This window comes from Musa acuminata, chromosome BXJ2-2 (assembly GCF_036884655.1).
Source record: "Musa acuminata AAA Group cultivar baxijiao chromosome BXJ2-2, Cavendish_Baxijiao_AAA, whole genome shotgun sequence".
Taxonomy (NCBI): Eukaryota; Viridiplantae; Streptophyta; class Magnoliopsida; order Zingiberales; family Musaceae; genus Musa; species Musa acuminata.
In genome coordinates this window covers 17,822,501-17,955,000 of record NC_088339.1, presented here as the reverse complement: position 1 = coordinate 17,955,000, position 132,500 = coordinate 17,822,501, and the positions used below count along the sequence as shown (strand labels likewise).

General features: G+C 38.0%; 3 protein-coding genes across 3 annotated transcripts; 2 read left to right on the top strand and 1 right to left on the bottom strand.

Annotated features, from left to right (window-relative positions):
• Nucleotides 1–25,412: 25,412 nt before the first annotated feature.
• On the top strand, nucleotides 25,413–73,320 carry LOC135604779 (telomerase reverse transcriptase-like). The gene is made up of 13 exons (XM_065094429.1): nucleotides 25,413–25,954; nucleotides 33,165–33,242; nucleotides 50,760–50,825; nucleotides 50,920–51,105; nucleotides 52,275–53,171; nucleotides 55,252–55,378; nucleotides 57,270–57,409; nucleotides 57,504–57,514; nucleotides 59,479–59,686; nucleotides 67,840–69,264; nucleotides 69,902–70,596; nucleotides 70,798–71,070; nucleotides 72,903–73,320. Exons 1-13 carry the CDS (start codon nucleotides 25,643–25,645, stop codon nucleotides 73,174–73,176), a joined length of 4,692 nt encoding a protein of 1,563 aa, XP_064950501.1. The 5' UTR covers nucleotides 25,413–25,642; the 3' UTR covers nucleotides 73,177–73,320.
• Nucleotides 73,321–74,690: 1,370 nt separating this feature from the next.
• On the bottom strand, nucleotides 74,691–84,492 carry LOC135605179 (ankyrin repeat domain-containing protein 2A-like). Its single transcript, XM_065094963.1, has 8 exons — nucleotides 84,335–84,492; nucleotides 83,398–83,537; nucleotides 81,312–81,521; nucleotides 81,080–81,228; nucleotides 80,828–80,996; nucleotides 79,898–79,990; nucleotides 75,112–75,251; nucleotides 74,691–75,040 (listed from the first exon to the last, which is right to left on the bottom strand). Exons 1-8 carry the CDS (start codon nucleotides 84,351–84,353, stop codon nucleotides 74,941–74,943), a joined length of 1,020 nt encoding a protein of 339 aa, XP_064951035.1. The 5' UTR covers nucleotides 84,354–84,492; the 3' UTR covers nucleotides 74,691–74,940.
• Nucleotides 84,493–90,300: 5,808 nt separating this feature from the next.
• LOC103972855 (calcium uniporter protein 6, mitochondrial) lies at nucleotides 90,301–94,217 on the top strand. The gene is made up of 2 exons (XM_009387233.3): nucleotides 90,301–90,926; nucleotides 93,538–94,217. Exons 1-2 carry the CDS (start codon nucleotides 90,489–90,491, stop codon nucleotides 94,012–94,014), a joined length of 915 nt encoding a protein of 304 aa, XP_009385508.2. The 5' UTR covers nucleotides 90,301–90,488; the 3' UTR covers nucleotides 94,015–94,217.
• Nucleotides 94,218–132,500: the final 38,283 nt, after the last annotated feature.

The window sequence follows — 132,500 nt, the reverse complement described above, 5'->3', positions numbered from 1 at the left end:
GGGGGCGCCCACCTATAGCGCCCTCGCCCCACCGCACAGCCCGCCGCCAGTAGGGTGGCGGCGGCGGCAGCAAAGGGGAGTAGGGCATTAGGGTTTTCTGGGCAAAAGACAGTTTTGCCCCTCGAAATTTGAAAAATTCCACTTTTTGTCTTTTGTCCAAATTACTAAAATACCTCTAGGAATTCAAAAATTCCCTACAAGTCCCTGATTTCAGAAAATATTAATTAATTAAAAGGTTTAGTTGATTATTATTTTTTATCATTATCTAGTAGTCTTACATGATGATGATTATTTATACATGCGAGGGTATATCATCAAATCAGACTCATCTTGTAACGAAGGTGTTGACTTAACCGAGCATCATGGTTGGTCGAGTCCCTCGAGTCCATGGTGATTCAGAGGCCGAACAGGACGGGAATCACAAGGAGTTGTGATCGACAAGAGTTGCCTACCTTTTAGGCTTAGTGTGATTGGTCGAGTCCCTCGAGGTTACACTAAGACGCTGATTGGATCCTGATCCCCACTAGAAGTCTGTTGGAGACTTCCGTTTCATGTTCTGAGGGTGTCACGTGACTCGTTAGTAAAATAGTGGGAGCATATTAAGATAGAAGTTCATATTTTGATAGTTTATTTCTTACAAAATCTGCATGTTATTCATTTCTACCGCATCTTTATTTTTAGAAAATATCGCTTTCAAATCCCTTACGTGGCATACTTGATGTCAACCGCCTCACTGGTCCAAATTATACAGATTGGCTCCGTAACTTGAGAATTGTTCTCACGGCGGAGAAAACCGTGGACGCCCTTGATACAGTGATGCCTATACCCGAAGAAGGGGCAAGCGAGGATGAGATCGCTCGCTACGTGAAGTACATTGATGACTCCACTCTTGCTCAGTGCTATATGTTTAGGCTCTATGACTCTTGAGTTACAGAGACAACATGAAAAGATGGATGCTAGATCCATTCTCCTGTATGTCCGCAAATTGTTTGAGGAACAGGGAAGGACTCAGCGATATGAGATATCCAAGAGCCTCTTCCGCGCTAGGATGACTAAGGGGACATCGGTTCAGAACAATGTCCTAAAGATGATTGAGTGGATAGAAAAACTCACAGGTCTATGAATGGTCCTAAAGGATAACTTGTGTGTGGACATTGTGCTTCAGTCCCTACCAGATTCCTTTTCACAGTTCGTAATAAATTTTAATATGAACAAGTTTGAGGTGACTCTCCCATATCTCCTCAATATGTTGAGGGAGGCAGAGAGTACTATTAAGAAAGAGAAGCCAGTTCTCTACACTAGTGAGACCAGAAAGAAAAGAAAAGCAGAAAATTCCCTTAAGAAGGGAAAGGGCAAGGGCAGAGCAGGTAAAGCAAAGGTTGCTAAGAAAGACCCAGCAAAGAACAAAGTCCAGTGCTTCCACTATGGTAAAGATGGGCACTGGAAGAGGAATTGCAAAGAGTACCTTGCAGAAAGGGTGAAATAGAAGCTTGGAGAAGCTTCAGGTACATTCATGATCAATCTCCAATTGTCAGATTTTTGTGATAGTGTATCGGTATTGGATACCAGTATTGCTTATCACATCTACAATTTATTGTAAATTCTAGCAAAGCCGAGGGGAGATTGGCGAGAGGAATATTGCATAAAGGTTTGTTTATGCTAGATGAGGTGAACAGTGCATACCTATGGCATTGTAGGCTAGGTCACATCCATGAGGGAATGATTCAAAAGTTGCTAAATGATGGATATCTAGATCCATTCGACTATGTGTCTTATGCAACTTGTGAGCCTTGCCTTCGTGGAAAACTGACCAACTCTCCATTTAGTGGAACTTGAGAGAGAGCCACTGAGCTATTGGAACTCATACATAGTGATGTATGTGGACCCATGTCAACTCATGCCATTGGTGGTTACTCCTACTTCATTATCTTTACTGATGATTTCTCAAGGTATGGATATGTGTACTTAATGAAGTACAAGTCCGAGGCTTTTGAGAAATTCAAAGAGTATAAGAATGAGGTGGAGAACCAGACTGGAAAGAGTATCAAAACTCTTCGATCAGATCGAGGAGGTGAGTACTTAAGTACAGAGTTTACTTAGTTCCTCATGGACCATGGGATATTATCCCAATGGACACCTCCTTATACACCTCAGCTCAATGGTGTCTCTGGAAGGAGGAATCGTACGCTATTAGATATGGTACGGTCCAGGATGAGTTTCGCTGACCTACCCATCTTATTCTAGGGATATGCCTTAGAGACCGTAGCTTACCTTCTGAACAGAGTTCCAACTAAGTCGGTAGTGTTTACACCATATGAGATATGGAAAGGGAAGAAGCCCGATCTTAAGGTTGTTAAGATTTGGGGCTGCCCTGCCCACGTTAAAAGATACAACACCGATAAGTTAGAATCAAGGACAGAGCGATGCAAATTTGTGGGATACCCCAAGAAAACTTGTGGGTATTATTTCTATCATCTCGAGGACCAAAAGGTCTTTGTAGCTAAGAGAGAGCAGTGTTCCTTGAGAAGGAAAACATTCTTGGCGGAGACAGTGGGAGAATGATAGAGTTTAGCAAGGTTGGAGAACCAAGCTCAAGCACCACTCTACAGCCCGATTCTGTTCAGGTACCTAATACACAAGTTTCAACTTTACATAGGTCTGATAGAGTATCTCATCCTCCTAAGAGATATGTGGGACATTAGAGGAGAGGATGTTGAGGATATTGATCCTCAGACCTACGAGGAGGCTATTATGAGTATAGACTCCGGGAAGTGGTAAGAAGCCATGAATTCTGAGATGGATTCTATGTACTCCAACAAGGTTTGGAACCTAGTTGATGCGCCTGAAGGTATTGTACCCATCGGTTGCAAGTGGATCTTTAAGGAAAAGATTGGAGTAGATAGAAAGGTAGAGACCTATAAAGCAAGGCTAGTGGTTAAGGGGTATCGTCAAAGGTAAGGTGTTAACTACGATAAAACCTTCTCACCCGTAGCAATGCTAAAATCCATCAGAATTCTATTGGCTATTGCAGCACACTATAATTATGAGATCTGGCAGATGGATGTGAAAACCGCATTCCTCAATGAGAACCTCGAGGAGGAGGTGTATATGATGCAACCTGAGAGATTTGTGTCTAAGAACTGCCCAAATAAGGTGTGTAGTTTGCTTAGATCCATTTATGGACTAAAGCAAGCTTCCCGAAGTTGGAACATAAGATTTGATGAGGCAATCAGATCTTATGACTTCGTTAAGAACGAAGATGAGCCTTGTGTGTACAGGAAGGTAAGTGAGAGCGCTATCACCTTTTTTGTGTTATATGTGGATGACATCCTGATCATTGGGAATGACGTAGGAATGCTATCCACAGTAAAGACTTGGTTATCTAGACACTTCTCCATGAAGGACTTAGGGGAAGCATCCTATATCTTGGGGATTAGAATCTATAGAGATAAATCCAAGAGGATGCTTGGCTTATCCCAGTCCAGGTACATAGAAACCATTGTCAAAAGGTTTGGCATGGAAAATTCACCTTTAAACACATATCCTAAATAATCCCGGTCATAGGTTACTTAAGAGGGACATCGTGATAACCGGACAGACTGGTGTGCTGTATGCCCGTCCATATGATGGATGCAGCTGGTCTCATAGTTGCTCGTGTAGGGACACTAGGGATACAGTACAGGTGCTCATTGGAGAATGAGTTCACCGATTGATCCGCTTACGGAATGCTGGATGGTTAATGATGCCTTATTATCAGACAACGATTTCGTAGTCCTAGTGGTATATCTGGTCCTTAGATTTGAGACACAAAGGATGTCCTGTATGAGTGCTCCACTCTTTGATACCAGATTTATAGGTTTGGCTGTCCCAGATCTAGTACAGTTGGTCATTGAGAGTGGTAGTCGACCTTACGAGGGCTATTGAGTGTCGATAGAGGATCATCCACTCTCGGCGTCATTAGAGGAATATCCCATGTGTTCTTGCTCAGAAAAATCCCTGGCCAGGGTCATTCGGGTTGAGAGAGAAAGAGTTCTATGGGAGAATCCGATTAGAGCGAGACTCAAGTAGAAACTGTATGGGTCTGATAGCACCATGCTCGATATACGGTCTCGGGGATATTAGATGGATGAGAGACTATAGGTACATGGTAACTGAGGACAGACAGGTCCAATGGATTGGATTCCCCTGTATCGTCTGGGGACTACGGCGTAGTGGCCTAGTACGTCCGTAGTTGATGAGTCAAGTGAATTATTACAGAGATAATAATTCACTGAGTTAGAAGGAGTTCTGACAGGTATGACTCACGGCCAGCTCGATATTGAGCCTAGAGGGTCACACACATATGGTAGGCATTACGATGAGTAGAGGTTCGGATATGAGATATCCGACGGAGCCCTTGTCCTATTGGATGCAGATCCAATACCCACTAAGGGAGGACCCATTAGGGTTTGACAAGAGACCTCTATAAATAGGAGGGATTCAGAGCCTCATAGGCTAGAGCCTTTGCTTGCCTCTCTTATTCTCCTCCCCCTCTCCACCTCAGAGCAAGTCTGGAGTTTTGAGGAGCATCGTCGCAGCCATGCTGTGTGGATCACCGCTAGAGAGGACGACGCTTGACCTCCTTCACCCTCTCCTAAGAATATGTAAGGAAACAAGGATATACGATCTCCCTAGGTAACACAATCTACTCTATACGCAGTTTTAAGTTTCGCGAATTTTGCGCACCAATCTTCGCACGACGACGAACATCTCTTTGGGAATCGAGGATTTTGTTTTCTTGTTTTTCCACTGCGCATCTGATGTCGCCCCTAGATTTCCCAACAAAAGAGCTGTAAAGAGGTGGTTGGTATTCGCCTATTGAAGGAAGACCATTAGTGGATGCCGGTAACCTCGACGGAGGAGGAATCAAAAGTTGATGTAAGTTTCTACAACCGAACCACTATAAATTCTGGTTTGCATTTCTATTATTATCATTTACTTACTTTGCAATTGCCTCACTTCCTCTTTACTTGGCTTTCACTACCATACAAACAAACATGCTTTCAAGTTATCTTTCGAGATCGATTTTCTAAAGTACGAAGAATTTTAAATCGACATTTTTTATCCGCTACACTAATTCACCCTCCCCCCCCCCAAGTGCTGACTCGATCCTAATAGGATTTTGATGATGAAATCAATTGATAAATTATTTGATCAAATCTATATATTGAGAAAAGTGTGCAGGATTAACTACGATAACAATCAAGGCATAAAGTAAAACGAAGTGCCGGAGTTAAGATCAAGATTTCGTTGGGAGTTCAAGAGTTCGTCAGAATTTCTACCGAAATTAACCGAGAAGTCCAGGAACTTGCCAAAGAATCTCATCGGAACTCACCAAGAAGATCATTATGAAGTCCAGGAGCTTGCCGGAAGTCCGCTGGAACATTGCCGAGAGATCGTCGAAAGTTTGCTGGAAGATCGCTGGAAGCTCGCCGGAAGAAACCTAGACTAACTAGACTTGATTTGCTTAGTGTGTACCTTAAGAATCGTAGTTAACATGTAATGATGGTTAGATTTGGGAGGTGATCCTACTAACTCTATTAGGGGCCAACTAGGCCCGTAATTGGACTAGTTTGGGTTGGATTCAAGGCTCAATCGGGTTGCTGGACCTTATCTGGCGGTAGCACCGCCAGACTGGGGCGGTGGCACCGCTTGAGACTCAGTCTCTAGGAAACCCGGGATGAGACCTAGGAGATTGTCGTCAAAAGCCGTTAAGGCATAGTTTGCCACCTCACCTTTGTTGGTTTTTTCTTCATCTTTGGATGGACTTAATTCATCCCAAGCCGCCTTGAATACTTTCTTCTTCTTTGACAGCTTATTCTTTTTAAGTTCATTTTTACTTTTTGATTCTTGTTTTAAGAATTTTTTAAGCTTTATTACGAAAATTCAAGGTCATCATCATTATCACTTGAGTCATCACTCAAGTGGTTTTCTATTGTTTGAAGTGTCAAATCCTTCATGTTCTTTGGAAGGTTGTTCTCAAGTTCGTCAAGTGCCACATAAGTTATTTCATATGTCATCAAAGACCTGATAAGTTCTTCAAGTAAAATTTTGTTTAAATCCTTTGTCTCTTGCATTGCCGTTACTTTCAATTCCCAATTTTTAGGAAAAGATCTTAGTATCTTGTTAATAAGTTCAAAATTAGAAAAACTTTTACCAATACTTTTTAAACCATTGATGATATCCGTAAAACGGGTGTACATGTCTCCAATGGTTTCGTATGGTTTCATATAAAATAACTCAAAATCATGCATAAAAAATATTAACTTTAGAATCTTTTACCTTACTTGTGCCTTTGTGTATGATTTCATAAGAGTGCCAAATATCGAAAGTCGTTTCGTAAATAGTAACTCGATCAAATTCGATTTTATCTAAAGCGTAAAATAGAGCGTTCATAGCCCTAGCATTTAAAGAAAAAGTTTTTTTCTCCAAATCATTCTATTTGTTCATTGGAGTAGAAGACTTTTGAAAGTCGTTTTTAATAATATTCCGTAAATTTAAATCTAGGAAAAGCAAAAAAACTCTCATCCGAGTTTTCCAATAAGTATAGTTCATCCCATTGAATATGAGAGGATGAACGATAGAAAAGCCCTATTGAAAATCGAAAAGAGTCATTTCTCTTAAGTGTTAAACTAAGCAAGAAATAATGTGGCTCTGATACCAACTGTTAGGATCGAGTCGACACTAAGAGGGGGGTGAATTAGTGTAACATATAAAATTACGTCAGTTCGAAAATCTTTCGTTCAATTTTAAACCGATCTCGGAAAGATGTTAACTTGAAACACATTCGTAAGAGTGTGCAGCTAAAGTAATGAGGAAGTATGGCAGTTTGTAATAAATATAAATAGTCAAGCATAAATGCAAATCGGATTTTATAGTGGTTCGGTCGTCGTCACCTACATCCACTCCACCGATTCCTTTTTCGTCGAGGCTACTAACATCCACTAACGATCTTTTTTTAATGGACGAAGACCAACTACCCTAACAACTCGATTCTCCTTTTGGCAGGTTCAGGAGAGAATCTTTATAACCCCCACTTACTCTTCCCTAAATAGAATTCTAAACACTTAGGCTAGAGGAGGAGAACTCTCAAGATTACAATAGCATTTTTCCTAATTTGTATACTCAGTTGTTATGTCTGTTAACAAGGAATGAGAGGGGTATCTATAGGCCTCAAGTGGATTCAAACTTGGAGCCTAAAAGAGTCTTAACCCTAGTTTTTAAGGTACTGGCAGTACCATCACTAGTACTTTCTAACACTGTGACACGGACTTAGCTGGATTTGCCTAAGTCGTGCGGCACCCTTGCGTGTCCGTCCGCAAAGGTCAGCCTCCCCGAAGCCTCCCATTGTCCCTTAGGACCAACAAAAGAGAGAATGGGTTAAAGAGAACGCCTCAATCGGGATCCACAAGCAAACATGTCCGAAAAACACTTCATAGACAATGCAAATTACAAACTAACTTTACAAGCTCTGAACAGTGGCACAACAAGGGGTAAAATGGTCCATTACAGACCGAAAATCTCTCGCACGTGTCCACATGACACAACCTTTATTTACAAGCCTAAAGAGGCCACCAACCCAACTAAAATGGGACTATTAAGCCTTCGGCCGCCCCTCTACATGCTGTACAAGGCATGAACATGCCAAAAGACACGGACATACATAAGCATTACATCAAACACCTTGTTTAGAAGTTTGTCCGTGACATTCTCCCCCACTTATTCCTTCGACGTCCTCTGAGTCCACCTCAAACACGCATCTGCATCCCTTTTCTTCATGATCAGTAGATATGTCTCCGTGGCACTCCTCTGAGTCCACCTCCATTCTAACTGATGCTTGATTTTGGGTAGCTAAGTCCCTTTGGACTCGTCGTCGCTTCCTCGCCCCTTTCGACCCCCTGCTTCAACACCTCTGGTCGATGGAAAGACAGACTGCAACTCCCATGCATGGCCTCTACCATCACGTTGTAGGGTTTGCACCAATTCTATTCTCCTTAGCTTCCTTGGTAGCAACGTTCGCTTACTCGACCTTGTCCTCTGACTTGCCGGGCTCCCTTAAGCGAATATGAGCTCTGGAGCAGTCCAACTCTCCAACTGCTTTGATCATACCTCTGTATGATCAAGTCCCACCCATGGGACTCACTGGTACTTGCATTCGAACTTTTCCCTTGGTGGAACCCAGCCCCCATATGTTGATGACCAAGGTTTTCCTCCGATGCAAAATTCGATGCACGCACGAAAGACCATGGCCTTCACTCCTTGAATCCATAGCCCTTCTTGCCGTCGTGTTGTTCATTGAAGTGGAGTTTCCAGTAGCTCCCGATCATACCTCCATATGATCAAGTCCCTCCCGGGACTATGTCATGTGTGTCGCATTGCCACGAACTGTTCCACCACGATCCGCTGCACCATGTCGCCTCCTGGTGACATCTCCATTGCATTCTGATCCTCGTGGAATAAGCTCGAATTGTGAACCCTCCATGTGTGGCCTCTGCCAATACATCGCAGGGTCTCCTCCACCTTCGATTTTGTTCGCTCCTTTGGCAATCGACCTTCATCCACCCACTCTTGGGTCACACCTAGATGAAGCACTGCTCTAGGACAGTCCGTCGCCTAGTAGCTCCCGAAGTCCACCGACTTCACTGTAATTTATGCACCATTGTCTGGATCCTGGGCCTCTGCCCCTACCAGCACAATCTCCGCTGCGCACCGCTTCCTTCATAGCAACTCGAATGGCAACACTGTGGCATATTCTTCAAGAGTACCCGCCTCTGCGTCCTCTTGCCCCGTGCTAAGGCCTTTTGTACCCAACTTCGCCTCCGCAAATTGAGTCGCCTTAGTTCCTCCATCAAATGCTTCTCCGAGATAAGGTGCATGTGCCCAGAAGCTCCCTTCTTCCTCAGCACCATGCAAGATGAGTCCACTCCGTCAGAATGAAGGACCCATGGAACAACATGATCCTACTCTTGCCTCTGCAAGAGTTCATGTCCTTGACCTCTGTCTAAGGAAAGCACTGTGCCTCTGCTCCACGTTCCAACTTCTATGCTGGCTCCCTTCATGTGGCTTGAGTACTTCGCCAAGTTACACCCAAGTTGCTCTGCTCCTCATTTTTGCATTGAGTCGATGGTGGCCCTCGCGCCCACCATTCCACGGGTCAGTCCTCCCTTGAGTCCGATCTCCACATCGACTCCAAGTGTGCCTTCATTTAAGTTGCTTTGGGTCGCTCCCCCACTTGATCTCGTAATGCATCCACCAATGCATTCTATCGAGCGAGATCATGCGACAACTCCTCGCCGCTTGCTCAGTCCATCGAGCTTCATGGAGTTATTGTTTGTTGAGGTACTCCTCCTCAACATGTGAAGTCCGTCTCACATGATTCTCCCTCTGGAGAGCCGAGACTATCCCTCCTGGATAACTGTCCCGTTGGAGCAACATCTCTCTTCGTTTCGGAGATCACCATCCCCTTGGACTACTCCGATCTGCTGAATAAACTGTGCATTGTTCTGCCTCTTGCAAACGCACTTGCTAGATTGCGCCTCCACGTCAATACAGCCACCGCTGCACCCCTCAAGGCCTAGCAACATGCTGAACTCGTTGCACACTTCAGCCTCCTCCGGACGTATCCTTCGCATGCCGAAGAGAAAGTTTCAATGCTCCATGGCGCCAAGTCTCGACCGCCTTGGGATGGCCACGAACATTCCATCGTCCGCATACAAACCCATGCATGAGTACCGAATTCTTCGAGTTAGCAATTCCCCTCACCTCTGTGAGCTTTGCACAACTCTTTCGGTCGCTGAGCAACTCATTCCACTTTGCATGGTCTCGACATTTGCCAAGCACCTCGCTTGCCTTGAGCACCATCAAGTAAAGTTGTCAACGTTGAGCTGTAGCTCAAACTCAACCATCCCAACCTTTGTGCGCTCCGCATTCTTCCAAGCTTGCCTGTTCTCGTGGTGCCTCTTGCGCGAAGGGTTGGCCATTCCTCTAAATGCCAATGTTAGATGCCCACTCCTCTGAGCGACTCTTTTCCCTACATCTCCATGCCCGTTTTCCCTCAAACGGTCGCGCGTTGCTGACTGCCCTCAACGCAGCCCCGCTAGGTCCCCCACGTTTGTATGCCAAGTGTTTCTATGAGTGCTTGTCCCGCTCTGATACCATATGACACGGACTTAGCTGGATTTGCCTAAGTCGTGCGGCACCCTTGCGTGTCCGTCCGCAAAGGTCAGCCTCCCCGAAGCCTCCCATTGTCCCTTAGGACCAACAAAAGAGAGAACGGGTTAAAGAGAACGCCTCAATCGGGATCCACAAGCAAACATGTCCGAAAAACACTTCATAGACAATGCAAATTACAAACAGACTTTACAAGCTCTGAACAGTGGCACAACAAAGGGTAAAATGGTCCATTACAGACCGAAAATCTCTCGCACGTGTCCATATGACATAACCTTTATTTACAAGCCTAAAGAGGCCACCAACCCAACTAAAATGGGACTATTAAGCCTTCGGCCGCCCCTCTACATGTTGTACAAGGCATGAACATGCCAAAAGACACGGACATACATAAGCATTACATCAAACACCTTGTTTAGAAGTTTGTCCGTGACAACTGGGCGGTACCACCGCATGACAGTCTCGGAGACTAGGCTTTGGCGTTACCACTGCCTAACAAGTGGTACCACCGTTGGCAGGTAATAACTGCTGATGGTACACCGCCCAGACCACCTGGGAGACTACTCCCTGGGTGGTTCCATCGCCCCAGTCTGGTGGTGCCACCGCCATACAGGGTCCTGTAACCTGGTTGGGCCTTGAATCCGGCCCAAAACAGTCCAATTACGGGCCCAGTTGGCCCCTAATAGAGTTAGTAGGATTACCTCCAAATCTAACCCTAATTATGTATTAACTACGATTCTTAAGGCAAGTACTAAACAAATCAAGTTTGGTTAGTCTAGGTTTCTTCCGGCGAGCTTCCGACGATCTTCTGGCGAACTTCCAATGATCTCTCGGCAATGTTCCAGCGGACTTCCAGTAAGCTCCTGGACTTCATAATGATCTATTTGGTGAGTTCCAATGAGCTTCTTTGGCAAGCTCCTTTACTTCTTGGTCAATTCTAGCAAAACTTCCGACGAACGTTTGGACTTTTGACGAACTCTCAAACTCCCAACGAAATCTCATTCTTGACTTCGGGACTTCATTTTGCTTTTTGCCTTGATCGCTATCATAGTTAATCCTACACACTTAAAACCTACTTTGATCTAGACAATTATTACAAAGCTTGAATCAAATGTTGTTCGGCATGTCATTGGTTCAACGACGCTTCGTCTGATTCTTCGGCGCATCGTCCTCTCTTGCGGCATATTGCCCAATTGGCTAGTTGACCTCAACAACTCTGATTTCCTTGGCACAATTTCTGCTCTTCTTGGCCTGATGCCCGATCCCATGGCCTAAAGTCTTTTACCGATACATCGACCGATCCTCCGGCTCGATGTCCAATCTTCAGACATGTTTCATTCCGGCCTAACATGATTCTTCCTGCTTTAATTGTCTCTCCTTGATCGAAGCTTCCCGCGTCACTCAAATTGTAGATCAAATCATAAACACTATCAATTGGTTTCATAATCAAAATCTGATATTCAACAATTTTATAATCTCTTTCTAAAAATTGGGATTCGAAAGTAACGACAAGATAAGAATCAAAGAACTTGAACCATTTTTCAATTGAAGAATTTATTGGGTCTTTGATGACCTATATGTTGAATCTCAGATTTTGATGATGAAACCAATTGATAAGTATTTATGATTTGATCTGCGTTTTGAGTGACGTAGGATGCTTTGATCAGGGAGAGACAATTAAAGCAGGAAGAATCATGTTGGGCCGGAGGAAAACGTGTCAAAAGATTGGACATCGGGGCGGAGGTTCGGTCGACGTATCGATAGAAGGCTTCGGGCCATGGATTCGGGCATCGGGCTAAGAAGAGCGGATATTGTGCCAAGGTTATCGGAGTTGTGGAAATCAACTGGCCGATTGGGCAATAGGCCGCAAGAGAGGACGATACGCCGAAGAATCGGACGAATCGTCGATAGACCAATGATATGCCGGACAACATGATTCATGCTTAGTAATAATTGTATAGATCGAAATGTATTTTTACATATGCAGGATTAAATATGATAGCAAGGCATAAAGCAAACTGAAGTTCCGAAGTTAAGAATGTGATTTCGTTGGGAGTTCGAGAGTTCAGCGGAAGTCCAAACGTTCAACGGAAGTTCTGTCGGAATTGACCGAGAAGTCTCAGAGCTTGCCAAAGAAGCTCGTCGTAACTCGCCAAGAAGATTATCATGAAGTCGAAGAGCTTGTCGGGAGTCCGCTGGAACATTGCCGAGAGATCGTCGGAAGTTTGCCCGAAGATCGCCGGAAGAAACCTAGACTTACGGACTTTGTTTAGCTTAGTAAATATCTTAAAATTTATAGTTAGCACATAATAGGGATTTGAATTGGGCCAACCCAATTAGGGGATAGTTGGGCCAAGTTTGGGCTGTGTTGGGCCAAGAGAAAGGCCCAAACAGTGACCAAACAAGTGAAATCATCGTGGCACAATCTCCGAGACTGTGTCAGGCGGTGGTACCATCAGTCTGGGCAGTGGTACCACCCAGACTCAGTCTTTGAGACTGTCTAGGCCATGGTACCACTAGTCTGGGCGGTGGTACCACCCAGTGTCAAGCTGCAGGCGATGGTACCGCCCATACCCTGAAATTTTAGGGGTTTAAATTTTGGGCTCCAAATTTAAATCCATTTGGGGCGTATAAATACCCCAGCTATTCCTGCATGGATAAGTAAGAAATATTGAGTAAAACCCTCTAATTTTAAAATTATAAATCTTAGAAAGTTGAGTTCTCTCCTCCCAAAGCTTAGAGAGAGTTCTAAGGGAGGTGTAAGAGGGATACATTGTAAAAGAAGGTTTTAAAAGGTTATCTCTAAAACCTGTGAAAAGGAGAAGAGGAGTGTAAAAGGATAGTTAGTCTTCGTCCATTGAAAGAAGACCAATAGTGAATGTCGGTGGCCTCGACGGAAGAGGAATCGGCGAAGTGGATGTAGGTCATGACGACCGAACCACTATAAAAATTTGGTTTACGTTTCTCTTATGCAATTTACTTTACTGCAAACCACTTTACTTGCTTTACATCTACTATACTCTTCCATATGCTTTCAAAGTTAATACATTTATGAAGATTTTTCGTTGGAAACGAATTTAATCGCAACGAATTTTGAACCGACGTAATTTTTACCACTGCACTAATTCACCCCCCCCCCTCTCCCCCCCTCTTAGTGCCAACTCTTTTCCTAATAATTGGTATTAGAGCCTCATGATTTCTTATTTGGTTTAACACCCAAGAGAAATAGCTCTTTTCAGCTTTCAAGAGGGTCATTATCTCATTCGTCCTCCTTTGTTCAATGGGACAAACTACACATATTGAAAAACTCGAATGAGAGTTTTCTTACTTTCTTTGGATTTGAACTTATGAAATATTGTCGAAAGCGGTTTTCAAATGTCTTCTCTTCCAATGAACCATTGGAATGATTTGGAGAAGAAGACTTTTTCCTTAAATGCTAGAGCTATGAACGCTCTATTTTGCGCTTTGAACAAAACTAAGTTTAATCGGGTTTCTACTTGCGAAACAACTTTCGATATATGGCACACTCTCGAAATCACACATGAAGGCACTAGCAAAGTTAAAGATTTGAAAATCAACCTTTTAATACATGATTTTGAACTTTTTTTTAATGAAGCCAAGTGAAATCATTGTTGACATGTACACTCGTTTTACGGAGGTCGTCAATGGTTTAAAAGCACTTGGTAGAAGTTTTTCAGATTTTGAACTTGTAAATAAGATTTTACGTTCTCTTAATAAGAGTTGGGATTCAAAAGTAACGGCTATTCAAGAATAAAAAAACTTGAACCATTTACCAATTGAAGAACTTATAGAGTCTTTGATGACCTATGAAATGACATATAATGCACGTAAAGAACTTGAGAACCACCTTCCAAAGAATATGAAGGATTTCGGACTTAGAACAATTGAAGACCATTCGAGCATAAGCTCAAGTGATGGCGAACTTGAACTCCTCATGAAATTTTTAAAACAAGAATTGAAAATTAAAAATGAACTTAAAAATAAGAAGAATGTGACTTTGGACGAATTGAGCTCATCCGAAGACAAGAAGAAAATCAACAAAGGCGAGGTGGCAAACTACGCCTTAATGGCTTTCTACAATGAGGTAACCAAAACCCCTTTGTCTTATTTCGAAATTATATAATGCTTTTCATGAGTTATTTTTGTTTAGAAAAATTATTTTTCTTAAAAATTACATGTTTAATAATATAATGAAAATACTAAAAAATTAGGATCATACTTATCTTTCTAGTAATTTTGAAAATAATCATGAAAATTATATATTTTATGATAAATGAATAAATATGTTAGACTTAAATCTAATGATAACCCTATGCATGTTTTTATGAAGCATTAATGTGTATTATGTTGATTAATCATATTGTTTCTCAATTTTTATTGAAGATGATCTATGATTCATGAAATCATGTTTGATTTAAAGTAATGATTTGATATCATGCTTAATGAATTTATCTTTCGAAATTATGCATGATGATTTGAAGTAATAATTATTTTTGGGTGATTTATGGATTATCGATCTTTGCCATTATGAAAGTTCTTTTTCGGCTTTAAATGTTGATACATATTTTTGTTTGGCATAAAAAGACAAAGGCATGCTTGTATGAAATCAAATCACTTAGTTTAACACAAAAAGGGGGAATGTATATTTTTCTTGAAAATACCTCTAAAGCTTTTTGTTTTTTCAACAAGTGATTCTTAGTGATGAATCCATCTTATGTAATCTCTTGAAAATGATCTTGATTTGATGATTTGAATTTAAATAAGCTTTATCTTGATTTTTCGAAATTTATAACTTGAGATTTCTTATGCACGAATCAAGATCTCTTATGTTTCTTTTATCCACTTATAAAAGAAGAGATTTGTTGAAATAAATCATGTCTTATGACATTATGCATGAATCGAGTTCTCATGAGAATCTATTTACGTTGTCTTCATTAAATTTTCTTGAAAAGATTTTGATGATTTGAATTTGAACGAGTTTTTACCTATATCATGATTTTGATTCATTGGAATTACTTGAGATATTTTTTTTAACCAAGATCTCTTCTTTGTACTCTTATGATTTTTCTTGGTATTTTACGAAAGAAGAGATTTTCTCTGTGAATTATAATATTTTATATGCATGAATTGAGGTCTTGTTCTCCTACAAAATTAAATGAATTTTATCTATATCATGATCTCCTAAGAGTTCTTTTTGTTAATTATTTAAGAGGAGATTTGTTAAAATTGATCATGGTTTCTCTTGATTTCTCGAATTTTAGACTTGATCTTTCATTTTTGATGATTGAAATAATGATTGAAACATTGATGATATGAATACATGAAATACTCATGATATTGTTTTGATACTCTAAAATGATATAAATTTGCTAGCTTATGAGTATCATGTATGATATGATGATTGATTTATTTTTAGTATCATGCATAGAGTAAGGATGATATGTAAAGTTTTAAAATTGTGCATGTTGTAAATTGAAACTATAATGATACACAAACATATTAAAATAATGATTGGAATATTGATATAATTATGAATGATGATTTGGAATCATACATTTTATATTTTAGAAATATACATGATGATTTGGTATTATGCATGCTATACTTCAACTTATGATAATGATGCATGCAATAATGAAATATTCATGATGAAAAATTCTTTTGACATTCATAACTTGATTTTTCATCTTTGTTATTTATCCTTTGTCATGATTTGAAAATTATTGTAAAGAAAAAAAGAGATAAAATTATATTTTTCCCTTCTTTTTAACAATGACAAAGGGGGAGATAGTTAGCTTGCTAGCTAGCTTGCACAAGTCAAAAAGATGCACAAATCTTGCCAACTTTCACATATGTAAAATTTGCTAGCTCACAAATTGTAAGGTGAAAAACTTGTTTGCTTGCTAGCACATCTAAAGAGAAGATGCAAACGTACTTCATGTAGCTTGCTTAATGTAAAACATTGTATCTTGCTAGCTTGTTATCTTGCATTATTTTTCAAAAACTTGCTAGCCTTCATACTTCAAAGAGAAGTAACACTTGCCAAATTGTTAGCTTGATTGTTGTAAAATAATGTAAAATTTTGATAGCTTGCACTTTGCAAAGGAAGCAAAAATGGTACTTCTCAAAAGAGAAGAAAGAGTTACTATCTTGAAAATCACTATCTTGCCAATCTTAAGAAGAAAAACTTGTAACTTGCACATTGCAATAGGAAGCAAGAATCGCTAGCTTACACACACAAGAAAGCTATCTTGCATTTGCTTTCGAAATTTTTGCTAGCTTATATAAACTTGCTATCTTACTATCTTACATATCTAAAACTTGATAGCTTGCATGATGTAGCACTTGCTAAATTTTCAAAGCTTACAAATTGCATGATGATAAATGCAATGTTTGACATTATATCTCAAACACTTGATAGTTGGAACTTCTCCTTTTTATTGATGACAAAGGGGGAGAAGTATGATGATGTTATGCATAAGTTTATGATAACATATTGCTTGGATTTTTGAATCTAAGAGTTCTATCAATATGGCATATTGATAGGGGGAGTTTGTTTAAACTCCGAGAGTTAAGGTTAACTCTATCATCAAAAAGTGGGAGATTGTTGAATCTCAGATTTTGATGATGAAACCAATTGATAAGTATTTATGATTTGATCTACATTTTGAGTGACACAGGATGCTTCGATCAGGGAGAGACAATTAAAGCAGGAAGAATCATGTTGGGCCGGAGGAAAACGTGTCAGAAGATTGGACGTCAGGTCGGAGGATCGGTCGACATATCGACAAAAGGCTTCGGGCCATGGATTTGGACATCGGGCCAAGAAGAGCCGATATTACGCTAGGGATATCGGAGTTGCAGAGATCAACTGGCTGATTGGGCAATAGGCCGCAAGAGAGGACGTTGCGCCAAAGAATCAAATTAAGCGTCAATGGACCAATGACATGTCGGACAACATGATTTATGCTTAGTAATAATTTTCTAGATCAAAGTGTATTTTTACATGTATAGGATTAACTACGATAGCAAGACATAAAGAAAAATGAAGTCCCGGAGTCAAGAACTTGATTTCGTTGGGAGTTTAAGAGTTCGTCGAAAGTCCGGATGTTCGTCAGAAGTTCTATCGAAATTGACCGAGAAGTCCCAAAGCTTGCCAAAGAAGCTCGTTGGAACTTGCTAAGAAGATCATCATGAAGTCCAGGAGCTTGCTGGGAGTCCGCTGGAATATTACCGAGAGATCGTCGGAAGTTCGCCGGAAGCTCGCCGAAAAAACCTAGACTTACGGACTTTGTTTAGCTTAGTAAATGTCTTAAAATTCATAGTTAACACATAATATGGATTAAAATTGGGCCAACCCAATTAGGGGACAGTTGGGCTGAGTTTGGGCTGTGTTGGGCCAAGAGAAAGGCCAAAACAATGACCAAACATGTGAAACCGTTGTGGCACAGTCTCTGAGACTATGTCAGGTGGTGGTACCGCCCAGACTCAGTCTCTGAGACTATTTAGATGGTGGTCCCGCAAATTTAGGCGGTGGTACCACTAGTCTGGGCAGTGGTACCGCCCAATGTCAGGCTGCAAGCGGTGGTACTGCCCGTACCCTAAAATTTCGGGGGTTTGAATTTTGGGCTCCAAAATTTGAATCGATTTGGGGCCTATAAATACCCTAACTATTCCTACATGGATAAGTAATAAATATTGAGCAAAACCTTGTGATTCTAAAGTTGTAAACCTTAGAAAGTTTAGTTCCCTCATCCCAAGACTTAGAGAGAGTTCTAAGGGAGGTGTGAGGGGGATACATTATAAAAGAGGATTGTAAAATGTTGTCTCCTAAACCTATGAAAAGGAGAAGATAGGTGTAAAAGGGTAGTTGATCTTCGCCCATTGAAAGAAGACCAATAGTGGATGCCGGTGGCCTCGACGGAAGAGGAATTGGCGAAGTGGATGTAGGTCACGACGATTGAACCACTATAAAAATTTGGTTTGCGTTTCTCTTGTGCAATTTACTTTACTGCAAAACACTTTACTTACTTTACATCCACTATGCTCTTCAGTACACTTTCAAAATTAATACCTTTATGAAACGATTTTTTGTTAGAAACGAATTTAATCGCAATGAAGTTTTGAACCGATGTAATTTTTACCACTGCACTAATTCACCCCCCCTCTTAGTACCGACTCTTTTTCTAACACTATGAAATGACATGCAAGACATATAATGAACTTGATAAACATGATAACAATCTTCCAAAGAACATGAAGGATTTGACACTTAGAACTCAAGAAGACCACTCGAGTGAAATCTTAAGCGATGATGACTTTAAACTCTTAACAATAAAGCTTAAAAAGTTCATAAAATAAGAATCAAAGAATAAAAATAAATTTAAAAATAATACAACTACCTGCTAGGAATGCAAGAAGCCGAGGCACTCCAAAGATGAGTATATAAAACTGAAGAAGAAGTTACCAAAGAAGAAGGAAGCACTCAAGGACGAATCAAGCACATCCGAAGACGAGGAGCAAACCAACAAAGACGAGGAGCAAACCAACAAAGACGAGGAGCAAACTAACAAAGATGAGGTGGCCTTTCACAATGAGGTATGTAACTCACCCAAAATGTTTTTACTTTACCATGAAATTACTTAGTGCTTTCATGCTTTGATGAATTAGTTTTAAAAATATATATATCATGACAATTACATGTTTTATGATAAAGGAATAAAAATGTTAAAATTAAATGTAATTCTTATACACCAAATAAGATTAATTCTATATATGTTTTAAGAAGCAATAATGTGTATTTTGATAATTTCCATATTGCTTTTTGATTATAAGTGATGATGCATGGCTTTTGTAGGGAAGACTAAGTATAAAGAGTTAGATTCACTTAATCATTTTGATTGAAAATGCATTACTACAAAAAAAAATTTTGATTAAAATTTTTTTATGATTAATGAAATCATGTTTGATGATTTAATTATGCATGATGATTTGAAGTAATAATGATTTTTGTGATTTATGGTTTATTGATCTTGATGATTTCTATAATGAAATTTGCTATTTCAATTTTAAATGATGATGCATGTTTTGATTTGGCATAAAAAACTTGGGCATGCTTATATGAAATCAAATCATTTAAATTGAAACAAAAATGGAAGAATGCATGTTTCTTGTAAATATCTCTAAAGCTTTTTAATTTTTCAATAAGTAATTCTTAGTGATGAATCTATTTTATGTTATCTCTTGAATTAAGAAAAGTGATTTTGATGATAAGTTTGGAGTTGACAAATTGAATTTAAATAAAAATTTTCCAATCGAATCATAAACTTTCTTTTGATTTCTCTACTTGAGCTATCTTTTATGAGAATCAAAATATTTTTTATCTTTGATGATTCCTTCTTACCATTTACTAAAGAAGAGACTTATGCAAGCAAACTACAACCTTGATAATGGTTTGTAATGGTTTGAAATTGTGTATGTTATATGTTAAAGACTTGAAATCATATTTTGGTATCATGCATACCCAAGTAATGTTAATTTAAAAATTTATTGATTTGGTATCATGCCCAAAGTGATAACGTTGATGACTTGACATTTCTTACAAGAAAATTTTACGGATTGAGGTTTATTTTTTTTTATCCAAATCATGATCTTGATTTCTTGATATTTGACACTTGAGATCTTTCTATGAATCAAGATCTTATTTTTGAACTCCCATAGTTCTTTTTACTATTTACATAATTTAAATGAATCATGATTTTTCTTGTGAATTCTTGGAATTATAACACGAGATTTTTTATGAATCAAGATCATTTAGCATAGTTCTTTTCACTATTTGAGTTATCTAAAAAGAATCATAATTTTTCTCTTGATTTTTCAATATTCATAATTTAAAATTTGGTTCATGACTCCCTTGTATTTATGATGTGTATATCTCTGGTTAAGATTAGAACATTAATATAAAAGAAAGATTTTGTACTATTATATTCTTCCCTTCTTTTTGACAATGACAAAAGGGGCAAAAGTATCGCTAGCTTGCACATTTCAAAGAGAAAAACTTGCTATGAAGCAAAATTGCTAGCTTGCACTTCTCAAAAGAGAAGAAAAAACTCGCTATCTTGAACATCATCAAGAATTGCTAGCTTGTAATATCTAGAGAAGCAAAAGTGCTATATTGCCTATCTCAAGAAGCAAAACTTGCAAACTTGCATATCTAAAAAAAAGAAGCTAAATTTGTAAACTTGCACAATTTAAAATTGTTACTAGCTTGTATATTGTAAAACTTGCATATCTCAAAAATTTGCTAGATACACTTATCCTTTTTGTTAATGACAAAGGGGGATATGTAACGATGATGATTTAAATCATATGTAGTATGATATATTTTTATATTGTGAAACATTGCATGATTTTTTGAATTTAAAGGTTCTATCAATATGACATATTGATAGGGAGAGTTAACTCCATCATCAATTGGTTGTCATCATAAAAAAGGGGACGATTATTGAATCTCAAATTTTGATGATAAAACCAATTGATAATGTTATGATCTAATCTATATTTTGAGTGATGTTGTACTAGCTTCGATCAGGAAAAAAAATTAGAGCATGAAGAATCAATGTTTGGCCGGAGTGGAACATGTTAGAAGATTGAACGTCGAGCTAGAGGATCGGTTGACGTGTCGGCAGAAGGTTTCATCCCATGAGTTCGGGCATCGAGCCTAGAAGAGCGAACATTGTACCAAGGAGATCGAAGTTGTGGAGGTTAACATGTCAATTGGGCAAAAGACCGCAAAAGAGGATGATGCGTCAAAGGATTCGACGAAGCGCTGATGAATCAATGACATGCTAGACAACATATGATTAATGCTTTATAATAATTGTCTAGATCAAAGTAGTTTTAGTTGTAATTGAGTTGGTTTAGAATGTAATTAGACCAATTCAATTAGAGGCCAACTGGGCCTAAAGTGGGACTGTTTTGGGCAAAGAGAAAGGCCCATTCAGCAACCCAAAAGTTAGGTCAGACAGTGGCACCGCTAGTGACTTAGTCTCCGAGACATAGTCTCCAAGATTGTGATAAGCGATAGTACCGTCAGACTAGGCAGTGGTACCGCCTAGTGTCAATGCTGTAGGCGGTGGTACCACTAGGACCCGGGAAACTTGGGATGAGACCTTTTTTGCTCCATTTTTGAAGCTATTTGGAGTCTATAAATATCCCAGCTATTCTTGCATAGATAAGCATGAACTAGAGCAGAAATGGGTTATTATTATGGGTTGTAAAATTGCTAAATGTCCTCCTCCTTGCTTTCTAGTTTTGCGATCATTCAAGAGAGGTGTGAGGCATGTAAGGGTTATCCTCTAAACATGGGAAAAGAAGAAAGAGTGTAAAAAAGTTCTTTTTGGCTAGAGGTTTTTTTTTTGTTGCCTCCTCCTATTCTCCTCTCTCCCTCTCCTCCTCATACTACAACCCCTATTTGGGGCATATGGACAGCAAGAAAGGGCAGTCCCTTCTTGATTGCTTGGTGCGCGCGAGGAAGAGATTTGGACAGCGATTTGAGGACCATCTTCATAGCCCCTACCATGTGGATCACTACTAGAGAGTAGGACAGTTGACCTTCTTTATCCACTCCCATAAATCTGTAGGTTTTCAGGGATATACGATCTCCCTAGGTAATTCTCTTATATGCAGTTTTTTTGGTTTCATAATTTTTACGCACTAACTTTTGCACGACGATAAAATATTTTTTTCTATAGGAATTATAAGATTTTATTTTTTTGTTCTTCCATTATGCATGTGATGTCACCCCAGATTTCCCAACAGTGATATCGGAGTCAAGTTGCTCATGCAAAAGATTGGTTTTTAAACTATGTGTGTTATGTTTAATCATGTTGAAATTGTTTTGCGCGATTGCTGTGATTTTTTGTTCTAGTTTTCAAATCTGTGTTATACCTTTTCTTGCTATTAAGAGGTGTTTTAGATAGGACTTTTGATGTCAAATTTATTGACACAAAAGGGGAAGAAAGGGCAACAATTGTTGATGCCCCTTGGATTAGCCGAATGCTGCTTGTAGCCTTGGCCGAGAGCTCCAATTTACTGCTCTCGGCCTAGCCAAAAATAGCAGGAATGAGAGTAGCATGGCTGCCCTTAACCTACTGCGTGGCAACCCTTGTAGCCAGGAGTTCTGGCCGCATGGGGCACCTATTGCCCATGGCAGCCTTGCAGCCATAGCTTCCTAGCTGCAAGGGACTCCTTGGTGGCTAGGGTTTCTAAGCCATACACAGCAGTCCAGTGGTCTAGGATTCCTAGTTTTCGAGGAGTCTCTATATGGTAAGATTTTCGTGCTTAAGAAGGAACTACATGCCATGTGGGGAACCTGCAATATGGGGCACCCTGTGATAGGGTTCCCAAAATACTGCATATAATTAACTAAAATAGTTTAATTAATTATTATTATCTAATAGTCCTATATGGTGATGTGTACATGTGATGTATGATGTGGATGGATGATCATGGATCGTGTGATGTATGTGTACGTGTGATGTGATTATTATTATTATTAGAGTTTGCGAGCCTCCAATTTATTTCTCATTTATTATCGGGCCTACGTGCCTATGATTAAGTTGTAATTACATTAGGAGGTGCAGCGAGAGTGTAGAAGCGATAGTGGAACCCATAAAGCTGAGACAAACGATCGCAACATATGAAGATGCGTCGAGATATCGATGGAACCGACGATGATGAGATAGACGATCGCAGGGCATAGAGATGCGCCATTGCACATATAGATCTTGATGTGAGTGATCAAGCTCACTAGCTCGGGCTTGAACACATTAGGATGTGGTCCATGATTATCTGATGTGATTGCTCGTATGATGTATGATTGATTATACACATACTAGATATGTATATATATTTGCATGCGATGTACATATGCATTAAATATATATATGTGTGACATATTATATTAGGAGACCGAATAAAAATTCCCTCTTTCGATAATATTAAGTCGGTAAATATGAGGTAATTAGATCGACTTACATGGCCTTCCATCATTATAGGCAGGGACCAATTCCCGACGTAGGTTGAGTTGGTTGAGTCCCTCGAGGCTCACCTATTTCATGATTCGCTGTCTTGCCTATGATATAGAGATGTCACCAGTGACCTGAGGACATGGTATGCTTCGTCGAGTCCCTCAAGGGTATATCATCGAATTAGACTCATCTTGTAACAAAGGTGTTGACTTAACCGAATATCATGGTTGGTTGAGTCCTTCGAGGTCATGATGGTTCGGAGGCCGAACAGGACGGGAATCATAAGAAGTTATGATCGGCAAGAGTTGTCAACCTTTTGAGCTTAGTGTGATTGGTCGAGTTCCTCGAGGTTACACTAAGACGCTGATTGGATTCCGATCCCTGTTAGAAGTCTGTCAGAGACTTCCGTTTCACGTGCTGAGAGTGTCACATGACTCGTAAGAAAAATAATGGGAGTAGATTAAAAAGTCCATATCTTACTTGTTTATTTTTCTATAAAATTTACATGTTATTTATTTTTGCTACATCTTTATTTTTTTAAAAAATATCATTTTCAAATCCCTTACGTGACATACTTGATGACAACCGCCTCACTTGTCTAAATTATATGGATTGGCTCCGTAACTTGAGAACTGTTCTCACGGCGGAGAAAATCGTGTACGTCATTGATATAGTGATGCCTATGCCCAAGGAAGGGGCAAGCGAGGATGAGATTGCTTACTACGTGAAGTATATAGATGACTCCACTCTTGCTTAGTGTTACATGTTGGGCTCCATGACTCTTGAGTTATAGAGACAATATGAAAAGATGGATGTCAGATCCATTCTCTTATATGTCCACAAATTGTTTGAGAAACAATGAAGGATTCAGCGATATGAGATATCTAAGAGTCTCTTCCACGCTAGGATGACTGAGGAGACACCGATTTAGAATCATGTCTTAAAGATGATTGAGTGGATAGAGAAACTCATAGGTCTAAGAATGATCATAGATGATAACCTATATGTGGATCTTGTGCTTTAGTCCCTATCAGATTCCTTTTCATAGTTCATAATGAATTTTAATATGAACAAGCTTGAGGTGACTCTCCCTAAGCTCCTCAATATATTGAGAGAGGCAAAGAGCACTATTAAGAAAGAGAAGCCAGTTTTCTATACTGGTGAGATCAGAAAGAAAATGAAGGCGGAAATGTCCCTTAAGAAGGGCAAGGGCAAGGGCAGACTAGGTAAAACAAAGGTTGCTAAGAAAGACAGGACAAAGGATAAAGGTTAGTGCTTCCACGGCGGTAAAGATGGGCACTAGAAGAGGAACTGCAAAAAGTACCTTATAGAGAAGGCGAAATAGAAGCTTGGAGAAACTTCAGGTACATTCATGATCAATCTCTAATTGTCAGACTCTTATGATAACACATGGGTATTAGATACCGGTAGTGTTTATCATATTTATAATTAATTATTAATTCTTTTGTTCTTTATAAAGGCATAAAGCAAAATAAAATTTCAGAGTCAAAAACAAGATTTCGTTGAGAGTTCGAGAGTTTGTCGGAAGTTCGAACGTTCGTCGTTATGTTATGTGAAAAGTGATATGGCTTTAACACTATGTTGTCGACACCTCGACATTGTGGATGACATGTTGGCATTGACATCAGATGGCCGGCACATCGGCTCTTGGTGATATCATCACATGACAAGCATGCGGGACACTCCGTGGCTCTTTCATGTCCCACCGATCAATCATCCTCCATCGTCCGTTCTATAGCACGTGTTACAATGTTACACCTTCGGTGCATGCACCCAAAATTGGCATACCACGTTTTAACGAGCGATGTACCATCCAAATGTAACTGTTTTGGAAACCCACTACAAAATCAGTTCCACAAGGTATGTCAGAAGAGACAATTCGAATTCGGAATACGTCCGACCTCTTCGATCAACTACTAACAAGGGTTTGAATTGGATTAACCAAGTTCGACTCGTGAGTGACTCGTAGCTTCTTCATACAATATATTAGGAGGACTCTTCTTGAACAATTGTTCCGACAGCATGACTCGGTTTGCACAATGTACCAAAATTTTCTTGCTAACATGCATTAGAAAAAAAAAAGAATAAACAACCTCCATTTACTTCAGAATGTAGTACGACAGCATCGTACTCTGTGCAAAGCTTCCCCTCCAAGTTAGCTGCGTGATCTCTCTCGCCTTCCCTAAGCCATTGTTGCGCGCTCTTTCACCCTTTATCTCGATTTCCAATGCTGCCGCTGTCTCAGACGTGCACCTTCACCGCCACCGCCATTACCCCACGCTTGTCTTAGACTGGCCATCCATTTCTCGAGCCCCTTTCCCCTCATTTGAAGCTACTCAGAGCATCGGTTGCCTTCTCCGATGGCAAATAAGCGGAAACGGCAGCGGAAGCGCCTCCGCCGCGTCCCGGCGGCCCTCAGGAGGGTATACGGCGACCTCGTGCAAACCCTGGAAGCGGCGATCCTTTCCTTGTTGCCCCCTCCGCCGTCCTCTCCTACCGAGTGCCGCTGCCGCGGACGCCTCTGCCTCGGCTGCGGGACGCCCGCTTATCTTCTCCGCCAAGACGATCCTCCGGACTACCGGATCCTACTGACCCGCGGCTTGTGCGTCCTCTCCTGCGACGCACCGCCTCCACCCAGGGTGTTTCACGGTGACGACGCTCCTCAGCGCGTGGTGAGCTGTAACCCTTTTCCTAATGGTGATTCGTCCCGAACGTTAGAGTTGTATCTCGTCTTAGGAGTTCGTTTCGGCTGGCTTCATCAGATAGCTTACGTGAATTGTGATGCATGAGAGTTTAGAGGGTAGCGACACGAGGGAATCATGCTTTAGTTGATGAAGGGTGTTAGCCCTTTTGTTTAACCTGTTGTTCTCCACGTTATTTAAATATCTCAAACTGGATTGTATGGTCGTATTTCATTGTTGGGGAGGGAGAGGAGAATTTCAAAACCAAAAGAAATCACGGATATTAATAATAAAACAATCGGAAAGTTGATGATTTAACAACTCTTGTCCACCTCCACTGAGAAAAATCAAAATTTTCATTATATGAGATCAATTATAAAACCCTTGATTTATCCATTTCTTTACTATCCTCTTAAATAAACACTTGGATTTACATTTTTTCTCTCCCCATCTCTAGAAATCCTAGAGAGCACTTTCTATAGGCACCCTAAAGAGAAACTCCAGAGTACTATAAGTAGTCCTCATGTCTTGTTTTTTTAAAAAAAAATCTAGAGATACATGAGATTCTTAGATAGAAACTAAATCCTATTTGTCTGAGTTTTCTTTTTCCATCAGGATTTCTTCTCGTACTAGGATTCCTTGTTCTCATGGGACATTGGCTTTAGGAATCCCAAAATATTTGTTAATTCCAATAATTTTTCCTTACTGGATATGAATTTTAAGGTTTCTGGCCTTTTATGTACCATTTAATCTACTATTTTAATGCGTATCGGTACCTCTTGATGTATGTTCAGTTGTTGTTTGGTATCGCCATATAATTTCCTTTTTCAGTTTTGCAAGAAATTAGTGTTTGCAGGCATATCTTTTAATCATTATTGTCTTGGAATCTTTGACTTGATTCTCACCTTGAATATTGTATTCTATGTTCTGACTATCACCTTAAGATGCTTTATATACTTTGTTTTTAATTTTTATGGATCAGATGTCTGCAACTAGACTTGAACACACTGCTTTAACCAAAGTGCTTGTTATTTCTGTTCTTCTGCCCATGGATGGGGCTCAGTGTGGTGGTCCAAGGTGGAAGCCCTCTCTCTTCCAGTTATGTGACATGTGACAATGTTGATGATCTCCGGTTATGTGATAAGACATGCTGTACTCTGTGGACAAGAAACTGAAGGAAGAACGAGAGATGAGTAATTAAAAAAGAAATTGTTTGGTTTTATGCCTGAAAGATCAGCTATATGAGTTATTTATATATATAAAAAGCTAATGGAAAAATATAGAGAGAATGCTGATTTCTTTATGATGTACATTGTCTTAGAGAAGTCTATGACACAGTTCTTAGTATTTTTGGGGTGGGTTTTAGAGGTGAAAGTAGTATTTAATAATTGTGGTGTAGTCAAAGCTATGTATTCTGAAGTAGTTACTAGGATATAAAAGCTTGCCTAAAGAGTTTCTTATTTACTTGGTAAAGATGAACTCAATAGCCATTTACAAGAAATGCCTCTATAATGTATGCAATTTTCAGTTATATTATTTTGATTGATGAGAGTTAAATTGCAATTAATTCTACAAACAATAGAAACTAAAGTATTTATGCTTGGTTAAACTAAGATCAAAAATATGAAATGAAATATTAGATATACTAAGATAAGAGATGTGGGTGTAGTTTAAATGGATGGACAAGAAGTTCATGCAAGTTTTAGTTTCCTTGGAGTTTGGATCTTTTATTCAAGACGAAAGAGATTGGTGTCACACCGTATTTATAGGAAAAGCTAGGTGATTAAAATGGATAGGGTTGTTGGTTTTTTTGTGTGATTATTTGTGCACCTTAGATAAAAGGAAGGATTTCTAAGATAGTGTAACCATGGATTATAGTTATAGCCTTTTAGGCAATTAAGGAATTATGCGTTCAAAATATTAGTTTTCTTGGGTTGAGGATGCCTAGATGGATATATAGGGTTCCCAAAACAAGAATCAAAATTTTTTTATGAATAATTCAAAATTGTTTAAGATGTTGTGAACATGCCTGAATGAGACTTATGAATTCCATGGTTAGAATGAGTGAATAGATTACGATTAGTACTCTAAGGAGATGTAAAGAGAGTTCTAATAAAACTTTACTAATGGCAATGAAAAGAGACTCGAACCCTTTCAGTACAAGTAGGATTAATGACCTATACAGAGGTCATCCATGTAGGCTACCCCAAATAGTTGATACATTACAACTTGTTGTCATGGTCGTTTCCTTAGTGGTGACTTCTTCGAAGACTCCTTTCTCCTTCTAAAGTGAATCCTTTTCAATGGTTCAACATTATGATGCCATCATTTTAATAGGCTTTCCTCTATGAATGAAGTCCCTTTGTGTATGATAGGGATGCAACAAATCATTAGAGTTCTTGATCTTCCTCTCGAAGATCATTGGTAGTAAATGGATGAGCTTGGAGGTGGCTAGCCATTTGGTTGCTAGTGATGCTAACCTTGACATGGAGATGCCAATATGACAGGTTATAAATGGAAGGTTCTAGGAGCATGATCATTTAAATAGTTATCCGATGGTCAGATTTGTAACCTAGAATTGCAGGTAGGGTTATTAAAGGAAACAAGGGATAATTTTAGGATCACATTGGATTTCACATATAGTCTATGTAAGTTCTGCTAACTTATGCTGGTGTAAGCGTAAGGAGAGATCAAATCTTAGGGTGATGTCACTTGGCAATTTTGTCTTACTCGTGGTAAATGGAGAGGTATTTTAATAAATTAGAGAGATGACTCTAGTATAATGGATTTCCTTTCCATGTCCTATCTAATGAAATAATATCTTTCCTTGTACTTTTTATATTTTTATCAATTATTTCTTTAATAGAATGATGTCTCTTTGTTAAGCTATCTTTGATTACCTGTGGAAATTTGTAGGTGTGACAATTAAGATGTATTATTGTAATCATTGATAAGTTCTCTCTTAACATAAATTAATTACTATAAATAATATATTATTTTATGTAGATAATTAATTTCTTTGTTTGTGTACTATGGTTCAGGAAATGATTAAAATTGATTTCCTTAATTATATGGATATGCCAGGAATTTTGCCAATCAATTAAATTATTAATTGATTTATTTCCTAACGAGTGATATGATTTTTAGGAAGTAAATAGTTTATATTCCATTTTTGTGTGTGTGCCATAAGAAATAAATATAATATTTCTATCTTCGCTTGTGAAAGCAAAATAAAAATAAATTAAAAATAAAAATTAAATTACTACTTACCTTTCGAGGATATCTTATCTTCTCTTATATAAAGGGGCTCCTTCTCTCTCAGTTCTCATCGAGTCTCACAATGGGAGGGTTGAGGAAAGGATTTCTCGAGGAGATGATCTTGAGAAAAGGATAGTTGAGGAGAGGTAGGATCCTCTATTCTTTTTTAATCAACTTTAATTCATGTTTTAAAATCTTGATATTGAGATTTTATGATGCATAATAATATTTTAATTTTAAAATTTTATAATTAATAAATAATTATAATTGACTTGTGATGTTAGAATGATTATTTGATTTATATTGATATCTAAGCTTAAGTGAATTTTAATATTGATTTAATTATTAAAATTCTTGTTTTTGGATTAACATAATAGTTCTAATTTATTTAATTAGATATATTTGTGTTTCAAGAATTATGTGTGAATTTTTATGATTTAATTAGTTTTAAATTTAAGATTATGAATTTAAATTATTTAATTTATGGATTTTAGTTACTCTTTAATAATTTAAAATACTGAAATTTAATTTGATAAGAGGAGTCTAATTGGGGTCTGACTTGAGTCGGGTTGATATGCTAGAACGGGTCGACCCAGCCTTTATGACTAGGTACGATTCAGCTTATGTGGCCAAGTACGGCCCATCCTTTGTGGTAAGGTATAATCCAACTTATGTGGCCAGACACGACCGAGCCCATGTGACCAGGTATGACCCAGCCCATGTGGTAAGGTACGACCCAACCTATGTGACTAGGCATGACCCAGCCCATGTGGCAAGGTATGACCCAACCCATGTAGCCAGGCATGGTCCAACTCATATGGCCAAGTACAACTTAATCTATGTGGTCATATACGACCCAACATGCGAGCTAGGCGTGATCTAGTTCAGTGGTAAGGCTCAGCCCAACTTGTGAGTGAGGCTCAGCCCGGTCCGCGAAGTTAGACACACCTAGCTATGCAATTGGCACTAGACACATCATCACTCCTCTATCCAGCCTGTTATACCTCAACCTAACTTATTACTTGGAACAAGCATGTATGTTGCAAGTGACTCGTCTAAGACTCGAGTGGGTTGGTTCAGTTTGGGCTAGCATTATACGTCATAGTCCAATTTCCTCATCCTTTATTGGTTTAAGCTCATTAATTGACTGAATCAGACATGTTTGATCAGTTTAAGTTGGTTTTGGGTGATTCCAGATCAACTTGACTAATTTAAACCTACTTGATCTAATTGAAATCAATCAAATCTAAATTAGACCAATCTAGGGTGATTCCAGACCGGTTCTAGAAGGATGTGAGGTTGGTTCCATTATGTCCTAATTGAATTGAGTTTGGTTTAAGTCAATTGGGCTATTCCAATTAGGGTTTGGTTGATTGAGGACTACTGAGAGATTGATATATCATAATTTTATGATTTGATGAACTTAAAAGCAAGGTATGCAATTTCGAATGGTATCGCCCGGTACGGACGGTACATACCGGTCCGATGGCATACCGGTACACGGACCGCCCACTACCGGGCGGAACGTTTAAAAGCGTCTCGTATCGGATGATACGAGGTAATATCGGGCGGTAACGATCGAAATTTCGACCGTTACCGCCCGATACAACGGGTTAACGATCGATTTCAACCGTTACCGCATTGTAATAGTGCTACAGTGCTCCAACGATCAAATTGACCGTTGGAGCCCTTTCTCATGGTATTTAAACCCTCTTCTCCCCTATTTCACTCCATTACATTTTCATACTCTCTTAAACTATCTCAAACTCTTTTTTTCTCACATTTGTGCTCTTCTAAACTCTACAAAACAATGATTTATGACGAATATAATTCATGACGATCAGCCTACGATTAGCACCACATTGATGCATCAATGACATACGGTGTATCAATACACTATGTCATGGGATCAATTCCATGATTGGGTCCAACAAACATATCATATTGATATGCAGATGTATAGAATCGAGGACCCCGATCCACCACCCGTGGAGGCCCGTCGTTCGTTTTGGTGGTAGAATCAGCAATCAGGTATATCTACATATGTGATTATTTAATTAATTTAAATTTTAGAGTTTATATTGTAACAAAATAGTGGAACAATTCAAATGATTTTTCTGTAGATATTTCAATATTTACACAAGGACAATCCGTAATGGACTGAAATATGAACCTTGTACAAGATATTCTTCAAAGCCCGAAAAAGATATGTGATATTATTCTTACCTAATTTACATTGATTTTTCTAAACTTATGCTATTACTATATTTATTTCTAACTTAAAAACCCTATCTTAACTTTTTTTTATTTTCAAGTATTTTCGGAGGGTTTTACACCTAAATTAGGTGTACCGCTTGGTATGCCCTAGCGTATCGCTCGGTACACGGTACCGTACCGAGCCAACCTCGAAACACCGGTACGGTACGGTATTGCATACCTTGCTTAAAAGTTTTATCTGAAGGTGTCGTTTAGAAATGATTATTGATTTACTACTTTTTAAGTTTATGATGTTGATATGATTGTTACCTTGTAGTATATGTGATTATATTAGTGGTCCACATTGGAAGTACAACCTATGAAAGGAACTACGGGCCCATCATAGTGCGGATTTACCAATGGACATAATCTAACATATCATACATCAAGTATGGTCCTTCATAATATTTTATAATATTATTTCTTGGATGCATGCGTGAATAAATGGATGAATATAAATGAATGATCATGGTTTTTTATATATCCCTGTCGAGGGCAGGTAGAGCGATTCCCTTCAGGGATTAATGAGCCATTAGACGTGATGGTTAGACGGTTTCTCCATCAACTATTGGGAGGAATATGTTTCTATTTGGGCGAGTGAGAGATACCACTCCATCCGCTATTAGGAGTGCGATATGGGTTTTCTTTATCCGTTGTTGGGAGGAATCCATCCCGTGGAATATGTTTCTCCATCTGCTATTGGGAGAGTGCACCATCGAGTGTGATGCACACCTTTGTTATCTGACTATTATGTATGCGTTGCATGTGACTGATGCATGATTTTATTTATTACATAACAATTATCATTGTCTTTTTGATGCATAAGTTTTATGATGAATCAATATATTATCATTTCATATTAAATTATTGATATTTGTATATGTTTCACAGATATTAAAGATTATTTTTATGATTTTTCAAAGATTCCTACCAGCATGTGTGGTTATTGATATGTTTTTATCTTATATTTATTTTTAGAATAATTCACTATCTTATAATAGATCTGAGACTTGGGTGGAAGAAACTTATCAGCACTTGTGGTTGTACCAAGAAGATGTGGTACTATTTCTTGTTAATAAAATATTTACTATTGTAAAGATGAAGATTTGAATTCAAGGATGAAAAAAAAAAGTGTCTTTTGTAAATTATGAACAATAAAATAGTGATTTATTTATTTTTTTTTAATTTGAGATGTGACAATTATCACTTATATTGTTGTAGTTTTATGATTTAAGTATATGATGTACAATTTAAATAACATCTGATCATAACATGCACACTTCAAAACTCTATAAACGGTGTCGAGGAGATTATTATATCATGTCAAAGTCCAAAAGACTTGCATATTGCCGACACTACACATACCTAAGAGTTCTATTAGATATATAAGCATCCTACATGTATATCATAAGTACATGAGTGCATTCAATCCTTATGTCTTAAATCTTAATTTGTTTGGAACTACGATTAGTGTTGGAATTTGAATTCAACGTGATAAACATTGTAGAGTTTTGTGCTTCATATCTTACTACTGATGTTCTATCATATTTATGCCATCTTTTCAAGAATTGCTTGACACAAGAACATGAATACTCTGTATTTAGGAGCTTTGTATTTTGTTTATTCTTTCTTTCTTGAGTCTTACCCGTTGGTTTAATATTTCATTAAATAATTAATATATGTCCAGCTTGTTAGGAATGCAAGGGAATTGATACTAGATAACATGCTTGAAACCATGAACGTGTTATGCAATGGTCACGATAAGGTACACGTTACTTTATGTCATGCTGCAAAATATATTTCTCATTTATTTGTTTAAAATTGTGTTATACTTGCACTATTAACAAGTTGGTTTAGTAATTGGCATTTTCAAACTCATGTGTAAGCAAAATTTTTGAGATGAGAAATGTTATATGACACATATATTGGCTCACATTAGTTTGTGAAACATGCAATGGTCACAATAAGGTACACGTTACTTTATGTCATGCTGCAAAATATACTTCTTATTTATTTGTTTAAAATTGTGTTATACTTGCACTATTACCTAGTTGGTTTAGTAATTGGCATTTTCAAACTCATGTGTGAGTAAATTTTTTGAGATGAGAAATGTTATATGCCAACACATATATTGGCTCACAGTAGTTTGTGAAACATGCACTAATGACTTTTGTGCCACGTGGTGCATGTATAGACAGCAACCACACCATCATCTGGTGTTGGAAATTTAGTATGCCTTGATGTATTGGTGCATACTACTTGTTATTTAACCTTCCTAATTTTTGTTTTCTAAATAAGAATTCCATCTCATATAAAAATAGGTAAGTTGGTTAGAGGATAGTTTTAACTTTCAATTTATTTGATAAACAATAAAGAAGTGCTATATTAGTATTTATACCAAATGCATCCAATATAGTTGAGACAAAGTAGCTGTGTTGTAAGAAGCATAAAATGTCTCTCTTTTCCATGTATGCAAATCCTAGCCTTAAGTGCTCTAAGCCTCAATGTTTGAGCAGTTTGGCATGCTAGAAATTTTGTGTTAAAATTTATCTACAATTTGTGTAATCATCTGTTATTTGTTAAATTCAACAACAACCACAACAACAAGAAGCTGTAATGTCCCAACTATTTGGGGTAAGTTGCATGAATCTTCTCACTTAAACTAATTTTCATCATGTCCCTGGTAAGTTAGTTTTGCAGCCTACTATCCTTGTGGTGAGCAGCATCTATAAATAGGAAGTGAAGGTTTGGCATATTCATAGTGAATATGGGATCTCATTCAAAGAACAAGTAGTTCGAAGAACCAGAAGTTTTTTTTTTTTTTTAAGTTGTATGGCTAATGCAATGAAATGTCATTGATAAGCAGTGTTGAAGTTTTAAGAGGTTGGTGGGCAGGCTATAAATGAATAATCTTGAACTGTACAAGGGGCATTTTTGTCAGATCTGGTTACCAATTTAATTGGATCATATCCCATTGGATTTGTTCTAAGATAATCCATATTCCATTTGGTTAGTATTGGGATCCTTTATTTGGTCTAGAGTCTCTAGACCAAGTTTCGTAATTTTGTACTGTACCAGAGCATTGAGCTCAGCTCGGTACGGTATGGTACGGTATACCGAGCGGTATGTTCTGGTGTATCGCTTGGCATATATATATATGTTTAAAAAAAAAGGTGATGTCACCTCGTTTTTTTGCCTGCGTGAGGAGAAGAAACCGAGGTTTCCTTCTCCTCGCGCAAAAAAGGGCGACGAGGCGACGTCGCCTTGTTTCTTCTACCCGCGTGGGGAGAAGAAACGTCGCCTCAACGACGCTCAGTTTCTTCTCCCCATGACGTCGTCGAGGTTTCTCCCCACGCGAATGAGAAGTCGCCGACAACGATGCCGAGGCCTCGTCATCTCAAATGAGGAGGAGGTGACATCTCATCTACAGCCGACAAGGGAGGGTGGCGACGAATCGGGATCATCGAGGGAGAGCGACGGTAGATCTTCAAGTTCTCCCTCTTTTTTCTTCTCCCTTGGCTAATACCACCCGCTAGCGGGCGACGACGGTTGAAATCGATCGTCACCGACCGATTTAGGGTGGTAACGAGGCGGAAACAACCTCAATCAACGGTACCGCCCGGTAGCGAACGGTCCGTGTACCGGTCTGCTGGCGAACCGGTACATATTGCCCGGTACGAGCAGTATTATTAGAAATTAAAATCCTTGCTCTAGACCATATACAAACCTTAGTTGAGAGGACGAGAGGAGAAAGAGAGAGAGGTAGGGTGAGAGATTGAGGACCAAGGGAGGGAGAGAGACGAGTTGCAAGATAGGTTATAGTTTTTGGATTGGTTAAGGACAAGAAGATCATTATCAACTTGAATTGTTGGATTGGATTGATGTGATTTGGATCGCTTGAATGTATAAAAATTAAAATGTTCTATGCTAAAAGTTTTCTTTACCTTCATATTTCATAAATTATTTATCTGTTTTTTAAAAGCATATATGAAAGATTGTAAACTTATTTGCTTGTAGCTTCTAAGATAGTGATGGATTTTGCTCCGGCCTTAGTACTTCAGTGATTACATGCAAATGCAGTAGATGGTAATATAAAGATAAAAACAAAAAAGAAAAAACTTCACTTGATGAGAGTGCCTATGGATTTGAGATTAATTCCAAAATCCCATGAGATCTCCCTGATTGAATGAAGAATGAAATCGTGAAGGCAAAGAAAGCACACTTCAATTAGTGTCATATGATGTCTATTTATACATGGTGAAAGAGAGGATTTTTCTCAACTGAGCAATGAGATTTCCTCGTCAATTGGGGAAATCTCATCTGCTATGTAGTTAAGGAAATCTCTCTGTTATCATGCCCCCGCAAGTTTGAGCTCCTGTCAAGGATGTCGATCTTGGACTGATGCAACAAAAATAGTTTGCGGGTTACAGACTTCATGAGTGAGTCTGCTAATTGATCAGCCGTATGTACATGAGAGACACGAAGTTGATGTCTAACAACTTGATCTCGTACGAATTGAAGTCGATGACAATGTGTTTCATGCGTGAGTGGAACACTGGATTGACACATAAGTAGGTAGCTCCAACATTGTCACAATATATTGTAGGAGTAATGGTAGAGCTAACGTTGAGTTCCTTGAGGAGATTTGTAACCCAATTGAGTTCCTTGAGGAGATTTGTAACCCAATTGAGTTCAGCAGCAACGGTATCGATGACACGATATTTAGCTTCAATTGTAGGCCGGGCGATTGTCTTTTGCTTTTTAGAACTCCAACTGATTGGATTAGACCCAAGAAAGACAACATACTCTGACGTGGAGGTTCTATCATCAAAGTTTCCCGCCCAATCAGCATCAGCAAAGGCATGAAGATGAAGTGGGGTGTGTTTGCGGAGAAAGAGGCCATGATTGAGGGTCCCTTTGAGATATCTCAAAATTCGTTTAACCGTAGACCAATGCATAGCAGAAGGCTGGTGCATGTATTGAGATAATTTATTGACTGCAAATGAGATATCTGGATGGGTGAGAGCTAAGTATTGTAAGGAGCCAAGTACTTATCGGTATTGAGTTGAGTCCGTAGTAGGACTGCTATCACATAATTTGAGTGATTCACTAGTAGAGAGAGGAGTTGTAACTTCTTTTGCATCCTGTATTTTTGTCTTTGATAATAAGTCTTGAATATACTTTCTTTGTGATAGGAGGAGACCTGAGGATGTAAATGTTGCTTCCACTCCCAAAAAGTAGCTCAAGGGTCCTAAATCTTTGAGGGAGAATCGATCAGTCAATTGCTTTAGAAATGCCTGAATCTCGAAAGGATCATTGCTTATGACAATAATATCATCTACATACACTAGAAGATATATTGTATTTCCATTTTGTTGTCGTAGGAATAAAAAGGTATCAGGCTTGGAGTTGATGAAGCCAATTGATATCAGAAACGATCCAAGTTCAGTATACCAAGCTCTTGGAGCTTGAAGGAGTCCATAAATGACTTTTTGTAGTTCGCAAACATGTCTCGGATACTGGTGATGAACGAAGCCAGAGGGTTGCTACATAAAGACATCTTCAGTTAGAGTCCCCTGTAAAAAGGCATTATTAATGTCCAGTTGTCGTAAGTGCCAGCTTTTGGAGATGACCAAACTTAGAATAAGCCGAATTGTTGTAGGTTTAACTACGGGACTGATAGTCTTTGTGAAGTCAACTCTAGGTCGTTGATGAAACCCTTTGGCTACTAAACGTGCTTTATATCTAGCAACGGACCCGTCTGAGTTCTGCTTAATTCGAAAGACTCATTTACACCTGATGACCTTTTGTGAAGGATGAAAAGGTACAAGAGTCCATATAAAGTTATAGAGTAGAGTATCATATTCTTCACATATGAGTTTACGTCGGTGTGGAGATTTTTGGGCTTGAGTAATTGTGGTAGGTTCACTGGTCTCAGGAGAGGATTTTATAATAGCATGTAGGTCGAGAACCTGACGTGGTTTAAAGATACCACTTTTTGAGCATGTTGTCATTGGATGTCTAGGAGCTGTAGGTTGTGTTATTGGTATGGGTGGTGGAGAGGCATTGACACGGGTCGGGGTAGGCTGAGATACATCAGTGGCACTAGGTAAAGAAGGTTGTTGTGTTTCTAAGGATATTACTTTATTAGTAGGTGAGGCTTGTGAAGAAGGAAGAGGAGAAGTAATGGAGGGAGTGAGGAGCTGTTGAACCGGAAGAACAAAAGTGTGGATCGTTAGAAAAGGGACTGGAGGGTGTGGTGAGAGGTTCGTTTGAGGGGATCGATGGTATACTCCAGTGATGTATATTTGTTGGAGTAGCTTTTATGGTAGGAGACTCATGGGTTTGAAATGGAAAGGCAGACTCCACAAAAATAACATGACGTGAAATAAAGACTTTTTTAGTTTTGGGTTCGTAGCATCGAAAGGCATTATGTTCAAGAGAATATCCTATGAAAATGCAAGGCTTAGATCTTGGTGTTATCTTATGTGAGGCATAAGGACGTAGCCATGGATAACATAAACAACCAAATATTCTGAGTTTTTGAATGTTTGGGGATTTGGAAAATAGTTTTTCAAATGGTGACTGGTATTTGAGGACTAGAGTGAGCATACGATTAATAAGGTAGACGACAGTTTGAAAGGCTGCAGACCAAAAGGTTGCTGGCATGCTTGATGTAGAAGTGTGAGACCAGTTTCTACGATATGTCGATGTTTGTGTTCAGCAGAGCCAATTAGTTGAGGAGTGTGGCGGGGTAACTTAAGGTGTTGGATGTCATAGGTTGAGAGGTAAGATGTGAGGGCTTGATATTCACCTCCGTATCAGAGTAGACTATTTTAATTGTAGTCTGAAAGAAGTTTTCGACTAACTTTTTAAAGTTGGTGAAGATTGTTGAAACTTTTCATTTATGACAGAGAGGGTATATCCATATGTACTTAGTAAAATAGTCTACAAAAATGACATAAAATCTAAACTTATCAAAAGAAGTGACGGGAGCAGGGCCCCAAACATCAGTATAAATAATTTCAAATGGTTTAGAACATGATATGGAGGAAATGCCAAAAGGGAGTCTTATGACTTTTATTACTGAGACAAGCATCACAATGAGTAATAATGCTATTATTTTTAAGAGTAGGAAGAGAATAACGAGAAAGTAATTTATTTTGGATAGAGAGTGAGGGATAACCGAGACGACGATGCTACACAACAATTGGAGCTGCAACTGAGGAGTAAACAGTGGGTTGTTTTATTTGTGGAATTGACGGTCATTCATAAACATTGTCCTTACTCTGGCCTCGGATCAAGGATGCCCCCGTGCTCAAATCCTTGATCAGAAAAGAGTTAGGAAAGAATTCAATGAAGGTATTATTTTGTTTGCAAAATTGAGAAACGGAAATAAGATTTCGTTTAATGTGAGATGCACACAAAATATCATCGAGTGTAAAAGTTGTGGCAGGTGAATTAAGCATTGTGGAACCAGTATGAGTTATAGGAATTCCTTTATCGTCACCGATGATGATGTCGTCATTTCCACTATAGTTGTTGTGGATGGACAAGTTCTGTAGATCAGAGGTGATGTGGTGGGATGCGCCAGAATTCACAATCCAATTATGATCATTAGTGTTTAGAGTAGTCGTGAGATTTGCTTGAGGCTAATATGATTGAGCAGGAAGTCTGGGTCGAGATCGACAGACCTTTGTAGAGTAATCGACTTTATCACATAGTTGGAAAACAACTCTTTGTTGGTTTGTGTGGTAAGGGCGCCAGGACTACTGATGATTGAAGTAGCCACCTTGGTTGTTGTGATTGGAATATTGATGATGTGGAGGGATGGTTTGTTTGGAGCTAATAGGTTCAGGAGGTATATTGGTCAAACCTTTATTGATAGTCTTGTTATACGGATTACCCCTCCTTGTAGATTTTTGACTGACTTGAGTTGTGATGGATGGTCCTGGCAATTTGTCCTCGCACTTTAGATATATCTCAAAGTCAGTCAGCTTGTCATAGAGTTCTTCGAATGACACTGGTGAGTCACGTGCCCGTATTGCTGCTACCAATTCCTTGTACTCGTCTCCTAGGCCGTTGAGGATATGGATAGTGACTTCTTCATCACTGAGGGAATGACCTATCAAGGCCAAGTTATCGATAATAATCTTTATGTTGTGTAGATAATCAGCAATAGTACTTCCATCTTGTTTTGTTTCCATGAGACTGGATATGAGACTAAACATGCGAGTGTGTGAACGATTTGCCAGGGTGGTTTGCAACGTGCACCAGGCTTCGGCAGTAGTGTCACACGAAGATATGAGTGGGGCGAGGGGTCCAGGGACCGAGGCTTGAATTGCTTGGAGGATGAGACGATCCTGGCATAACCATAGTTTATGGTCCGGATTTGGTACTGGACTGGGTGCTCCTGGGATGTTGAGCATCGCTGGTGGACAACGAAGAGAGCCATCGACATAGCCTAGAAGATCATAGCCAAATAGGAGATTAGAGAATTGAGCATGTGTTAGGACTCTAGCTTGGAGAGTCCTAATTGAGAGGGACATTCATGAAAAACTGTTAGGACTCTAGCTAGGAGAGTCCTAATTGAGAGGGACATTCTGTTAGGACTCTAGCTAGGAGAGTCCTAATTGAGAGGGGCATTCATGTAGGAGGTGTTTTCTTAGAGAAGAATTAGGAGTTGTAAGGGAATAGGAGTCTTGACTAGGAGTCCTATTAGGAGTTGGTTAGAAGTAAGAGTCTTAAGTAGGAGTCCTATTAGGAGTTAGGGTTTAGAAGCCCTATAAATAGCCATGTATTCCTTCTCTTTTCATAAGCAATAGATGAATCTTTTCTGCAGCTTTTGAGCAGCAACTTGGAGGGAGGAACCCCTATAGAGTTCCAAGGAGGCCGATCCCCTAAAGAGATCAACCCCAAGTTTAGAATCTGCAAGGGTTCTAACACCTGGTATCAGAGCAGCGTTCTTGGCATCTCGCTGCCCTTCCACAGCCATCCATCAACCCTCCACAACCATCCAAAGCAATTCCCAAAATTGCTTAAAAGATCGTCACCGAATTCCGCCATCATCTCCACCACCGCGGATCATCCTTTGATCTCCCCGTGAATTGCAACAGGTTCTGGTTTCCTACCTTACTGCTGCTGCAATTTAGTTATCCTTATTCGAAAATCCAAAAAAAAAAAAAAAAAAAAATTTGTTCCTATATTGCTGCATAAACTATTCGTCACAAAGTTTTCATCTCTACGACGAAAGATACATTGCAGAATTCCAGCCGCATAGCACCATCTGTTTGATCTTGCTACTATGCTTTTTCTATCCAAATTTCTTCGAAATTTTTATGACATCTTTGACACTTCCTAACAGTGGATTTCCCTTTAGTTTCATCAAAAAATTCTCAATATAAACTACTGATCTTTTATGTCCAATCTGCTGCACTTGAATTGCAGAATTCAAGCCGCATAGCACCATCTGTTTGATCTTGCTACTGTGCTTTTTCTATCCAAATCTCTACGAAATTTTTATGATAGCTTTGACACTTCCTAAGAGTGGAATTCCCTTTGGTTTCATCAAAAAATTCTCAATATAAACCACTGATCTTTTACGTCCAATCTGCTATACTTAAAATTCTGTGCCGCAGAAAATTTCAGCCGCATATTGTTGACTTAACCCATCTATTTGCAATCTTTTTTGAATGAAATTTCTTATACACTTCATAGATCATCTTGTCTTCTATCTAAGATTGATCTATAAAGAAATTCATCTCAAAAAATTGATTTTGTGTTGCTGCAAATTTTCGTCGTAACCCGCTGAAATTTCTCGATGAGAATTCTGCTATCGCAACTTACACCAATTTCCTTGCTATTATACTGCCGAAATTTTCTTGATTAAATTAGATATCCTTGCTGTCATATAAACTGTGATTTTGCTATCAATTTTCTCCACAATTCTCTCAAGTTTTTGGTGGAAATTACATCGAGAAACCGTTGTTTCTTCGACGACAATTCTGCTCTTACAAGACAGCATATACTTGCTGCAACTTCCACTTATTTCTGTCAAACCTTTGCTACCATCTACCATAGATCCAAAACTTTCATCCACAGCCCTAAAACTCTGCCAAACCACACCCTCAAACTGCACCCAAAATAGTCACAAAACAAGCCTAAACCGCAGCCTACATCCACCAATACACCAACCCTTTCAACCATCACTTCTCTCAACCTATACATGCCTTTAACCCAACAACAAAAGAGAGATCTTAACATCATAGATTTGGGGGCATATACTATGGCATATAAGGAGGCAATCAATGCTAAATTCGAAGCCTTGGAGGCGCGAATGGAGGATAAGATTCGGACGCTCTTTCTCGAACTCAGATTGGGCCGACCACTAAGCCCAAAGAAATCATATCAAGGAGAGAGCTTTGCCCAATCACACCAAGCCCGAAGAGATGACTTCCAAGGGAGGGGAGGCTCTATGATTGACCCCAACTATCCATGCATGAGAGTGGACTTCCCTAGATGGGAAGAAGGAGACCCGATTGGTTGGATTTCGCGCGCGGAGCGATATTTTCGGTACCACAAAACCGCGGATGTATCTATGGTGAAAATTGCAGCTATACATCTTGAAGGGGATGCTATACAGTGGTTTGACTGGTTTGAACATACTTATGGAGTCCTTTCATGGCGACAATTCAAAGAAGAACTGCTGATTCACTTCAGACCAATCGATTACGAGAATATTGACGGACAACTAGCAAAGATCCGACAAACCTCCACCATTCAGGAGTACCAAACCAGGTTTGAAAGGTTATCTAATCAAACTCATGATTGGTCTTAAAAACAGCTATTGAGGACCTTTATTGAAGGCTTAAAGCCGGAGATCCGAGGAGAAGTTAAAGCGCGACAACCGTATACGCTGATGGCAGCCATCTCTTTCGCACGACATCAAGAGGAGCAATTGAACCATGAAGCTCGGAGGACTAGGGTCGCTCCTCAACCAGTAATATTGAAGCCCTCAGCCCCCCCTACTATCGACCAAGTCCCTACACCAAAGAGGTTTAACAAGAGAAGAGCTTCGGGAGCGATATGCGAAGGGGTTATGTTGGCATTGTGACGAGTCGTGGAGTCGTGAGCATCACTGTAGTAAAGGGGGACTTCTTAAGATTGAACCGATAGAAGAAGAGGTCATTAAACATCCAAAAGAGAGCCTTGAACATGAAGAAAAAGATACAGAAGAAGAGCCACAACCGACTGAAGTTACGATACATGCACTAGCCGGCTACTCAAACCCGCACACGATGAAAGTTGGAGGCCTTCTCAAACAACAACCGATCACTGTTCTCATCGACACGGGCAGTTCTAAGAACTTTCTAAATAGCAAACCTCCAGTAAATACTCGGCCATATCAGTATCTACATCTCCAGAAGGATAAAATAGAAAGGATTGTAAAAGAGATGCTCGAAACAGGAGTTATTCGGCCAAGTTGCAACCTCTACTCTTCACTGGTGCTACTTGTACGCAAGAAGGACGGAACATGGCGAATATGCATTGATTATCGAGCTCTCAATGGCATAACCATCAAGAACAAATACCTTATTCCAATAGCAGATAAATTGCTAGATGAAAGGGAGCACAAATCTTCGCAAAGCCGGACCTTCGATCCGGGTATTATCAAATACGAGTGTATGAAGAAGTCATACCGAAAACCGCCTTTCGAACACACAACGGCCACTACGAATTTTTACTTTCTTCAACAAAAGGTGAAATATCTTGGGCATATCATATCAGAGGAAGGTGTGACAGTGGACCCCTTCAAAATTGAAGCAATGCAAAACTGGCCGACCCCGAGAAACATAAAATTGCTACATGGCTTTCTGAGTTTAACAGGCTACTACCGCAAGTTCATAAAAAACTATGGAAAGATCAGTGCACCACTTACCTTACCAGAAAAAGATGTCTTCCAATGGTTGGACAGAGCCTCCGCTGCCTTCGACAAACTTAAGGCGGCCATGACGACGACACCGGTGCTAACACTACCAGATTTCAACCGACCCTTCATTATTGAGGCCGACACATCTGGAGTCAGAATTAGAGCCATTCTCATGCAAGATGATCGAACACTCGCATACACTAGCAAGGCATTATCTCCCTTCTATCAAAATAAGTCAACATATAATAAGGAGATGCTCGCCATTGTGCGCACAGCAACGCGGTGGAGACCCTACTTGATTGGTCGACGATTTCAAATTAAAACCGACCAAAAAAGCCTTAAGTACTTTTTGGAGCGAAAGATATCATCCCCTGAACAGCAAAAATGGGTAACAAAACTTCTTAGATTTGATTATGAAATAACTTACAAAAGGTGGAAAGAGAATATTGTTGCAGATGCGCTTTCGCAGCTACTTGAGCAAGCTGAATTTTCGATCGTTTTACTTCCAACCAGCGACTTCCTTGAGGATATTAAGATGGAATGGCAGGAAGATTCAGAGACCAGTAAAATACAAAAAAAATTAGAGGAAGCACCAAGCTCCGTGGCTCATTACAATCGGGACTCAAAAGAATTATGCTATAAGGGACACATTGTGCTTGTGACAAATTCTACTTGCATCTTCAAGAGCAGATTTTGGACAAAGTTATTCCATATGCAGGGTACTAAATTGAAAATGAGTACGACATATCACTCACAAACCAACAGCCAGACGGAAGTTTTAAATAGGTGCTTGGAGACAGCCCAAAGCCACCCACCAAATATGACTACCCAAAGAGAACTCCAGACCCAGCCAAGTGCCATTATTGATCGACGGATCGTGACTCGACGACGACGACCCACTAATGAAGTGCTAATACAGTGGGCGAACCTACCAATAGAAGATGCCACTTGGGAGAACTATGACGACTTGAAGATCAAATTCCCAGAATTCACGAATCATCAGCCTCGAGGACAAGGCTGATTTGAAGAGGGCGGGTCTGTTAGGACTCTAGCTTGGAGAGTCCTAATTGAGAGGGATATTCATGTAAAACTGTTAGGACTCTAGCTAGGAGAGTCCTAATTGAGAGGGGCATTCATGTAGGAGGTGTTTTCTTAGAGAAGAATTAGGAGTTGTAAGGGAATAGGAGTCTTGACTAGGAGTCCTATTAGGAGTTGGTTAGAAGTAAGAGTCTTAAGTAGGAGTCCTATTAGGAGTTAGGGTTTAGAAGCCCTATAAATAGCCATGTATTCCTTCTCTTTTCATAAGCAATAGATGAATCTTTTCTGCAGCTTTTGAGCAGCAACTTGGAGGGAGGAACCCCTATAGAGTTCCAAGGAGGCCGATCCCCTAAAGAGATCAACCTCAAGTTTAGAATCTGCAAGGGTTCTAACAGCATGCCAGGATGCATAGTTGCCACCTTTGGATAATTTGAAGGGGATGAGGGTTGTTGCATTGATGGAGATAAGGCTTGTATGTGGGAAAGTACTATGGTTCCCTGCGAGAACAGTAACTGGAGCATCAGAGGTAGATGATGAGGACATATGGAAGATATGTACCAATATGTGGGAGCAAGTAGAAGTCTGCAACGACGCCAATGATCAGGGAGGAAGAAGTGTTGGTGTAGATCAGTGTCACCCAAGGTGGGTTGTTGGTAAATGAGGTCTTTGTTGAAGGAGGAGTTTAGCTCTGTGCAATATTATGTAAAGCTGCAGATCTCTGTGCAGCAGTTCTGCAATTGGGAATCTAGGCGGTGTGTGCTTCGTCGTCGAAGATCACTGTGCAGCGATGCAGTGATGCAACAAGTGGCGTGGAAATGGTTTTGGATGCTGCTCGTCAAGGTGAAGAAGGTGGAGTAGGACGCAGTGGCTACCCCTGGTAGCATGGCAGTGATAGGAATCTGATCGCTGAGTGATCTGATCGCCGAGTGATCTGATCACTGATCAGAGGCAGCGAGAGGACATTGCAACGATTACCTCCGAGCAGATCATCGAAGCAGAGAAAGTCTAGCGAGGGAAAGGAAGAAGTCCGGGAAGGGAAGAGATGATAGTCTTGCACCTAGACGAGGTCCTCTCCAGGACCAAGACTTGACCCGACAGGAGCGTGTCCGTAGGAAGATCGAAGCTCTGCCACAGGATGCCGCCGAAAGTAGTGAGGATGACGTTGCTGGAGTCGAGGACGGTGGCGGCGGAGGCATTGGTAGGGCCCGTGCTCCACACTTCATTTCCGCCCTCATCCTTGAGGGAGAGGTGGTCGTCGCTGGTCAGTTGTAGGGTGGAGCCTGATCGGATGGGAGCGTCGCGGTTGGCGGACTAGACGACGGCTTTGGGGGAGGTGGACCCGAACCAGATGGCGACAAGGAAGAGGGAGGCTTGGGCGTCGGTGGGGTAGAATCCGAAGGCGAAGTCGCCGGAGGAGAGAGCCAGGAGCTGGTCGATGAGCCGGCCATGAGGGTGGTGCCCTGCGTGATGTTGGAGTAGCTTTGGGCGGAGGAGATGGTCTGGGTTAGTAGCAAGACGAGGTCCTCTCCAGAGGTGAGGGTTTTGGCGACCATATCCACAAAGAGGGCCGCCCGATTGTCACGGACAAACTTCTAAACAAGATGTTTGATGTAATGCTTATGTATGTCCGTGTCTTTTGGCATGTTCATGCCTTGTACAGCATGTAGAGGGGTGGCCGAAGGCTTAATAGTCCCATCTTTGTTGGGTTGGTGGCCTCTTTAGGCTTGTAAATAAAGGTTATGTCATGTGGACACGTGCGAGAGATTTTCGGTCTGTAATGGACCATTTTACCCTTTGGTGTGCAACTGTTCAGAGCTTGTAAAGTTTGTTTGTAATTTGCATTGTCTATGAAGTGTTTTTCGGAGATGTTTGCTTGTGGATCCTGATTGAGGCGTTCTCTCTAACCCGTTCTCTCTTTTGTTGGTCCTAAGGGACAATGGGAGGCTTCGGGGAGACTGACCTTTGCGGACGGACACGCAAGGGTGCCGCATGACTTAGGCAAAACCAGCTAAGTCCGTGACAGATGGTATCAGAGCGGGACAAGCACTCATAGAAACACTTAGCATGCAAACGTGGGGGACCTAGCGGGGCTGCGTTGAGGGCAGTCAGCACACGCGCGACCGTTTGGGGGAAAACGGGCATGGAGATGTAGGGCAAAGGAGTCGCTCGGAGGAGCGGGCATCTGACATTGGCATTTAGAGGAATGGCCAACCCTTCGCGCAAGAGGCACCACGAGAACAGGCAAGCTTGGAAGAATGCGGAGCGCACAAAGGTTGGGATGGTTGAGTTTGAGCTACGGCTCAACGTTGACAACCATACTTGATGGTGCTCAAGGCAAGCGAGGCGCTTGGTAAAGGATGAGACCATCCAAAGTTGGAATGAGTTGCTTAGCGATCGAAAGAGTTGTGCAAAGCTTACAGAGGTGAGGGGAATTGCTAACTCAAAGAATTCGGTACTCATGCATGGGCTTGTATGCGGACGATGGAATGTTCGCGGCCATCCCAAGGCGACCGAAACTCGGCGCCATGGAGCATTGAAACTTTCTCTTCGGCATGTGAAGGATACGTCCGTAGGAGGCTGAAGTGTGCAACGAGTTTAGCATGTTGCTAGGCCTTGAGTGGTGTAGCGGGGGCTGTATTGACATGGAGTCGCAATCTAGCAAGTGCGTTTGCAGGAGGCAGAACAATGCACAGTTTGTTCAGCAGATCGGAGTAGTCCAAGGGGATGGTGATCTCCGAAACGAAGAGAGATGTTGCTCCAATGGGACAGTTATCCAGGAGGGATAAGTCCCGGCTCTCTAGAGGGAGAATTATGTGGGACGGACCTCACAAGTTGAGGAGGAGTACCTCAACAAACAACAACTCCACGAAGCTCAATGGACTGAGCAAGCGGCGAGGAGTCGTTGCATGATCTCGCTCGAGAGAATGCATTGGTGGATGCATTGCGAGATCAAGTGGGGGAGCGACCTAAAGCAACTTAAATGAAGGCACACTTGGAGTCGATATGGAGATCAGACTCAATGCAAAAAATAAGGAGCGGAGCAACTTGGGTGCAACTTGGCGAAGTTCCCAAGCCGCATGAAGGGAGCCAGCATAGAAGTTGGAACATGGAGCAGAGGCACAGTGCTTTCCTTAGACAGAGGTCAAGGACATGAACTCTTGCAGAGGCAAGAGTAGGATCATGTTGTTCCATGGGTCCTTCATTCTGACGGAGCGGACTCATCTTGCATGGTGCCAAAGACGAAGGGAGCTTCGGGGCACATGCACCTTATCTCGGAGAAGCATTTGATGGAGGAACTAAGGCGACTCAATTTGCGGAGGCGAAATTGGGTTCAGAAGGCCTTAACACGGGGCAAGAGAACTCAGAGGTGGGTACTCTTGAAGAATATGCCACAGTGTTTCCATTCAAGTTGCTATGAAGGAAGTGGTGCACAGCGAAGATTGTGCTAGTAGGGGTAGAGGCCCAGGATCCAGACAATGGTGCACTAATTACAGCGAAGTCGGGGGACTTCGGGAGCTACTAGGCGACGGACTGTCCTAGAGCGGTGCTTCATCTAGGTGTGACCCAAGAGTGGGTGGATGAAGGTTTATTGCCAAAGGAGCGAAAAAAATCGAAGGTGGAAGAGACCCTGCGATGTATTGGCAGAGGTCACACATGGAGGGTTCACAATTCGAGTTTATTCCACAAGGATCAGAATGCAATGGAGATGTCACCAGGAGGCGACATGGTGCAGCGGATCGTGGTGGAACAGTTCGTGGCAATGCGATACACACGACATAGTCCCGTGAGGGACTAGATCATACGGAGGTATGATCGGGAGCTACTGGAAGCTTTGCTTCGGTGAACAACACGACGACAAGAAGGGCTATGGATTCAAGGAGTGAAGGCCATGGTACCGTAGAGGCGGGTCTTCCGTGCGTGCATCGAATTTTGCATCGGATGAAAACCTTGGTCATCAGCATATGGGGGTTGGGTTCCACCAAGGGAAAAGTTCGGATGCAAGTACCAGTGAGTTCCATGGGAGGGACTTGATCATGCAGAGGTATGATCGAAGCAGCTGGAGAGTTGGACTGCTCCAGAGCTCATATTCGCTTAAGGGAGCCCGACAAGTCAGAGGACAAGGTCGAGTAAACGAACGTTGCTACCAAGGAAGCTAAGGAGAACAGAATCGGTGCAAACCCTATAACGTGATGGCAGAGGCCATGCATGGGAGTTGCAGTTTGTCTTTCCATCGACCAAACGGACTGCTTGGAGAACACAGAGGTGTTGAAGCAGGGGGTCGAAAGGGGCGAGGAAGCGACGACGAGTCCAGAGGGACTTAGCTACCCAAAATCAAGCATCAGTTAGAATGGAGGTAGACTCGGAGGAGTGCCACAGAGGCATATCTACTGATTGTGAAGAAAAGGGATGCAGATGCAAGGCGACGGATAGTAGTGCCATGGGCATGGCAGCGCCATGGTACCGCAAAGGCGGGACTTCCATGAAAGTTATTGATCCCTTGCTCTCATATAGGGAGAGCGCTTGGTCGTGAAAGGGGCCGAGGAGGTGGAGCATGCAGAGGCAATCTCCAAGTACCGAGACAAGGCTGAAGGGCAGAGGCCGAGGAACTTCGTAAGACCGGTGTCAGTGTGCTTCTCATCAAGATGGCCGAAAGTGAAGGACTTCGGGTCATGCAAGAGTGCATAACCAAGGAACGAAGCAAGCAGTACGCGGTGCTGTACCTTTGCTACTCAATGAAGTAGGCGGTAGGGTTGATGAAGAGGACGGTACAATCCCAGAAGCGACCAAATCTATGAGAGAATTACTCCAAGTTGGGGTGAAAACTTCCTGCATTCCAGAAGTTTGATGGCATTGAGAAGGTGAATCACAGTAACTAACTCAACGCAAGGAGTGCAAACACTTCAAGTGCTTCAGAAGTGTGAGCAAAGAGCAGGCGAAGGCCAGTAACCAGCTTGATGCATGGAGTACAACCTCGAGGAGGCGGGCGAAGTCAAGTAACCTTTGCCTTCTCAACTCTTAAGAGAATGGGCGAAACCGAGTACCCCAATTCTCTTATCTATCAAGTAGAGGAGTTCTGCACAAGTTTAAAGACCCTTCGAAGATAATGGAAGATAATAGTTGTCAAATCCTCACCAACGATGATCAGTGCTACTGAGAGTAGATTGTCCGTTTCATTTCCCAACGAAATGTCAATCGAAAGCGGAAGTGATGCGAACCTACTTGGATGTGACAACTAAGTGAAAAAAGAGTCAATGAGCAAATTTTGTGGAGGAAGGAACGAACAACGATTGGTGCACTGGCGAAGCCCACGGGCGCAGCAGGCAAGGAAGTGGCGGGCCTGGTCCAACGCGTGGAAGCCGAGCAGGTCGCAACAGAGAAGATAACGCAAGAGTTGAAGATAAAAGTGGAGGGGAACAGGATCCTGTGGGTGAACGGGGAGTGATTGGAGCAGAGGATGCTGATGGTTCCGGGCTTGGGAATGTGGCTGTAGCGACGGTGGTCGCTGGCCGGAAGCAGGGGCGAAGCCTCGCTCTTCTCACTGCTCTGATACCATGATTGAATGAAGAATGAAATCGTGAAGGCAAAGAAAGCACACTTTAATTAGTGTCATATGGTGTCTATTTATACATGGTGAAAGAGAGGATTTTTCTGCAGCGAGATTTCCTCGTGTAGTTGGGGAAATCTCATCTGCTATGCAGTTGAGGAAATCTCTCTGTTATCACTCCCTTCTATATGATGCCATCCATTTTTCCTTTAGAGACCAAGAACCACTTTCTAGTCTCTGCTTTCATCTTCCTGTATCTTTTCTGTCTATCTTGCACGACGATGTTCTGTCATAGTCACAAGTGCACAATCTTTGAGATAGGCATCCTTAACCTGCAGTTGGGAGGAGAGGGAGGAAATTACTTTCAGCGCTTGGCACTGGAGTCAATGACAATGGTGGGTAGCAGGAGCAAATGAGGATGGAGGGATAGGGGTGACCATTGCTGTCTCCTATGAGGAGCAATCTATGGATGGATATATTATGAGGGATGGTTTAAGTTTAACTTAGGATATTGTAATGTAGATGGGTTATTGTATAAAATGTAATTTTGAAAATGTAAAATATACGTGGATTGTGCACTCGCTACATATGAATAGGCTTTTATCCATTAAACATTTGCTTTATATTAATTAGATGTTTGTGAATATTAATTCTAGTTATTTACCATAATTCTTCTTCTAGATATCAAGGTGTATGCTCCATGTGCATTGCTATTTTTACTTTCTAATTATAATTTCTATTTAATGAGTTATGGCATCTCATTTTACCAGGAAAGTCATTTCAACATTGCTGGTGAATTTCTTTGTACTTCTACTTGGGATCTTCTGTTGCACAGAGTAAAATTTTGAAGCTATTAATTGCTATTGCATACTTTCTTTTGATGTAATTGCTGAAGTTCACTTGTTAGAACAAATCTTGTGGAATTTGCAGATAGGCTTTCAACTCATGGTGTTTCTTCTACGTTTCTCATCAATTTTTATTCCTGTTAGAAACAAGAGTTACTATCAGGTCACAGGGCATCCAATGGATAAAATTTTTGAAGGATCTAAATTCTTGAAAACCACATCAACATCATCAAATCAGCAGCCATTCTTCCCGGAGGCCATGCAGAATATGGTAATAACATCTTTTGAAGAAATGGCATTCTTGGATACATTTGTAGCATGCTTGCTGCTGTAATTTCATGATAGAATGAACAAAAAAATATATTTGTTATTTGGTGAAACTAGTGTAATTACTATCGTATTATATTTCTCTAATTTTTCCAAAAAACAGATTTGATATTTGTTTCAGATCTTTAATTTGTTCATCGGAAGATCAATGATAATTGATAAATGTTGAATATTTTCATGATTTCATTACTGAATGCATCTAATCTAAATCTTAATGACTGAAATTATGAATGATGATAAGCCTAGTAAATTAGTACCTTGTAATTTCTACGTATGCGTTGTCTGACCATCCGATTATTCTCCTAGGAGAGAATATGTAAGCAAGAATGATCATTCATGCACTGATGAGAAATTCTCTTTCAAATATTAGCTAATGCAAGTGTTCAGAGTTGTGTCGGATGCCCAGTCAGCATGATCACATGACACGTGCGATGAAATAATACTGAAGTTAAATAATACTGGATCTGCCATAATTTGTGCAAGGGTGAGTAGTCCTTTATGAGCAGTCATTTAATATGGTTTTTTGACTGAGGTTGGTTTAATGAATTTTTGAGCTGATCTTGATCATGGTAATGTAATGGTAAAAAGGTGGTGTATCCAAGGTTCGCCGTACCGTACCGTACCGGCGTTTCGACCCGGGCTCGGTACCGGTACGGTACGGTATACCGCTCGGTACACCCAGGTGTACCGAGCACTGTAGCAGTGCTACAGTGCACTGTACGGGCGGTCCGCGTACCGCTAGCCTGTCGGACCGGTACGTACCAGACGGTACAGTCCGGTACGGCAAACCTTGGGTGTATCTCTGTTGGTCTCGGAGCAAGGCTACATTCTGATGGCACCTTTATTCATTTTTATAATTACACTCTATTTAAAAGTTCAAAATGAATATTGAAGTATATCCTTAATATGTATCTTATCTTTTCAAATGTTGTGTACTGTTGCCCATCGTTTCCTCATGATTCTGATGTTGGCTGCATGTGCAAAATCATTTTTCCATAAGTATGTGGTCTTTTAAACATTCTTTCTTATCTTAATGTGGTCATATGCCTATGATTGTCCCAAGGCTTCAGTCGAAAATCCTGTAGTTTTTACTGTATTTTTCAAATAAACCAGGGTTGCTCGAGGAGCTTAAAGAGAAAGCAACGTGACATGTCAGGGAGATCAAATATGGGTGTTGCTGCTGTTTCTGTTTGCTCTAAATCTAAAGATCTTGGTGACAAGAGAGACAATGGAAGCAAAGTGAGTTGTGGGAAATTTGAAAGAGTTGGGGGCAGAACTGAAGTTGTACAATTTGATGGAGGGGAACCCAACATCAAAATTCTATGGGATCATGACAGTTCTCAGAACACATTATCAAAATGTGGTGGACCAATATTGCATGATTCTGTTTTCCAGTCATACTTTGACAAGTTGCATTTGGAGAAGCTGAAATCTCCCTGCACAAAATGTCATAATAATGAAAAAGAGTCCATTTGTACTGACATGCCTGGACTTTGTTTAAGTAGGAAGTACAGAAAGCATCGAAGACTGTACAGCTGGCAACGTCGAAGAAAATATAAGGGACCTGAAGAAAATATACCTGGAAAAAATAATAAAATAAGATTGCAGATGAAATTTCTGGATTCTGATTGCAGTTTGTGTCATTGGCCTTCAGAACCATCAGTGCCTGCATCTACTGAAGAGGATATCATGAAGGATTTTGAACTAACTGCATCAAAAGATACTGAAGCAAGCAGGGAGAAATGTTCTCATCTGATGCTTTCTCAAGACATGTGTCAAGGACAAATAACATTCTCAACAAAGAAAACTCATCATAGGCCTAGATCTGAAACCAATGATGCATCTGAAGGGCAACATCATGCTAGTCTGAAGAACTTATCAATTCAACCTCTAGATTTTGCAGTGTCATCACTGTACAACAATCGTTTTACTCCAAATGAACTCTTCCCAGAAGAGTCTGATTGCTCTGCTTCAAAGAACCAGCTAAATATTCATAGCCACTTTGAGAAGGTTGGTCTGAATATTTATTTTATAAAAAATGTTTTGATAATCTATAATTTTTGTGGGAGACTTGTGTTCCAGTTATACTTTGGGATAAACTGATTATAGACTATATACCATCAACAAGCCAATCAACCAGAACCATTACTACTATTTACTACTGTATTCGATTTTGGTTGGTCATGAAATTTTTTATTATTGTGTTAAGACTAAGCTATGAAGATGCATGGTGTAGTACATTGGTTTCTTGTTTATGTACAGTGAATAGACAAGGACTGTGATCTCAACAAAACCAAACAATCTGATCATTGGATGCTTTAATATAGTGCCTGCAATAATAAAGGGATTAATAATGTAAAATAGGACTTATTGCTGTGAGGCCATGAGCATGGGCAGGAATTGGATAAGGCTTGTGCTTGAATGTATAGTCACATCACATGGTCTTTAATTGGAATAGTGGCAACTGAAGTTGATTTGTTTGTTCATTACTTAACACAATGAGGCCTTCAATATTAAAGAATTTGGCCAATGTCTGTTACATTAGAGAACTTGTTTTTGTGGCAGCTTCATGCTTTTTGTGTTACTTGTCTTGTCTCCCACCTGTAATGCTTGTGATCTTTCCTAATGTTGCAAGAAGTATAGTTAGATAATGTTATCAGTCAGTGTCTCCCTTTTGCTGGGGCTTCTTTCTTCATTTTATTGAATGTTTCTTCTCTCCTTTTTGTAAAATTGGATGACCTTTTGAATAGGTTTTTTTTTTCCTGTTTTATCCTTAAAAATGAAACTAAAAATAAGAAAAGGGTCTTGAAGCTACAGGAATATCTTTATCACTATCCTTTGGAAGTTGATGACAATCTTCTTTCTCAGTATAAAGATAAGTAATTTGGCAATCTTGTTCTAAGTGTGTCTATGGTGTGGAAAAAATCTTTTACATGAGAAAGCACGATTCTCCTGGTTTTTTGTTATTTCAATCAAAACATTTGGATGTCATGTGAGTTAAGTTAGTTGGGATTGTTACATGGCAAATTCTGATTGGGATTTTGAAATTTAGAAGGTTCTCAACTGGCATTTGTCCTACATCAGTATAGCGTATTTGATTTAGTTGAGATGCCCTGTTATTTACGCCTAAGCCTACTGATCCTACATATATGACCACCTTCTCGGCACCTAGTCTAGTTTCTTATATGGCAGATTTTATAATTTTAGATTCTGATTCGGATTTTGAAATATAATATGATCTCATCTGGCATTCATCCTACATCAGTATACTGTATCTGATTTAGTTGAGATGCCCTGTTATTCAACGCCAAAGCCTACTGGTCCTGTATAGATGACTACCTTTTGGACCAGATATGATGATGATTATGATCTTTATGACTTTCATGATCAGATAACTGCTTTAACTAATAAATTTGGGTGCAAAATTTCTAAACTCATATGAATGGTCTATATACTGATCTTAAAAGTTAAAAAGATGAAGTTTTAGGTGGTTTTGGAAAATTCAAGCTCGATTTATTAGGGTACAGTTTATACAAATGTGTAGTAGATGTTCTCAATTACATATCCGGCCTTCCTTGCCATGTGGAGAAGTATACAATTATGCAAGGACAACAACAAAGATAACTATGCAAGCTCCAAATGTTTGAGATCAGAATTAAGTAGAGTTGAATATGAGAAAGAGAAAGAAAACAGTGGTTAAACCTACTGTAACAATGGTGGCTGATTGTGATGGAGGATTGTGAAGAAATTGGAGTTTTGTTTTCATGTACTGCAAAAATTATGGGAAATGAGAATGGAATAATAGTGATAATGAAAGTTTAAATCTATTTAAATTTAAAAAGTTGAATTTATGAAATAATAACTAGTAATTTAAAGATTATCAAAAGTGGTATGATAACTATTTGAAGTTACTTTTTCTTGCATTCTGATTTCAGATATATGTTGGTAATCATGAGTTGTTCTTTTTACCAAGACAATTACATCCATTCATATGTATTCAGCAGTTGGCATACATTTTTAAGACTACGAATTGTTTTGATTTGCAAATTCATAGCATTTATGCTAATTTGGCTCATAAATTTGCTAGCAGGTTGGTTCCATGTGTTTTTATTGCTTGATTATGCAATCTTCACAAAAGGTTGAAATCAGGGATCAAATTGACAGAAGCTTCATCTTCTATAATAGATCGTCAGCATATACAGTTTTCCCAAAAAATCGTATCCTTTATCTGATATATTCACTTTAAGGCTTTGTATTCATGTGATAATCATTTTCCTAGACCATTTTGTTTGTACTTTATACCATGCTTAGATAGGAAATTTTTTATTAGCGACTTGGATTCATTTCTTGTATATAGTTTTACATATTTGTCTATTTATAGTTGTATACATGTCAACAAGTATATGCATATGAATATATAAAATTATACGTAGAAAAATTGATATTGCAATGTATTTATGAATGATGTTTAACAAGGTTTGGAATTTTACATTTGTCTTATGTTTTCTATTGTTTTTATCATTGGGTGAGGGAGAGGGCTAGGACACATCAGGTATTGAAGAAGTTTTTGACCCATTGACCAGAATTCTAGAACAGCAGAATATTTCCATATTTCTTCATCAAAGCATGACATCACCATCTCCCATCCCTTTCCATGTCTCTTTGTTAACAGGCATATGCCCATCTCTTGCTCTGCACTGTATCTCTACTTATAGTCATGTCTTTATTCCTGTTAGGCATTTACCTTCATAACTGCTGAAATGACTCTCTCTGTCTCTCTCTCCCTCTGTCTATCATGCTCCATATTAGTCATTGTCTCGAACTTGACTAGATCCTCTTTAATCATTATCCTTATTCTCTCTTTTCTAATTTTTCCCTCATTCTCTCTGTGCCTCACTCTCTCTGTGTACCCACTCTCTCTATTCATTTAAAGTGGACAAGCAGGTGCTTGGACTCAAGAGAGGGAGTAGCTATTGGAGCACATGTCGCCCCTCCTTTCTAATTTACTGAACCATAGGCTTAAACATGAAATTAAGTGTTTGATTGGCTTCTGATATAAATGTGTGAGGTCACAATTGTTTTGGATTTTAAATGGTCCAGTAAAGTTATTTTAACCCTGTCATCGTTAAATTAATTGAATGAACTCCTTTAGGCTTGGTTCTAGCTGGGTTATTTGGGTTAACAAGAATGAAGAGATGGTTATTGTAATGCACCTCTTTTGCTGGACTGTCATGGTTAAATGACTGAATTTGGTTAAATAGTCATCTTAGTCAATAATGTTTGGCAAGTTACAACTGTAACCAAAATCACACATCCTGAACCCAAACTGCACACTGTTTATGCTCATTAATGGCATTTAATTAAAGTAACTCAACAGGTTTTAAGTGTGCTAAACGTGCTACAAAGATTAGTACTTGACTATGGTATAATAGAACCAAATAATTAACTGTTTTAAATAGGACTACCTTGGGCTAAGTTAACTTTGATGAACTAGACTTGGATATAAACAGGAATACTCGAGAACCAGGTAAAATGAATCACATGAAACTGCCATGTGCAAGTCCAGTAACTTGAACTTGCTGGTCCTAATACTATAGCTTTATGGTTGTTTAGAAGAGATGTAGCAAAATTATTATTTCATTTGTACAAGTAATATATATTTCTTTTTCTAACTATATTTTATGGACTTAATTTTATTCTATGTTATTAATCATTTCAAGCCAATTCTGAAACTTTGAGTTACTATTTCAATGTGCAAGATAACAGCCGTATCATGGAGTTCTCGAGGGATATATATCTTTCACTTTTGGTCATTAATTCAGTATACAGATGCAAAATAGACCAGGTCTGATGAATGGCTAGAGCAATTAGTTGATCTCTCTACTCCTAAATTGTTTTCCCCAAAACTTAACTAATTCAGTGGAATGTGTGCTTATATTTGCCAAGGACCAAACCTCAAAATGCAAAAGAATTTGAAATTTTGTCAACTTATGTGATAATTGTTTTGCAATGCTGATAACAATGATGAAAATGATGCTGTTGTCTTTAGTATTGCGTCTTTATCCAATTGTTCTGTAGTTGAAACTTGACCTTTTCGGTGATATTCAGACATACTTAACCTATTAAAGCCAAACAACTGCAGTGCAATTCGTCTTATGAAGCATATATTTGGATTTCCCGATAGAAGCAAAAACTTCATGACATGTACTGATTGTAGTATTGGTTGTGCCATAGAGTCCCAGTGTTTGTAAGTAGCAAGATCAACAAACTTATTTAATGTTTGTTGCTATCATATATACATTTGCAATGTTACCTCCTGTTTACCTATTCATTTAAATGAAGCTTCTAAACCAGTGATTTAAAAAGCGTTGGGTGCCAAGGTCTCAAAACGCCCAAGGCGATATGCGCTTGCCCGAGCAAAGCCAGACGTTCTAAAATATTAAAATATTAAAATATATTTTAATATTTTAAAATAGTCTCTACTGTTAACAATAGAGTGTGAGAAGGAGACCAAAGTGAGATGCTAAGTCATGGTGAGAACTCAGTCGCAGATAAAATGTTGTTGTCTAAGAGCAACGGTAGCAGTAGCGAAGAGAGGCAACGACAGCGAAGAGCAGCGGTAACAACAGCAGAGAGTAGCAACAGCGGCAACGACAGTAGTAGCGGGCGGTAGCGGAGAGCAGTAGCAGCGGAGAGTAGCAGCAGTTGCAGCGAAGAGAGGCAGCGCCAGTGGCAGCGAAGAGCAGCGACAGCAGCAACAGAGAGAGGTAGCGCCAGTGGTAGCGGAGAGAGGCAACGACAACAGCAACAAAGAGGAAATGTTGGTGGCGGAATCACGAGTAGGGTTGGGGGAAGTCGTGAGGGGGAGGCTGCGAACCAACTAACGTAAATGCGACCGAACTAGACCTAAAAAGCTGGTTCGGTCGCCTAGTTTAAACCGGGCGCTCGCCCGAAGCGCCCAACGCTTGGGCTCAGGTAGCACCTCTTTGAAGCGCGCCGCCTGGACGTTAAACGAGGCGCTCGGGCCTCGCCTCGCCCAAGCGCTTAGGCAAACGCCTGAGCACCTTTTGAAATCACTGTTCTGAACTGTCGTGGAGTGTTGATTCTCATGTTTTATTTATGTCTTTTCAATCGTATGGATTGTTATCTTTTAGCTTGGCATTGGACAAATTTGAAAATTTTTATAACCATTACAAAATTTTTCAAAAATACTAATAAAATTAATCTTCAGTGTTGCCATTGATTCGTCCAATTCCTTTTTTACTCACTTGATAGTTGTTTGGTGATCACTTTAAGAGTATTGCACCTTCCTAAGTCTTTGTGGGTATATTTCTAATGCCACTTAGTATTTGTTGCCAACTTTCAGAACTTCATGCATTGAAGTGTTTAATTAGTCATGATCTCATGCCTCAAGGTTTATATTGAGCATATTTTTTGTTAACGCAGAGAATCAAGATTTGGAAAAGAGGAAAGGGAGAAGAGACACGAAGGCAATGAGAGTAGGGCAAATAAAATAGGAGATGTCAATCTTTCCTTCCCGATTTTTTCTTCTACTTCTGACAGTCTTTTTCAATGATAATTTCATGAAGACGATACAAATGACTTGTTCTACTGAGATTTTACATCAAATTTACAGGTTTAATAGAAAATCTAAGTTGGATATAGAGTAGGAAGGATAAGTTCCATCTGGAACTTGTCTGATTTAAGGACGATAGGGTTTTGGGTTGAAGCCAGAAAGCAGAAACCTGACAGGCCATGTTAAGCCAAGCTGCATATATCCCCACGAGCACAATATCGTTTAAAATCTGAAGAAAATCTTTCTGCGTATGCCAGCGATTTTGATGTCAGTGCAAAAATTCACTCAAGTGGAACTAGAAATAGAAAGAATTTCCAATTTTGGCAGTGCTTCATCGGAAAATTAGTTGACTTCAAACTAATATTTATATGTGGTTAGGTAATATTTTAATCATAATTATATGACCTTTGAAATCTTTGACTTATATCTAAATCTTATTTATGGTTTGTTGACGTGAATGGACCCACATCCCTCTCATTCTCTCTCAGCACCTTCTGAATTCTTGATAAGTGTTTGATTATCAACAGTATGTTCTCTTTTGTGTCTACTTTATGACATCATGGAATGTATTTTAATATGCTGTGGCATATTTATGTTTATGTTCATTTATATGAATCCATTCATACAAACATCTGGGACCATTTAGGTGTCCTTTATGCATCACTGTTTTACTTAGCAGTTAAGATTATATTCAAGTAAAGATCCAAACTTCTGTTGACTGATCTTGATTATGCATTAAAGATTTAGCTGTTCTGTTTTATTCTCTCTCTCTCTCTCTCTCTCTCGATCTTCTAATTGTTTATGGTATTTTAGGTATAATTTTTTATTAGGTTTGCTCAAGTCTCTTATACGGAATGCTCAGCGTTGTCAGTGTAAGAAGTTGCTGTTTAAACATTGCATTCAGACTTCCAAATTACATAGCATGGATGAAAACAGATCAAAGTCTGAGGTTTGCTTTTCAAGAACAGTGCTGCTAGATTTTAATTATTATTGACAAAATCAATGTACAATTAAGAGAATCTATGATTAGTTTCTAATTTGTTTCTTGAAAGAGTAATTATTACTTGTCAAAGAAGGCACACTTTTGAACTGTCGGAACATAATTTTGGCATTCTCATTCGCTGTTACTTGGAAACTGAATTTGGCTAGGATAAATTATGATTCCTCTTTGACATTTTTATGTGTAACTGACACAACTGATCAACATTTATCTTGGGAATGGTTCATAAGATGCAAGGAGTATTACTAGAAACTAGAAAGTGTTTCTTCTACCAACTAAGTTGTGTTTCGATCACTAGGTAACATGTGTCAGTTTGAAGCTTAGTTTTTCCCTGGATAGGATTCTTGTTCCTTTTATTACTATGAAATTCAAAATATTATATACTTAATAACATGGACTGATGTACCGCCTGAGATGATACGATATGAGCGGTATGTATCGGTCTGCTTGCTGATTGAAACACAGACCACCTCATATCGAATAGTATTTTAAAGGTGGGGTTGTATCGGGCGATACAGGGTTCGGGCGAAACAATCAAAATTTGATCAACCGGTGACCCCTACTGGTTGGATTTTGATCTAAACTGATCAAGGGCCATGATTAATCCAGTTCCAATGGTCAATTTGACCGTTGGACCACTTTTTAACCTGATTTAACACATATCACCCCTCCCTCCCCTCTTTAACTCTCTCTTTCTCTCTCTCTCTCTCTCTCATAACTTCCAAACTCTTTCTCACTCTCTTTCTCAATTAAGAGTGGTCTCGCTTCATTTGGGAGGATTTACTCATTCTAACAATTCATTTGGTGTAAGGTCTCTTCAATTAATAGTTATGTATTCTCTTTCTATTTTTAGTTAACTTTGGACATGATTAGCTCCTTATTTGCTCCATATTAGCGTAATTGTATCAAGTTACTGATGATTAGTGTCATTTCATATATGAATCAGACACTACTAGGGCCAATCTCTTACTTTGAATTCACACCTTAAGTTAATAATTTTCTGTTCAAAGTTAATTCCACATGCATTTTTTACTTAATTGCAGGAAATGTGATAGTTATGCTTAAATGCACTTCCAAACTACTTAATGAATAAAAGAATTAAAAATAGAGGAAGAGAAATATTAGTGTGTGTTTTTTAGCAGGGAACTTTGATCAAATGTGTCTCCTCTCTTAAAAACTATCCTACCATGAAAGAAGATGTTAAATGTCAAGAAAATTTTTTGGGAGAGAGAGATAGGAATAAGAAAGTTTTATTATCAATGACATAAGTTAAATTATCAAACAAAATATTTACAATGTATCATTAAATTGTACACATATAATAGATATTAAAATTTTAATGACTTCTTACAAATCCTCCTACAAAAAATGACATCTCACAAATTTTGTAAGACAAAGATGACATCCTTAGTACAATTTAGTTCATTAATTAAAAGTGATGCATGCTTGAGAGAACTGCATTGGATGTTGAAAATGTAAATGATTGAAAATTTTAATTACAAAATTTACACAATCATTTTGATATAAAGAGAAATCATACCTATTAATTGAACAGACCTTACACCAAATGAAGAGACCTATTAATTGAACAATGCATGGTTTTCAATTAGATATTATACAAATTATTTTTCAAGATGACATATTTAGAGGAAAAAATTAGACGTAGGAACTTACTTGTAATTGAGATGTCATTTTTGTTTAACAAAATCTTAGGATGTCATTTTTTTTAGAATATTTGTGCAAAACTTATTAATATTTTGATATCTATTATATGTGTACAAGTTATCAATATTTTGATTGATAGTTATACTTGTGTTATAGGTTTTTATTTAATGTGTTATACTATACTGATTTCATCAATTATGGGCTTGATTTAACCCAGTTATAGTAAATTTCAACAGGGTTGCCACAATTTTTGACTGTCCAAAATTAGTATAACCCTATTATAAAATAGTGCAGATGAGGTCATACAAAACCTAAAACACATGAATTCAACAAAATATAATGGACATTAGTTGAGTAAAATGTTTTGGAGGTTTTGGTTTTTTTTAAGACTTCAAATATCAATTTACATAGACTTCAAGATTTTTAGCTGAAATCTCAGGCCAATCATATTTGGGTTGGGCAAAGGACACATCATATCAAACACTGGGAAGTGTATTTATGCCACTTCGCTAAAGTCCACTTCTAAAAACTGTAGAAAGAGGAAGTTAGTTCCATAATTTTTGCATGTCTGCAGTCTTTGAGTTTTCTAAATTATTTTAAGGATCCCGATTAAACTCTTTTTAATGTATAAAATGACTATTTTACTTGTATGTCAATTGTTTGCAAGTATGATTAGCATATGTTATGGTTGTAGGAGCCTTTTTATATCTGAAGTAATGGGCATGAGTTCAAGACATCATTTTTCATTTTTTTTATGTTGTCTTATTTTATTTTATTTTATTTTCATTTTTCTTGGGGAAGATGATTCTTCTTCTCTTTTAATTTTCTGGTTGAGGGACATGGGTGGTGTAGTACCAATATATAAATAATATATTTTCTATGTCCTTTCCTTAGAATATAAACAGAGACAACCTGGATGCTTTGTTTTTTATGTCAGATGAAATCAATCTATGCATTACAACTTTCTTTCCTTTATAAGAGTCGAGGATATGAATCTTAGAAGATGATGCATTCAATGTGGTTATTCTCCCTTTTAAAACTTGGATATCACCCATCTTTATTTTGTTTTTCTTGATGTATTAAATGTGTCTTTTCTCCCTTTTCCATTGCTTCTATGTTCAGGCAAGTAAATTACAACCAAGGTTTGCTATACCGAATCGTACCACCCGGTACGGGTGGTTCGTACCGGTCCGACAGGCTACCGGTACGCGAACCGCCCGCTATCGGGCGGTACGCCCAAAAAAACCCTGTATCGGACGATACGGGGTAATATCAGGCAGTAACGGTCGAAATTTCGATCATTACCGCCCGACACCCTCGGTACCACTCGGTAACGGTGGATTTCGACCGTTACCGCCCGGTACCACTCGGTAACGGTTGAAATCGACCGTTACTACTATAGTGCTCTAACGGTCAATTTGACCGTCGGAGCCCCTTCTCCTCCTATTTAAACCAGTCTTCTCTCCCCTATTTCATTATACTCTCTTAAACTCTCTCTCAAACTTTTATTTTCTCTCCTAAACTCTATAAAACAACGATTTGTGAATTCAATCGAAGCTAATTTGGGAAGATTAAGATGAAGAACTTTCTAATCAAGAGGTATGTATTCGTTTTCTTTAATTAGAGAGTAATTAAAATATTTAAGATTATGATTAGTGTGTTTCGTGCATAGTAAATATTGAATAATATTTATGATAGTAAAATAAGTTTAATTAAGTTTTATTAAAGTTATTTAATGCTATGATTAGTCATTTTAATGATGATTTAATCGAAATTTATTCGATTTTATATCAATTTAATGTCTTTAATACATATTAGGGTATTTGTCATGTTTATAGGGGTGAAAGAGAAGTAATTAGTGAAAATTAGCTATATTAATCATATAATTAGTGTAGATAAATGATGATTTTATCATAATTTGAATCATATTGGATTAAAATTACATATTTAATGTTTCTTTTATGTGTTTAACATATATATGATGGTAAAATAAGTTTAATTATGTTTTATTAAAGTTATTTAATACTGCGATTAGTCATTTTAATAATGATTTAATCAAAATTTGTTCGATTTTATGTCAATCCAATATCTTTAATACCTATTAGGGTGTTTGCCATGTTTATAGTATTGAAAGAGAAGTAATTAGTGAAAAATTAACTATATTAATCGCGTAATTAGTGTATCTAATGATTTTAATACTTCTTTTATGCATGTAACATATTTATGATGATAAAATATGATTAGTTATGTTTTAATAAAATTACTTAATGTTGCGATTAGTGATTTATGATCAATATTTGGTCAATTTAATATGTTTATACTTTATAGTTTATTTGATTTAAATTTGGTAGGATCATGACATCAAAGGAACAGTCACATGATGATGCATGGGTTCATGCCCGAAAGCTAGATGGAAACCGTCATCATTGGTAATGTATTTATTGTGACTACATTGGCAAAGGTAGAGGAATAACTCGAGTGAAAATGCATTTGGCTGGTGGGTATCCTGATGTTGCAAAATGCAAGAATGTTCTAATGGAGATCCGTAAATTATTTCAAAGTAAGCTTAAACAAGCAAAGGAAGATACATTAAAAAAGAAGGCAAGAGTTGAGGAAGAATATCATAGGGCTACACAGGAACCAGTTTATGATCAGTATGAGGGTTGCGGCGATGAAGTCGACCCGGATCTCACAGTTGGGATTCGTGCATCAGTATACGGTCGATGAAGTAATGAGGCATCGACGACCTTACTCACAATTGGAGCATAGCAGTGGTAGTGGAATCCAGAGATCAACCAACATGAGGCAACCAACTGCTCCTTCTCACATAGGCCAAACTAGTAGCATGAGGTATGGTGGACTCCGTGGTTTTATGAGAGGTCTTGGCAGGAGGTCCGCACCAGATATTGTTGATATTGATCCGCAAGCCTATCCCCCACAAACAGCGAAACAAACACGGATTGACGATGCATACACAAAAGGAAAAAAACGGGATATTGGGAAGGCAATCTCAAAATGGTTCAACTTTCATAGGATTTCAACCAACACAGCCCAAGGTCCATATTATCATAGCATGGTCTCTTCTATTCAAAAGTCTAGAACGGGGATCCAACCTCCAAAACCGAAGGAGATTTACGACATGTACTTAGATATGGAGGTGGCAGAACTAAAGGCTTGGATCAAATCCTTCAAGAGGCAATGGGACGAATATGGGGTGACATTGATGTGTGACAGTTGGACAGGACCAACAAGAATGAGTATCATCAACTTTTTTGTTTATTGCAATAGAAGAGTGGTGTTTCATAAGTCCGTTAATGCTTTTGAAAGATCCAAGATGCAAACTATATTGAGAGCTTGATGGACACTATGGTAGAGGAGATTGGACCACAGTATGTTGTCCAAATAATAACCGACAATGGAGCGAATTTCAAAAAGGCTGGTTTGCAATTGATGGAAAAAAGAAAAACTTTGTTTTGGAGTCCATGTGCAGCTCATTGCAGAGATCTAATGCTGAAGGATATTGGTGAGTTGGATGCGGTCAAGAAATGTATAGCTCGAGCACAATCAATTACAAAGTTTATATATAATCATCATTGGGTCCACGCATTAATGCAAAAGTATGTAAACGGTGAGATACTTCGACTTGGAATTACTCGGTTTGCTACTAATTTTATTACATTAAAGTCATTACAGCAAAAAAGGCATGGCTTGAAGGCAATGGTTAGCTCACAAAAGTGGTTTGAATCTAGATATTCGAAATTGAGCGATGGAAAGAAGATAGAAAAGGCCATTCTTTCCTCTAGATATCGGGAGACTATAACAGAAATCATAAAAGGTGTGAACCACTTTATATTGTCCTCCGTAAGGTCGATATGGACAAGCATTCACAGATGTCGTATCTTAAATATATGCTGATTTCAGCAAGAGAGGAGGTCAAGAAAGCATTCAAAGATGATTTTAAGGTCGACCAATACGTACGAATCATTGATCGTCAGACTGAAGTTCATACAGATCAAGATATCCATAATGCAGATAAATTCATATTCAGAATAATTTAGTTTATTATTATTTAGATAATAAAAAATCATACTAACAAAATTATGTTTTGCAGCGTATTATCTAAACCCGACAATTCAATATCGATATGCTCTCGGAACGCAAAATAATTTCCTAACGACACTACAAAATGTTATATATCGGCTCTTGCCAAACACTACCGAGGCAACCGATGCTCTTACGGAGGGTCGATTATTTCGAGAAATAGTTGGTTCATTCTCCGACATTGTAGCTGTATCGTGTCGTTATACTATGGATCATGGTGAGGAAAAGTTATGCATATTGATTATCAATCATATTTAATGTTAATTATTTGTTATGCTAATAAAATCTTATTTATATATTTTTGCAGTCAAGTGGTGGCTACAATTTAGAGGCGATGCACCACATTTAAGGAAGGTTGTCGTTCGTGTACCTTCACAAACAACAACATCTAGTGGTTGCGAACGTAATTGGTCAATATTTGCATTGATTCATACGAAGGTCCGCAATAGACTCAACTACAGACGGTTAGAGAAACTAGTATATGTCCATTATAACATGCGGCTAAAATTGCGATGTGCTGAGTTGGATAAGGAGCCAGAGGAATCAGATATTGATCCCATTGACCTTCAATTCTACAACGAAGATTCAGAGCCAATGTTAGATTGAGTTGAAGTAGCAGAGAACCAAGAGGATCCTCTACTTGATGAGGCGGGAGATCCTCAGCGTCCTTCACGTTTTATCACCGAGGCAATAGAAAAAGAAGAAGCACAACCCCAACAGGTGGAAAATCCCCCTCGATTACAACATGGTAGGAGTCAAACTGCTCGAGGAACTACTGACACCCAACGGTCACACTCGTCCGCCCAATGTGCAAAGGCAAAGGGGAAGGCAGTAGCATCAGTTGCACCGTTGGAAAGAATCGAGTCGGACGACGAGACACCTTCACAATCACATTCTCTTTCTTGCTCGGTCTAGAGACATGACAGCAACACGGACAGCAGTGCCTCGACAGATGATGGCGGTGATGCCAGGCAGTCGTTGGTCTCGTCTACCCAACTTGAGGGTGGTGAATGAACCGAGGAGCAATATTTTACACATGCCACTCAAGATTCAAATTATGGAACTCGACAAGGTATTGGTCAAGTTTATGCGCAGAAGGGGAAGGCAGTGGATGAATATGAACAAATGCGACAGAGCATACATGATATAGACACAGAAAGAGGCTCATCGTATTCACAGCCATCGTATTATGGAAAATCATACGGGCAACAACAGTATGGTGATAGTTGGTCATACTTATCTGAGCAATAGCATAATATAGAATAGCACCAATATATACCTCAAGAGCTGCATCAGACAAATATGATTCATGACGATCAATCTACGATCAGCACCACATTGATGCATCAATGGCATACGATGTATCAGTATACTATGTCATAGGATCAATTTCATGATTTGGTCTAACAAACATATCATATTGATATGTATCGGATCGAGGACCCCGATCCACCACCCGTGGAGGCCCGTCGTTCGTTTTGGTGGTAGAATCAACAATCAGGTATATCTAAATATGCGATTATTTAATTCATTTGAATTTTAGAGTTTATATTGTAACAAAATAGTCTAACAATTCAACTGATTTTTCTGTAAATATTTCAATCTATAACGGGCTAAAATACGAACCTTGAACAAGACTACCTCAAAGCCCGAAAAAGATATGTGATACTATTCTTACCTAATTTACATTGATTTTGCTAAACTTATACTATTACTATATTTATTCGTAACTTGAAAACCCTATCCTAACTTTTTTTTAATTTTCAGATATTTTCGGAGGGTTAAATCAGTGAAATCATGTGTACCGCTTGGTACACCTCGGTGTACCGCTTGGTACACCGTATCGTACCGTACCGAGCCCGGGTCGAAACGCCGGTACGATACGACGAACCTTGATTACAACAATAGAAAATCTTCGTTCTATTCTATTCCATGTTCTACACTGGAAATTCAAAGACAACTAGAAAGCTCACTCCCCTCTTTGTCAGAGGTGTTGGGCACCAAATGACTGTTGCTTTGCAATGCCGCCTCATCGTCAACTATGACAACCCACGTTACACAAATAGTGCATTGAGAGGATATCAACTGGCAAGTGCCATGCCAGCACATTATCATCACTGGAGAATGCCACAAAATTCAGACCTGTCTGATAGTTCATTGTCTCAAATTGTGGTTGAAAAGTGTGATATCACTGCACATTATCATCACTGGAGAATGCCACATGACCTGGTTGCACTGACCTTGTTTTAATTGTCATATTTATCATATACAATAGGCAAGCTGGTTGCTACAAGTAACTAATCTTATATAGTGGTTCTTGTTTGTTTGATAAGTAGGTGGTTGTACAAAATTCTTCAATGAGGATGAAAAATGAAGGTCAGCCCAGTGCCCAAGGAGCATCGAGTGTATTTAGCAGTGCCACTGCATGTACTGAGGCTATTTGTTTTGCAAAGAAACAACCTTACCATGGTCCCAAGGCTGGCACACAAAGTTCTTTAATGAACATACCAAATGAAAATGCTGAATCACAGTATGCATCTTGCCATATGCTTTCTGACAAATTATCTCAGGCTAAGCTGCATCATGATGACAGGCCCTCAGATGTTGCACTAATTGAATCTTATTCTAAGCACCACCAAGTGGTTTCCTTTATATGGGCTGTTTGTAGGAGCATAGTTCCAGTATCCTTGCTTGGGAATTCTTCTTGTTGGAAATCCTTACAGAGGAACATTTCAAAGTTTGTTAAATTGCACAGATTTGAGAAATTCTATGTAAAACAATGCATTCATGGAGTCAAAATGTCATGTTTTCATTTTTTATCAAAAGTTAGATCTTATAAGTGCTCTTGTAATGGAAACAGTAGATCTGAATTTGGTGGAAGCATCAGAAAAGATTCCAGGAAACCATGCAATTCTAAAATGATTCTTGTTGGCAATCTTTTCAGTCGTTGGATGCGTTGGTTCTTTTTTGACATGATAGTACCCATGATTAGTGCCAACTTTTATGTTACTGAGAGAGAATCCAGAAAACATGAATTGTTCTATTATCCGAAGCCAGTATGGAGGACATTAGTTCAACGAACCATTGCTTCCCTGGAAGGTGATAAATTCAAGCTACTGGATCAAGTATTTGTCAGGAATATTATAAGTAAAAGATCATTTGGTTTTTCAAAAGTTAAATTTCTTCCAAAAAATAAATGTCTAAGATTTTTAACAAATCTTAGAGCATCATCTATAGTACGATTATCAAATCCAGAATTTGGCTCAAGATATTGCTCTATTGGTGCTAAAGAAAAGGCAACAATGCATCGGAAATATAAGAGTGCTCAAGACAGAGGATTTGTTCGATGCCGATCTGTGAATTCTGCTCTCAGAGAAGTATATGCTATTTTGAGGAGAGTAAAGGTTGAGAAGCCTGAAATACTAGGATCATCTGTGTTTGATTACAATGATGTACACCAGAGACTCCATCAATTTATTTCCAAGATAAAAAATAGAACATCAAAAATGCCTGAAATATATATTGTTGTTGCTGATGTACTGAAGGCATTTGATTCGATTGATCAGGATATGTTAATCGGCATATTGAAAGATATTCTTCAGAACGATGAGTATGTTATGAGAAAACATGTCAAAATATCTTGTAGGAAGAAGTCTCTAAGGATCCTTCATGATCATGTTTATTGTGATTATAGCAGCAGCAATTGTTGTGATTCTGTCTCAGAGCCTTCTGTTTCAGCGGGCAGTATCCTCATTGATCAGGTTTAGGTTCGATGTTATCATTATTTTTTGTTGTCCATTTAGCAGAACCTGTTAAGAGAATCAAGATGATTTCTTGCATTGCTGACAGTATTTGGCTGGATCTCTATATTATTTCTTGTTATGCATCTGTCTTGTCTAACATTAATTTACTGCATCACCTTATATTATCTTCTAGATAGTGGCATTTTTCTTAATTTTTCGTTTCATTAGTTGCAAGCAGTATTTAATCATTTAAGCTATTTGACCTATGTCGTTTGTATTGATATGGTTTGCTGATCCTTCCTGCTCATGATTTATAACTTGTATTGCTTAGTTGACTTCTAAAGAGTTGCTTGTCTTTGTCTTATCCCCCTCGACTATGCTCTCTGATTTTATTGTTCCTGGATTTCCACGCTGGCTGCATCTCATCATTGAGGTTGATTTTACTATCATTTTCAGTTGTGAATTTTTTTTATTGTAGGCAGTTATCTGTTTTTTATTTTCTAGCCTCTGCATACATATACAATACACTTGGTTGATGATTATATGAACTTCCTTTTGCGAAAAATATCAGTTTTTTATTTTAAGTATTATGTGAATATCTTTTAGAAAGTAGAGCATACTTTTGAAATATATTAGGTTTCTACAATGGTAGCAGGGAATTTCTCTCAGAATCCAGAAAGAAAAGCTTCTTTATGTTCTTCGAGAGCATTTAAAGTGTAACATTTTGCAAGTTGGGCAAAATTTCTACCTGCAAAAGGTTGGCATACCCCAGGGTAGTGTGTTGTCCTCCCTTCTTTGTTCATATTACTATGGACACATGGAAAGGAGTTTAATTTTGCCATATCTTCAAAGGAGTAGCAGTGATCTGGTTGTCAGCAGTAGCAAGTATACAATTAATGAGTGTACTACGGAACTAGCTAATAATGCCATCTCTGGTGTGGAATCTCTCAAATACGATATGGCATGTCTTGGGTGTCCAAATATTACTGATCTAGGAAAGAACAACCTTCTACCTTTCACTGAGCATCATGCAACTGAAGTTAATACTGTCACAAGTGACAAGGAATGCTCAACCTCAGGGGAGAATTTGTTATTAAGATTGATTGATGATTTCATTTTCATATCTACCTCAAAAGAGCAAGCAGGCAGATTCTTCAATAGAATGACAAGGGGATTTAGAGCTTACAACTGCTACTCGAACAAGACAAAGTTTGGGACCAACTTTGGCATGACACAGAATCATGGTTTAATTAATAGGATATACTCAGGTGCAGATGGCATATTATTTCTTCCCTGGAGTGGCTTGCTTATCAACTGCCAGACTCTTGAAATTCAAGCAGATTACACGAGGTAAGTTATGTAGGCAATTATCCATCATTTTGTGAGGTCAACTCTCAATAATCCCCATGACTGGAATGAAAACATTTAAAAACCATTACATGCCATTATTCATAGGTACTATCAGCATAAAAGCCATTTGTCATATCACAACAATGCTGTGATATATGCAGGTTATACAACTGACTGATTAAAGATGGAAACTTTTGACAGGTACTTTGGTATTAATATAAGATCAACTCTGACCATTGAACTACATGCTAAACCTTGCTATCGTTTGAAAGAAAAATTGCTTAACTTCGTGAAAACAAGGTGCCATCCCATTTTCTATGACTCCAACATCAATGCTCCTGCCACTGTCTGTTTAAATGCATATCAAGCATTTCTTCTGTGTGCAATGAAGTTCCATTGCTATATCCATAGCATGCAAGATGTCACCAAGCCAAAACCAAGTTACTTGTTGGAGATAATTGAAAGGTCATTCAGGTACTCTGCCTTTTACAGTTTTTATTATATTCAACTTTTAAGAATTTAATCTCATGAAGTTCTAACAACTAAATATTTCTGTCCACCTGAAAATTAATCTAGTTATGAATGTACGATACCCACACATTACGGGTTTCTCTGATCAAATGATTCCATATTTGTGAATCTCAAGTTCTGCGGGGCTAACATGATCTTTTTCAAGTGATACTCTTTTCATCTCACATCAATATTTGTAATTAACTTTGGAAGTATGATCACCATAAATGTACATCATTTTACTACATGTTGTAATCTGTGTTGTCATATGTTAAGGTTTTGTTCTCATTATGTGCAACCAAACTCACACTAGTGACAGGTTTGCTATAAGGCAGATCCTGGTTAGTGAGACAGATTACTAAAAGTAATTTCTGTGGTTGACTTAATGTTAAGAAGGATTTTGGTAGTGGATAGTCATATCTGGGATGTTCTCTTAAAGTGGTTGAAAGTAGAAAATAATTAATTATAGTTATAGAATTGAATAAAATTGTACAAAGGTATGCCTTTGATGCTTATAAGTCTTTGTTCATAGGTTGCTATTTTAATTACTAGATTTATTAGGATATAATGAAAGATGCCCAAATACGCTAACTGTTTTCCAACTACCTTGATTGCTGATCGAATTCCTTATAGTGCAGGTATGCATGACACCCTAGGGATGTCTAGTGCTCATATATGATGTTCTTCTTTTATAGTTTAGGCAATGCATGTCCAGCTCTAGCATCAGCAGAAGAGCCCATTCTGGTTCCATTTTCCTTGGGCTTTCACTTTGGTACTTTTTGACTTAAAGTGGCTTATAAAGTCTTCTAGATGTGCTGGATTACACATCTCCCTTATGGACTAGGCTTAATTTGTAAAAATTACTATGATGGGATTAGTGTCATAAACATGATTTAAATTTTTGGGTACTAAAGCTATACCGATCCATCGGTGGACCTGCATGGGTCCTAGGTCGAGTATGACAAGCGGTACATTGTGCATACCACGATGTGGATTTGGTTGGTTTGGACCGATGGGACTACATAAAGGAATTTTGTTTTAGGGTTTTTCCGACCTTTTCTATTTACATATTGTAAAAATTCATTAAAATTCAAGTGTTCCGCCTTAAAAACAATAGATAATATTTTGGAACATTTTTAGGATTTGGATTATAAAAAATCAATTATTTAGGTCTCTATGCTTGATTAAATATTCATATTTGTTTTTTATTTGTTTATGAACATTGATTACCTACTTGTTTCTAGGTGATTGGATTGGGTGTGTAACAAAATGGATTTGGCATGTGAACTACCAAGGCTTGGAAGCTAAAAAATCACCGTTGACTAGTATTAAATGAAAAATGATTCTTGCAGGTACACACATATCACATATATAGTCAACAGCTAAAATTGAACTAAATGAATAAAAAAAGGGTCATTGGCGGTCTTTAATTAGTGTTCCCATATTTGATTATCTTCATCAAAGAATCTCTCTGAAAGTATAGAATGCTGCATAATACTTTCTCATCATCTAGAGAATTACTTTGCAATGTGTAAAAAGCCTTTCTAATGTATTTTTAATTTCAAAAAATATTGTTTGTAATGACATGGGTCTGGTTTTTGCCCTTTCTCTTACAAGTTAACCTAGTTTAGATAGGTTGTAGTGCCTCATGTAGAATCACATCTCATTACACTTGCTGCTTGAGTAAAGCAATGGAGTTGTTCAGAATTGCTTTGTCAAAGTCAATACTAACTTTGTTATTTTGCAATCTGACCAATGGAAATTTTATCATGTATATGGGGTACCTGTTTCACCAGATATATGTACAAGCACATCATGAAGCTGATGCATGACATGTTGCACCACTTTGGTATTCATCCATCTCTTGGACTTGCGAAAAGAGAAGTGCTTTGGCTTGGACTGTCTGCATACATCTGTGTTCTAAGGAAAAAGCAATCACGATACAAGGAGCTGCTTTCACTCTTGAGGTCAAGGATCGCCACGTATGGAAGGATCGAAGATGCCTCCTCTCATTTGAGATACGCAGTTGATGAATCCCACTCATCTTTTTTCTCAAAAATCAAATTCTAAAATTTCAAGCTTATCCTTTTCTTATTGCACTTTCCCTCCTATTCCTTGTCGGTTGCATTTAATGGCAATGACATGTTTATTGACTTGGACATGTTAACCTTGTAGCTCTTGCCATTTTACCAGATTAGTCTTTGATGGTCAAAACTTTAGTTTCACAAACTTTTTGTGACAACAATTTTGCGATAGAAACAACAGAACCTTGACATGTTATGTTGCCATGTTTTTGTTTGATCTGCTGCAATTTTTCTGAGCTGCAACGATGGCAAGCCTCTGCCTCTTTGCCACTTCTCAAGTTGCAGTAGTTGCTTGAATTATGTACCCAAACATGTTCTTAGTGCTGTGAAGCGGCTAGCCCTTAGCAACAAAGCAAATATCTGTTGCAGGGTGTCCTTCCTATGTTATGAAAATATTTCTAGAAATTAAATTTCTTTTTATGATTTGGTCTCTCTTCCTAACAAGTTTGGGAAGTATCAAATAGGCACCTGTTGGTATGATTCTCATGTAAAGCTGGATTAGGATTCTTTAGATCCTTCAATTAGGGTTTAGGTTCTTCAGATTCTTCTTCTCTTTATCTGACACGTAGAGCTTCATAAGAGAGTTGAGATTAGTTTTTGATAATTTTTAAGGAAAATATACTGCCTTCATTCATTGATGATATAATAAGAATCAACCACTTCAGAATTAGACTTCCTGTTTGATCTTGTTAAGACTGCTCGAGTAAAATAGAGCTGGAGTGTTTTGGTTTCCCATAAGAAGTTACCCACTCGTGTGATATCCGAAGCAGCTGAGGAGACTGCAGCATCTCTGTTCATTGTCCAGTTTGATTCAGACAAGCAGACTCAACATACCATAATAGTGCAGTTGAATCTGCTACGTTAACCATTCAATTCCCCCGGCAGGGGAAGGGATAAAGAGTGTAACTCCGCAAATCCAAATGGATTAAAGAGCAATTCCGCAAAAGCTATTCTTCTATAGCCATACTATCTGACCTATTCGGCAGTTCTTCTATAGCCATACTATCTGAGCTATTCGCCCCTCGCAAACTGGGCTGCACGAAGTCATGGGATGATACTTTCGGCTTTGAGATCTGTAGGCTTGGAAAGCCAGACATTTCCAATGCACCATGACAAGCCTATCTATCATACACGAGGCTTATCAATCCGTTATGAAAATTGCTATCTTGGTTGTAAAAATCTGTTGGCAAAGATATTACCGCTGCAATAATAACTTCAGCAGTTGCTTAACACGGCATGTCCTTTTGCTATACTCCGTCTTCTTCTTCGCTTCATCTTAGTTGATATACTGATACCGACTGTTATATACTAGTCCCACAGAATCACCAAAACCAATCCAATAACCGAAACAAGCCTTGGAATAATAAAGTATCAATGATTACCTCAAATCTGCCGGGCTTGGTAAGCGCAAAACTATTAACTCTTGATGAGGTGGCATGAAGCATTCTTCTTGTGGCCAACAGTTCAATCAGAAGAATTGTTGATGAAGGAAAATAAACGTACACAAACATTATTAATCATGCATGGTCATTAAATGAATACACTCTGGTACAGAAACAACATATGGGGGAATACTAAAACCAATGAGATTTCCAGACCTAGATTCATAATTTGAAAGTTCATGGAAAAGCTTCAACTAAGCATCAAGAAATAAAAGCAAACTTGAAGCAACGTGCAAACTGCAGAGACGACATGCAGACCTTCTACAGCAACATTTACCCACACGTCCAGGAGCCAAAGAAAGATATGCTTAAAGAAAGGCATCCTTCTCAAACAACTTCAGGACCTCGTCTTGATTGTTCAGCCTGGCGACATCAATTGCAGTCTTCCCGTCCAGATTCCGCACAGTGCTGCACCAAGAGAGAATAATGGTGAACTAGAGAAACTATGGAGGAGTTGAGCTTTTAATTGTTTGACTTACACAGATGCACCATACTCCAAAAGCAATGCCACACACTCTTTGCGCCCATAGCCAGCAGCATAGTGAAGTGGAGTGTTCTTGTTCTTGTCCAATACATTCACTACAGCTCCTGCTTCAAGAAGGATCTGAGTACATTTCACCTGAAACAAAAGACATACAGGACATGAAGGTTGGATCTGAAGTAAACAACAAAATCAGCACTTCTTAGTAAATGGTTTTTGGAGCATGACAGGCCCTGATACACCCTCCTCCTCTTGAATAAATAGTTAAAAAGAAGAAGAAAAACTCAAGTAACATCAATAACAGTGTTTTAAAAAAAACACTAAAGTCTCAAATTGCCCGAGGCACTAGGTGCTCGCCCAGGCGCCGACCTGAACAAAACGAGATGCTCTAAAATATTAAAATATAAAAAATATATAATATAATTGATAAATATAATTATATAAATAAAAATATGATATTAAATTAAAAAGATCTAAAGAACCAAATCACATTATCGATCTTCTAATAACAAAAATGTCAAAAGACTCAATATAAATAAAGATTAATAGTTCTAAATAAATAGAGATTAACAATGCTAATAAGGGACTATTATATGGTAACAGTAGTTAACAATAATTTTAATATCAATTGAGGATTAACAATATTTAATCCACTATTAACAATAGTTAAAGGGAGGGGAGGCGAGGGAAGAGTCACCGATAGTGGCGATGACGGAGGAACTTTCAGACGATGATAACGATGGTGGAGGAAGTTGCAAACAATGGCAACAACAATGAAGAAAGCTTCGGACAACAACGACAACGACGGTGAAAGCTACGTATGACGACATCGTGGGCGAAGAAAGCTTTTAGATGTGTTTGTCGATGGCGGAGGAAGTAGTGATCCTATCCCTCGGTGGTGGAAGGAGCTACACACAGTAGCAGTGGTGAAGGGAATTACGCACAAAAGCTAGACCTTTGGACCCATCTACCGACGACAAAGGAAGCATCGAACCTAAGCGTCGATGGCGAAGGCAATGATTGCGAACGAAGATAGCAACGAGAAAAGAAGTGAGTCGGGGTGAAGTAGGGTTTATGGGTCGAAGCCGTGTGCACGTGCAGGGGGTTGTTAAATGTTTTGCTTAGTTAGTTCAATCGAACCAACTAAGCTACAATTCAACCGAACCTGAGTTTATCATTGGGTTTAGTTGCTTTGCTTCAACCGACCGCTCGCTCAAAGTGCCTGATGCCTGGATTCAAGCAAGCACCCAAGTGGCACTTCACTAAAGCATATTGTTCGATCGTGTGAGGCACTCAAGCCTCGCCTCACCTCACCCGAGTGCCTAGGCGAGCGCCCGAGCGCCTTTTTAAATCACTGATCAACAATCTTGCAAAACACAAAATAGGTTAGATTTTAAGCATGGTTTGTCTTATCGGTCCATACCAATATACCGACCGATCGTTGATATGGTATGTACCGATCCATACTGATATATCAACACATGGCATGATGGGACATACCGACAGATCGATATGTACCGCCCATACCAGGCGATATACCACGGTATGGTGAACCTTGATTTTAAGTTTACCCCGACATTTTCACTATTGTCTGCACCCAATTACCAGAGTACTGAACTTGATTGGAAGAAACCTTCCGCCTTAGAAAAAAATATGTTTCAGCTTGCACTACAGATGATGAAGTTCAAGACGAAGCCAAGGACTAACCTTGCAGTAAAGTTAAGAATTCTCTAAGAAAATTTAACTCTTCTACAATTTCGAGATGACGATCACTTTCTGAAACCTCACTGACAAATCTGTTACTCTGAATATTCTGGTGTCGGATGTTGATCCACTTGTAGGTGAGTAGACAATCCACAAAAACTACACATTCTACCTCCATTGTATCACACACAATGCAGTCAGTCTGCAGCTATCCCTTAAAACAAGTTGGTGATGCAGGATATACATGCAGTGAAATAGGACTAGATGGACCTATATATGCCAAACCTGCATTGTCCATATTGCCTGATGTATACTTTTTCTCCCTTGCTCATGCCCTTTCATTCTCCCTTCAATCCAAAACCACTATAAGTCTCTCCCGACACCAATCTACAGGATTCCGGTGGTCTGTCACTGTTGTTGGCCACACTCCCAGGCTGGACATCTTGATTCTGTTGGTAGGCCGCTTTGCTATAAACGCCATTCATGGCGGCAAGATTGTAACCCCATGTATTGTCTTCACTTTTACTCCCTCTCTCTTGGGCACCAGAAACAAGTGTAGTACTGGTGACACTCAGATGGCTCAAACTATTTTTAAGTATCGAATGTTGTATGATGCAAATAACCCACACGTAAAAAATTATACTAACTAGGGCATCCTGCTTATAGAAATCTCCAGGTCAAATGATATAGTATGGACTTGAAAAATTAAAAAGGACCCATTGGCTCAAAAATTTGCTTTTCTTTTTAGTTTGTTTTTTGGCTTGGTTCTTGAAATCACCTCATACTCATTGTTCAATCTAGTGGAATGTAGGAAATTCAGTATCATTAGAAATACAACTATAATATAAAATGTTTGAGAAATTATTACTGACCAACATTTTCAGAAGTCACCATCTAATGAAGTGTCAAAGCATTGGCTATGAAGTATTGACACATCTTGCTATATTGTGTTGTTTGGTTGGTCTTTAAAAACTTTTAGAAACTCAGGTTGGGATAGCATACCTTCCAAAGTATAGAACTACGACAATGAAAACATGGACGCTAGATGCAAAAATAAGAGAATTGAAATGATTATTTTTGGGACTTGTAGACACTCTAGGGTCAGACTATATTTTAACAACGTAATTGTTCTATCTAAAAGCTTCAAAACTGATCTTGCGTTGAAGGACCATGGAACCAATTTCCTGTGACACTACATCAACTAAAAATGGCATGCTTCTCTTTCTTGATATGTCAGTTATTAGTTATGATAAAATTTAATTGCTATGCTCTCCTTCAATATTTCTTTAAGTAGACACTGGCATGTTTTCTCACAGTTTGGTTTGTAATCTACCTTTATCTACGCCAGCCATGGGACTCAAAAGTTGGCTTCTGAGAAGTGTTAAGAAAATATCAGCTTCCTCAAATAAACACTTTCATGATTGTGTTAGTTGTATCGCATTGCCTACATAATCCCATTTTCATTCTCATAATGTCCAATAAATATGCTACTAATAATTATACAAAATTTTCTAATTATTAAATTGCTCTAATAACTAAATCATTACATAATATACTGTACAGTTTAATAACAAAATATTCATAATTTAATAATATTTTTATATTTCAAACTAAATTATTATAAATAATCAGTTAATATAATCTAATGAACATATTAAAGCATAATGTATTTTTATTAATAGTTCAATAATAAAATCATTTCTTTTTACAACAATAATAGGCATGTTTAACCCTCAAACTTAAAAACATATTGAAAGAACCTCTTTATCCTCGATAGGTGGTAAGTTTATCTTCACTTTATTGAGGTGATTGGATCTCATGATTTACCACAAACCAAAATATTATGGTAAATTGAGGTGTGAGTGGAAGTGTAAGTTGGGGCACCTTCTTCAATCTCATTGACTTTTATCCAAATAATAGGAACAATTCATCTGTTATTAGTATTTCATAGAGAAGAATCGCTGTCCAAATAGCATCCATGTACCACAAGATATTCCGGTTTTTAGTCACGCTATGCAACACATGCGGCAATACTATATGGAGTAAGTGCAGCAATGTTACTGCAAAAAATCACAAAAGCCACTATCATAGGCTTCTACAGGGTGGGCCAAGGCAAGTACATCAACAACAAAACAGTAATATCCCAACTATTTCAGTCAGCCATAGAGATCAGGTTCAGGATCTTTTATCCTCGTTAAGCTATGTAAAAACTCATATTTTTAATTAAATTTAAAATATTCAAATCTTTATTTATATTTTTTAATAAAATATTTTTAAATCTCTCTCTATCTCTTCTCATTCCATTAACAGTAATTATTTTATTTCTAACTACATATAATCGTATAATCTTAGATACATAAGATTCTCCATCGTCTTATTGAAGCTACACCTAATTAAATTAGGCTCCACCAGTGGAGCCATTTGATTTATATTCATTAATTTAGTTAGACGAATATCAATATGATTTTCTTATGTTGCATTATTAATGTGCTCTTTTCACAACTTGAGCTTTTTGTTGTGTCTTCAAAAGAATGAAATGTTGGAGCAAAACGAAGAATGTTGAGCAAGATCATGCATAGATGTGCATTCATATTGAACGCATCTTCATAAAAATTGAACACCTCTTCATCTTGATCCGAACATCAAGATTGGGATTGATCAATGACCATATATTCATAAATCTGATCATATCAGATCCATGAGATCATAATTGGTTATAAAATGTAGTTTAAAAGCTAAACAACAAAAACCATACAAGATAACAAGAAAAAAAACAAAAACAGAATACATTTGATAAATTAAATTTATTTTATGCTAAAAGTTTCTTTCAGCTTCATAATGCATATATATGTATATATATATATATATATATATATACATATATACATATATACATATATACATATATATATATATATAATTGTTAAAAGGTCCAGACATCACCTCGCTCTTCAAAACAACAAATGCACTCTAAATGCTACAAAATTGCTGGACAAACAAAATAAACATACAGTCTACAAACAAGTAAAGCAGGGATGATTAGTTTTCTAAACAAAATTGAACAACTATGTCAATCTTACCTCACCGTAACCACAAGCAAAATGCAAAGCTCTTCTTCCCTCTGAGTCCTCTTCATCCTTGTCTGATCCAGAATCTAAGGCCTTCTTCAAACCCTACATCATCAGCAAAAGTAACATACTCAACCGCATAGATCAAAGAATCAGTGCTAAGAAATACAAGACATATAGCAGTTGAGCATTGGACCACCAGATTGGTCTAATGCTATCTCCAGAAAGTTGCTGAATTATACAGTAGATTATATGCATGACAAAAATATCTTATTTCTAAGAAATTATGAGCAATGCACATAATCACAACAGCAGCACATGTCATCCCCATGCCTAAAACATACATTTGGAAATATATATACAAAAATGTAAACAATATACATAAAAACGTATACATTAATGCTCTCATTTCAGATAATCACTACTATAAACCATGCTGATCCCAAATAAAACAAAAGATGAAACTGAGTGCACATACATAAGTAGATGGGGCCACACAAATGAATGTTGACCATCTGTGCCAAGTTGAAAGGAACAAGTTCAATTCAAAGGTTTGTCTATATTACCCTAAAATGACACTTGGTTTGTTAAAGTTTCTCACTTCTCCAAGCAACCAAATTCATCTCTTCAGAACTCTTTTCTCAATGGTTCCTCACCGGTCTGGATGCCATATTCCATGACCAAGAATGTTATTATGATATTTCATATGCATGCTGAGCAGATGGTACATATCAAGTTGGGACATTGCAGCTTCTTGTGTTGTAACCAACAGCTTTAGAACTTCGAATTGTGATGAAATTATTAGGACTGGGATCATACACTAAAGATCTAAAATAATAGTTATATGTAATTCATTTCTAATCTTACAAATTTTGAGATCTAAAACCAGCCAAAATACAGTAACCACAACATTATAGTCCTCAAAACAAGTACGATCCATACCTCAACATCACCAATACTAGCAGTGTGATGAACAATAGATTCATCCTCATATCCACCATCTTCTGCTTCTTCAGGTCCTGAAAGCTCAGTAGACGTAACACCATCATCTGAAGGCCCAACTCCCATGGCTTGACCAAGCTTTTGTAGAACTTCAGGATCATTCCAGTACCTAGAACAAGAAGATATTAACAAAGGCAGCATGGGCATAGAGAAAATCTTCGATAGCCATTTATGTAATTTAACATCTAATACTTCATCATTGCAGAGGGACCTCCGCTTTCTATCTCTTCAAGAATTGTCTTCAGGGATGGATCATCCTTCATGCGAGCCATTCGTTCTTCAATCTGTTCTTTTTGAGCAGGATTTGCCAAACTGTCAAGCATTGAAGACATTCCAGGATCCTAATAATATATAAAATTAAATTTGATCAGTTGAAATAAATCCAAGGTTTGCATATAAGAACTATTGATAAAAGTAAAAAGACCTGCATGATAGCATTTCCAAGGCGTTCAGCCATATTCATGAACTGAGGATTTTGCATGACTTGCTGCATCGTTGAAACATATTGTTGAGGATCCAATGGAGGGACACCTTCTTGACCTACGCTATGGACACTCTTTTGAAGCTGTTCAGCCATTTGACTGAATACAGGGTCCTTAGCAATCTGCTCAGCCATTTCTTTAATTGTAGGATCCTGCATTAATGAGTGAATTACAAGCACAACCAATAATGAAACACGTGATAAAGCCTGAACAATCACCCTAACATCAATAACAAAATAAAATGCATCAAAATGTAACCAAGTTTCTCATATGTTATTAGTCAAAAGAATTCCTCCAATTGGTATGTTAATGCACAACTTATATTTGAGCCATTGGTTCAGCTCACCATTTTTCATTTCAATCTCACTTGATAGCGTTATATATTTTGAAGTTGCACTATCATAAATGTTAAATAAAAATCTTTTGGCTATGTGACATCAAAATCTTTGACTCCCTTGAGTAAACAATTTTAAATCTTATTAGTGTTTCAAAATCTGACAAGGCCGGCAGGGAAAATCCAACAAAAATAACAACACACCACTCTTCGTCCCATCAGGTCTCAATCAGACTCACGTATTTGCTACATCCTTGTCCTTGATGGTTATGACTTTAAAATTTTAAATTGTATCTACGAACAATTTGGGATGAGCCACATGGTTTCTTGTTCCCCCCAATAAGTTCTCTCAAGGGCAATCAAATCCAAATTTTAAATATCAACAACACACTGGAAGAAGTCAATAAAATTGATGATTCAACTTCCAAACACCCAATCCATGTTTCATTTAAACACATCAAATAAGTCCATAACTATAACAAATTAAAACCTTCATATCACAATAAGTTCCTTTGTCTTCTTTTTCTTCCTCATTCATACCATATCTAACTTAATACATACAATAGAGTTAGTAATAACCAAATTCAAAGTGACGTCACACTATAACAGAAGTTTGTATTACAGACAACCTGCTTTGCTTTGTGGCACTTTGATGCTATAACTCTTGTCCTACTGAGATCAATCCAAAGATTCCATCATTAATAACTCCTATTCGCATCGACCCCCATTACACTATTCTGGCAAGTTTGGCTTACAGGTAACCTGCTTTGCTTTAGCACTTTGATGTCTCTTGTCCTACTGATATCAATCCAAAGATCCCTTGACTATTAACACCTATTTGCATCCCAACCCCATCCCCAAATACTCAGGCCTAGCGGTGAAGCTACTGTATATATTTGGTTCATCTTCTCCATCAAGGCTCTGACAGGAATAAAGGTGGTGATGGGGGGGATTGAGAATTCAACATCAATATTTACAGTAAAGAAGTCAACAAACTGCTGACGATCAAGACCAGCTTCTTTGAAGGTGACACAAAGGGACCTTCATATTTAATGACAATTCCCTTCACCAAATCTTTTGATGACAATACCCTTCACCAAATCTTTACCTTTCCTCACTTCTGCAGTTTTCATTATCCCTATTTGATCTTCCCTGTTTGTCTTAATTCTGATAGTCAGTTCTGCTACCACATAAAGGGTATTGTCTTAATTCTCAAACAATGATCGTAGTCTTTTGTGATGATTGAAAATTGGGATTGGTAGCTGCATCAGTTGTTCGGTAACATTTTTCTTTTGTTAAAATAATACAAAATTAAAACTCACAAACACAGAAAGCTTGTGATTCTTTTTTAGTTGATACAAAACAATAATAAAAAGCATGCTCAAGAAAAACGTAAAACAATCAAAAGCATTGTGATCTATATGCCCTTAACCAATTAGTTCTATGATGATACATGTTTCCAAATACTTCCATATCCGCGTGTAAGTAGTAATTATACTTGGGGAACTAATAATGCAGGTAAAATAAAACCACCTCATTGATTTGTCAGAACAATATTATATATAGCTCAAATTGTGGCTTCATTAAGAAAAACAACCAGCACCAGGTAACAAATTAGTAGGTGCTAAAAGATTTATGGGTGCAAGTTAAACTTCAAGATCTCATTGCATCAAATAAAAGGAGAAGCTTATTACATTAAGGAGGTTCTGCATAGAAGAAAAATCAAAAGGATTTGCTGGAAACCCTGCCGCTGGAGTTGAAGTTGTCCCTAGGCCACCAGCTTGCTGTTGGGTAGATGATGCTTCAGATTTCTCACCTGAGCTAGGCTTGTCATCTGAAAAATATGGCATTTTTTTATGAAGTTACATCACATATGCAAAATTAAGCAAACAAATAGAACCTTTTATCTAAATTACAAACAACAAGGCTTACTAATTAACAAGGAAAATGATATCTAATCATGAATAGGGTTAATAATGGGATATATATAGTTGAGATCAATGATAAAATGACCTTTAGAAAAAATTACAGAGGGGTATAATTTTTTTCTGATGAGTTGCATCAAATAACATTCCAAATGCCTGTATCAGAATCCATTACGGCCAGCACCAAATCAGAACAAGAATATAGAAACTATTTAAGCCAGTTGGCAAGCCAACAGAAAGGAAAGGATACATGAGACATGTCAACTAGCAAAACTGATATTGAAGGTTTAGGGCATGGACATTTGACACAAAGTCACTTCATTACACATACAACTGAAAGCGTAATACAGATACTACCGAGTCCGATCCAAAATGTCAAACGAAGCTACCACAGATCTACCTCAATTTTATATAGAAACTTGCTAGAAATAGTAATATGGAGCATTCCAGTGAAAAGAAAAATCAGATTCACAAGGGATATCAACAACTATTTCATTAGGGGAATCGAGGGTAACGATAATTGCCCCCCGAGTCCAACAACCCCCTCCTCCCAGAACAACACGGATCTGAATCCCTTATGAAATCTACTGACAGTTAACGATTTCTATTCCCCGCATCTCAAGCACAAAGAACAGAGAAGATTATCAGAAAGAGGAACGAGGATAAGAAATTCTGAGAGAGAGAGAGAGAGAGAGATGATCGATACCTTTACTTCCGGAAGCCATGACGGGCGACGCAGATCGCAGACGGGGGGTGGGCGGCGGCTGCGAACGCCTCGCCTCTTCTCGCCCAGTGGAGAACAAGGACTGAAATCCCAAAGACGGCAGAAAAACCCTCGGGCTATCAATTTATTCGAGGGCTGGATCGGAAACTGGAAAAATAATGTAACAAAACAAAAAAATGGATGGATTTCCTGTCTCACTCCAATCAGGCAACCGGATAATTCACCATAAGGTATATGTGGAGCCCATCAATATGTCTTACATTTCAAATCCGACCTATACTTTCTCCGTGTGTGGTGCGCCTTCTGAGACAGGCGTGCTAACAGCAGGGAACACAAAAAGGAAAAATTAGTAGATCGAGGGGGTCATCGTATGGTCTTCGTGTCTCAACGGGTCAGACAACAGGCTCTTCCACCAACAGATGGCCGCGGGACCCACAGGAATTCTTCGATCTCATCTCTGCTGTTCTATTCGTTTTCCGCTTGGGTGTCGGATCCGAGACAGCTGTGTCTCGGCCGGTGCGTGGATAAGAAGCGTGAGGACGGGAATGGCCGGTCCCTCCACAATTGTTTGATCTCATCATATTTTTGGACGACTGAGATCAAAAGTTATCATAAAATAGACGATATCCTACGGACAATAATCAACCCTATCTAAATGCATTAATTTCTTGGCTTTTTTCCTATGCAATATATATGCTTGTATAATTGTCTCTTTTTCACACGGGCTGAATGAACTAACAATGATCAAATGTGTGATTCATTTAATCATGGGCCAAATTAAGATTTTTGTGTCATGGACGGTCATAATGGTATCAACATTATGTTTACTCCCATATATCAGTATGAGATCAATTAAGAAAAAAGATTTAATTGTATTTGAACATTGATTTTTTCTTTTTGTTGTTGTCATGAATCATTTAATTTTACTTAAAATGACTCGAGCAAATAATCATGTAGATCATGCCGATGAATCGATCTCAAAAGTTGTACTCATCCAAAAAAATTAAATATTATTTCAAGGAGAAAATATATATTTTTTTTATTATTAATTGTATAAAAATATTTTATGAAAAAAGGATATCATATTTAGGTACAAGAAAAAAAAGTCAACATATTAGTTTTCCCTTCAATTATATAAACGATGATTAAAACAAGAAATGATATTATTAGGAGGAATTTAAAAGGAATTTTTTTATATATATAATAAGAGGATTCAACAAAAGGCAAAATCGCATACATATATTTACTATATGTATATACCATGCAAAACTAAAAATATATGCACTCATATATTCTTAGTTAATATTTTATGAATATTAGATTAATTGGTTGTTAGTATAATAAAATTGGAATATCCATCTCTTCCATCAACGACATGTGTAACGAAAAATTATTATTATTATTATTATTATTATTATTTTTAAAATAAGTGACATAAAAAAATAAGTGTTTCAATTTTTACATAAGTTCACTTAAATTAATTATAGATAATCATGATTAATAATCGTTAACCAAAATTTATTGAATAAATACTGTTGGGAGTGATATATGGAGTTTGTTATCATTATAGATAATCATGATTAATAGTTATTAATCAAAATTTGTTGAATAAATACTGTTGGAAATGATATATAGAGTTTGTTATCATTATTTGTAAAGGTAAATATTTTTTTAAGAAAATTTTTAGTATTAAGTGCTTGCTATAAATAAAGCTTTGTACGAGAATCAATAATAAAAAAACAAAGATCCAAAAGAAATAATATTACAATGAACATAAATTCTTTCATCCCTATAGAGGAAAATTTTAGGAGCTTAATTTTATAGTGCTTTATTTACTCTTAGCATATCTTATAATTTTATAGATAACTCAATTAATCAAAATATAAGCTATGAAATTCTTGATTAACCCTACACATAAGGACGAGATTTCATTTTAAGATAACGATAACAACCCTTAGGTGTCCTCTTAAGATTTATACTTTTAATGTATTATTTAAGTATTTTATTATTTCTTGTTCAAAATTCATATTAGCACTTTTTATCCCCATGACAAGGAATGCTTTGTGATTGTTTATTTGAGTTGTGAGATGAAACGCAACCTTTTAAACATGGTGTGTATATGTTGTTAACATACATCCTAATAATATATAGTTAATTATTCTTAGTTATCATTAATATAATTTATTTGAATTCAAGAATTATATAAAAAGATTCTATACCTAAAATATGCTAACAAATTGAACATGTATTTAAAATATATTAGTATAAATTAATGTTTAAGCCAACAACTAATATACACGAGTTTTAATTTTTTTATGAATATATACATATATATGTGTATATATATATATATATGTATATATATATATACATATATACATATATATAATTTAAGCTATTTAGAAAATATAAATGCAACATCTAACAACAAGATTTAAAAGAAAAAATAAAAATAATATTTAATGCTTATAATATCGATTTTGATCATCAATTTGATGTGATAGATATGATCCTATCAATCTCTAATTTTGTTATGTTTAGAATTGAGAAGAAATTAGTTTTAGATTTAAAAGGCTAACCAAGAATTTTGACTATGCATGATGCTTCGAGAGTTCTAAACGAGCCCATAAGATGACTTGTTAGAAGGTGCCTATGTCCAAGTAGAATTCGACTATCCAATATCAATTCAAACATTTATTGTAAAACTTGTATTGTAGGTATGGCTGACAAGTTCCTCGTATGCTTAATTTAGATTTTATTTATATAAGTAAAAAAGGAACAATGGCAGTTTAAGAGTTCAAAATGAGTTTGAGTTGGGATTGAAAACACTACTTTATAAGTCCTCTTTATAACATTCATTCATCATCAACTATAAAAGATTAAGCATCATAATTATGAGATATTATTCCATTTAGATGTTATATTGATGTGAGATGCGTAGTTGGCACATCATCATTTTTCAGGTTGATTAGCTTCATATGTCCAGTCTTGTTTGGTGTTGATAATTCTTATATCCTTTGTTGTTATTGTATTTCTAAATAAGATTTTGAGCATAATATGAATCTTATAGTTGTTATATGAATCTCAAAAACTTATAGCTGTTATATACATCAAAGATAGATGTTGGATACCATGGATGCTTATGTATTGCGTATTTTGATACTTTTTGTCTAGGATAAATGCATCTCTTGAGGACAAATACTTTGTATTTTCTAAGACACACTTGAACTTTAATGCTTACGTTTAGGGTAGACATCTTTTCTAGTTGAAGTACATTGAGTACTTTGGAGATTCTTTGCTTAATTAAAAGATATTGACTTTCTTCTTATAGATGGATATATTAAGCATAGGGAGTCTTTTTTTTATTAGGATACAGAAAAAATTTAAGGTGTATTTATGTAGATGCATCAAGTATAAGTAAATGCTATGAATAAGATGTATTTATGCTTCATATTAATTTATCTTAAACAAATATATCAAACACGTATAATAGTTCTTTACTAAGATAATCGATTTAAGGATCGAGTATATTTTTCCGACTACAGTGAATCAAATGTTGGGCACCTTAGTCCAACTAGAGTGGGTCTAATATTAGGTTTTTTTCTTATAAAAATAAATCAATTATATATATATATATATATATATATATATATATATATATATATATAAGACTGGTTAGCTATGTTCTTTTTTAATATAGTGGTCGATCTTTTTTTTTTTTTGAGTTTTTTTAATGATCAAATATGTTTTACTCAAGTTTTTTTCTTGTTTGAGAGTGAATTAAATATTTCTTATGAGTGGGTCAAATATTTTATTTTTAATGATAGTAAATAAGATTTTTTTTTTCTAATTGTTAGTGTAAATTGTAGTTATGAAGGAGATTCAGATCCAATCAAGATCCATTTCAAAATAGTCTCGCTAAAAATCACTATATATAAAGTATCAAATCTGATTGAGGGTGCTTCTGACAAACTAGTCAAACTAGGTTCGGTCTAATCAAACTAGTCGGATTGTTTGACTAATACTAAAGTGAATTAGTGTTTGAGAGCATACCTAGAGGTCCCTTTTATAGATGATTATGAGGCGATTATGCTAGGAACCGTTGATGGTATGAAGGGAATATGCGACATTTTTGGACGAAGACTTAACGTGATGTTTGTTGAACCTGGCACCCACGTAGATTACTCGCACTAATCATAAGTTTAAATGATAGACAGTTCAGTTATATATCACCTCGTAATCTCACAATCTAACAACCATCTGTTAACCACATGTGATCCATTTGTTCTTTATCGGTCGACCCGTTAGCTCATTAGTTGGTTAACTCGTTTGCCCATCGATTCATTGACATGTCTACCTATTGACCCATTGATAGATGATCCATCTATCATGTGTTTATCGTGTCATTTCTTATTTATCAAAAATAAAAACATTTCAGACTTTTTTTTTTTGGCTCGCCCTGAGATTGAGTTGGAGCACTTTTTGTCAACAATAAAATGAGTCTGACAATATTTTGTTCAAGAACAGGTCAAACATTTTTATCCGACCATAGTGGATCGAATAGGCGAGGGGTGCACGTCGATCTATTTCTTTTTAGTTGTTTATGTGAGATAGAACTCATCTTGTTAGATGAGTTAATTAGAACCAAATCAAGTCATCATCGTTGTAGAGTACGATTGCAGCATTAGTTATCAACACAACATACCGAAGACGACCCTCTCTAGTTTATTTTTTGGAATCTTGTCATGTTTCAAATATAGAGTAAGTCTGCTTTAAACTAAAATGAGAGGTGGATGATTGACCAACGAGCTCCCACCATAGATGATATATGTTCACGTATTAATCGAGCAAAATTCTCAAGAATTCAATTGTTCATTATTTATCTTTTACAAAAAAAGATTATTATTCAGATTATTATATATCCGATAATATTTATCCAAATTAAATGAACAAAAATAAATCCTACGAGTTTATTCTCCTAATTACTGGGTCGTTTATTCTCTTAATTGGAATCGGTGCTCAAAGAATACTACTACTACTCTTAGGTGTTTTTTTGGCATGTCATTGTTCGAGGGTTGGGTAGATCAAATAAATGCCTACCGTAGCTAAATACAATAAACAAAAAATCGAATGAAACCGATTGGGGAATCAACACGTAACTCGTGTCGGATCCAATCCTCCCATACCCTCCCTCTCGTCGTTGGGCCATCGGCGGGCTCTTATCCGATGACGTGGAGACACGGTGTCGTGTCGCCACGGCACAACGTTGTCATCCACTTGCGTTGAAGGGCCCCACCCAAGTGCGGGCCCACCTGATTCGTCTGTGTTTCCCATTGATAATTCGAATCGTCTGGGCGTTGAATTCATTCTAAATCCGATTCATGTATACATACCGAGCCTTACCCGTTAAATTTCGCTCGAATACGAAATGGACTCGATGCTTATCAGGTCGAGTCATCCATCTCAAACCCGATCAGATCGCTCCCACCTGATTGAATGTTGGCATGCCTTCTCTACCCATTTCTCTCTCCAGGGCTAACCAACCGATGAATTCCGTACCGTCTCCTCTCCTGAACCGCCGGTCCCACCTACTGGTACGTGACTGTATGTACACTAAAACTATGGACACATTTTTCTTGTAAGATTAGGTTATTGTGTGGCCTTCGCTTTATATATAAAAACAACTTATATGTGGTTTGGTATGAGAGAAAAAAAAACAATAATATTTTTTTAAAAGTAAGTATATGCGGTTTTCGGAGAGAGAAAAATAAAAAAAGACTCAATAAATGATTAATTGATTGAATGGGACTGACATCGGTGGTAACGATGGTAGGAAAATAATTAATCATCATCATCGAAATGGCATGACTTATAGGTTTTGGTATTACTAGTCGGGAGGCCCATGATGTACGATTCCACTGGCTGCGTCTCCCTTATCCTGACCGGGAGTGACGATAATGTGATTCAGCGCACCACGTTGTCATCGTCCCGTGATCCCGTTCTCCGCCTTTGACCCCTTCCTGGGGCGACCCTGACGCAAACCTACTCCTCCCTCTTTCTTCCCCTTCCCCGACTCCACCAGTCTTGTCGCATTACCATCACTCTCCCTCAGCCCATCGCGCACCTAACCAACGCAATGTGGCGCTCCTCTTCCTCGTCTGCTCGCTCTCTCTTCCGCACCCTCCTCGGCGGCTCTCTCGGGTCCACCAGCTGCCGCCCCGCGAAGCGCTCGATCCTGCCATCCCTCCCTCGTGCCATCCTCTTCTGCTCCTCCTTCTCTGACTCTGGTTCCCGTTCCCCCTCCGCCAACGGTGGAGCCGGCGGCAGTGGCTCAGCGGACTCGATCACGTTCGCGGAGGCGAAGCGGCTGATGCGACTGGTGAACGTAGAGTCGCTCAAGCGGAAGCTGGAGAGGGACGGGGAGGAGGTGATCGGGTACTCGCAGCTCCTGGAGGCGTGCGAGGGGATGGGGGTGGCCCGCTCTCGGGAGGAGGCCGGAGCCTTCGCCCACGTCTTGGACGAGGCCGGCGTCATCCTCTTGTTTAGGGATAAGGTATATCTCCACCCGGAAAAGGTAATTCCTCTCGCCCCTTTCTTCGATTGCTCGTTCCTTATTTGATTTCCACGTCGCATCTGCGTGGTCCTTAGATTGATGGGAGCCAAAAATTCGATCTTGTTCATTCTCCTGCGCAAAATTTGATTTTTGTTTTGTTTGAGGAAAGATTGAATTTTGTTGTCCATGAGTCTTATCTATGTGGGTTTGATAACTATCTTTCGGTGCTTTAACAGAAAAGATCACATCTTCGTAGTGCCTGAAAGAATTTAGAAGCCGATGGATGTCCAAGTGAAAATTTTGGTTTTCTTTCCTTATTTCCTTTAATGATTCCTTGTTTAGATGCCAAGTAAAGAATTCCAAAAAGGATAACAGTAGATCTAATAAGTTCTGATAAGTTGCTTCAAAATTTATGAGTTTTCTCTAACTTTATTCAAGCCGGTCTCGATGGGCTAATTACATATTATCATGTAGTTTTGCATCCTGGTTCTTAAACTTACAAAATTTACATTACGATCCTTATAGTTATGAAAGTGAAATATTTAACTTCATTTATTCTAACGTCATCGGTTTTATCGATGAAAGCATACAAACAATTGGCAAAAAGATAATTTCAACATTTCAGTTATGTTTTCAGTGGTGGCGGACGACGACATCGCTGAGGTCACAGGTGATTGTTGTGGATGAGGCCCGGAGAGTAACGATGAGAGGTAAGGCGACATCACATATGCTAACGCTCTACATCTGCGTCGGTGTCGCTCAACAATTACATCGACGTCGACGCAGATGCAGTGCTGCATCGGTTGGCATATGCATCTGTGTCGATGCAGATGTAGAGCAGCGAAACGGCTGCTCAACATTTGCATATGCGCTAACGCAGATGCAAAGCAGCGTCGACCTTCCCCGCATCGATGTCGATGCTGACGCAGATGCTGAGTGGCATCGCTCTTCATCTGCATCCGTGTCGGCACCGATGCAGATGTCTAGCAGCCTTTTCACCGCTTTGCATCTTCTTTGGCATCGACTCAGTTACCGAGTGGCGTCGATGCAAATGCAAGGCGCATTAGCATCTGCATCGTCGCCTCACCTCTCACCATTGTTCTCCCTCATCCACAATAGCTACCCATGACCCCCAACTGTGTCGTCATCCACCATCAGCGAAAACATAATTGAGACGTTAAAATTACCTTTTTGCCCATTATTTTTGTGCTTTCGCCGGTAAAACCAACGATGTTAGGATAAATGAAAATAGATATTTTACTTTCATAATTATAAGGATTTCAATGTAAATTTTTCAAGTCCAGGGATCAAGATGCTAAAGAGGTCTAACTGCAGGGGTAATATGTAATTAGCCCTAAGTTGCTTCAAAATTTATGAGTTTTCTCTATCTTTATTCATGCCGGTCCTGTGGGTTTACGAGTTCTGATAAGTTGCTTCAGAATTTTGTGAATATAGTATAACAGAGGATCCACACTTTGTATGTGGCTGAGTTGATGGGAGAACACTGGGAACTACCTTCTGCATTCATTTCCTGCAAGACATCTGTCAAACCATGTGGTTTAAAAAATTACCATTGATGACTTTCCATATGCCTAAATAATGTCTGATCTGTAAATTCTTTGTCTGGAATGCATAATCTGAGACCAAAGACATAATTACAAGTCAGTTTGCATGTTCTTGCTTTATGGTTTAATTGTTTAGTCATTGCGGCACAGGTTTGACCGTAATAATTGTGAAATTTTGTGACAGTTCAGTTTCTTTAATGAACAGGATATCAGCTTAGGGTGGTTAGAATTCTCAAATATCATTCATTTTTACCCATCATTTAGTTTTTGTCCGTGGCTTTTTGAAGTCTCTCTTTGGGCTTTTCTGGTTAGCCATAATTTTAGATATTTTAATGTGTAAGAAAGCAAAATTTTCATCTGTGATAGCTCTTATTTATCTATAGTTTCGTTTAGGGAACTTCTGTTATCTCAGTTGAAATCATCTTCATTTACTGGACATGTCAAAAATAGAAAGGTGAACCTTTTCATGTTTCATGTACTTGCTTATTGGTCTGATCACATCACGTGCAATTTAAGTTGCCTGGTATGCTTCAAATTATAGTGCATCACACTTTGTATTACACACTTGAAATTTACATTTCTGCATGTTACTTTCTGACTTGGAAAACAGTCCTCTCTTGTGCCACTCCTAGCCAGTTGCATATAACAGCTAAGTTTTACTTCAAAATTTACTGGATTTTGATAAGTAACACTAAAATGTTTGCCATGCTTATCAGTTTACCTTTCTTGCAAATCTAAATTAGAACTATTAAAACTTTTTTTTTTTTTTCAGTTTCTCTTTTGTGTTGATTGACTCAGGTGACCAGGGATACCATGTGGGTAATGGACTTTGTTTAACACTTTCTCAGAATATTCTTGAGAAAAAAATATAAGAAATCATCTATGTCATGTTTTAGACTTTTGGTATTGAAATCATGTCCATGAACTGCTTTTGATGATGTGATCGACCTGCTGCCAAGGTTTAAAGTCCATGTTCTTTGTCAATTCACAGACATACACAATAATTTGTGCTCACTGTTAATGTCCTGAAAAACTGGATGCTCATCATGTTAGTCTGTTTCCCATAGGTTGTGGATCTTATAAGAAGGGCTGTCCCTCTTTCTTTGACACCTGAGAATGACCCAAGGAGAGAAGAGTTGAAGCAGCTGCAGGAGAAGAAACAAGAAATCGATATGCTTGCTCACAAGCAAGTCCGTCGCATACTTTGGTTAGGGTTGGGATTCCTAATCGTTCAGATTGGTCTCTTCTTTCGGCTTACATTCTGGGAGTTCTCATGGGATGTCATGGAGCCAATAGCCTTCTTCGCCACTACAGCTGGCATTCTTTGTGGATATGCCTACTTCCTTTTTACATCGAGAGATCCGACATACCAAGACTTTATGAAGAGGCTGTTCTTGTCAAGACAAAAGAAACTATTTCAGAAGCATAGTTTTGACATTCAGAGATATATTGAACTGCAGAAACATTGCAAGAGCCCACTGGACAAAGTAGTTACAGCAGAGAATATAACTGAGACCAACGTCCCTCATTTTCAACATTTTTAATTTACTAGTAATGATCTTTATTTTCAGAGCTTTCAAGTCTTTTTAATGCTTTGAGGCTATAATACCACAATTTTTGCTGTTTCTGTAGCTGCCTTTTAATTTATTGTGCTGTTAATCCTGAACATGTAATGCCACTGAAGGAGGCTGCAGAGTGATTTTGTTTACATCAATCATTTCTGACAAATGACTGTTATATCTCTTTACATGCCTGAAAAATCATGGTGTTCTTCTTTTTGATAAATTGCTGAAGATCTCAATGTGCTCCATTTTTGTATGGGTAATCTAATACCCAATTAATTTTAGTTAAACACCCTCGTAAACCTCATCTAAGATTTCACAAGGGTTCTAATCATACATAGACTCTTGCTATCATTGTCTCAACCTACGAATTACCAAAGTGCTAGTAGAGCTTACAACTTAACTCATGATCCAAGAAAACTTGAAGAATCCATCATATTCGATACCTAATTTTTCTCACACTAATTTTTCCTTCCCATGTAGGAAATTTGGTCCTCCAAATTTGTTTGAGGTGCTACTTTGATATCACACATTCTAAAATTTTGAAAATAATCAAATTTCTTTTAAAACTAATCCAAACCTCTCAAAGCTTATAGGCCATCAAAATCGTTACTGGTTTCGGTATGGTTTAACGATTTAATTCATAGTGGTATGAGTTAATCACTACTTTATCAATCCATCATATTTAATACCTAATTTTCGCTTACCAAAAATATGGGTCTGACACTTTTAGATAATAATATTAAAAATTATGATCCATATATCATATCATATACTTGAAATCTCCCAACCAAACTTGCAATCTGATTATTATTATTATTAAAAAATATGAGAAAATTTTCACTTCAATTTCTGAATCCCTACTTGAAATATTTGGAGAAAAAAACACAATATAAAGTCTAAATCAAGAAACAAATGAGAAGAAAAGAGAATAATAACAATATAAATAAGATGACTATAAGTCCACTACTGTTTTCGTGATCGAAAGAACATACATTCTTTCTTCTTTCTATGTAACCATAAAGAATCATAATATGTTATCATTATGTCAAAAAATTATAATGTCTGGATTGAAATTAACTAATAATAGATCAATTTTTCAATGCATATATTTTGTATCATCTAAAAAAATCTTTCTTTGATACGTTAGGGTACCATCCTCGGATTTAAAAATTATAGTGATGTCGATATGTAAAAACAATTAGACTCACATTTTCATTTCTTTCTATTGTTTACAGGACCACTATGATCGATAGATTGGGGATAAGGGGAGACAAGAGAAGAACTATAATCTCTCATCTCCTAAAGAATCATACAATAATTGAACCTCCTTTTTATTAGTTAATAATCGTTATCAGAATCCAATCAGATATATAATATACCTTACATAATTAAATAGTATTACATAATCTAAGATTCTCCCACTTGACTCATTAATTAGTAATATATAAAATAAATTCAAAATCAAAATTTGTTTGAAAACAACTTTACCTAGTTGGATTCTAAAAAATTTTAAAAACTATTTTATACATGGTCACAAATTTTAAAACAAGCTAATAATTTTAATAGGTATAATAATACTATATTAATCCTAACTACCAATGTAAGTCATAACGATTATATGTCATCAATCTCATACTCCCTTTTATGTACAACAACATTATTAGTCTTTCCTAATAGAGTCCATAATGACCCCTGAAATTTATCTTATCAAAACAATCATATTATTACATTCAATTATAATATGCATAAACCAAATAACATTAATTAAGTAAAAAATCAATAATAGCATCTACCTAAATATGCATCACTATATCTTTTATGATTTGCTCAAAAGTCTCGTTCTAATAATATATTCTTTAAAATATTTTAGATTACAAAACTTTAGTAAATGGATCAGCAATCATTAAGGTGAGACTCTTGTTTTCAATTAATACATGTTGTTTCTGGATTCTTTATTAACCATCAAGTATTTTATCTTAATATGTTTATAACCACTAGAGTACTTATCATTCTTAGATAAGAAAACTATTATGGTGTTATCATAAAATATCTTTAGTTGTATGACAATTGAGTCGACCACACTAAGTCCTGATATGAAATTTCGTAGCTATAAAGTTTGATTTGTGACATCAAAGTATGTTATAAATTCAACATCCATTATTAATGATGCAATAAGCGATTACTTTATACTTTTTCTAGAAATTACATCTCCAACTAAGATGAATATAAATCCTAAAATGTACTCCCTACTATTGAGGTAATTTATAAAATTAGTATCTAAATACCCCATTACATCAAGCTGATCTGACTTTCTGTATGTGAGCATGTAATCTTTTATCCCCTACAAACATCTCATTACTTTCTTTCTAGCTTTTTATTGTTCTATTCCTAAATTACTCTGATATTTACCTAGTATTACAATCGCAAAATTGATATATGGTCTTGTATAGATTTGAGCATATAATAAACTTTCAACTACGCATGCATAAGAAATATCCTTCATTTGAATTATTTCTAAATCATTTTTTGGACACTAACTTTGATTGAATCTTTCACCTCTAGTAATAGGTGTATCATTAGCCAAAACTATATATTAAATCTCTCTAAGACTTGGTCAATATATTCTTTCGGAGAAAGTCCTAGCAATCTTTGAGATCTATCCTTGAATAACTCAATATCAATAACATACGTTGCATCATTCATATCAACCACATTAAAATTTACAGTGAGAAATATCTTTGTTTTGTATAAAAAATCAAGATCATTACCAACAAGTAAAATATCATACATATATAAGACCAATATAATAAACTTGCTTCCACTAATATTCAGATATATATGAACTGATAAATAGTATTTTTCTTAAATTTGAAGAAAATAATGGTATTATAAAAGTTTATATATCATTATTCAAAAGCTTGTTTAAGGCCATAAATAGATTTTTCAAGTTTGTAAGCCCAACTCTTTTTTTTTTTTTTATGAAAACCTTTAGGTTGTTATTCCATATAGATTTTCTCATCTAAATCCACATTTAGAAATATTATTTTTATATCCATCTGATGTAACTCAAGATCATAATGAGCTACTAATATTATGACGATCCTCAATGAGTCCTTTTTAGAAACTAAAGAAAATGTCTTGTTATAGTCGATGTCTTCTTTCTGAGAAAAACCTTTGGGCGCAAGTCATCTTTATGATAAAAATCTTTGTCCATTAAGTCATGTTTTATTTTAAGGACTCATTTAAGTTATCCTTTGAGCACAAGTCATGTTTTATAATTATTAGGCAATTCAACAACTATCTAGACACTATTTTGGTCTATCGATTTTAACTCTTCTTTTATCGTATCATATCACTTTTTAAAATCATAATTTTCATAGCTTGTGAAAATGATAAGGGGTCCCTTTTTATTCATATGTCATAATCTAGTTCTTGTAGATATACCACATAATCATCAGAAATAATTTTTTTTTTCCTTTGAGATCTTCTCAAAACTACCCGTTGTGATTGTTCTATAAGATCATCAATAGCGACATCAACATCATGTGAGAGTTCATCAATGTTTTTTTATTGTTTACCCTCATCAATTCTCTTAGTGATTTGAGAAGCAACAATCTCTTCAATAGGAGATGATAAAGGAGAATTAACCTATATCTCCTCGATGTCAAAAATTGATCCTTAAAGATTTTTTACTCATATTGATTTTAACATTTTCTAAGAATATTGCATTACTAAATTTTACTATCCGCATACTATATTTAGAATAATAAAATATATATATCCCTTAATTTTTTTGAATAACTAATAAAATATCTAGAAATAATTCTTAGATCTAATTTTTTATATATGAATTTAAGACTTTTATCTTTGTATGACACCCTCAATTATATAGATGTCTTATACTGGATTTTTTATCCATCGACAACTCCAATAGATTAATGGAACCAATTAGTAGGAACCCTTTTCAATATATATATGTAGCTATCCTAAGAGCTTTAGCCTATATTGACTTAAATACAGATGAATAGCTCATCATGCTCCTAATCATATCCATAAAAGTATGATTTCGTCTTTCAACAACATCATTCTACTATGACACATATAGTAATACATACTGAATACAAATATATCATTTTCCTAGGAACATAGTAAAAAGACTAATATTCTGATTAGATTTATCATATCTATTATAAAATTCACCACTCATATCAAGTTTGATAGTTTTAACTTTTTTTATTGAATTGTCTCTCGGTATCATTTATATAAACTTCAACAATGTTAAATGCTTGTGAATTTTCATGTATATATATAGATATATCGACAGGTTATCTAAAAATATGATAAAATATTTTTTTCCACTAAAACAAGGAATATAGAGTGGTCCATAAATATCGGTATGAATAATCTAGCTCTTTACTTCTTATGGTATTTTTCTTTGTATTCTTAAAATATCAAAATCAACAAAGTTTAAATCTTCTAAAATATTATTCTTTACTAATTTTTTAATTCTTTCCTTGGAGATATGCCCCAATCTTTTATACTATAATATAGAAGATCTTTTATTATTGAAACTACGTTTTAATCCAATATTTGATTGTAAGGTCACTAATAACCGTAAAAACTCAAGATATAAATTAACAATGTACAAACTATCACATAAAATTTCATAATAAATTTTTATTAAATAATAAAATATATATAGTTTATTATTACCAAAAGAAAGACAATATCCTAACTCATCAATTCTATATAGAGAAACTAAATTTTTAAAAATAGTAGAAAATTAACATGTGTCAGCAAGATCTATCAGATGATCCATCTTTGAGCATTGGTGATAAGTTCCTATTAATATTATTTTCGCTTTGAGATAATTTCTCGTAATTTCAAATTTGTCATGTTCTTTTAGTTTTTGGGTTAAAAGAAATCCTTGCATATTAGTGATAACATAAGTTAAAGCAATAAAATCAATGCATAGATTATTAGAAGGAACTTATATAATGTTTGATTCAAAATACAGAACGGTCGAGTTTATACCTTTCTTTTCAAATTAAGTCTTGCATTTAACCTTTTCAGATATCTTTTTTTGCTACAAAAGAAGTATTTTACTATGATAGCTTTCTTTTCATTAGTCTGCTTAATATTTCTAAACCCGATAAATTTATTTGATAGATGATGCTTCAATCTTCTTTTTTCCTTACCAACTCCTTGAGTAGTAGTCAAAATATTATGAGATTTTTTCTGTTTTAATCTTAATTCTTCCTTAACACCTATACTAGTTACCTCATTCAAGTCTCATTTATCCTTATTTGTATTATAGTAAATATTAAATGGGTCAAACTAAGAAGGAAGAGAATTAAGAATGAACTGCACGAAGAAATATTTATCAATATTCATGCCTAATGTTTTAAGTTTCATAACCTTATTAGTAATATTGACGATGTGATCATGAATCATTTGAGTACCATCATACTAAGTAGTAATCAGTTCCTTCATTAATGTGTCAACCAATGACTTATCAGTAGATTTAAATCTATCTTCAATAACCCTTAAATATTCTTATGCGCTAATTTTAGTTAATAATAGTCTTTATGTTATTTGCAATCGTCATTCTTATAAACATTAAACTAAACATATTAAATCTTTCTTAGGTATTTATTTTATTAATTTGTTCCATAGTACTTTTATCAAGTCTATAGACCTTTCAATAAGTAATGTTAAGTCAAGATCTAATGCACCGAGTGTGAATTGCACATACTCTAACCATTCTAAATAATTTAAACCAAAGAATACGACGAAATCGAAAGCGTAAGAGTGTATGAAAGGAAGTACTATTGTAAAATATAAAATAATATTAATACTTTGAGTTTTCAAAATATGATGAACTATCGATATCATTTATATTTTATCTTTGGGTAAAATATTGATATATCTAGTGTTCACTCAAAATTTTCTATAGAAGACTGATACCATCCTTATAGAATAGTATTACTAATACAACCTTAAACGATAACGATATCCAAAACAATATCATCATACCTCATCACATATTTATTGGAAGTAGATTCTCCTTTGCGATTATCTAAATCTCTTAATTATATATGTCATTGTGAATATTATTTCATTAATATCATTCAAGATTAATTCTTTAATATAATTTTATAAGTTATTAGTCCACGTCACTTTAGTGACTATAAGACTAATACAGTAATATAAAATAAAAATATCTAATAAATGATAAAATATTTATTATAATTTATATCTCATAAGTTTACTATCCTAAGTCACTTTGGTAGTTACCAATAAAATAAAACTTAGGGATATAAATTATAAATAATATTAATTAAGTACCCTTTAATATAATTTATGCTAAAAATACTCAATAATAATAAAACAGTAATCATGATAATTATTGTATATTAATCTGCATATATGAAAACTCATATGATAGTTGTAATTATAATAAAATATAAATCATGCATTTATGTAAAAATAAATGTAATTTCATAATATTTAAGAATATACATGTGAAGAACTAAATAAATACCCAAAAATAATAATTGGAGTTTAATTATCACATGAAAAAATACAAAACATAAACAATATATATATATATATATATATATATATATATATATATATATATATATATATATTATTCCATATAAAATCTTAAATTAAATCAATCAACCTTATTTAATTGGGTAATCTAGAATTGGAGTAAATATTAGCTCAATTAAGTAAGTCAAAAATAAAAATTGATCAAAGTCAAGATTGATTAAAAAATTTGACTTTCCGATCAGAACTTGATTAATCGAAACTAAATTTAATCAAGTAGCCAAAAAAAAGATCCAATCAAAATATTTAATTAAAAATAAATCATATTGGTCAATTTTATGATCAAGGACATAAATAATTTTTTTTTAATTTATTATGGGTAAAACTATAATTTTTTTAATAGGATATAGTAAAATAATAGAGTTTTTGAAATGCAAAACTATTAAAAGGATATAAAATAAAATTAATAAGATTTATAATGGTAAAACTATAATTCACTTTCACATGTATATCATTACAGGGTAAAACTATGCAACCAATGCGGTGCATGGCCATTGCTTGCTTGGCCACCATGGTGCGTAGTCACTACTGTTAGGATCAAGAGTCGGCATTAAGAAGGGGAGGGGGAGGGGGGTGAATTAGCGCAGTAGTAAAAACTACATCGGTTTGAAAAACTTCGTATGATAAAAACCATTTTCGACGAAAAATCGATTTCGGAAACTTAACTTGAAAGCGTAAGTAATAAATTGAAGGCAGTAAGCACTAAGGAGGTTTGTAGTAAGGTAATAGCAAGAATAAAATGCAAACCAAGGAACATGGCAGTTTATAGTGGTTTCGTCATTGTGACCTACATCCACTCCTCTGATTCCTCTTCCGTCGAGGCCATCGGCATCCACTAACGATCTTCCTTTGATAGGCGAAGATCAAACTCCTTCTTACACCCCTCTTCTCCTTTTATCGGGTTTAGGAGACAACCCTTACAAGCACTCATACTCATCTTACAGAATTCTAACACTTAGAACTTGAGGAGAATTCTCACAAGAGATTTCTATAGCATTTCTTTGCTTTTAAACTCTCTGTGCTTGTGTGCTTTAACCAGGGAAGAGAGGGGTATTTATACGCTTCAAGTTGATTCAAACTTGGAGCCTAAAACTTTCCCATCCTAGGTTCCCTGGGCACAGGCGGTACCATCGCCTGCGTTGGGCGGTACCATCGCCCAATGTCAGTTTGACACTAACACTGCCCTGGGTGCCAGTAATAGGTGCCCAGCAAGCCAATCACGTGAGTGATGGCACGTGTGACTTGATACAGAATCTTTTTACTTGTTATATTTTGGCATATATCACTTTATAAATATTACATATATATATATATATATATATATATATATATATATATATATATATATATATATATATATATATATATATATATATATATATATATATATATATATATATCGTGATGTCCTTGGATTTATGCGATGGGAATCGGATCGTGATGAGATCACGATAATGAGATCGATTCACCTTTAAACACAGATCCTAAATAATCCCGGTCACAGGTTACTCGAGAGGGACATCGTGATAACCGGACAGACTGGTGTACTGTACACCCGTCCATATGATGGGTGCAGCTGGTCTCATAGCTGCTCGTGTAGGGACACTAGGGATACAGTACATGTGCTCATTGGAGAATGAGTTCACTGATTGATCCGCTTACGGAATGCTAGATGGTTGATGATGCCTTATTGTCAGACAACGATTCCGTAGTCCTAGTGGTATATCTAGTCCTTAGACTTGAGACACCAATGATGTCCTGTATGAGTGCTCCACTCTTTGATACCAGACTTATAGGTTTGGCTGTCCCAGATCTAGTACAACTGGTCATTGGGAGTGGTAGTCAACCTTACGAGGGCTATTGAGTGTCGATAGAGGATTATCCACTCTCGAAGTCATGAGAGAAATATCCCATGTATTCTTGCTCAAACAAATCCCTGGCCAAGGTTATTCGGGTTGAGAGAAAAAAAGAGTTCTCCGGGAGAATCCGATTAGAGCGAGACTCGAGTAGAAACCGTATAGGTCTGATAGCACCATGCTCGATATACGGTCTTTGGGATATTAGATGGATGACGGACTATAGGTACACGGTAACTGAGGACAGATAGGTCCAATGGATTGGATTCCCCTGTATCGTCCGGGGACTACAGGGTAGCGGCCTAGTACGTCCGTAGTTGATGAGTCGAGTGAATTATTACAGAGATAATAATTCACTGAGTTAGAAGGAGTTCTGATAAGTATGACTCACGGCCAGCTCAATATTGGGCCTAGAGGGTCACATACATATGGTAGGCATTGCGATGAGTAGAGGTTCGGATATGAGATATCCGATGTGTTGGGAAATCATTGGGGCGACATCATATGCGCAACGGAAGAACAAGAAAACAAAAATCCCCGATTCCCAAAAAGATGTTCGTCGTCGTGCGAAGATTGGTGCGCAAAAATCCGCAAAACACAAAACTGCATATAGAGATTGTGTTACCTAGGGAGATCGTATATCCCTGTTTCCTTGTAGATCCTTAGGAGAGGGTGAAGGAGGTCAAGCGTCCTCCTCTCTAGCGGTGATCCACACAGCAGGGTTGCGACGACGCTCCTCAAAACTCCAGGCCTACTCTGAGGTGGAGAGGGAGAGGAGAATAGGAAAGGCAAGCAAAGACTCTAGCCTATGAGACTGTGAATCCCTCCTATTTATAGAGATCACGTGTCAAACCCTAATGGGTCCTTCCCTAGTGGGTATTGGATCTGCATCCAATAAGACAAGGGCTCCGTCGGATATCTCATATCCGAACCTCTACTCATCGCAATGCCTACCATATGTGTGTGACCCTCTAGGCCCAATATCGAGCTGGCCGTGAGTCATACCTGTCAGAACTCCTTCTAACTCAGTGAATTATTATCTCTGTAATAATTCACTCGACTCATCGACTACGGACGTACTAGGCCACTACGCCATAGTCCCCAGACGATACAGAGGAATCCAATCCATTGGACCTGTTTGTCCTCAGTTACCATGTACCTATAGTCCCTCATCCATCTAATATCCCAGAGACTGTATATCGAGCATGGTGTTGTCAGACCCATACGATTTCTACTCGAGTCTCGCTCTAATCGGATTCTCCCAGAGTACTCTTTCTCTCTCAACCCGAATGACCCTGGCCAGGGATTTGTCTGAGCAAGAACACATAGGATATTCCTCTCATGACGCCGAGAGTGGATGATCCTCTGTCGACACTCAATAGCCCTCGTAAGGTCGACTACCACTCCCAATGACCAGTTGTACTAGATCTGGGAACAGCCAAACCTACAAGTCTGGTATCAAAGAGTGGAGCACTCATACAGGACATCCTTGGTGTCTCAAGTCTAAGGACCAGATACACCACTAGGACTACGGAATCGCTGTCTGACAATAAGGCATCATCAACCATCCAACATTTTGTAAGCGGATCAATCAGTGAACTCATTCTCCAATGAGCACCTGTACTGTATCCCTAGTGTCCCTGCACGAGCAACTATGAGACCAGCTGCATCCATCATATGGACGGGTATACAGCACACCAGTCTATCCGGTTATCACGATGTCCTTCTCGAGTAACCTATGACCGAGATTATTTAGGATATGTGTTTAAAGGTGAATCGATCTCATTATCGTGATCTCATCACGATCGGATTCCCATTGCACAAATCCAAGGACATCACAATATATATATGCATTTATGCAATAGTTATAAAGTGATATACGCCAAAATATAATAAGCAAAAAGATTCTGTATCAAGTCACACGTGCCATCACTCACGTGATTGGCTTGCTGGGCACCTATGACTAGCAATCTCCCACTTGACCTAAAGCCAATCACCTATGTGTCTGATCCCCATCAGACCCCTGTGATGCTCAAAGATAATATGAGACAACGGCTTTGTCAGTGGATCTGCAATGTTATCTTCGGATGGAACTCTTTCCACTGTTATATATCCTCGGGTTACGATCTCTCTTATAAGCTGGAACCTCCTCAGAACACTTCTGATGAGACCCGGGTTCCCTTATTTGAGTAATCACCCCATAGTTGTCGCAATATAAGGAAGTCGACTTGTCACTATCTGTATCGACTCCCAAATCTGTGATGAACTTCTTCACCCAGACTCCCTCCTTTGCTGCATCTAATGCGGCAATGTACTCCGCCTCTTTGGTCGAGTCAGAAGTGGTATCTTGCTTGGAACTCTTCCAACACATTGCTCCTCCATTCAAGGTGTACACATACCCTGAATTCGACTTGCTATCATCGATATCAGACTGAAAACTTGAGTCAGTGAAGCATTCAACCTTAAGGCTATTACCTCCATATACTAGTAAAAGATCATTAGTCCTTCTCAAGTATTTAAGGATACACTTTACTGCTTTCCAGTGCTCCAAGCCTGGATCCGCCTGATACCTGCTCGTGACACTCAGAGCATGCGCTATATCAGGTCTAGTACATAGCATGACATACATGATAGACCCTATTGCTGAGGCATAAGGTATCATATTCATGTTTGCCCTTTGGAATTTTCCATGCCAAACCTTTTGACAATGGTTTCTATGTACCTGGACTGGGACAAGCCAAGCATCCTCTTGGATCTATCTCTATAGATTCTAATCCCCAAGATATAAGATGCTTCCCCTAAGTCCTTCATGGAGAAGTGTCTAGATAACCAAGCCTTTACTGTGGATAGCATTCCTATGTCATTCCCAATGATGAGGATGTCATCCATATATAACACCAAAAAGGTGATAGCGCTCCCACTTACCTTTATGTATACACAAGGCTCATCTTCGTTCTTAACGAAGTCATAAGATCTGATTGACTCATCAAATCTTATGTTTCAACTTCGGGAAGCTTGTTTTAGTCCATAAATGGATCTAAGCAACCTACACACCTTATCTGGGCAGTTCTTGGACACGAATCCCTCAGGTTGCATCATATACACTTCCTCCTCGAGGTTCCCATTGAGGAATGCAGTTTTCACATCCATCTACCAGATCTCATAATCATAGTGTGTTGCAATAGCCAATAGAATTCTGATGGATTTTAGCATTGCTACGGGTGAGAAGGTTTCGTCGTAGTCAACACCTTGCCTTTGACGATACCCTTTAGCCACTAGCCTTGCTTTATAGGTCTCTACCTTTCCATCTACTCTGATCTTTTTCTTAAAGATCCATTTGCAACCGATGGGTACAATACCTTCGGGCGCATCAACTAAGTTCCAAACCTTATTGGAGTACATAGAATCCATCTCAAAATTCATGGCTTCTTGCCACTTCCCGGAGTCTATACTCATAATAGCCTCCTCGTAGGTCTGAGGATCAATATCCTCAGCATCCTCTCCTCTAATATGTCCCACATATTTCTCAGGAGGATGAGATACTCTATCAAACCTACGTAAAGTTGAAACTTGTGTATTAGGTACCTGAACAGACTCGGGCTGTAGAGTGGTGCTTGAGCTTGGTTCTCTAACTTCGCTCAACTCTATCATTCTCCCACTGTCTCCGCCAAGAATGTGTTCCTTCTCAAGGAACACTGCTCTCTTAGCTACAAAGACCTTTTGGTCCTCGAGATGATAGAAGTAATACCCACAAGTTTCCTTGGGGTATCCCACAAATATGCATCGCTCTGTCCTTGATTCTAACTTATCGGGGTTGTGTCTTTTAACGTGGGCTGGGCAGCCCCAAATCTTAACAACCTTAAGATCAGGCTTCTTCCCTTTCCATATCTCATATGGTGTAGACACTACCGACTTAGTTGGAACTCTGTTCAAAAGGTAAGCTGTGGTCTCTAGGGCATATCCCTAGAAGTAGGTCAGCGAAACTCATCATGGACCGTACTATATCTAATAAAGTACGATTTCTCCTTTCAGAGACACCATTGAGCTGAGGTGTGTAAGGAGGTGTCCATTGGGATAATATCCCATAGTCCTTGAGGAACTGAGTAAACTCTGTACTTAAGTACTCACCTCCTCGATCTGATCGAAGAGTTTTGATACTCTTTCCAGTCTGGTTCTCCACCTCATTCTTATACTCTCTGAATTTCTCAAAGGCCTCGGACTTGTACTTCATTAAGTACAAGTATCCATACCTTGAGAAATCATCAGTAAATGTAATGAAGTAGGAGTAACCTCCAATGGCATGAGTTGACATGGGTCCACATTCATTACTATATATGAGTTCCAACAACTTAGTGGCTCTCTCTCCAGTTCCACTAAATGAAGAGTTGGTCAATTTTTCACGAATGCAAGACTCGCAAGTTGCATAAGACATATAGTCGAATGGATCTAGATATCCATCATTTAGTAACTTTTGAATCCTTCTTTCATGGATGTGACCTAGCCTACAATGCCACAGGTATGCACTGTTCACCTCATCTCGTTTCAACACATTTACATTCATGATATGTGGAGTAGTGTCTAACATAAATAAACCATTATGCAATGTTCCTTTCGTGATGATCTTATCATCTAATAATATCGAACAACCATTGTTCTCAAAAACAAATTTATATCCACTAACTGTTAAACATGAAATGGAGATAATGTTTTTGATAATAGAAGGAACAAAATAACATGCATCTAATGCAATAAAAGCTCCACTAGGCAGATGTAGGGCGACCTCGCCAACAGCTAATACAGCAACTTTTGCTCCATTACCCATCTTGAGGTCCATCTCGCCTCTCTCAAGTCTCCTAGGCCTTGTCAGAACCTGCAACGAATTGCATATATGATAAGCACTACCGGTATCCAATACCCATGTGTTATCATAAGAGTCTGACAAATGGAGACTGATCATGAATGTACCTGAAGCTTCATCAAGCTTTTGTTTCGCCCTTTCTGCAAGGTACTCTTTGCAGTTTCTCTTCCAGTGCCCATCTTTACCACAGTGGAAGCACTGGCCTTTGTCCTTTGTTGGGTCTTTCTTAGCAACCTTTGCTTTACCTTGTTTGCCCTTGCCCTTTCCCTTCTTAAGGAACCTTTCTGCTTTCCTTTTCTATCTGGTCTCACCAGTGTAGAGAACTGGCTTCTCTTTCTTAATAGTACTCTCTGCCTCCCTCAACATATTAAGGAGCTCTGGGAGAGTCACCTCAAGCTTGTTCATATTAAAATTCATTATGAACTGTGAAAAGGAATCTGGTAGGGACTGAAGCACAATGTCCATACACAAGTTATCCTCTAGGACCATTCCTAGACCTGTGAGTTTCTCTATCCACTCAATCATCTTTAGGACATGGTTCTGAACCGGTGTCTCCTCAGTCATCCTAGCGTGGAAAAGGCTCTTGGATATCTCATATCGTTGAGTCCTTCCCTGTTCCTCAAACAATTTGCGGACATGTAGGAGAATGGATCTGGCATCCATCTTTTTATGTTGTCTCTGTAACTCTGGAGTCATAGAACCCAACATATAGCACTGAGCAAGAATGGAGTCATCAATGTACTTCACGTAGCGAGCGATCTCATCCTTGCTTGCCCCTTCTTCGGGCGTAGGCATCACTATATCAAGGACGTACACGATTTTCTCCGCTGTGAGAACAATTCAAGTTACGGAGCCAATCCGTATAATTTGGACCAGTGAGGCGGTTGACATCAAGTATGCCACGTAAGGGATTTGAAAGCGACATTTTCTGAAAATAAAGATGTAGCAGAAATGAATAACATGCAGATTTTGCAAGAAATAAACTATCAAGATATGGACTTCTATCTTAATATGCTCCCACTATTTTACTAACGAGTCACGCGACACCCTCAGCACGTGAAACGGAAGTCTCCGGCAGACTTCTAGTGGGGATCAGGATCCAATCAGCGTCTTAGTGTAACCTCGAGGGACTCGACCAATCACACTAAGCCTAAAAGGTAGGCAACTCTTGCCGATCACAACTCCTTGTGATTCTCGTCCTGTTCGGCCTCCGAATCACTATGGCCTCGAGGGACTCGACCAACCATGATGCTCGGTTAAGTCAACACCTTCGTTACAAGATGAGTCTGATTTGATGATATACCCTCGAGGGACTCGACCAAGCATACCATGCCCTCAGGTCACCGGTGACATCTCTATGTCGTAAGTAAGATAGCGAATCACGATATAGGTGAGTCTCGAGGGACTCGACCAACTCAACCTACACCGGGAATCGGTTCCTACTCATAACGATGGAAGGCCACGTTGGTCAATCTAATTGACTCACGTTTACCGACTTAATATTATCGAGAGATATTTCTATAATTTGGTCTCCTAATATGACATGTCACACATATACATATTTAATATATATCTACATCGCATGCAAATATATATACATATCTAGTATGTGTAAAAGCAATCACACCAGATGATCATGGACCACAACCTAATATGATTAGGCCCGAGCCAGTAGGCCTAATCACTCACATCAAGATCTATGTGTGTAACGGTGCATCTCCATGCCCTGTGATCGTCCATCTCGTCCTCGTTGGTTTCGTCGACATCTTGATGCATCTTCATGCAACACGATCGTCCGTCTCGTGGGTCTCGCTGTCGCATCCACGCTCCCGCTGCGCCTCCTCACGTGATTACAACTTAATCATAGGCACGCAGGCCCGATAATAAATGAGAAATATAATGGAGGTTCGCAGACCTCAATAATAATAATCACAAGTACACACATCACACGGTCCATGATCATCCGTCCACACATCATACATCACATGTATAAATAATCATCATCATGTAGGACTACTAGATAATAATAAAAATAATAATAAACTAAACCTTTTAATTAATTAATATTTTTCTGAAATCAGGGACATGTAGGGAATTTCTCAATTCCTAAGGGTATTTTCGTAATTTGGACAAAAGACAGAAACTGGAATTTCTCAAATTCCGAGGGGCAAAACTGTCTTTTTTTCAGAAAACCCTAATGTCCTTTCCCCCTTTCGCTGCTGCCGCCGCCGCCACCCAGCCGGCGGCAGCCTGTGCGGCGAGGGGCGGGGCGCTGCCCTCGCCTGCGGGCGGCACGCCCGCTGGCGGCGATGCCGCTGCGGGTGGGCTCCCCCTTCGGGCGCCGCTGCCTCCGCAGGCGGTGCTGTCCCGCCGGGCGGCCGCCCCTGTGGGGGGGTTTCGCCCGCGGGAGCAGCGGCGGCAGGCGTCGCGCGTCGCTGCCCTGCGGCGGCAGGCGCCGCTTCCTTTCGGCGGCAGGCGCCGCTGCCCTGCGGAGCCTCTGCCCGTGGGTTGCCAGCCCCGCCGGCAGCAAGCCTGCTGCAAGCAGGCCGCCGGCCGGCTGCTGCATACGCAGCCCCTGCGCTGCCCGCCTTCGGCTGCGCTGCACGCACGCAGATCGAGGGCAGCAACTGTTGCTGCCCTTTCTCGCTTTTGCGTCAACCATTTTGACGTCAATATTCTTCCTAAACACAACACACGCAGTTCAAAACCAATCATTCACACGAACAACCTGGCTCTGATACCACTGTTGGGAAATCATTGGGGCGACATCATATGCGCAACGGAAGAACAAGAAAACAAAAATCTCCGATTCCCAAAAAGATGTTCGTCGTCGTGCGAAGATTGGTACGCAAAAATCCGCAAAACACAAAACTGCATATAGAGATTGTGTTACCTAGGGAGATCGTATATCCCTGTTTCCTTGTAGATCCTTAGGAGAGGGTGAAGGAGGTCAAGATCTGCATCCAATAAGACAAGGGCTCCGTCGGATATCTCATATCCGAACCTCTACTCATCGCAATGCCTACCATATATGTGTGACCCTCTAGGCCCAATATCGAGCTGGCCGTGAGTCATACCTGTCAGAACTCCTTCTAACTCAATGAATTATTATCTCTGTAATAATTCACTCGACTCATCGACTACGGACGTACTAGGCCACTACGCCGTAGTCCCCAGACGATACAGGGGAATCCAATCCATTGGACCTATCTGTCCTCAGTTACCATGTACCTATAGTCCCTCATCCATCTAATATCCCAGAGACCATATATCGAGCATGGTGTTGTCAGACCCATACGATTTCTACTCGAGTCTCGCTCTAATCGGAATCTCCCAGAGAACTCTTTCTCTCTCAACCCGAATGACCCTGGCCAGGGATTTGTCTGAGCAAGAACACATAGGATATTCCTCTCATGACGCCGAGAGTGGATGATCCTCTATCGACACTCAATAGCCCTCGTAAGGTCGACTACCACTCCCAATGACCAGCTGTACTAGATCTGGGAACAGCCAAACCTATAAGTCTGGTATCAAAGAGTGGAGCACTCATACAGGACATCCTTGGTGTCTCAAGTCTAAGGACCAGATACACCACTAGGACTACGGAATCGCTGTCTGACAATAAGGCATGATCAACCATCCAGCATTCCGTAAGCGGATCAATCAGTGAACTCATTCTCCAATGAGCACCTGTACTGTATCCCTAGTGTCCCTACACGAGCAACTATGAGACCAGCTGCATCCATCATATGGACGGGTATACAGCACACTAGTCTATCCGGTTATCACGATGTCCTTCTCGAGTAACCTATGACTGGGATTATTTAGGATATGTGTTTAAAGGTGAATCGATCTCATTATCGTGATCTCATCACGATCCGATTCCCATTGCACAAATCCAAGGACATCACAATATATATATGCATTTATGCAATAGTTATAAAGTGATATACGCCAAAATATAATAAGCAAAAAGATTCTGTATCAAGTCACACGTGCCATCACTCACGTGATTGGCTTGCTGGGCACCTATGACTAGCAAGATGGAGCCCTTGTCTTATTGTATATCCAATAAGCCCCTGAATTATTGGATCCCATGGACGAGATCCAATAAGAGCCCATGGGAGATTAATGGATAGAGATCCACTAATCTAAAAGGCTTGGGTTATTGGATGTAGATCCAATACCCACTAGGGGAGGATCCATTAGGGTTTGATAGGAGGGCCTCTATAAATAGGAGGGATTCATAGCCTCATAGGCTAGAGCCTTTGCTTGCCTCTCCACCTCAAAGCAGGCCTGGAGTTTTGAGGAGCGTCGTTGCAGCCCTACTGTGTGGATCACCGCTAGAGAGGAGGACGCTTGACCTCCTTCACCCTCTTCTAAAGATCTGCAAGGAAACATGGATATACGATCTTCCTAGGTAACACAATCTACTCTATACGCAGTTTTAAGTTTCATAGATTTTGCGCACCAATCTTCGCACGACGACGAACATCTCTTTGGGAATCGAGGATTTTGTTTTCTTATTCTTCCGCTATGCATGTGATGTCGCCCCCAAGATTTCCCAACACTGGGTAGTACCATCACCTAGGTCTGGTGGTACCATCGCCTAGGGGGCAGTGCTGGGCAGTACCACTGCCCAGACTAGTGGTACCACCGCCTGACACAATCTTAAAGATTGTGCCACGACAGTGTGACTTCTTGGGGCACTGTTTGGGCCTTTTATTGGACCCAACACAGTCCTTACATGGGCCTAGCTGGCCCCTAATTGGGTTGGCCCAAATCCAAATCCAATTACGTGCTAATTACGATTCCTAAGATATTTGCTAAGCTAAATAAGTCCCTATGTCTTGGTTTCTTCCGACGATCTTCCGGCAAACTTCCGACGGTCTCTCGGCAATATTTCGACAGACTCCCGGTAAGCTCCTGGACTTCACGACGATCTTCTTAGTGAGTTCCGACGAGCTTCTCTGGCAAGCTCCGAGACTTCTCGGCTGGTTAGCCAGAACTTCCGATGAACTCTCGAACTCCCAATGAAGTCACGTCCTTGACTCTAGGACTTCATTTTACTTCATGCCTTGCTATCGGAGTTAATCCTGCACATGTAAAATATACTTCGATCTAGACAATTAATACTAAGCATTAATCATGTTGTCCGGCATGTCATTGGTCTCTCGACGCTTTGTCCGATTCTTTGGCATATTATCCTCTATTGCAGCCTATTGCCCAATCAGCTAGTTGACTCCATAACTCCGATATCCTTGGCACAATATCCGCTCTTCTTGGCCCGATGCTCGAATCCACGGCCCGAAGCCTTCTATCGATACGTCGACCGATCCTCCGGCTTGACGTCCAATCTTTTGACATGTTTTCCTCCAGCACAACATGATTCTTCCTGCTTTAATTGTCTCATCTTGATCGAAGCATCCTATGTCACTCAAAACACGGATTAAAATATAAACACTTATCGATTGGTTTCATCATCAAAATTCGAGATTCAACAATCTCCCCCTTTTTGATGATGATAACCAATCGACGACGGAGTTAATCTTAACTCCCGGAGTTTAAACAAACTCCCCCTATCAATATGCCATATTGATAGAAACTCTTAGATTCAAAAATCTAAGCAACATGTCATGATCAAATTATGCATAACATCAACATATTTCTCCCCCTTTGTCAACAACAAAAAGGGGAAGTCCAACTATTTATGTGCTTGGAATATAAGTTCAACTCATTGAATGAAAAACATAATATCAAGTTTTATCATCATGCAATTTGAAGCTAGAAAATTTAGTAAGTGTTACATCATACTTAGAACATTCAAGCTATCAAGTTTTAGATTTACAAGTTTTACAACATACAAGCTAGTAAATTTAAAGATATGCAAATTGACATATTTGCTTTTTTTTACGATGTGCAAAATAGCATTTCTTTATAATGTTCAAGATAGCAAGTTCTATATCATTGCTAGCTAGCAAATTATAGATGTTCAAGAAAGCAACTCTTGCTTCTTGAAATATGCAAGTTGCCAGCTAGCAAATTTTTGCTTCCTTTGCAATGTTTGAGCTAGCAATTTTGCTTCTGCTACAAAGTGTAAGTTAGTATGTTTTGCATCTTGAGATAGGCAAGATAGCATTTTTGGTATGAAGCTATCAAATTTTACACATAAAAAATTAGCAAAATTTTACATCTTTGAGATGTGCAAGATGGACTATTTTGCCTTTTTTTGAAAGGTGTAACTCGGCAAATATTGCTTCTCTTGAGATTTGCAAGATAGCAAGTTTGCCTCTTTTCTAATTATGCAAGCTAGCAAGTTTGCTTTCTAGTAAGTTTTGCCCCCCCTTTATCATTATCAAAAAGAAGGGAAGACCCTTTATATCAATTTTTAAATTATGACAAAGGTAAATATCAATCTTATTTGTGTATCATTATATTTTCAAATTAAAACATGCACATTTTCAAAAACCTTATATTTCATTTTTCATGCACGAATAAATCAATCATCATTATGAGCATATCATACATATTAAGCATTTATCAACATTTTGATCATGATGCCAAACATTCATCATTTAAAGCATTCATGATACACATCATATCATATATATCATCACAATATGTATCATTCCAAATCATAAATATTTCAAATCATGATGGTATTAATTTGTCAAATTACATCCTACCATGCATGATCATAACTTTGTTATCTTTTATCATTGTAAACAAGAAAGAATAAGGGAAGAACAAAATAGTGTAAAATATTTCAATCATTTCAAGGCATACAGGCCATAAATATAATGACATCATGTCATGGAAGATAAGACATATTGAATTACAAAAGACATGATTCATTTTATCAAATCTCTTCTATTTATAAATAGCAAAAATTGTAGGTGTACAAAGAAGAGATCTTGATTAAAAAAAATCTCAAGTTGTAAATCCAAGAAATCAAGATCATGATTTGAATACAAACTCATTCAAATTCAAATCATCAAATCAAAATCAATTTCAAGAGATTCATAAAATGATGATCAAATAGATTCATGAAAGTCAATAAGATAAAGAAAAAAATTTTCAAGAAAAATACTTTTCTCTTTTTAGTTGTTTCAATTCATGTGATTTACTTCATTCAAGCATGCCCCCTTTTTTTTATTTATGCCAAATAAAAACATGCATCAACATTTAGAATTGAAAAATAAATTTCGTCATAAAAACCATTCATCTTGCTTATAATAAAAAAAGCCACTTTTATTACCGTGAAAATCAATAATCCATAAATCTCAAGAATCATCATGCATAATTTTGAAATTTATTAAGTATGATCAAAATATAGTTTCAAAATATTTAATATTTTCATTACATAATTACATTATTATGCATCATCGAAATTGATTTCATAAAGCATTTTTCTTTTTAGGTGAATCAACTTTTCATGCTTAGTTTTTCATACAAAAGTCATACATCATCATTAAGCATGATATCAAACTTCTTAATACTTTCATTAAGATATCAAGCATGGTTTCACTCAAATTCGGAAATCATCAAGATACACATTATTTATTCTTGAAAAATCATACATATGATCATTATTAGATTTAAATCTAACATTTTATTCCATTATAAAATATATAATTTTTATTATCATTTTTAAAATTACTAGTATGATCATAATTTTTGTATTATCATTTTTAAACATGTAATTTTCAAGAAAAATAATTATTCTAAAGAAAATAAATGCATCATGAAAAGCATCATGTAATTTTGAAATAGATTAAGGGGATTTTGATTACTTTATCATCGAAAGTTGTTAAAGCGTAGTTTGCCACCTCCCTTTCTTGATTTTTTCCTCATCTTCGGAGGAGCTCGATTCATCCCAATTTGTGTTCTTCTTCTTACGTTCATAGCAAGTAGTTCCGTTCTTTTTATTTTTTAATTTTTATTTCATGAACTTTTTAAATTTCATTTGTAGTTCAAGTTCACCATCACTTGTGCAGCTTATGCTCGAGTGGTCTTCAATTGTTCTTTGTCCGAAATCCTTCCTATTCGTTGGAAGGTGATTCTTCTTCACGTGTATTATACGTCATTTCATAGGTCATCAATGACCCGATAAGTTCTTCGAGAGGAAAATGGTTCAAATCTTTTGATTCTTATAAAGCCGTTACTTTTGAATCCCAAGTTTTAGAAAGTTTTAGAAAGTGAGCATAAAACTTTACTAATAAGTTCAAAATTCGAAAAAGATTTACCAAGAGCTTTTAAACCATTGATGATATCCGTAAAATGAGTGTACATGTCTTCAATGGTTTCACTTGGTTTCATATAAAACAGTTCAAAAGATTAATTTTAGAATCTTGAACTTTATTTGTGCCTTCGTGTGTGATTTCGAGAATATGCCAAATATCGAAGGTCGTTTCACACAAAGAAACCCGATTAAACTTCGTTTTATCTAAGGTGCAAAATAGAGCATTCATAGCTCTAGCATTTAAAGAAAAAGTCTTCTTCTCCAAATCATTCCAATCTTTCATTGGAAGAGAAGACCTTTTAAAACCAAATTCGACTATGCGCCATAAATCGAAATTCAATGAAAGCAAGAAAACTCTCATTTGAGTTTTCCAATAAGTGTAGTTCGTCCCATTGAAAAAGGGAGGATGAATAAGAGAGTAACCTTCTTGAAAGCCGTAAAAAGCCATTTCTCTTGGGTATTAAACCAATTGAGAAATAACGAGGCTCTAATACCAATTGTTAGGATCAAGAGTCGGCACTAAGAGGGGGGGTTGAATTAGTGTAGCAGTAAAAACTATGTCGGTTTAAAAAACTTCGTACGATAAAAATCGTTTCCAACAAAAAATCGATTTCAAAAACTTAACTTGAAAGCGTACGTAATAAATTGAAGGCAGTAAGCACAAGGTTTGCAATAAGGTAATAGCAAGAATAAAATGCAAACTAGAGAACATGGTAGTTTATAGTGGTTCGATCGTAATGGGTCCTAAAACTTTCCCATCCCGGGTTCCCCGGGCACGGGTAATACCATCGCTTGGCACCCTGCCAGGGGCGGTACAACTGTCCAGATTGGCGGTATCACCACCTGACATAGTCTCGAAGACTATGCCACGACGGTGAGATTTCTTGGGGTACTGTTTGGGCCTCTTATTAGGCCCAACACAGTCCTTACATAGGCCTACCTGGCCCCTAATTGGGTTGGCCCAAATCCAAATCCAATTACGTGCTAACTACGATTCCTAAGACATTTGCTAAGCTAAATAAGTCCTTATGTCTTGGTTTCTTCCGATGATCTTCCGGCAAACTTCCGATGATCTCTCGACAATATTCCGGTAGACTCTCAGCAAGCTCCTGGACTTCACGACGATCTTCTTAGCGAGTTCCGACGAGCTTCTCTGGCAAGCTCCGAGACTTCTCGGCTGGTTATGCTAGAACTTCCGACAAACTCCTGAACTCCCAATGAAGTCGCGTCCTTGACTTTGGGACTTCATTTTGCTTCATACCTTGCTATCGGAATTAATCTTGTACATGTAAAACATACTTCAATCTAGACAATTAATACTAAGCATTAATCATGTTGTCCGGCATGTCATTGGTCCCTCGACGCTTTGTCCGATTTTTTGGCACATCGTCCTCTCTTGCAGCCTATTGCCCAATCGGCTAGTTGACTCCGTAACTCCGATATCCTTGGCGCAATATCCGCTCTTATTGGCCCGATGCCCGAATCCACGGCCAGAAGCCTTCTGTCGATACGTCGACCGATCCTCCGGCTCGACGTCCAATCTTCTGACATATTTTCCTTCGGCACAACATGATTCTTCCTGCTTTAAATGTCTCATCTTGATCGAAGCATCCCGTGTCATTCAAAACACGAATTAAAATATAAACACTTATCGATTGGTTTCATCATCAAAATATGAGATTGAACAGTTACTGCCCCAACAACATTTCTACAACCATCACAGTGGCGTTGTTGTAGTCACTATAGCCACCATCAACATTAGTGCTACACAACCATCATACGTAGCGAAGTTGTGTAGCCAACGTAGTCGTCGTAAGGCTAGCGATCATCGAAGGTCGTGACCCTCAACAATACTATTGTCGACAATAAGCTGACGATGGTGGTCCATTAATCTAATGTAAGAAACCTAGCATCACTCGCAAGTAGGTGAGAGGATAGACTAAATAGAAAGATAGATCGATAATATACATGGCTCATTCAAGTATCGTAAATCAGAACCAATAGAATTAAGGTATTTGATTTTAAAAAACTCGACTTTGATATCAATTATGAGTATAAAATATCATAATATGTTACTATTATATCAAAAATCTGTAATGCTAGGATTGAAATCGAATAACAATAAATCAGTTTATGATACGTAACTTTCGATAACATCTAGAAAAATTTTTATTTGATCTACAAGGACACTGTCCTCGGATCCAAAAATCATAATGATGTTGATCTGCAATGAGAATTAGACTTACCTTCTCCTCTCTTCCTATTGTTCACTGGATCACTATGATCAATCGATTATGTACAAGGGGAGATGAGAGAAGAACTATGATCTCTCAACGATTAGCTCACGTTACTAAGAAAAGAAAAGAGAAAATATATAATTTCCCAATAATATCTCGTACCTACGTCTCCACATATTGTGTTGTTTAGTCCTTAAAAAGTCAATATTTATTTATAGATGAGAGTAGACGGTCTATGACAAGTAATTAGAAGAGTCGCTCCTTTCAATATTATATCCTAAGAAATTATATCATAATTAAACTTACTTTTTATTAATTGATAATCATCATCAAAATCTAATCAAATCTATAATATATCTTACTTATCAAATCTATAATATATCTTACTTAATATAATCACATAATCTAACACTTTGAACTTGCTATTCATAAAGTTGTGGATTGTGTAGACAAAAACGAGTTCTTTTTTCTAATTTAAGGTACTAACTTGGGAAATTAGTACCTAAGAGCTTCAAGATCCAATAAAAAAAGCTTTCGAATTTTTGAGGGTTAGTGAACTCATTTCATTACCTATCCTAAATATGAGTATTGATTAGTATTGATACGACATCATGAATGTTGGTCACGGGACCGAAAGAAAAAAGGTGGAGGATCATAGCAGGTATTCCACTTATTAAGAAGTTCAGTATAAAATTATATCAAATCTTATAAACATAGATTAACATTGAGATATTCCACTTATTAGGAGTCAATTTCACTAAATATGACTCATTACTTTTATCATAGGGACCAAAAGCATTACATATGAAAAATCTCAGTACAAAATTTGAAAGTTTGAATAACAAAGGTACTATAGTAATATTCAAAAAATCAATTTTCTTTATTCTAAATATGAAGATCAGCATGGTTGACAAAGTAATTGCAACATGAACGAAAAATCTACCTTTTTTGAGTTTTGTTATTCTCTAATGCAATGGTAGCCAAGATTTGAGATTTAGAGAGAGAGAGAGAGAGAGAGAGAGAGAGAGAGAGAGAGAACAAGGCAACGTAAACACAAGAAAAGAATATAATTATTTCTAGCTACGCCATCATATTTCAATATCTCCCATTCACCGCAATTTAGATAGTCATATTTCTTGCAAAATAATCTATGTTCATGAATTATAAAAGTAAGGCATGGACCTCTAGAATTCTTCTTTACTAAAATTGCTAAGCATGCTAAATCTCTAGCTAATAGATCATGATACAGCACATTTAACTGATTCAAAGATGCCTAAATACTTTTGTTATTCAAAAACATTTACAAATAGCTTTTCTATTTTTTATTTAAAATTTCAGAATATTTTACAAAATATAGTTTCAATCGATAGAGTCCACATAAAAAAAGGACTCAATTGAGGATTATGTTATTGTTGGTTTCATTGACTCAAGTGTAAATGAATAGACTGTAAAGTGCATGGTACAGATTTGATATGATCAAATCTGAAATCAAGCTTTGGAACAATGTGCTAAAAAAATATATAAATTATAATACACCAATTAGGTACATCCTTTAATTTGTCTCACACTAATAAAGGAAGGTTCATTTGCATTTTAAAATTAATATGATAAAAAAAATTATATAATTTTTTTCTATCATACTATTTTGGCTTAGATACTACTATCTCAGATAATTATGATTCCAAATAGATGATTTTATTACCCCCAAGGGATCTTAATTATGATTAGCTTTCAATTCGCCTGAAGTGAAACTAGAGATCTTCATATATCCTAAACCACTTCGATTCAGTATTCACCATCGTCCAATCATTCAATCACTTTCTAAAGAAGAAGAAAGAGTCAGTGTGGATGTACATAATTAAAAGAATATCCAACTACTTAATTAATTTAAAGCATTCAATGGTCAACATCTAATGCCATAAAGACATGTGCAAATCATGATTTACAAGTGAAACCACCACTAAATCAGTGATATCAACAAAGGCCTTGCCAAGCAAATCTGCAAGGAATGTGTGTATATATGTGTGTGTATATATATATATATATATATATACATATACATATACATATCTATATATGTATATATATATATATATACATAAATATATATATATATACAAATATACATGTATATATATATATATACATATATATGTCTATATATATATACATATATATACATACATATACATGTATATATATATATATATACATATATATATACATGTATATATATATATATGTATATATAGTAACTACAGTATATCTTGTAGTGGTATGATTGCTAATTTGAAAAGACTACCACTAAACTATTGCGCATAAATGAGTCTATTATGGTGCCACCACTAATTGTGAGATACAATAAACATTATTTTACGTCTAGAAATAGTAATCTTATGCAGGAAATCCATCATCAAGAGAAGTGAGCTTAAACCTGTGTACATTTATGAAATGGAAAAGTGAAAAAGAAAAAAGAAAGTAAACTTTGTCTCTCAAACTTTTTGAGTGTTATGAGCTTTGCCTTCTAAACTTTTAGAGCCAAACAGAAGGATTTCTTATTACAAACATTGTTAAATTAAGAGGCTGCCATGGAAGCTCCATATCCTCGGATAAAATGTCCATGATGCTGATGCTATCAGTTTGAACATGAATTCTTTGCAAGTTGAGGTGCAGTACAAAATGCAAAAAGTTCATAATAGCGAATATCGCGGTCTTGGCAGAGCTCCCCTCTTGCAAATAAGTACAAAACCGACCTATCAGGATTCATTTTAATCCATCCTGCATTAAACTGATAAGATTCAGACTGCATTCCCTCATATTTACCACATAAAGAATTAATAGAGCAAATAATTTTACAAAAAAATAAAAATTCAAGATGCCTTCCTATCACTATCACTAAAGGGCAACATTATTTCTGGCCTTCCAAACCAGCCAAAGAACATACATGATCTCAACCCTAAGTGTCCTTGTCCTCTTGTCCAAATCCTTACCTTCATCAATGGACCACTTATCAGCATGTCATAAATTTAAAAATTGAAAAGCAACATCAAGCTTATGACTAATAATAGCAAAAACACATTGAATAAAAGTACAAGTAAAAAATATGTGGTCTACACTTCCAGATTGCTGACCACAAAGAAACACATTTTAGCATCCAAAATATCAAACTCTGTAATATAATGGGTCCTAGAAAGATGCTGCTGATCTAAAAGTTTCTAACACAAGTAACATGAGGAAATACATTCAGATTTCCACAAGGGTGCATGCTATTGGGATAGATATATGTATTCCTCATAGAAATTAAGTGGCAAATCTATCGAGGAAATAGCATCGACAAAAACCTGCCCAAACAAGGAATGCGACAACCCATAATTCCAAGACCATTAGTAATAAGATCGGAAACAGTAGAAATTTTGTGAAAAGCATCCATATTCAGAAAGTTGGCTTGAGATTCATTGGAACATCAAAAAAATCAATTATCATTCCGAACATCAACAGAAGAACCATGTCCAATCAATAATGAAAAACCAGATTTTAAAGCATATAAAGATTTCAGAAACAAGCGCCAGGACTAGCTCATGTTATGTTGAAGAACGACCTTCCAAGGATGAGTAAAGTCATACTTAGCCACAACAACATGAAACCAAATGCTATCACTCCCAGAAAGATAAGACACTCCTTTTGGTCCGAGGAGCCAATTTAGAAATGTTGATATTAGGAATATCGGCCTCCAAAATGCTTAGGTTGAGTAACTTGATCCTAACCAATGAGATGTAGACCTTTAGTATTTGAGTATTTTTGCCAAAGGAAGTCACAAGAAATCCTCCTAATATTATGAATAAGAGATTGAGGCATACAATAGATAAATTATACATGGGAGAGACTAGCAGAATAGATTTAATAAGTGTCTCTACCCGCTTGTCTGCTGCCACCCACCAAGCTTATGCTGAATAAAGTGATGCGGGAATCAAAAGCAGATGCAGGCAAGTGCCAGCGCCAACACCAGCAGCACCAAGGGAAATCTACATGCCTAAGTATTTAAACAGAAAATTACCCTCAAGAAGTTTAAAGAAGGTGCAGATGTCACGTTTGATCTGAGCATGGGTAGATTGAGGAAAAAAGATATTGGATTTAACGATATTAATCTTTTGATTAGTAAGACGCTCATTGTGTTCAAAGATATTGGATTTAATGATATTAATCTTTTGATTGGTTAGGCGGTCATAGTGTTAAAAAATATTGCTAATGGAAACATAAGATTTACTATTGGCCCTGAAACACAAAAAGATATTATCCGTATATATCAAATGGGACAGTTTAAAGTTGTGTCTAAAACAAAAAAGAAGTCTGTCACTCTCACAAGCCTAAAGATAAGGAGAAAGAGGGTCACCCTATCGGATACCCGTCTGCCTTAAAGCAGGCAAAATGCTCACCATTGATCACAAAAACATATTCAAGAGAGAAAATACAAGCAAAAAGCCAATTAATAAAATGATGAGGAAAGTTAAACACATGAAGAGCCTTGACGATGGCAGACCAAGAGAGACAATCATAAGGTTTCTCTTAGCTCAATCAAGAGGAGCTTAGTAAAGGATGAGACCATGCAAGATGGAATGAGTTGCTTAGCGACCAAAAGAGTTGTGCAAAGCTCACAGAGGTAAGGGGAATTGCTAACTCAAAGAATTCGGTACTCATGGGCTTGTATGCGGACGATGGAATGTTCGCGGCCATCCCAAGGCGATCGAAACTCAGCGCCATGGAGCATTGAAACTTTCTCTTCGGCATATGAAGGATACGTCCGTAGGAGGTTGAAGTGTGCAACGAGTTCAGCATGTTGCTAGGACTTGAGTGGTGCAGCGGGGGCTGTATTGACGTGGAGTCGCAATCTAGCAAGTGTGTTTGTAGGAGGCAGAACAATGCACAGTTTGTTCAGCAAATCGGAGTAATCCAAGGGGATGGTGGTCTCCGAAACGAAGAGAGATATTGCTCCAACGGGACAATTATCCAGGAGGGATAAGTTCCGGCTCTCCAGAGGGAGAATCATGTGGGACAGACCTCACATGTTGAGGAGGAGTACCTCAACAAATAACAACTCCACGAAGCTCAATGGACTGAGCAAGCGGCGAGGAGTCGTCGCATGATCTCGCTCGAGAGAATGCATTGGTAGATGCATTGCGAGATCAAGTGGGGGAGCAACCCAAAGCAACACAAATAAAGGCACACTTGGAGTCGATATGGAGATCGGACTCAAGGGAGGGCTGACCCGTGGAATGGTGGGCGAGAGGGCCACCATCAACTCAATGCAAAAACGAGGAGCGGAACAACTTGGGTGTAACTTGGCGAAGTACCCAAGCCATATAAAGGGAGCCAGCATAGAAGATGGAACATGGAGCGGAGGCATAGAGCTTTCCTTGGACAGAGGTCAAGGACATGAACTCTTGCTGAGGCAAGAGCAGGATCATGTTGTTCCATGGGTCATTCATTCTGACGGAGCGGACTCATCTTGCATGGTGCCAAAGACGAAGGGAGCTTCTGGGCACATGCACCTTTTCTCGGAGGAGCATTTGATGGAAGAACTAAGACGACTCAATTTGCGGAGGTGAAGTTGGGTTCAGAATGCCTTAGCACGGGGCAAGAGGACGCAAAGGCAGGTACTCTTGAAGAATATGCCACAGTGTTTCCATTCAAGTTGCTATGAAGGAAGCGGTGCACGACGAAGATTGTGCTAGTAGGGGCAGAGGCCCAAGATCCAGACAATGGTGCACTAATTGCAACGAAGTTGGGGGACTTCGGGAGCTACTAGGCTACGGACTATCCTAGAGCGGTGCTTCATCTAGGAGTGACCCAAGAGTGGGTAGATGAAGGTCGATTGCCAAAGGAGCGAACAAAATCGAAGGTGGAAGAGACCCTGCGATGTATTGGCAGAGGCCACACATGGAGGGTTCACAATTCGAGTTCATCCCACAAATATCAGAATGCAATAGAGATGTCACCAGGAGGCGACATGGTGCAGTGGATCATGGTGGAACAGTTCGTGGCAATGCAATATACACGACATTAAGTCTCGTGAGGGACTAGATCATACGAAGGTATGATCGGGAGCTACTGGAAGCTCCACTTCGGTGAACAACATGACGGCAAGAAGGGCTATGGATTCAAGGAGTGAAGGCCATGGTACCGCAGAGGCGGGTCTTCCGTGCGTGCATCGAATTTTGCATCGGATGAAAGCCTTGGTCATCAGCATATGGGGGCTATGTTCCACCAAGGGAAAAAGTTTGAATGCAAGTACCAGTGAGTCCCATGGGAGGGACTTGATCATGCAGAGGTATGATCGAAGCAGCTGGAGAGTTGGACTACTCCAGAGCTCATATTCACTTAAGGGAGCCCGGCAAGTCAGAGGACAAGGTCGAGTAAGCTAACGTTGCTACTAAGGAAGCTAAGGAGAACAGAATCAGTGCAAACCCTACAACGTGATGGCAGAGGCCATGTATGGGAGTTGCGGTCTGTCTTTCCATCGACCAAAGGGAGCTGCTTGGAGAACACAGAGGTGTTGAAGCAGAGGGTTGAAAGGGGCGAGGAAGCGACGATGAGTCCAGAGGGACTTAGCTACCCAAAATCAAGCATCAGTTAAAATGGAGGTGGACTCGGAGGAGTGCCACAGAGGCATAACTACTGATTGTGAAGAAAAGGGATGCAGATGCGAGGCGACAGATAGTAGTGCCATGGGCATGGCAGCGCCATGGTACCGCAAAGGCGAGACTTCCGTGAAAGTCATTGATCCCTTGCTCTCATGGATGGAGAGCGCTTGGTCGTGAAAGGGGCCGAGGAGGTGGAGCATGCAGAGGCAAACTCCAAGTACCGAGACAAGGCTGAAGGGCAGAGGCCAAGGAACTTCGTAAGACCGGTGTTAACGAGCTTCTCATCAAGATAGCCGAAAGTGAAGGACTTCGGGTCAGACAAGAGTGCTTGACCAAGGAACGAAGCAGACAGTACGCGGTGTTGTACCTTTGCTACTCAATGGAGTAGCGGTAGGGTTGATGGAGAAGACGGTACAATCCAAGAGGCGACCAAACCTATGAGAGAATCTCTCCAAGTTGGGGTGAAAACTTCCTACATTCCAGAAGTTTAATGGCATTGAGAAGGTGAATCACAGTAACTAACTCAATGCAAGGAGTGCAAACACTTCAAGTGCTTCAGAAGTATGAGCAAAGAGCAGGAGAAGGCTAGTAACCAGCTCGATGTATAGAGTACAACCTCGAGGCGACGGGCGAAGTCAAGTAACCTTTGCCTTCTCAACCCTTAAGAGAATGGGCGAAACCGAGTACCCCAATTCTCTTATCTATCCAGCAGAGGAGCGCTGCACAAGTTCAAAGACCCTTCGAAGATAATGGAAGACAATAGTTGTCAAATCCTCACAAACGGTGATCAGTGCTACTGAGAGTAGATTGCCCGCTTCATTTCCTAACGAAATGCCAATCGAAAGCGGAAGTGATGCGAACCTACTTGGACGTGACAACTAAGTGAAAGAAGAGTTAATGAGCAAATTTTATGGAGGAAGGACCCAAAACTTCAGAAGTTTGCGAGACAATGCTCGTTAAAGCTCCAACAAGCATCCACCCAGTTCAAGTAGCATGAGGCATTTGAGAGACTGGCACAGTAAGGATGGTCTTTTCCTTCATCTGGAGGATCCACAGGAACTAACAGGGATCATCACAACTCAGCCAACCCCACACTAGAGTTAGAGTCATTGGCGAGTTGAAGCAGCATGCCGGATTAAAGGTTCGACTACTCAAAAACAACAGCGGAGAGCAGCTGGGAGCTAAGAGGCGCATTGCAGTTGGAGCAGAAGATTGAAGACTTAACAAAGGCAAGGAGTTGCAGTGTCGGCAAAGGCTTCGACGATGACATCGAAGGAATAAGTGGGGGAGAATGTCACAGACAAACTTCTAAACAGGATGTTTGATGTAATGCTTATGTATGTCCGTGTCTTTTGGTATGTTTATGCTTTGTACAGCATGTAGAGAGACGATCGAAGGCTTAATAGTCTCATTTTAGTTAGGTTGGCGGCCGCTATAGGCATGTAAATAAAAGTTGTGTCATGTGGACATGTGTGAGAGATTTTCGGTCTATAATGGATCATTTTGACCCTTTGTTGTGCAACTGTTCAGAGCTTGTAAAGTCTGTTTGTAATTTGCATTGTCTATGAAGTGTTTTAAGAGATGTTTGCTTGTGGATCCCGAGTGAGGCGTTCTTTCTAACCCGTTCTCTCTTTTGTTGGTCCTAATAGACAATGGGAGGCTTCGGGAAGGCTGACCTTTGCGGACGGACACGCAAGGGTGCCGCACGACTTAGGCAAAACCAGCTAAGTCCGTGACAGGAGGGGGACGACGAAGGAGAAATCCAACCAGATTGCACAACTAAGGTTCACATAAAACATCGAGCGATCGAGAATCAAACTCGACATAATCCTTATTCGATTCACAAATCTAGGAGAAAATCGACGAGGATGGGACAGATTCAGAAGGAGAAACAAACCGAGCACCGGACAGCATTCGGGTCCACGAAAGAGGAGGAGAGGGCCAAGAGGAAGGGAGCACATATTCAGAGACTTACCATTCATCCTGAAATCCGATCGGTCCTTTAGCGAGCAAAGTAAAGATACGCGGGAGGATATAAAATGAAATTAAACTTTGGTATATGAACAAGTACTAACATGTCATAACACGTAACGAAATTAAGTGAAATTACAATCAAATAGAACACTAAGATATACATGAAAAATCCCTCCAATATGAAGGGTAAAAATCACAGGATAAACTAGAGATAATCCCCTATGAGAATAATGAATATATAAATCTCAATCTCTTGCCCAAAACCCTAGCAACAATCACAAGAGAATAACTAGGATATAATGATCACGTCACTGTGTATAATATCTAAATCCTCCCTAAGTAATCACAGCAAGAGTCTACTGTAGATTTGATCTAACTTGAGATGAGGACACTGCTAGATGATTGAGAATAGTCTCTCTACATTATCCTTGTTTTCTTCCCTTTCTTTCTCTTGTTTTTCTGCCTTTTCCTCATCTTTTTGCAGCCACCACCCACCCCCTAAAATGAATTAGAGTTAGGTTAAGAGAGGAGGTGGGCTGTGGGCTGTTCAAGCCCACTATGGACTGAACCATGGGTTGTCAGCCTAACAACCTCCCCCTTCAGCCCATAAAGAAAGTTGTCACATAACTCCTCAATATGAAGCCATGCCGACCAGCTATCGGTATATCTCCTATCTTTCTTTTAGTAAGGTCTTTGTCAACATGTCTGCTCCATTCTCATCTGTATGAATTTTCTGAAGCTGCAATTGCTTCTCTTCAAATACATTTCGAATCCAATGGTATCTGACATCTATATGCTTTGACTTGGAATGAAATATTGGGTTCTTACACAAATGGATGTCACTCTGTCTATCACAATGAACCACATAATTTTTCTATTTCAACCCCAATTCTTGTAAGAATTCTTTCATCCATAATATTACTTTGCAAACCTCTATAGTAGCAATATATTATGCCTCTGTGGTGGAGAGAATAATACACCTTTGCAATCTTGATTACTATGACACAGCTCCCCCTATAAAAGTAAGTATATAACCTGATGTTGACTTCCTCGTATCTATATATCTTGCCATATCTGCATCTCTATAACCTGTCAATACAGGTGGTCTACCTCCAAAGCTTAAACAAACCTTAGAGCTTCCTCTGAGATATCTAAAAATCCACTTCACTGTTGCCCAGTGCTCTTTGCCTGGATTTGTAAGAAATCTACTAGTAACACCCACTGCATATGCTATGTCCGGACTCTTATATATCATTGCATACATTAAACTTCCAACTGCTGAAGCATAAGGAACCTGCAAGAGGAGAACCAACTGGTTTTACATTGCTCATACTGAATCTTTCTAATACCTTCTCGATATATTTCTCCTGTGACAACCAAATCGTCTTGGTTTTTCTGTCATGGGAAATTTGCATGCCCATTATTTACTTTGCTAACCCAATGTCCTTCATTGTAAAAGACTCACTCAATTCTTTTTTCAACATGTCAATTGTAGACATATCTTTTCCAAGAATAAGCATGTCATCAACATAAAGTAAGAAAATAATAAAATTCTCATCGAACCATTTAATGTACATACAATGATCTGAAGTCGTTCTTTTGTATCCATTTTCTGTTATAAATGAATCAAACTTTCTGTACCATTGTCTTAGAGCTTGTTTTAGCCCATATAAGCTCTTCTTCAACTTACAAACAAATTTCTCTTTACCTTTGACTTTGAAGCCTTATAGTTGCTGTATATAAATTTCCTCCTCTAAATCACCATGAAGGAAAGTTGTCTTCATATATAACTGCTCAACCTCTAAGTTCTGGCTAGCAGCAATACCAAGAGCAACACGAATAGAAGACATTTTAATAACAGGAGAAAAAATCTCTTCAAAGTTAATACCTTTATTTTGACCAAAACCTTTCACAACCAATCTAGTTTTGTACTTTGGTTGAGAACAATATTCTTGAGTCTTCAACCTAAAAACTCATTTGTTCTTCAAGGCCTTCATTCCACTTGGTAGTAGCACCAAATTATAAGTGTGGTTCTTCTGAAGAGCATCCATCTCTTCCTGCATAGTAACTAACCACTTCTTTTTCTATTCACTTTCAACTGCTTTCTGGTAACTCTCTGGTTCACCTTCATCAGTAAGCATCACAAACTCATCTATAGAGTATCTTCTGGAAGGTTGACATTGTTTAGAAGATCTTCTCAACTGAGGTTCTGTAAGAAGTTGCTCTCCAACTTCTTTTTGCTCAACATGTCCTGCAGGTAGATTAATATTAGGCTCTACACCATCTTCCTACACAACTCTCTCATCACCCTGATATACTAGAGGAGTAATTGGGTCACAATCTGCTAATCCTTCTGCAGAAGTCTTGGCTGGTGCCTTCTTCTTCAAATCCTCAAAAGTTTAATCATCAAAGAAGATTACATCTCTGCTTCTAAATACTTTATGCTTTTCTGGATCCAAAAGCCTGTAACCAAAATGATCATATGAGTAGCCAAGAAAAATACATTCTTTTGTCTTACCATCTAGCTTGGACCTCTTATTGTTTAAAACATATGCAAATTCATGACAATCAAACACTCTTAAATGCCCATAGGAAACATCTTTCTCTGACCATACATGCTCTGCAACATCACCATCTAGGGCTGTACATGGTGACAAGCTGATCACATCAACTGCAGTCCTCAAAGCCTCATCCTAAAACTTTTTGGGTAGCTTGGCCTATGAAAGTATATATCTGATCTTTTCCATGATGGTGCTATTCATCCTCTCTGTAATTGCATTATGCTGAGGTGTACCAGGAATTATCATCTCATGTTGGATCTCATTGTGACCTACAATAATCATTAAATAATCCTGTGTACTCACCACCATTATTTGATCTTATATATTTCAATTGTCCTTTTGTCTCCCTTTCAACCCTAATATGGAACTCTTTGAAGACATTAATAATTCGATCTTTGGTCTTCAAAGCATAGGCCCAAACTTTCCTGAAAAAATCATCTATAAAAGTGACAAAATAAAGTGCACCACTTATACCAGGAATATCAATGGATCCACCAGGAGTTTTTGTCCTCGAAGGACCACATATATCTGTATAAACATGGTCTAAGGCATGTATTTTTCTAGACAAAGCAGGACTAGCAAATGAAACTCTATGTTATTTACCAGCTAAACAATCAATATAAGAGTTCAGATGAGTACTTCTGAGGTCTGGCAATACATCTCTCTTGGAAAGAGCTTGCAGCCCCTTCTCGCTCATGTGTCTCAGTTGCCTATGTCATAACTCCATGCTGAAGTCTTTCCTTGTAGCATTTAACTGCTCATCACAAGCTTTGGCCTGTAACTTGTATAAGGTGTGATATTTCTTTCCACTAGCTATAACAAGAGAACCCTTACTGAGCTTCTATTGTCCTCTGTAAAATCTGCTATCATAGTCTTCATCATCTAGTCTTCCAACTGAAATTAAATTTCATCTTAAGTCAACTGCATGCCTCACATCCTTAAGCACCAACTTGCAGCCAATGTTGGTCTTTATTTGGATATCACCCATGCCAATAATGTCTGTCGTACCATAATTGCCCATCTTAACAACACCAAAATAGACTTGTAGGTAGCAAAAAACTCCTTCCGTGGTGTAGTATGATAAGAAGCACCTGTATCAATCACCCACTCAAGATCCTCATACACAAAAAAAAATATCATCAGAAGAAAACAAAATCAAATAATCACCACCCTGCACTATAGTTGTGATATTATCTTTTGACTCTGTAGACTCCACTTATTTTCTCTTTTTCTTCCTCTTCTTAGGTTGCTTACATTAATTCTTGTAATGTTCTTTCTCACTATAGTTATAGCAAACAATATCTTTTCTTGATCTTGACTTGCTCCTACCCATGCGTGAACTACTTCTAGACTTTGACACTCCTCTATTCTATGAGATAAGTGTATGTGAATCATTTTGAGATGTTGCTGAATTCTTTATCCTCATTCAATAAACTACTTGTTACTTGACTCATAGTCACAACACCATCTAGCATAGAATTACTAAGGGAAACCACCAGTGTCTCCCAACTTTTTTATAATGAACTGAAAAGTAACAATGCCTGCAACTCATAATCAAGAAACATTTTCATAGAGGATAATTGGTTAGTAATACTCTGAATTTCATTCAAATGCTCAACAATAGAAGCATCCTCTCTATATTTTAGGCTCATAAGTTTTCTGATCAAAAAAGCTTTGTTGCTAGCTATTTTTCTTTCATAAAGACTTTCCAACTTTTTCTAAAGAGAATATGCAGAAATTTCAATAGAAACGTGGTGAAAGACACTATCATCAAGCCATTGTCGAATAAATCCAACTATTTTTCGATCTAACCTCTTCCACTCATCATATATCATAGTTGTGGGTTTTGCACTATCCCCCTGCAAATGTCTATATAAATCTTTGTAATACAAGATATTTTCCATTCTTGGTTTTCATATCATCCAATTGTTTTCATTCAAATTAATCATACGAGAAACACTACTAGCCTTCATGTTCAAATATAAAAATTAAATCACCATAACCTTGCTCTGATACTAGTTGATAGGATATAAAGTAAAACTAAACTTGTATATATGAACAAATATTAGCACGCTATAACACGCAGCGGAATTAAATGGAATCACAATCAAATAGAACACCAAGATATACATGAAAAATCTCTCCAATGTGAAGGGTAAAAACCACGGGGCAAGCTAGAGATAATCCACTATGAAAATAATGAATATACAAATTTCAATCTCTTGCCCAAAACACTAGCAATAATCACAAGAGAATAACTGGGATACAAGGATCACGTCACTGTGCATAATATCTAAATCCTCCCTAAATATTCACAGCAAGCCCATTATAAGCTGAACTATGAGCTGTCAGCCCAACAGCCATAGCTTCTCTCACCTCTCGTCGGCACTTGCTTTATTTTTTATCAAAATTCAGTTTTATGAATTCTGCACTGTGAACCTTAATAAGCACAAATTCATCATCCTCTTACTGATTCAATGATTTATCAAATAAAAAATGTATATGTAAAACATTAAAATAAAAACAAAACTAGCAAACACTCTCCCATGTCCATCCATTTGGTTGGATCACGAGCATCACCAATTCTTAGCTCTTCCATAGGTGACAGATCATATCATATCACATATCACGATATCTAAGTGGGGTTCAAAAAGACGCATCTAATCTGATTCTACATATAAAAATTGTGTTCGTTGGAAGATATAGCCTTCTCTTTTTGACCTCTCAATACATAAATGTATATGTTTCTATCTACTACATATATATAATGTGATTACATCGGATGTCGTCGGTGTTTGGTGTTGATTCGCAAATCGGCATGCTTGGGGCCCTCTCATGAGATCACCGGAATCTAGCGCTTGAAAGAGACCGGTTTTGCCGACACGATTCAATAATACTGACACTGATAGGGTCACATGACATTAACTACTTGCTTTTTATTCAATTCCACTTGTCTATAATATTATTATTTTTTACAAAAATAAAATATTTGATTTGAAAATTTTATAACTAGATTGCATGAGATTTTGAGTCTTACATCCTCATCATCATCATCATCATCATCATCATCAAAAAAATATATTATAGTACATTATTTTTATTTTACAAGATGAACTCCTAATATATATATATATATATATATATATATATATATCACCAAATTAAAATTTTATTTGTTATTTTGCTGTAAACAAAATTTCTTGATTATTAAGATAGCAAGGCTTGATTCATCCACCTCCCAGTGATTAGGTTGTGGATAAAAACTAAAACAACTAAGGAATGGTGTGATTTATATTCTTGTACAAATTCAGACATTTACATGGTCTTCTTATCTTTGGAATATAATTCAAAAAATGCAAACATGATTCAAACCGTATAGTATCAGAAATTCTGATTATTTAAATAATTATATGACTATTTAAATCTTATTAAAAACAAATATCAAATGAATGTATTTATTCAAATAGTAATTCCATCAATTTGT

Coding starts and splice junctions, on each gene's coding strand:
- LOC135604779 (XM_065094429.1), top strand. CDS start 25,643: ATGGCAAATAAGCGGAAACGGCAGCGGAAGCGCCTCCGCCGCGTCCCG. Junction 33,243..50,759: donor TATGCAATGGTCACGATAAG/GTACACGTTACT, acceptor TCATTTTACCAG/GAAAGTCATTTCAACATTGC. Junction 55,379..57,269: donor TACAGTTTTCCCAAAAAATC/GTATCCTTTATC, acceptor GGTGATATTCAG/ACATACTTAACCTATTAAAG.
- LOC135605179 (XM_065094963.1), bottom strand. Junction 80,997..81,079: donor GGTCCCTCTGCAATGATGAA/GTATTAGATGTT, acceptor TTCTTGTTCTAG/GTACTGGAATGATCCTGAAG. Junction 75,252..79,897: donor TTGCTTGTGGTTACGGTGAG/GTAAGATTGACA, acceptor CTTTTGTTTCAG/GTGAAATGTACTCAGATCCT.
- LOC103972855 (XM_009387233.3), top strand. CDS start 90,489: ATGTGGCGCTCCTCTTCCTCGTCTGCTCGCTCTCTCTTCCGCACCCTC. Junction 90,927..93,537: donor TATATCTCCACCCGGAAAAG/GTAATTCCTCTC, acceptor TGTTTCCCATAG/GTTGTGGATCTTATAAGAAG.